The sequence below is a fragment of the Lepidochelys olivacea genome (genome assembly GCF_965140295.1).
Source record: "Lepidochelys olivacea isolate rLepOli2 genome assembly, chromosome: 14".
NCBI classification, from domain to species: Eukaryota; Metazoa; Chordata; order Testudines; family Cheloniidae; genus Lepidochelys; species Lepidochelys olivacea.
In genome coordinates this window covers 45431229-45552746 of record NC_140424.1, presented here as the reverse complement: position 1 = coordinate 45552746, position 121518 = coordinate 45431229, and the positions used below count along the sequence as shown (strand labels likewise).

The 121518-nt window shown below is 61.0% G+C and overlaps 7 protein-coding genes and 1 pseudogene across 10 annotated transcripts; 4 read left to right on the top strand and 4 right to left on the bottom strand.

Moving 5' to 3' along the window:
* Positions 1-5938: 5938 nt before the first annotated feature.
* Positions 5939-13302, bottom strand: LOC311530964 (major histocompatibility complex class I-related gene protein-like). Its single transcript, XM_084648031.1, has 8 exons — positions 13115-13302; positions 11199-11459; positions 10316-10591; positions 9374-9649; positions 9045-9149; positions 8735-8767; positions 7792-7824; positions 5939-7509 (listed from the first exon to the last, which is right to left on the bottom strand). Exons 1-8 carry the CDS (start codon positions 13173-13175, stop codon positions 7499-7501), a joined length of 1056 nt encoding a protein of 351 aa, XP_084504157.1. The 5' UTR covers positions 13176-13302; the 3' UTR covers positions 5939-7498.
* A 2354-nt stretch (positions 13303-15656) lies between these two features.
* On the bottom strand, positions 15657-26527 carry LOC311531308 (class I histocompatibility antigen, F10 alpha chain-like). Its single transcript, XM_084648553.1, is given in 11 exon segments — positions 15657-16295; positions 16297-16426; positions 16429-16548; positions 17119-17151; positions 17694-17729; positions 18184-18216; positions 18972-19082; positions 19691-19966; positions 20323-20589; positions 22238-22498; positions 26377-26527. Coding segments are annotated over 11 exon segments (1380 nt in total). The 5' UTR covers positions 26438-26527; the 3' UTR covers positions 15657-16243.
* An 8076-nt stretch (positions 26528-34603) lies between these two features.
* Positions 34604-38815, bottom strand: LOC311531060 (uncharacterized protein; the record flags this gene model as incomplete). The annotated part of the gene is made up of 3 exons (XM_084648125.1): positions 34604-36874; positions 37996-38103; positions 38608-38815. 3 exons carry the CDS (start codon positions 38813-38815, stop codon positions 35790-35792), a joined length of 1401 nt encoding a protein of 466 aa, XP_084504251.1. The 3' UTR covers positions 34604-35789.
* Positions 38816-43450: 4635 nt separating this feature from the next.
* On the bottom strand, positions 43451-47225 carry LOC311531126 (uncharacterized protein). The gene is made up of 3 exons (XM_084648246.1): positions 47071-47225; positions 46400-46507; positions 43451-45239 (listed from the first exon to the last, which is right to left on the bottom strand). Exons 2-3 carry the CDS (start codon positions 46470-46472, stop codon positions 44008-44010), a joined length of 1305 nt encoding a protein of 434 aa, XP_084504372.1. The 5' UTR covers positions 46473-46507; positions 47071-47225; the 3' UTR covers positions 43451-44007.
* A 12041-nt stretch (positions 47226-59266) lies between these two features.
* LOC311531059 (HLA class II histocompatibility antigen, DP beta 1 chain pseudogene) lies at positions 59267-62706 on the top strand (annotated as a pseudogene). Its single transcript has 3 exons — positions 59267-59462; positions 62078-62358; positions 62538-62706. The product of its transcript is annotated as an HLA class II histocompatibility antigen, DP beta 1 chain pseudogene (transcript).
* A 13160-nt stretch (positions 62707-75866) lies between these two features.
* LOC311530541 (antigen-presenting glycoprotein CD1d-like) lies at positions 75867-81556 on the top strand. Its single transcript, XM_084647271.1, has 6 exons — positions 75867-76011; positions 76243-76521; positions 77880-78161; positions 78493-78789; positions 80020-80119; positions 80197-81556. Exons 1-6 carry the CDS (start codon positions 75888-75890, stop codon positions 80234-80236), a joined length of 1122 nt encoding a protein of 373 aa, XP_084503397.1. The 5' UTR covers positions 75867-75887; the 3' UTR covers positions 80237-81556.
* Positions 81557-88373: 6817 nt separating this feature from the next.
* LOC311531056 (antigen-presenting glycoprotein CD1d-like) lies at positions 88374-91264 on the top strand (the record flags this gene model as incomplete). The annotated part of the gene is made up of 6 exons (XM_084648112.1): positions 88374-88509; positions 88723-89001; positions 89576-89857; positions 90199-90495; positions 90788-90887; positions 90964-91264. The coding sequence occupies exons 1-6, from the start codon at positions 88389-88391 to the stop codon at positions 91262-91264; spliced, it is 1380 nt and encodes a 459-aa protein (XP_084504238.1). The 5' UTR covers positions 88374-88388.
* Positions 91265-110915: 19651 nt separating this feature from the next.
* Positions 110916-116983, top strand: LOC311530162 (antigen-presenting glycoprotein CD1d-like). Of its 3 annotated transcripts, none has more exons than XM_084646602.1 (6): positions 110916-111135; positions 112506-112784; positions 113408-113689; positions 114156-114452; positions 116559-116658; positions 116735-116983. In XM_084646602.1, exons 2-6 carry the CDS (start codon positions 112586-112588, stop codon positions 116772-116774), a joined length of 918 nt encoding a protein of 305 aa, XP_084502728.1. In that variant the 5' UTR covers positions 110916-111135; positions 112506-112585; the 3' UTR covers positions 116775-116983. The 3 variants fall into 3 exon arrangements, with proteins under 3 accessions (XP_084502728.1, XP_084502726.1, XP_084502727.1); XM_084646600.1 differs by lacking the exon at positions 110916-111135 and adding an exon at positions 112010-112263; XM_084646601.1 differs by lacking the exon at positions 110916-111135 and adding an exon at positions 112013-112141.
* The last annotated feature ends 4535 nt before the right edge of the window (positions 116984-121518 follow it).

Genomic DNA, 121518 nt, shown 5'->3' with positions numbered 1-121518 from the left:
TTTTCTTTGCAATCAGCAGGGTGAGACGTGCTTTACAAAAAATAACCAAGCTGAAATTCTCCCCTACTCCCAGGACTCCAGCAGCTGGGATTTTACACCAAACCCCCAAATATCACGAGACTTGTGACAAAATTGTGAGAGCTGGCAACACTGTGACCCACTGCTGTAGCCCCTCAGCCCCTCCTTGTGGGGTCCTGCCCTTTAGCCTGTCAGCTCGTCCGGGCAGGGGCTGGCGGTCCGATGTGGTTGTCCTGCACAACAGGGCCTGCGCTGGGCTCTGGCCTTTTGGAGTGACCGCAGTGGAAAATCCGACTCCCTTGGAGCAGCAGAAGTAGCTCAGGGTTGCAGCCTTCCTGCCGTTGCTAGCGCGCCTTGCATCCCGAAGGGCCTCACAGACCACGCACAGCACACGCAGCCCCGTGGAAATGCAGCCATCTCTGGGGGAGAGTGCATCGGCCAGACACTCGGTGGAAACGTTGGCCAAGGACAGTGGGGGCAAACCCCTGCTCCTATGGAAAGTGCCTTGGGGGATCTGTAATATCCATGCAGGTGGCTGGGGAGGTCGGGTCTCCCCCAGGGACCTCCACGCACTGACCTGTCTGGTGGTCCAGCCTTGGGAGCTCCATTACAGCCCTGGGGAGACTGTGTGTCTCTGGGCCAGGGGAACATCAGCCCCCCACTCGCTGGGGGTCATGCTGCATCCACAGGGACCTTATCCCAGGCACCAGCATGACCCGATGTCACGGAGTCCCCGGGCGATGCTCTGGAACTGCTCCCCATGAAGCCAGTCAGGACTCTGGGGCAGTCGCCTTTCTGTGAGCAGCCTGTCTTCAGGACACAGCTCACCCGGCTTCCACCTTCCTGGGTCTGACCTCGGAGCGTTCAGCATCCTCTGCCCCTCCGTGCGCTTCCCCCCAGCGAGTCCATCCAGGCGGGGTCCTGGGGAAGCCAGAGGGTCCTGCCCCCCAACTCCGCAGTCAGACGGGACTCTCAGCCAGCCAGTAAAACAGAAGGTTTATTAGACAACAGGAACATGGTCTAACACAGAGCTTGCAGGTGCAGAGAACGGGACCCCTCAGCTGGGTCCATTTTGGGGGCAGTGAGCCAGACAACCCCATCTGCCCTTCACTCCATGTCCCAGCCAGCCCCAAACTGAAAACCCCCTCCAGCCCCTCCTCCTCTGGGCTTTGTTCCTTTCCCGGGCCAGGTGGTCACCTGATTCCTTTGCTCTCCAACCCTTTAGCTCTCACCTCGCAGGGGGGAAGGGCCCAGGCCATCAGTTGCCAGGAAACAAGGTGTCGGCCATTCTCTGTGTCCAGACCCCTGCACACACCTGCCCTCTAGGGCTCTGCAATGATCATACACCCTTACCCCACCACCTAGATACTTAAGAACTGCCTAGGGGAAACTGAGGCACCCCCACACTATTCAGAGGAAACATTAAGAACAGTCCCACTTCGTCACACCCGACCCCCCCACCCCAGCCTGCGTTTCTGCCCCCAGATGCCCCATGCCCAGCTAGTGCCCCAGGGTGAACGTGGCAGGGCAGGCGGGCGAGGAGCAGGGGATTTCTCGGGATTTCACTGTGCAGGGGATTTCTCTGTCCCAGCTGCCCTGAGCCCAGCTCCCCTCCCAGCCGGAGGAAGGCCCAGGCTGGGCTAGGGCGAGGCAGGACGAGGCAGCAGCCCCCTCTGGAGCCCAGCGAGGGAAGGTTTCTCCTCTCCCGGGTGATTTCTCGGAAAGGGCCTGGCTCACGGGTACACAATAAAGCGGCTGCGGGCTCCTTCTAGTGGCTAATCAGGGCGGGTTGTTTGCTGGGTCTGTAGCCAGGAAATCCCCTGCTGGCCTGGGCCCAGCTGGTGAGGAAATGCAGGGGGGCAATGCCACGTGGAGCGGCAAACTGGCCCCGGCTGGCTCAACCTGGGGGTATTTAATCCCAATCTGCCCTGCCCCGGAGACTGGCAGGAGCGGCCCATGGGCTGGGGCGGGTTATGGCTGCGGCACAAGCTGGAATGAGCCACCCCGGCCCAGGGCAACGTGTCAGCGAATATGAGCCGCATGAAGTAGGTGCGAACACAGCGCTGAGCTGATCTGGATTAGCTGCTCCCTGTGACGAAGTGGGACTGTTCTTAATGTTTCCTCTGAATAGTGTGGGGGTGCCTCAGTTTCCCCCAGGCAGTTCTTAAGTATCTAGGGGGTGGAGTAAGGGTGTAGGATCATTGCAGAGCCCTAGAGGGCAGGTGTGTGCAGGGGTCTGGACACAGAGAATGGCCGACACCCTGTTTCCTGGCAACTGATGGCCTGGGCCCTTCCCCCCCTGCAAGGTGAGAGCTGAAGGGTTGGAGAACAAAGGAATCAGGTGACCTCCTGGCCCGGGAAAGGAACAAAGCCCAGAGGAGGAGGGGCTGGAGGGAGTTTCAGTTTGGGGCTGGCTGGGACATGGAGTGAAGGGCAGACGGGGTTGTCTGGCTCACTGCCCCCCAAAATGGACCCAGCTGAGGGGTCCCGTTCTCTGCACCTGCAAGCTCTGTTTTAGACCATGTTCCTGTCGTCTAATAAACCTTCTGTTTTACTGGCTGGCTGAGAGTCACGTCTGACTGCGAAGTTGGGGTGCAGGACCCTCTGGCTTCCCCAGGAGCCCCGCCTGAGCGGACTCGCTGGGGGAAGCGCACGGAGGGGCAGAGGATGCTGAATGCTCCAAGGTCAGACCCAGGAAGGTGGAAGCCGTGTGAGCTGTGTGTCTGAAGACAGGCTGCTCCCAGAAAGGCGACTACCCCAGAGTCCTGACTGACTTCATGGGGAGCAGTTCCAGAGCATCGCCCAGGGACTCCGTGACAACTGGTGGCAGCGGTGGGATGTACTGCACCCCGTGGATGGTGCTTCCTGCAGTAAGTGACTGGGGAGCAGTAACACGAAGGGGGATTGCCGAGGACTAGGCCTGCTGAAGGCTCAGAGAGGAGCGGTTTCGGGGGGCGGTTAACCCCTGGGAGTGTGTGACCAGCGAGAAGGACTGTGCAGTAGCAGGGTTCCCCTGGGGATTGCAGCGAGCAGTCCAAGGGGCGGAGGAGTCTGCAGCTCGACCCTGGCAAAGAGGTGGTGACCTCGAGAAGGGCTGGCACACTAGGGGTTCTCCCTGGAAACCGTGGGGAGCTGAGAACACACGGGCCTGTGAGTCCACAACAACTTGGGAGGAGCGGAGTGATGGCCTGTCACCGTCTCCTTAAGAAGGACATTGTAACCTTGTGCAAAAAGAGAGGGTTGAGCGTTGGAAAGTTCACCAAAGCAGAGTTAATCGTGCAGCTGGAGGAGGATGACCGCTCTAAGGAACAGATTCCTGACCCCCAATGGGGCTATAGCAGGATCTGGGAGCAGCTGGAGTGGGAGCCAGGCATCGCCAAGACTCCTGTCCCCGACCAGATGGGGGTCTTCACGATCGGGTTCCCCATCGGGGGATCGAGACGGACGGGATTGGAGCTGAGTCCGAGGGAGCAAGAGGACTGTGAGAGACAGCGAGAGCCCGAGAAAGAGCTGCAGAAGCAGCAGCAGCATGAACTGGCGGTGGGGGAGCGGAGGCCTAGGGGACCCCCCCGGGGTGAGTGGGGATAGACCCCGGGGGGCCAGTTCCGCAGGGAACCTCGAGACTAAACTGCTGCCCCTGGTTAAGGAGGAGGGGGGATGTGGATGCCACCTCACTGCCTTTGAGCAGGCTGGCGATTTGAACCAAGGGGACCCTGCGGAAAAGCCCCGGTGTCTAGCTCCCTTGCTGGGTCCCAAGGCCATAGACTCCGTCAGCCAGATGGTTGGGGATGTGGACACGCTCCCACTCCTGACTCCAACCTATATGTCTGTGTGGAGTTTCCTGGGGCCAGGCCCCCTGGACCTCCAGTGGGAGCAGAAGGTGATGGTCAATGGGGAGACATTCTTGGGGTGGCCAAAGGGCATGGGCTGCATAAACCTTCCCACATGCGGCCTGCGAGTGCTATCGACCACCCCTGACCTAAGGGAGGGCGTGAAACTGGAAGGGCCTGGTGTAACTCCTACCAAGGAATGGGAGAGATGCTGGGGCATCCATGGGAACGTTGGTGGCTTCGAACTTCCCCAGGTCACCGGCTAAAGTGACCCCGCTCAGTTCGATCTCGAAGGGGGGAGAGATGTGACGAAGTGGGACTGTTCTTAATGTTTCCTCTGAATAGTGTGGGGGTGCCTCAGTTTCCCCCAGGCAGTTCTTAAGTATCTAGGGGGTGGGGTAAGGGTGTAGGATCATTGCAGAGCCCTAGAGGGCAGGTGTGTGCAGGGGTCTGGACACAGAGAATGGCCGACACCCTGTTTCCTGGCAACTGATGGCCTGGGCCCTTCCCCCCCTGCAAGGTGAGAGCTGAAGGGTTGGAGAACAAAGGAATCAGGTGACCTCCTGGCCCGGGAAAGGAACAAAGCCCAGAGGAGGAGGGGCTGGCGGGAGTTTCAGTTTGGGGCTGGCTGGGACATGGAGTGAAGGGCAGACGTGGTTGTCTGGCTCACTGCCCCCCAAAATGGACCCAGCTGAGGGGTCCCGTTCTCTGCACCTGCAAGCTCTGTTTTAGACCATGTTCCTGTCGTCTAATAAACCTTCTGTTTTACTGGCTGGCTGAGAGTCACGTCTGACTGCGAAGTTGGGGTGCAGGACCCTCTGGCTTCCCCAGGAGCCCCGCCTGAGCGGACTCGCTGGGGGAAAGCGCACGGAGGGGCAGAGGATGCTGAATGCTCTGAGGTCAGACCCAGGAAGGTGGAAGCTGTGTGAGCTGTGTGTCCTGAAGACAGGCTGCTCACAGAAAGGCGACTACCCCAGAGTCCTGACTGGCTTCATGGGGAGCAGTTCCAGAGCATCGCCCAGGGACTCCGTGACACTCCCAGAGTGCCGTCTGATTAGGGGTAGCTGGGTCTGTGCCTCTGGGCCCTGCTCAGAGCCAGATCAGCTGGGCGTGAGCCTCCCCCAGAGTAAGTGAGGTGCGTTAATTGGCAGCTCAGATCCAGGTGTTCGGCATCCCTGCCCTGCGGGGCACAAAGGGATTTGCACCCCGTCCCCAGGCAGGCTGCATGCTCTTCTCTAGGGGGCCCTGTACAGCCCCCCGTAGCTGTGAGCTGAGACGCCCAGCCGCATAGGGGCCCAGCCAATGGGGCGTGTGTGGATGCTGAGTGGGAAGCAGGCTGGTGCCGGAAACCCATCCGCAGGGCAGGGCAGGGCAGGGCAGGGTCCAGTTCTGCGGGTGCAACGTTGTCAGCCCCGGGCATTTGAACCCCAGGGGTCGGGCCCCCCAAAACCACGAGTTTGTAAAAAGTTCCGAAAGGTGCGTTTGTGTTCGCCTGCGGGCTGTGAGCCGGGGACGGGGGGGTGTTGTGGTGGGGGGGTTTCATCCACGCCGCACAGCGGGAGACGGAGCATAGCCAGGACCGATGGGCCAGCCCTCCCGCTGGGGTAACTCAGCTCCATCGCCCCGGCCTGGCCATGCTGATCTCCACCCGCTGAGGAGCCCGCCCCGAGAGCCCTGCGGGGGGGTCGCCGAGGAGGGAGGCTGGATCCGTAACTGCGAGGGGTCAGAAATCACCAGCCAGGCCCCCTGACATTTTGAGATCAGCTTAAAAAACCCAGGGAGGTTTTTCAAAATCCTGGTTCTGTTTAAATACCCTTCGGGTTCGAGCCCTTAGGGGTGTTGTGGTTGCCAGGTGCCAGCAGGGCTAGAAACCACCCAACAAAAATTCGGTGCATTCAGAAGTGCGGCCGATCAAATGCTGGGAACGGGGCGACTTCAATGAACTGCGTGGGGAGGAAACGGCCAAACGAGCCGTTCCGTCGTTACCGCCTGACGCGGCCGAATGTCACTTCCACGAGGTAAAAACAGATTTCAGAAGAGCAGCCCTGTGAGTCTGTATCCGCAAAAAGAACAGGGGGACTCGTGGCACCTTAGAGATGAACCAGTTTATTTGAGCATGAGCTTTCGTGAGCTACAGCTCACTGCACCGGATGCACCAGGTCGTTCGGTTCATTTCGTGTCGACTTTTATAGCGAATGAAAAGGTGATTTTAACAGCAGGCATAACAGTCTCCAGCTGGTCTGTCTCACGCCGGCGGGAACCCAGACAGCAGCTGCCAGGCCCCTGGCCGCGGACACGGCACAGAACCCGCAGCTGCCGGCCCAGGGGCCGCCCAGAGCCCCCGCGCCGGCCGTGCACAGCCAGGGCAGGACACGGAAAGGGCCGTGTCTGTATCCCTGTGACAACGCACATGGCAGAGCGAGGAGTTTGTGCCCGGTTCTGGGGCAGTGATGGCAGCGGGTCAGAGCCAGGGAAACGTCTGAGCCCGGTTCTGCGGGTCCCCCCAGTGCGGCCAGCGCCAGGACCCTCCCCCTCCCCGCTGGGTGCTGGGACAAACAGTCTTCAAAGTGCTTTAAACAGAGACTAACGGTGACAGCAGGGAGCAGTGACCTGGGCATGTGGCAGGGGAGTTTCCCTGGGAGACCTGAGAGCCTGTCACCTGAGCCGGGGTGGGGGGAAGGTGACACCTCTGCCCAGGAATGTGGACAGAGGCTGCAGGAGGGGGCCTGCTCGGGGGGTTTAGTTTCAGTTTGGGGCTGGGTGGAGGAACTCAGGGAACCCCAGGGCTGGGGTCTAAGCTCCCTGCCCCCCAGAAGGACTTGACTGAGGGGTCCTGGGGGTACCCACAAGCTCTGTTTTGGACTGTGTTCCTGTTGTCCAATAAACCTTCTGTTTTACTGGCTGGCTGAGAGTCCCAGTGAATCCCAGGAAGAGGGGTGCAGGACCTGGAGTCCCCCACACTCCGTGACATTAACACACACATCCTCTGGGCCAAAGCCCTGTAACAGGCACCCTCACAACCCCCCCAGGGCAGGAACGAAAGTATTTTCCCTATTTTCAAGAAGGGGAAACTGAGGCACAGAACAGGGATGGGAATCACACAGCGAGCCAGCAGCAGAGCTGGGAATAGGACCCAGGAGTCCTGGCTCCCAGACCACGCTGATCCTACCAGCAGGGACTCCCATGCTGCACCGAGGGAGCACAGGGCACCCGAAGTCCAGCTCCCACGAGGCACTGCGGCAGCTTCGCTGCATGGAATTTTGTGGTTTTCAACCAAAAGTTCAGTTTTTGGCCCAAAATTGAGATTTTTCCATGTGAAGAACCCTTGCACCCCAGAGATACGGAGGCCGCGGTCCCTGCCCCGAGGGGCTTACACACTAAATAAACCATGCAGTGAATGGGGCTGGTCGTGCCCATCAGGGCTGGCCAGTTTGCGTCCCGTGGCCGACACGCAGAGCACAGGGCAGGCAGCCCCCCGGCAGTGGGTCCCAGGGAGGCTGGAGGTTCAGGAGACGTGGGGCCGTTCACCAAAGCACCAGGCACAGCTCCGAGGCCCTACGCAAGGAGTAACAGGGAGATAACGCTGAGGAGAGGTGGGGATCAGTCAGTCCGTGTCTTCACAGTCTGGATTCTCCTCCGGCTCCGACCGGCTACGTTAGAGCTGCAGGAGGGAGACACGGGAGAGTCAGGGTCTACCCCGAACCATGTCTGAACGGGTCAGAGAGGGGCTGGCACTGGGGGGCTCCCCTTGGGGCCACTGCCCAGAGAGACCACCCCAAACTCTCCCCCTCCCAGAGACACCCTCTCTGCAGAGGGGAGATGGACCCGGCCCTGCACTCAGCAACCCGGCATGAAGCTCAGGGCTGGTTTGTAGGAGGTGCCAGGCCTGGGGTCTCCACCGAGCCCCCGGTGACTCCCCTGGGACAGAGTCCCCCCCACGTACCGGTGATGGAGCTGTCCGATCCATGCTCGCTGGCTGTGGGGGGAGAAGGGAAGGGAGTCAGTGTCTGGCGGGGTTTGATGCGGTCCCCTGGGCGCAGCCCCCCACCCCCCAGCCCCACGGAGAACAAATGGGGGCTGATCAGATTGCAACACAGAGGCAAAGAAATGGCCCATCCCCGACAGGGAAGGCGGGCTGGGGCCAGCAGGCCAGCCATAGGGGCCAACCACGGGCAGGGCCAGGCAGACCCAGCTGTGGGGTAATAATCCCCACAATGCACCGGGGCTGGATGTGCGGAGCACCCCAGGCTGGTCCAGCCCTGAGGATCTCACGGTGCGATGCCAGACCGAAGTACCCGGTTCCACGCACCCCCCCAGCCCTTCTGCAGCACCAGTCACGGCAGAGACCCGGGACCTCAGCGTGTGCTAATGGGGGGCAGTTAAAGTCTCGGGGGCTGCTAACATCAGCCCCCTTCACCGAGTCCAAGGCCAGAAGGCACCATCTCATCCCTGTCCTGTATAGCCCGGGCCAGCGACCGGCCCCACAATGATCCCCAGAGCAGATCCGGGAGCAAACACCCCCCTGGTGAGCTAAGCACGGCCAGCGACAGAGAATTGCCCTGGCCTGCGGCCAGCTGTTCCAGGGGTTAATCCCCCCCACCCCCAGGCAGGCCCTGACACCTGATTTCCAGGCTGCATTTGGGGAAGGTGCATGGGAGCGAACCTCCCACCAGGGGCCCCGGGGATTGGGTGTGGGGTTCGGGTTTCAGGGAGACCCATAGGACAGCGACCGTCCCGGCAGGCCCAGCGCCCTTGGGCCGTTCGTGGTGCCCGGACCCTGCTCCCCAGCTCGCCCCACACCGCACAGCTCGGCGCCGAGGACAGGCCGGTCTCCGTGGGGGGGACACGGACAGGGACCGGCCCGGCGCGGGGGTCGTCTCACTCACCCAGTGCCGGCGAGTACAGATCCGCCTTGGGCCCTGCGGGGAGAAGGCAGGTTTCAGCGAGGGCAAGAGCCGGCTCTGGTCGCTCTCTGGGGCCCGGCCCAGCACGGACACTTGGAGTCGGGGTCCCCGGATAAACCCAGCACGCAGGGAGGGGACCAAAGACACCCCAGGGTGAACGGCCGGCTCCCTCCCTGAGTCCCCCATCAGTGTCCCTGCCAGCCCCCCTGTGGGGCAGGCCCACGGCTCCAGTGCTGGGGCTGCACCGCAGGGCGAGGGGCAGCCCGGGGGTCCCCCCGCCCCGGCTCCGTACCTGACTGCCTCCTCCTCCAGGCCAGGCCGACCAGCACGGCGACCGCCCCCAGGGCCAGGATCGCGCCCGCCACCACCAGGACCAGCCACGAGTCGGACGGTGGCTCTGTGTCGGGGACAGGACAGTGGCTGAAGGGAACCCGGCGAGACCCCACAGACCCCACTTCCCTGCTCCCCCATCAGCACCCCATAACCCCCCTCTCCCAGCACAGGGGTCAGTCACCCGCTCCCCCATCAGTGCCCCATAGCCCCCTCCTCCATCACAGGGTCAGTCCCCGGTGCCCACAAGGGGGATCACCCCCCCCCAACACCCTCCTCCCCCGGCCTCACCCCACACGGCGATGAGCGGGTCAGCCAGGCTCTCGTGCTCCACACGGCAGCGGTACAGGCCTCTCTCCCGGGGGTCGATCTCCACCGTGGCCCAGGCGTGGTAGGTCCCGTCCCCGTTGGGCAGGACCCCCCCTCGCCGCGGCCCCTGCTCGCTGCTCCCCCCGTGTCTCAGCCAGCTTACGGCGATGTCCCGGGGGTAGAAGCCGTGGGCCCGGCAGGAGAGGGTGGTGGGGCCGCCGGGGGTGTCTCTGCTGGTGACCCGCACAACCGGGCGCTCTGGGGAGACGAGGGGGCAGAGGGGGAGCTGCAGGGTCATGGCCAGTGAGCAGCACCCGGGTCCCCCCAGCCATTACCAGCACCCGCCCCAGCGTCCCTCCCTTGGCCCGGATGGGGACACAGACCCGGAGTGAGGGGCCCCGGGGATCCCTGGGGCAGGGGTGTCCCCTAATGGGGAGTCAGGGAGCATCAGGGATGTCCCTGCCTCCAGCCCCACGGCCCTGAGGGCGGCCCTCCCCCTCCCACCCAGCACCCCCGCCCTTCCCCTGCCTCGTCAGAACCCCCTATTATCCACCCAGTCCCCCTGCCCTCCCCCTCCCCCCAGCGCCCCCCCCTCACCCAGCCCGGCCAGCACCCCCTACCCTCACCCCGCCCCCCGCCCTCTCCCCGCCCCTGAGAGCCCCCCAGCGCCCTCACCCCGCCTGGCCAACGCCCCCCGGCGCCCTCTCCCCGCCTCCCCGCGCCCCCCGCCCTCTCCCCGCCCCCCCAGCGCCCCCCACTCTCACCCCGCCTGGCCAGCGCCCCCCGGCGCCCTCTCCCCGCGCCCCCCGCCCTCTCCCCGCCCCCCCAGCGCCCCCCACTCTCACCCCGCCTGGCCAGCGCCCCCCGGCGCCCTCTCCCCGCCCCCCCAACGCCCCCCACCCCCCCAGCGCCCCCCACTCTCACCCCGCCTGGCCAGCGCCCCCTGCCCGAGCTGCAGGTAGCGTTGCAGGGCCTCGCCGCACTCCCGCTCCAGGAAGTGCCGATAATACTGCAGGGCGACCGGGTCCCCATTCCACCGGCGCTGGGTGGCCTCGGCCTCCCGGGCGGGAGCTTCCCAGCGGTGCCGGGCGGCGTCGTAGATCAGGAAGTCGCCCCCGTCGTAGCCAAAGCGCCGGAAGCCCCCGGTGCTGCCGTCGGCCCGGATCTCGCAGCCGTAGGCGTACTGGAAGATGTGGAAGCCTGGGCGGGGCAGAGCCGGGGGGGTTGGGACGGGGACCCCACGGAGCCAGGACCACGGCTGGGTCTGCGACCGACCCCTCCCTGGATCCCCCCCAGAGCCTGCTGGGCAGGGAGCCTGCCCCTCTCCAGGGGCCCTGCCCTGCGTCCCCCTCAGTGCCAGCCCTCCCCTGCCCCCGCGGGGTCCTTGCTGGGCAGGGCTGCATGGACCTTGGTTCTGATCCGGGCATTCCCGGGAACAGAGAGGGGTGTAGGGAGCCCCGGCCCACTGGGGGCGCGGCACAGACCTAGTGATAGACGGCCCCTGCCCCCAAACAGCTCACAGGGCAAAGAGACAAGAGACCAGAGGGGAAACTGAGGCACAGAGAGGTGAACTGACTTGGCTAAGGTCACTCAGCAGGTCAGGGGAAAAGAGCTGGGGCTAGAACCCAGGAGTCCTGGCTCCCAGCCCCCACCCCCTCTCCAACCCGCTAGACCCCACTCCCTTCCCAGAGCTGGGGGACAGAACCCAGGAGTCCTGGGTCCCAGAGCAGCGCTCCAGGTCCCCTCCCTCCCCCTCCTCGACCCCAGTGCCCCCGGCCCCTCTGCCCACGGGCGGGCGCCGACTCACCCCTGCTCTGGTTGTAGAGGTGAAGGTGGGTCCGCACCTTGCCCCGGAAGCAGGCCTGTCGCACCTTGTGGACGCGGTTCTCCTGCTCCCAGACCTCGGGCTGGGCCGCCTGCATCCAGGGCGCCCGGGGCCGCATCTGCTGGGCCTCGCCGTCGTACTCCACGAACCGCTGCCCGTCCACGTAGCCGGCCACGGTGAACTCGGGCACCCCCGGGCCGGGCTCCGAGACGGCCGTCAGGAAGTATTGCAGGGAGTGCGACCCTGCGGGGGAGGGGGAACGGAGGTGTTAGCAGGATCTGTCTGCACCCCCCTCCCCAAACGCCGGGAGAGCAGTCCCCACAGCTCCACAGAGACACCCCCCCAAAACCCCCCAATGTAATTGTAAGGGGGATTGACGCACAGCGCACTCATTTCCTTAAGCACAGAGCAAACAGGGAATCACCAGCATCTGGGGGCACTGCAGGGCACCTGACACACAGTAGGGAGTGAACAGCCGAGCTGAGAATGGGGCAGAGGGTGTGTGTGTGGGCACGGACGCTGCACACACACACATGCATGCCCAGCAGGGAGGGAGGGAGGGACAGACACACACAGCCAGTGGACAGATGGACAGACACACGGAGATCCCTTCCCCAGCACCGCAGGGCAGCCCTGCCACCGCACGGCCCATGAGCCCCGACTCCCTAGGCCAGGCAGAGAGCTGCAGGGAGAGTGGAGGGGGGATGGGGCAGATGTGGGGCGACAACAGTGGGGAGGAGGTCGCTGTCACAGCTGAGCGTGGCCACGTCTGGCCCCAGCCCAATGACATCACCCTCGGGGGGTGGGTCTGGCCCCAACTCCCCAGTGAGCTCCCAGCCCCCTACAACTCACCCACTATCCACTGGCACCCCAGACTGCTGCCAGGTGCTCCCCCACCTGGGCAGTACCTCCCATCCCTCCCCCAATACCATGGGAAATATACCACTGCGCCCTCCCCGTGGCAGAGAAATATCCCCCAGAGCCAGCGAGAGAACCCAGGAGTCCTGGCTCCCAGCCCCCCCGCTCTAACCCACTAGCCCCCACTCCCCTCCCAGAGCTGGGGAGAGAACCCAGGAGTCCTGGCTCCCAACCCCCGCTGCTCTAACCCACTAGCCCCCACTCCCCTCCCAGAGCTGGGGAGAGAACCCAGGAGTCCTGGCTCCCAACCCCCCCTGCTCTAACCCACTAGCCCCCACTCCCATCCCAGAGCTGGGGAGAGAACCCAGGCGTCCTGGCTCCCAGCCCCCCCTGCTCTAACCCACCAGCCCCCACTCCCATCCCAGACCTGGGGAGAGAACCCAGGAGTCCTGGCTCCCAGCCCCCCCTGCTCTAACCCACCAGCCCCCACTCCCCTCCCAGACCTGGGGAGAGAACCCAGGAGTCCTGGCTCCCAACCCCCGCTGCTCTAACCCACTAGCCCCCACTCCCCTCCCAGAGCTGGGGAGAGAACCCAGGAGTCCTGGCTCCCAACCCCCCCTGCTCTAACCCACTAGCCCCCACTCCCCTCCCAGACCTGGGGAGAGAACCCAGGGGTCCTGGCTCCCAACCCCCCCTGCTCTAACCCACCAGCCCCCACTCCCATCTCAGACCTGGGGAGAGAACCCAGGAGTCCTGGCTCCCAACCCCCCCTGCTCTAACCCACCAGCCCCCACTCCCATCCCAGACCTGGGGAGAGAACCCAGGAGTCCTGGCTCCCAGCCCCCCCTGCTCTAACCCACCAGCCCCCACTCCCCTCCCAGACCTGGGGAGAGAACCCAGGAGTCCTGGCTCCCAACCCCCCCTGCTCTAACCCACCAGCCCCCACTCCCCTCCCAGAGCTGGGGAGAGAACCCAGGAGTCCTGGCTCCCAGCCCCCACTCCTGGGGGAGGGGTTAACCCCCCCGTTTGCCCCTACTCACGTGACTCAGCGCCCCCCAGCAGGAGGGGGAGGAGGAGGAGGAGGCTGCCTGGGCCCCCCATGCCGTGTGGGGCGCGATCCCGCTGTGCTGTGTGGGGCGGGGGGGGGCTGATGTCGGCCCCGGGAGCCGCCCCCCCGCGGGGATTGGGCACCACGGGCGTGTCCTGCCCATTGCGACAGACCCACGCGGCCGGGCCAGGGAGGAAGTGAGATTCCGGCACAGCTGGGGGGCAGCCCCGGGACCCCCCGCCCCCATCCAGCCCCACCCAGACACGGGGTCCCGGGGCCTCCCCCCACCCCGCACTTCAGTTACAGAGTCACAGAGATGGGGGGAGAGAACTGAACCCTCCGTGCTCAGGCAGGACACACACCAGCCCCCCCGCCCCCCCAATGAGCTGCCCCCCACCTGCTCACATGACCCACCTGCCCCTCAGCCTGCCCCCTGCGCTGCCAGGGGGCGTTTTCCAAAGTGATTTAGGAGCCTTAGTCCTGGAGAGAACCCAGGCGTCCTGGCTCCCAGCCCCCCCTGCTCTAACCCACTGGACCCCACTCCCATCCCAGAGCTGGGGAGAGAACCCAGGAGTCCAGGCTCCCAGCCCCCCCTGCTCTAACCCACTGGACCCCACTCCCATCCCAGAGCTGGGGAGAGAACCCAGGAGTCCTGGCTCCCAGCCCCCCCTGCTCTAACCCACTGGACCCCACTCCCATCCCAGAGCTGGGGAGAGAACCCAGGAGTCCTGGCTCCCAGCCCCCCCTGCTCTAACCCACTGGACCCCACTCCCATCCCAGAGCTGGGGAGAGAACCCAGGAGTCCTGGCTCCCAGCCCCCCCATGTTAACCTTTCAGAGCCCCCCGGGGGGGTTAGCGCCCTAGTGTGGGATCTCCATAGCTAGTAACTCCTTTGAAATCGACAGGAGTCAGGCCCCAAACCTGCTTCAACCCCTTCGAACCCCCCCCCTTTGTAAATCTGACCCTAAAACCCCTTGGAAATGGGGCTCCTCCTCCAACCACTTGGCCCCTTAACTCCCCTGCCCCCCCCCCCGCCTTTAATCCTCGCCCTGCCGGTGTCCTCCTTCCCCACTGACCCATCCTATCGCTCCAGGCCCTGCCTCCGGGCCTCTCTCGGGGTTTTAGCCTGCTGCCCGTCACCCTGGCATCCGGGCACCTTCCACACAAACTCAACAGCAAGTAACAACGCTCCTGGTGGATTGTGGGGAGACTCTGCTCCACATTGGCCCCGCAGCCGGTCCTGCTGCAGCTCTGCCTGCCTGAGCCCTACCTCCCTGCCCCGGTGCCCGCTCCCCTGCCCCACCCGACCCCCCCGTGCCCACCCCGGTCTGCCCCTCCCTTCCCATGGGCAGTAGAAGGCAGCTGGATCGAACCCAGCGAACAGGCCCAGCTCCCCGGGGGGTCGGGGTGTGTCTGTCCCCTCCGTGGCCGGCACTTTGTGCGGTGGCCTGTGCGGTGACAGGGGCGCCCAGCCCAGGGCAGGGGACCGGCACAGTGGCTGCGTTTAACTCTCCCCCGGTCACCGCAGGGCCACAAGTTCCCCATGCCGGGGGCCGGGGGGGCGACAGGATGGCGAAGTCGCTGTGTGCTCGCAGCAGCCTGCAGGGTCACGCTTCCTCTTCTCCGGCCACTTCCTCAGCCGCCGGGGCGCGAGGCCGTCACGTGGGGACCCGCGCTCTGGGGGAGCGTCGGAGCTGCTGCTATCCAGCATCTGGCGCCCGCCAGGCCCAGCGCGGGCCACACGCAGAAAAATGGGGCTGAAATGCCGGTCGGGCCAGTCCCCACGGGAGCTGCACCCTGCCCCAGGCCGGGTGGATCTGTGGGGATCTTGCCCCCAGCTGCACCCCCCCGACCTGAGACAGGCACCGACATGCCGTTACCGCCTCGCTAGGCCAGGATCACCTGGGCGCAGCCGCCCCCGCAGAGGGCCACGCCGTGCATAACCAGTCTGAGCGTCTCTCCCCAGAGCTGTCCGCTCCCTGGGGCGGGGACTGGCTGTGCAGCCTGGCGCCGGGGGGGTCTCCGCCTGGCCTGCGCCCCCCAGACACGACTGCAATCCGGGCAATGAACGCACTCCCCCGGCTCTGGCTCGGCTGAGGAGGGGCAGGGTGGGGCTGGGGTGCCTCTGCCCTGCACAGACCCAGACGTCTGCGCGGCGTTAGCCGGGTCTGGCTGTACGCGGTTCTGGAGGGAGCAGCTCTGATTCAAACCGGATCCAGATTAAATTCAACGTGACGGAGCCACTGGGCTTTACCGGCTCTTCCCAGTGCCCGGCTGCAGCGGCGCCAGCAGGGGACGCCCCCGGCCTCGGTCTGAGAATCCCCCACCGCTGACTGGAGTTGTCAGTTCTCAGCAACAGGGCGGTTCGGCTCGCTGGGGCAGCAGAGCCCAGCTCTGGGAGGGGAGACGGGCTCAGACAGACACACAGCAAACGCCCAGCCACAATGGGGCGCACACAAGAGACAGGGCCTTTATTCCAGGGGTTCAGTTACATGATCTAGTCCAGCAAAAAGAACAGGAGGAGTCGTGGCACCTTAGAGACTAACAAATTTATTTGGGCATAAGCTTTGATGGGCTAAAACCCACTTCATCGGATGCACAGAGTGGAAAATACAGTGGGGAGATTTATATACACAGAGAACATGAAACAATGGGTGTTGCCAGACACACTGTAACAGGTTTCACCCCAAGTTTCACCTCACTTAAAAATCCTTACTTAAAAATCAGACATAAAACTACAGAAGTGTCACAGCGAGGGTCGGGGTTATGGCTTGGCCCGGGGTCGGATCACTGGACAGGGGCTGACTTTCTCGTTTTTACCGTATAATTATAAGATAAGTCAACTGGACTATAAACATTGCACTTACATGTCAGCGTACACTACCCAGAGCAATGGAAACCTTTCCTTAGGCAGAGCAACAGAAACAAGTCATGGTATGAAATTGTGGTTTGCACTGAGTTTGCTGGTGTTTTTTGTGCAGCCCGTTGTAAAACTGGGGAAATATCCAGCAGGGTTGAGGTACCGCCTGGCAGGTCTCTGCGCACCCCAGGGGTACGCGTCCCCTGGTTGAGACCTGTGGCTCTGCAGAAATCATGGGGTGCTTGCCCCACACAGCAGCTTTCACTGTAAGTCTGACAGATCCCAGGTACTTAACCCACCGCACCCCGCGAGCGAGCGGCGTACCCAGGGCCTGGGCGCTGAGGCAGAGGGAAAGGGTGAGGGGTTCGGTCCAGGTCACACGGGCAGTCAGCGGCCAAGGCGGGGAGAGAGCCCAGGAGTGACTCCAGCCCAGACGATGCCTGCTGGGGGGTCCCCGTCGTGGAGTGGGGCAGAAACACCCCCGGGGAGGAGCTGCTGAGCTTCTGGAGGGCGGCTGGTCTCTCCCTCACCTGTGTGCCCCCCTGGCTGCATCACGGCCTCCGACCCTGCAGGAACCAGATACAGGGAGTCAGGGTGGAGCCCGGAGCCCCAGAGGCTCCAGTACAGAGGGGCAAAGAGGGTCACGTGCTGCCCCCACGTCAGCGCAGCCCCCATGGGCTCCTGCCCTTTTTTTCCAGTGGCCCCTGCAGGCCTCCCCACTTTTCTGGCGCTGCCCACCCCAGGTGCCCCCGCTTTTTCTACTGTCGCCTCTGCAGGAGCCATGTCTGTTTGTGGGGATCAGGGCTGACACCGGAGAGGGACCCGCTGCAGCCGGACAGGGGTTCCCCCCACCCTCGGGCCGTTCCCCAGACCCTCCCGCAGTGGGGTCACATGGGGGTGAGACACTCCATACCCATCAGGGTCGCTCCCAGCTCTGTCTGGGGCAGGGTGGGGGGAAGAGGAGGGAGTTCCCAGGCTGGTTCATTGCTCCCCACTGCGGGGAGCAGGGCGCTCAGAGCTCCCCCGCTCTGCTCCCAGGCTGGTCTGCTATAGGGGCAGGGCCTGGGGGTCTCTGGGCCTATGGCCGTGGGGAGCTGCCCGCCCAGAGAGCAGCCAGGGCTGGAGTCTCCACTTACCTTGCGAGCCGGTGTCATACCCGGGGTCGCTGCCTGTGGGAGGGAGAAGGGGGTTAGCACTGAGCAGGGAGCTGGTTCCTGGCCGATCCCCCCACCCCACCCCAATGGGATCAGACTGGGGGTGAGCAGAACGTCTCGGAGGCCCAGAAATGGCCCAGCCCAGGCAGGGACCATGGGAAGGGATCAGAAAGGGGGCAGGGGCCGGGTCCAGGCAGACCCAGCTCTGGGGTAATAATCCTCATAACGCACCAGGGCTGGAGGCTGGGTGTGGGGTGTGCAGGGACCCCAGCTGGGGTTGGAATGGCCGGGGGGGGTTCAGGATCTGAGGGTCCTGGTATCTGGGTCCCAGCTCAGTTTTGTTGTGGGAGGGGGGGTCACACTCAGCCCCAGTCCTGTCCCAGCCCCCCCCCCCCCCCCGAGTCCCTGCTGCCTGGAATGACCCCCCTTGCAGAGGGGACCCACCCCCGGCTGGGGGACTGCAGGGCACCCCAGGGCAGGGCCTGGGGAAGGCATCTCCCCAGAGAGGTCTCCGTGACTGCAGCCGATCCCCAGGGCTGGAGCCCCCCGGCACTTACCCCTGGTAGATCCTTTGCTGGATTCTTTGTCGCTGGCTGTGGGGGAGAAGGGGACAGGGTCAGCGTCTCCGAACCCAGGGGGTTGGTGTGCTCCCGGGGTCACAGCCCCCCTCAGAGGGGTTCCAGCCCCACCCGTCCCGTTAGGCCCACCCATGGCCAGGGGAGCTGCCAGCTCGGCCTGGGGGGCCCTGACCCTGAGGTTGGGTGAGGAAGGGCCCATGTGGCGGGGCCTCGCGGTGGGATCTCAGGGACCGTCCCTCCCAGCTCTGCTATGGGGAGCCTGGCCCCAGTGCGGGGAAAGGGGGGCTCCTGGTTACCTGCTCTGCTCACAGATGACCCTCCTGGGGAGTGCGGGGGTGACTCGTCAAGTCCCATTCATACACACCCCCCCCGCGAGATCCCACCCCCGCCTGGTCTCCCTGCTGGGGCCTCTGACCAGGAGCTGAAGGGCTAACGGGCCATCCCTCCTGCTCCATCGTCACCCCCTTACCTTCCAGAGAGGAGCTGGAGTCCCGGTTGCTGGCTGTGGGGGGAGAAGGGGGTTAGGGTCTCCTGAACCGGTGCCGGCGAGGCAGACGCTTCTCTAGGAATCGATTCCACCCCCCACCCCGCCAGCCCAGGGCTCACCACCCCCTGGCCTGCCCCAGACAGGGAACGGCATCGCCCGGAGCTGCCCCGGGCAGAGCCAGCCAAGGGGCCCCCGGCCTGGCCCGGCTCAGCCCGGAGACCAGAGGGGCCTGCACCCCGCAGAGCCGGGGGCACGTCGCGCGACGCAGGGGATTGCGGGTGACTGGCTGAGTCGGTGGTGATGGGGCGTTAGCGCCCAGGCCCGGCGGAGGGTCCCCGGGCTGGGCCGCGGCCCCCCACCCCACACCTGCCAGCAGCACGGGCGGGCTCACGCTCACCCTGAGCTGGAGTGTGGCCGGCTCCGGTTTTCCCTGCAGAGAGAAGGCAGGTCGCAGTGAGTGCGGCCGCTGCCGGGGCAGGAGCCGGCTCCGATCCGCATCCACGGACCCCGGGGGCTCAGCGCGTGACTCAGTGTCCCCAGGGAAGCCGGGCGTAAGGAAGGGAAGAGAGAGACCCGGCGCCATCGGCCCCGGCTCTGGCTCAGCAGCTCCCAGAGGGGGGGTCTCTGGCCCATTCTCCCCTCCCCCGTGGGGCAGTCACACAGCACCAAGGCGGGGGTCTGGATTGCTGCCATCCCCATGACCCAGTGCCCCATCGCCCGCCCCATGCTGACGGGTGGCTCCCCGAGTCCTGGCACCGCCGCCCCATTACCTGGGCGCCGCCTCCTCCAGAGAACAAACCCGACGGTCCCAGCGAAGAGCAGGGCAGCGACCGCGACGGCCCCAATCAGCGCCGGGAGCAGGGCAGAGCGGGATGGGGGCTCTGCACGGGAGCAGGGAGTTAGAGACCCCCCCAAACACCACGTCCTTCCCCCCATTCGTGCCCCCGCGGCTGCCTCTTCACCCTGCCCCGTGCTCCGTGCCCCGGCGGTGAGTCTGTTCCAGGAACGTCTCTTATTCTTCAAACCGCAGTGGCCAGGGGAAGCGGGCGCCCTGCCCTGCCCCTTCCCGAGTGTCCCCTCTCCCCGGGGCCCAGGTCTCGCTGTTCCCCTTCCAATCCGTTGTTAACAGGACTTTTGAACTCCCGCCAACGCACAGGGGCCTGGCACCAGGCTCTCCGTGTTCTCAAGCCCGCTTCACCTCCAGCCGCCGTTTCACTGCCCGGGACCCCAGCCCCAGCTGGGATCCAGGCCGGCTCCGCGGTCACACCCCGCTTCATTTATCAGCTCGCTCCGGCTTTCCGGGGTGCCCCCCGCCCCTGGTTCCTGTCTTAGCCTCCTCCCCCGCCAGCCACATGACCCGCCTGTCCTGCGGCTTCGCTCATTTTCTCCTCCTGGGGAGGTGAGCAAAGTGTGTTACCGGGGGGGCTGTAGGGCCAGTCACCCTGTGACCCCCCCCATTTCATCCAGCGTCCACACACCCCGGCCTCACCCCACGCAGTGTCGAGCGGCTCGGCCAGGCTCTCGTGCTCCACACGGCAGCGGTACAGGCCTCTCTCCCGGGGGTCGATCTCCACCGTGGCCCAGGTGTGGTAGGTCCCGTCCCCGTTGGGCAGGACCCCCCCTCGCCACGTCTCCTGCTCTCTGCTCCCCCCATTTCGCAGCCAGCTCACGGCGATGTCCCGGGGGTAGAAGCTGTGGGCCCGGCAGGAGAGGGTGGTGAGGCCGCCGGGGGCGTCTCTGCCGGTGACTCGCACAACCGGGCGCTCTGGGGAGACGAGGGGGCAGAGGGGGAGGCCGCTGGGTTAGGGCCAGTGAGCAGCACCCGGGTCCCTTGGCACCCCCATGGTCCAGTCGTTGGAAAGCAGGAGCGGTCAGAGCCTGGGAAACACGCCACGGGGACCTGCCCCTCCCCGGAGCCCAGGGGCAGGGGGAGGTGGGACCTGACTGGGGAGCCATCTCTGCACCCTGCCGGCATGGCACAGATGGGGACCCCCCAAAAGGCTCAGCTGACCTCGAGGGGTCTTGCCCTGTAACCCAGCCCTGGGTCACTCTAATTAGTGTCTCAGACAGGCCAGGGAGTGGGGGAGTCTCTGCAGTGGGGGGCTCCCTGCCCCCCCTCACCTCTCCTCTGCAGCATCTCCTTCCCATAGTCCAGGTATTTCTGCAGCCACTCGACGCACTTCCGCTCCAGATAGTCCCGCTGCTGCTGGCTCAGGTGGCTGTCGGCCTCCATCTTCCCCTTGGTGATCTCGGCCTCCTTGCTGGAGGCCACCCAGGTGTGGGTGCGGGTGTCGTAGGAGAGGAAATCCCGCCCGTCGTAGCCGTACTGCCGGAAGCCCCCGTCCGCCGGCAGCTTGCAGCCGTAGGCGTACTGGAAGGTGTGCAGGCCTGGAGAGACACCCACAGAGCTGGGTGAGGCCACAGCCCTGGCCACGGCGCCTGACGTGGCTCGTTAGACCTGACTCGGGGCCACGGCCCCTCGCTGCCCCCCCGGCCCAGCCCCCGCAGGCAGCCTGGGGTGAGTCACTTGTGTTGCTACTGAACTCGATTCCGATGGGGGCACGAAAGCACAGGGGGGCTAGGCAGGGTGTCAGGCGAGCAGCAGCCCTCACCGCAAGATCCAGTGTCCCACAGGGAGGGGGCAAAGGGGGGAATGGGAGGGGAAACTGAGGCATAGCCAGAGGTCGTGACAGGCCTAATGTCGTGGGGAAGGAAAGGGCTCAGTCAGACATGGCTCGGCCAGGAGTTGGGGTTACGGCTCGGCCAGGGGTCAGGGCTAGGGTCACAGCTCAGCTCAGGGCTGGGATTAGGGTTGCAGTTATTGCTCTGCCTGGCCTCAGGGCGAGGGTCGGGGTGAGGGCTTGGCCCAGGGTCGGATCACTGTTAGCCCAGGGGTCGGGTCACAGCTCCGCTCAGCACTGGGGCTGGGGTTCCCCGGGGGCTGGGGTGATGGTTGGTTTCTCCTCTGTCCAGGGTGACGGGCACTGCCCAGGGCAGGGCGAGGGCTGGGGGTACGGTCACTGCTCAGCCTAGAGCTACGGTCCCTGCTGGGGATGGGGACAAGGGACGGGGTCATCGCCAGGTCTGGGCACGGGGTCACCACAGGGATGGGGGTCCCGGCTAGGCCCGGAGATGGGGTCCCTGCTGGGGATGGGGACAAGGGACGGGGTCACCGCCAGGTCTGGGCACGGGGTCACCACAGGGACGGGGATCCCGGCTAGGCCCAGAGATGGGGTCCCTGCTGTGGATGGGGACAAGGGACGGGGTCACCGCCAGGTCTGGGCACGGGGTCACCAGAGGGACGGGGGTCCCGGCTAGGCCCGGAGATGGGGTCCCTGCTGGGGATGGGGACAAGGGACGGGGTCACCGCCAGGTCTGGGCACGGGGTCACCACAGGGACGGGGGTCCCAGCTAGGCCCGGAGATGGGATCCCTGCTGGGGATGGGGACAAGGGACGGGGTCACCGCCAGGTCTGGGCACGGGGTCACCACAGGGACGGGGGTCCCGGCTAGGCCCGGAGATGGGGTCCCTGCTGGGGATGGGGACAAGGGACGGGGTCACCGCCAGGTCTGGGCACGGGGTCACCACAGGGACGGGGGTCCCGGCTAGGCCCGGAGATGGGGTCCCTGCTGGGGATGGGGACAAGGGACGGGGTCACCGCCAGGTCTGGGCACGGGGTCACCACAGGGACGGGGGTCCCAGCTAGGCCCGGAGATGGGGTCCCTGCTGTGGATGGGGACAAGGGACGGGGTCACCGCCAGGTCTGGGCACGGGGTCACCACAGGGATGGGGGTCCCGGCTAGGCCCGGAGATGGGGTCCCTGCTGGGGATGGGGACAAGGGACGGGGTCACCGCCAGACCTGGGGATGGGGGATGGAGTCACTGCTTAGGACCAGGGATATGGGACAGGGTCGTCCCCGGGCCTGGGGTCACCGCTGGGGCCAGGGCTGGAGGATGGAGACAGACCAGAGTCCCTCCTCGGTCCCGGGCTGTGGGGTCACCACCAGGCCCCACGCTCCGGCCCCCAGCCCCTCACCCCGGCTCTGGTTGTAGCGCTCCATGGCGATGCGGACGTTGCCGTTGAAGGCCTCCTGCCAGCCCCGGGCGATCCAGGTCTGCCGCTCCCAGTATTCGGGACCCTCGGCCCGGATCCAGGGGGCGCGGGGCTGGGCCTGGTTCACCTCGCTGTCGAAATGGAAGAAGAGCTGGTCGTCCAGGTACCCGACCACGGTGAACTGGGGCAGCCCCGGGCCCGGCTCCGACACCGCCGTGTAGAAATAGCGCAGCGAGTGCGGGCCTGGGGGGAGAGAGAGAGACCCCCTGTGACGAAGTGGAACTGTTCTTAATGTTTCCTCTGAATAGTGTGGGGGTGCCTCAGTTTCCCCTAGGCAGTTCTTAAGTCTCTAGGTGGTGGGGTAAGGGTGTATGATCATTGCAGAGCCCTAGAGGGCCGGTGTGTGCAGGGGTCTGGACACAGAGAATGGCCGACACCCTGTTTCCTGGCCACTGATGGCCTGGGCCCTTCCCCCCTGCGAGGTGAGAGCTAAAGGGTTGGAGAACAAAGGAATCAGGTGACCACCTGGCCCGGGAAAGGAACAAAGCCCAGAGGAGGAGGGGCTGGAGGGAGTTTCAGTTTGGGGCTGGCTGGGACATGGAGTGAAGTGCAGACGTGGTTGTCTGGCTCACTGCCCCCCAAAATGGACCCAGCTGAGGGGTCCCGTTCTCTGCACCTGCAAGCTCTGTGTTAGACCATGTTCCTGTCGTCTAATAAACCTTCTGTTTTACTGGCTGGCTGAGAGTCCCGTCTGACTGCGAAGTTGGGGTGCAAGACCCTCTGGCTTCCCCAGGAGCCCCGCCTGAGCGGACTCGCTGGGGGAAGCACACGGAGGGGCAGAGGATGCTGAATGCTCTGAGGTCAGACCCAGGAAGGTGGAAGCTGTGTGAGCTGTGTGTCCTGAAGACAGGCTGCTCACAGAAAGGCGACTGCCCCAGAGTCCTGACTGGCTTCATGGGGAGCAGTTCCAGAGCATCGCCCAGGGACTCCGTGACAACTGGTGGCAGCGGTGGGATGTACTGCACCCCGTGGATGGTGCTTCCTGCAGTAAGTGACTGGGGAGCAGTAACACGAAGGGGGATTGCCGAGGACCAGGCCTGCTGAAGGCTCGGAGAGGAGCGGTTTCGGGGGGGCGGTTAACCCCTGGGAGTGTGTGACCAGCGAGAAGGACTGTGCAGTAACAGGGTTCCCCTGGGGATTGCAGCGAGCAGTCCCAGGGGCGGAGGAGTCTGCAGCTCGACCCTGGCAAAGAGGGGGTGACCTCGAGAAGGGCTGGCACACTAGGGGTTCTCCCTGGAAACCGTGGGGAGCTGACAACACACGGGCCTGTGAGTCCACAACAACTTGGGAGGAGCGGAGTGATGGTCTGTCACCGTCTCCTTAAGAAGGACATTGTAACCCTGTGCAGAAAGAGAGGGTTGAGCATTGGAAAGTTCACCAAAGCAGAGTTAATCGTGCAGCTGGAGGAGGATGACCGCTCTAAGGAACAGATTCCTGACCCCCAATGGGGCTATAGCAGGATCTGGGAGCAGCTGGAGTGGGAGCCAGGCATCCCCAAGACTCCTGTCCCCGTCCAGACGGGGGTCTTCACGATCGGGTTCCCCATCGGGGGATCGGAGATGGACGGGATTGGCGCTGAGTCCGAGGGAGCAAGAGGACTGTGGGAGACAGCGAGAGCCCGAGAAAGAGCTGCAGAAGCAGCAGCAGCATGAACTGGCGGTGGGGGAGCGGAGAGGCCTAGGGGACCTCCCCGGGGTGAGTGGGGATAGACCCCGGGGGGCCAGTTCCGCAGGGAACCTCGAGACTAAATTGCTGCCCCTGGTTAAGGAGGGGGGGATGTGGATGCCCACCTCACTGCCTTTGAGCAGGCTGGCGATTTGAACCAAGGGGACCCTGCGGAAAAGCCCCGGTGTCTAGCTCCCTTGCTGGGTCCCAAGGCCATAGACTCCGTCATCCAGATGGTTGGGGATGTGGACAGGCTCCCACTCCTGGTCCCAACCTATATGTCTGTGTGGAGTTTCCTGGGGCCAGGCCCCTCGGATCTCCAGTGGGAGCAGAAGGTGATGGTCAATGGGGAGACATTCTTGGGGTGGCCAAAGGGCATGGGCTGCATAAACCTTCCCACATGCGGCCTGCGAGTGCTATCGACCACCCCTGACCTAAGGGAGGGCGTGAAACTGGAAGGGCCTGGTGTAACTCCTACCAAGGAAGGCTGGGGCATCCATGGGAACGTTGGTGGCTTCGAACTTCCCCAGGTCACCGGCTAAAGTGACCCCGCTCAGTTCGATCTCGAAGGGGGGAGAGATGTGACGAAGTGGGACTGTTCTTAATGTTTCCTCTGAATAGTGTGGGGGTGCCTCAGTTTCCCCTAGGCAGTTCTTAAGTCTCTAGGTGGTGGGGTAAGGGTGTATGATCATTGCAGAGCCCTAGAGGGCCGGTGTGTGCAGGGGTCTGGACACAGAGAATGGCCGACACCCTGTTTCCTGGCAACTGATGGCCTGGGCCCTTCCCCCCTGCGAGGTGAGAGCTGAACGGTTGGAGAACAAAGGAATCAGGTGACCACCTGGCCCGGGAAAGGAACAAAGCCCAGAGGAGGAGGGGCTGGAGGGAGTTTCAGTTTGGGGCTGGCTGGGACATGGAGTGAAGTGCAGACGGGGTTGTCTGGCTCACTGCCCCCCAAAATGGACCCAGCTGAGGGGTCCCGTTCTCTGCACCTGCAAGCTCTGTGTTAGACCATGTTCCTGTCGTCTAATAAACCTTCTGTTTTACTGGCTGGCTGAGAGTCCCATCTGACTGCGGAGTTGGGGTGCAGGACCCTCTGGCTTCCCCAGGACCCCGCCTGGGCGGACTCGCTGGGGGGAAGCGCACGGAGGGGCAGAGGATGCTGAATGCTCCGAGGTCAGACCCAGGGAGGTGGAAGCAGTGTGAGCTGTGTGTCCTGAAGACAGGCTGCTCACAGAAAGGCGACTGCCCCAGAGTCCTGACTGGCTTCATGGGGAGCAGTTCCAGAGCATCGCCCAGGGACTCCGTGACACCCCCCGTCAGCCAGCCGCCCCCAGCCCAGCCCCCAGGGCGAGCCGGCACCCCACCCCACACTGCAGGGGAGAGAGACCCCCCCCTCCCACCAGCCAGCAGCCCCCCGCCCTATCCCAGGCCCTGAGGAGATCCAGGACCCCTCCCCACACTGCAAGGGGGAGAGACCCCCCCCAGAGCCAGCAGCCCCTTTCCCCAGCCAGCCGCCAGGGCGAGCCGGGACCCCGCCCCACACTGCGAGGGGGTAGATGGGGCCTCACTCTCTGTTGGACCAGGGGTCCATGCAGTGCCCAGCGTGACGGGGGGCCCAATCTCAGTTGAGCAGGGTCCATGCAGCGCCTGGCATGACCGGGGCCCTCATTAACAGCAGCAATTATTGTCTGGCGGCCTCACCCACCTCATGCTGGGCGCTCGCCAGATGGGGGCACGAAACCACAGGGGGGCTAGGCAGGGTGTCAGGCGAGCAGCAGCCCTCACCGCAAAATCCAGTGTCCCACAGGGAGGGGGCAAAGCGGGGAGGATGGGAGGGGAAACTGAGGCATGGCCAGACGTCGTGACATGCCTAATGTCGTGGGGAAGGAAGTGGGGCAGTGCTGACCCAAACACAGACAGCTAGGAAAGGGTTAAACCTTGGCAGTTTGACTCTGACCCCACTTCCTTCGGATCAGGAGCTGAGCCCAGCTGGGAGGCAGCCCTGCTCCCTGTACCGCCCCCCCCCCGCATAACAACTGGCAGGGATTCCCCACTCCCTGCAGCCGTACCCCTCTCCGGGACACCCCCTCTTTCCCCAGGACACCCAGCTATGGGGGTTGGGGGGTGCCCGTGCCCAGCTAGCCACCCTGGGCTTGGTTCTGGCCTCGCGCTCATTTTACACCCCCCGGTAGCAGCTCGCTCCTGATTCACAGCCAGGAGGCCAAGAGCAGAATTGGGCCCTGGGCGGGGGTCCGGATTTGAGCCCCCAAAGCCCCTCCCCCCAATACAAGCCCCCCTGCCCCTGGCCCATCCCCCTAGCGCAGGTCACCGCAGCCCCTAATGGGACAGGATCCTGCCACTCCCCCTGTGCTGGGGGGTAGCACCCCAATACTCACGGCAACAGCCCTCTGGGATGGCGAAGACCCCCAGCAGGAGGAGGGGGAGGGGCACAGCCATGCTGAGCCTGGTCACTCTCCCCCCTACATTGGCCGGGGCGCTCCCCACCAGGATCCCCAACAGAGCGACTCTCCGAGTGCACCTTGTCCCGGGCCTCGCCCCGGGGACTTTGGGGCCTCACGCCGGGGACTTTGCCCCAGAAAGGGCCGGGCCAGCCGAGAAAGCCCCACAAGCGAGCGGCTGCCCCATCACCTGGTACCGTCTGCCAGCTGGGGACTGAAAGTGAAAGTGTCACAGAGGGTGGCACCTCCCCCCCTAGGGTAAACACCTGGCTGGGCAGGGTGGTGTAATGGTTAGAGCAGGGGGGAGGGGCTGGGAGCCAGGACTCCTGGGTTCTCTCCGCAGCTCTGGAAGAGGAGTGGGGGCTAGTGGTGAGAGCAGGACTCACGCTCCCTGCCCCCATGTTATGCCCTGTTCCTGACCCACTGACGAAACGGGCCCTGGTCACGTTCCATCGCGGGGAGGGGGGTCTCTACACTGGGGATCCCGCCCTGGGGGGCTGCGAATGCATCAGTGTGTGAGGCTGCAGCTGCTCTGTAATGCACCTGAGAGCAGGGAGTATAAACCCCCTAGGCTACCCCCAGGACGGACACCCTGGGCTCTAGGCTAAGCCAGGGGTGAGGGAGGGGAACTGGCCCCCCGTGTCTGGGTCTGGCCTGGCCGCAGCTGTCCCCGGGAGCTCTGGCTCAGCCAGTTGCACAGCGCAGGGCCCAGCCGGTCCACGATCCCCCATCCCGGGCCCCCCCTGAGCGCGTCTGTCTCCAGCTGGCGGCCCTGGCAGTGACAGCGACAGGCACCCCAGTGCCCAGCCCCAGAGGGGCGCCCGGCTCCGGGTTCGCATCTGAAACAGAACAGGGGGGTGAGGGGGATCCCGGAAGCCCCCTCCCCTATTACGGGTCGCCCATGGGCCGGGCTCACCCCTTCCCTCCAAATGCCCCCTCGTACCCCAGCCAGCAACCACCCCCCGGCCTCACCCCACACAGTGACACAGACCCAGAGTGAAGAGCCCAGAGGATCACAGGGGCAGGGGCGTCCCCAAAGGGGTGGGAGGAAGGGCAGGCTGCAGGCAGAGTGCGGGGCGTGGAGGGGTCTAAAATGAGATGAGTGTCCCCTGGGTTCCCGGCCCCCCTCACCTCTCCGCTGCAGCTTCTCCTCCCCGTCCTCCAAGTGTTTCCTGAGCCCCTCGCAGACCTGCTCCAGGCTCAGCCTCGCTCCATTGGCATGGGGGGGGTTCGCATCCCTCGCCCCCAGCCCAGCGGGGGAGTCAGGGCTGTAGCCTCCCCGTCGTGTCTGTGCTGTGGGAACCCCCCCCGTGCTGCCGGCCGCCCGGGTCTCATGCTGGAGGGCAAGACGGTCTGGAACCCACACCCACAGCTGGGCACCAGCCTGCACCGACCCCCACATCCGACCCCCCAGACCTTGGGGGAAAGGCGTGTCTGGGCCCAGCCGGCCCCGGCCAGCTCCCGTCCCTGCCTCAGGGTGAACCAGATCTGAGCTTGCAGGTACAAACCCCAGCCCGCCGTTGATCTTTCCCCCATTCACACTCACCCCCCGGCCGTTCTATCGTGTTGCAGTCCACGGAGCTAGCTTAGCCTTTGATTTTACCCAGCCTGTGTCCTGGAATATTGGGGGGCCCTTAGCCCACAGGTCAACACAGTGGGAGGGGCCCCTGCCACCCAGCACCCCCATTTCAGGCAGCCTGCACCAGTGACGGGACCCCCCCTTGTCCCAGACCCTGCAGCCCGGTGGAGAGATGCTGGGGTCTCTGCACTGGACTCACTCCCAGTCTCTCCGGGTGAGTGACTCCCCCGATGGTCCCATTCAGCAGCGCACTTTGCCCGTTCATCACCCCCAATCTCCCATCCCTCTCCACAGAGCCCGATCCACCGTCTGTGCCGTGGGATGAAGCTCCCCAGACCCTCACGGAGAGAAGACCCCCAAGAGCAGCTCCCTGAGCTTGGCCCTCTCTGTTTTCGTGTTCACTGGGGCAGTGAGAATCCCTCCTCCCCCAGCCCCAAAGAGACCTGAGAACCGACTAAGCTGTATTACTTCCCCGCCCCCCGGCAGGGACTGGCTGAGGGGAGACGTCACTCCAGGAGGGACAGAGACACCCCCAGTCCGCTCACCATGTGTGGAGGGCAGCCCAGCTGGGCCGGTCAGTGAAATTTAGGGGGCAGAGCTGCTGGGGGCTGGGGCATCCAGCTAGGGAAAGGGAATTAAAATTAAGTGGCCTTTGCACAGTTCTGAGAGAGGCTCACTGCACAGGGAGCTGGGCTCGTCCTGTCCCTTCTCCCTGCCTCAGTTTTCCCTCTGTAGGAGAAGGATGACAATGCTCTCCTCTGTAAAGAGCTTGGAGATCTGTGGATGACAAGCCATGTGGAGGGGCTGAGAACCACCCAGGGGCTGCACGACTGGGCCCAGGGGCTGCAAGACTGGGCCCCGGATTTGAGGCATTTAAATAACAAGTAGCCATGGCGATGAAACAAGCCTTTATTTTCAGGGTACAGGCTTCGGACTCTCGTCTGTAACTAGCAGTCGGGTTCTGTAGACAACGTCTGTAGATAACGTTGCAGAAACCTCCATCCTGTGCATTACAATAGTGCCCGCCAGCCAGTCCCGGCCCAGGGCCCTGGTGCCAGGCGCTGGACAGACAGGCCCTACCCCAAGGAGCTGGCAATGTACACAGTCAGGACAGTAACTGCGGCAGGGGACACTGAGGCACAGAGATGGCAAATGCCTTGTCCACATTCGCCCAGTGGCAGGGCTGGGAATAGAACCTGAGTCTCCTGAGGTTATGACCTGATCCTATTCCCCACCCGCCTTTGGGCTAAGTTCGTGTGCCAGAAACACACCGCTACAAAGTCATTTCAGTGGCTTGCCTGGACCTGGGTTCCACCCATCCTGGGCTCATTACTGACTCCTGGTGGCAGGCAGAAGCAATTCAGCCATGGAGTTAATCCCGGGGTGAAGGATCTGTCGGCGGGGGGCCAAACAAGAGAACTCCAGGGCGCATTACAGATGAAGCTCAAGGGGTTACCGGGGTCACTCAGTCAGGGATCCGGTTCTGTGCATTTGCTGCCCAAACCCAGAACCACCGGATAGTTGCACTAGGTTATCAAGAGTCACTGAGAGCAGGCCATAAAACACCAGGGAAAGGCTGTTTCAATGCAGTGCACAACTGGCCTGTGGAACTCATTGCCACAAGATGCAGCTGACATAAAGAGCTTAGCAGGACTGGACGCTCCTATGGCTAAGGAGAGCATCCAACCCCGAGTGGTTTTTTTAAAAACTGACCCCCAGAAACAGGTTATTCCACAATTGTCCACAAGGGGGCATCCTACACCTGGAGCAGCTGGCATTGGCCACAAGCAGAGACGGGATACCGGGGTAGATGGGCCTGTGGCACAGTGCGGCCCTGCTGGCACCTTGCTCTCAGTCCCGTGCTAGTTCCCCCAATAAGGCATTCGCTGCTGAGTACTCCATTGGCCCTTCCAGCCTAGACCCTTCCCTCTTGGGGTTCCCAACTCCCCCCTAGCTCTGGGTTCCCAGGCCCCTCTGAGCCAGGGAGCCCTGTCTGTGCCCCCGCAGCCCCTGGCCTCTCCGCAGAGTCTTTCCCACGGGCCACCTCCTGCCCTGCTCCCATAGTACCATCCCCTGGTAAGGGATCCCCCAGCCCTCCTCCTTGGGGCTGTGCATTGATTCCCACAGGTACCCCTGGCCCACCAGTGTCTGGGTTCCAGCCCTCTCCCCCCCCAAACCGCTCCTCTCGCCTGCCCCAGAGTCAGCTAACAGCTGGTTTTTCTCCTTGTCAGGCCTAGAGGGTTAAATCTGACCCCTGAATACCCAGTGTTGATATTCCTTTAATTAGCAGCCCTACAGCAATGGTCTAATGGACCAGCTGGCGTGAAACCAGGCCCAGACCATGCTAAAGGGCAGAATCACCTTTCCCTGAACCTGCACTGTCGTAAAGACTGTGTAACTGCCTTTCCCCTCCTCCTTCCTGAGCCAGAGCCCCCTCTGGAGCCAGGGATTGAATCACTTCCGTCTGAAGGCGGCATACAGTAGTGAGACTAGATGGCAAACGGACACCCCACACTCCAGTATTCAAGAGAGTCATTTACTCACCCACCCTTGTCCTTGTGCTTGGACAGCTCCTACGCAGAAGTCACGATCCTGGGCTAAAGCATCGACCAAATCGGGCATAAGATGTAATTTGATCATGGGCTCCCGTCAGGTTTCGTTTTAAACCAACTATGTTCATCGTTCTCTGAAAAGTTGCATGGAAATTTACAAACGAAGGCCATAGTGTAAGTCTTGTGTCGCGTTAAACACACTCCTAGTAGCTAAGACTCGGCCGTACGAGGCACCACTGTCCAGGAGAGATGAGGTCACAGCTATTACACCAGACTCCCTTCGTGCTGGGGAGATCTCTCATCTCTACACTAAACCTGACCCCGGTGCCCTTCTTGTAATGTAAACGCTTTGAGATGTATGCCAAGGAGTGAATTAATGTCCAAGTTTACACCAAGGTTCCCAGATTTAAATTAGAATTTAATTCTCAAGGTAACAACTCTCAATTCTTTTTTTGTAACAAAATCCTACAATTTGCCTCAATACATATAACTACATTTGTTATAATTTTGGTTTGTAATTAGTTTTTTTTTATTAGCTTAGAAACAGTTTTTGGTATTAGTATGAGAATTACTGTGGAAGTGTATCTTTACACACGACTGGTCTAGAGATGGTCTATACAGGAATTGGCATTTTCATTATACATGTGATATTACACCATATTATGAGTTAGAAATAGAATTTTTGCTTATTTTACTAATGTTTTAAGTTACTTAGGATAATGCCTGGGATAGCCAGAATATTTTAGTTACTGGGAATTAGGAGATTGTTTTGATAATAAACCTAGAAGTTGTTTAAAATTAGAATCAAATTGGGGAAAACTTCTTATTCATAAGAGAAAGATGGAATGAACTCTCCTCAAATTAAAGTTAAGAACCAGCAGAAAAAAGAACAAACCATGAAACTCTGCAATGTAGCAAAACTCCCAGAAAACAATTACCACGTTACAGCAGAAGCTTTCTTTCTGTGCTGAAATGGCCCAGGAAGTAACAACAGAAAGTCGAGCCAAACGACATTTAAACGACTCGGTCAGTGTACATTTGAATCAACAGTGCTGAAGAAGCCACTAAGGAATTCCCAGGGAGGCTGGGCGCCCTGGAAAGGTGGGTATTTCTGGATCCAGCAGGCCAGCTGGATGGGTAAGAAACATGCAGTGACACTGTTGGACAAATTTACAATTTGCAACTGAATCTACCCCAAAATCCGGGCCTGCCCAATGACTGATGATTGACACGATAAATTGATCAGGTTTTGGAACCGAGCTAGCCCCTCAATACAACTGAATAGGAAAATAACTATATACAAAATGTTGCAAAATCCCAGTTTGTTGGATCTGTCTGCGAAGAGACCCGACTCTCTTCCCCCGAGAGCAGCCTTCATCTAAAGCCCCTGAGGTCTGAAAAGCCTGGGCATCTCGCTCCCGACTGGCGAAGAGCCCTCCTACGCACGCAAAGGTCAGGAACTTTGCTCTCCCAAGAGGGCGTCTCTTTTAACTAAAAGTCCTTTATGGACAAGAACCTGGGTTTTGGAACCTTAGAGGTCCGAAGTCCCAAATACACAAAACCCAAGGAAAGAAAGTGCTTGTCTGACAAGCCAAACCTAGCTACGTAAAAATACAATAATAAATCCCCATCCCCACCATCACGCCAGGAGACTCCGGACACCAAAAGGAAGGGGAGAGAACCATCCCCCTTTGCACCAAAGGATGGGACGATTGAACAGGCCGTGCTCACTGCGACGGTTCCACAGGGAATTTCTGTGCTTTGAAGGAAGCCAGACTTTGGCCCTGTAAAGCACACATCTTCCAGAACCCTGATCTCCCTCCTAGTTCAGATTTGTGTCCCAGAAATGTCTTGGATCTTTGCATTGAAATTCTTAAACTTAACAACGTCCACAGATACCAGTAAAATATCCTGGTTCCAAAGAAATGCCAAGCAAAATCACTCTAAACGTCGGGGGGATAGAGCCCTGAAATAGCCGTAAGCATTGAAATCTTCTCCTAAGAATCTGGACGGAGTTACAGGGTTAAATGGAACGCCCTGCAACGAAGTGCTGGTGGCTAAATCCCCGTGCTTGTTTCTCACCGGGAGAGCACTGTAATTGCACAGAAATAACATTTGCATGTTTGGTGGGATAGGCTGATCTAACAGGGACCAACTTACTGCAGCTATTTTGCTGTTGCTTAAAGAACTAACCGCAAGCTCACAATTGTCTTGCTGGGTATTTTCCGCCATCGGGAGCTGCCCTGCCTGTTGGGAGAGCTCTGTAACAATTCCTTGTTTAATGGTTCAGTTCTGCGTTGTCTTATTTAAACTCAGCTCCTAACTTGAAGTGCTACTGAGAACTAGCAACTTCGTTACGTCACTTGTTCTGCTCTGCCCGGTTTCTTACTCCCCCCTGCAGCCATCCGGTCTCCGCAGGGTGAGTGAGAATTGCCAGAGAGAGACAGTCTCAGATCTCTCCCTTGTAACGTGACACTATCGGTGAGAGAGCAAAGCTACCCTCTAACTGCCAAACCTCACTTCTGTTTTAGATGTGGGACATAGACGAGAAAACTTGCACGCTGACTTGAATTGTGGCGTGTGTTTGGACTACAGAGATGTCTAACGTGGTAACGCCTTACACTCCGCACTAGCCTCCGTCCCATTTCTGTGCGCTCCAACGGAAATGTTGCTGGTTTCTCTGTGATTTCAAATACTAAGAGGACAGTTTCTTCTTTTTCGGCAAGGTGTGCTTCCTATCTGGAGACGGTCAGACCGGGAGCGAGGTGTAGTACATTTTTACCAGCGAGGGTAACTAACCATTGGAACAATTTACCGATGGCTGGGGTAGACTCTCCACCCCTGACCATGTTTAAATCACAGCTGGCTGGTTTTCTCCGAGATCTGCCCCATTATTGATCGTAGGGCCGGTCTCTGGCCTGTGCTATCCAGGGGGTCAGCCGGATGATCACAGTGGTCCCGTCTGGCCTTGGACTCCATCAGTCTCCATATACATGTGCTTTGCCTGTGACCCTCTGCATCTAAAGGCCTTGCCCGTAGGCCCGTGACCTGGAGGACAGACGCGCCTTCACTCCTCACGCAGCCTTCCCCAGCGGCTCGCCTTGCCGGGCGTTTCAGGCCACAGCCCCACACCCCACTGGTCTGAGCCATGTTACTATCTTCTGCCATTTCCAGACTTCTGCCTGTGAATGCCACCGAACCAGAGCTGACCCCTCTGCCGGTCCTGGGCCTCTCCCCAGCCTTTGCAATCCGGCACTGCTAGCCCCACACGCTGCAGCCACTGGGCACTGCTGCATTAACCCCTCATCCACCAGCAACACAGGCGGTGTCATCTTTTCCAATCCTGGCAGAGGCTTTGATCCCCCCGGAGTTTCCAGCTCTGCTTGTGGGGGTGACAGACTGTCTCTGCCATCCCTGCCAGGGCGGAAGGGACCAGCTGGGGCTGCTGGGCCCCTCTTCTTCCCCTCCCATCAGTGACAGGCTTGGCCTGGCTACAGGTCCAGTTGGGGGGGGGGCACCTCAGCCCTGCTCAGGGTCCCAGCAATCAGGAGACGCCCCCTCCCATCCTGGGGGCGCCTGTTTCATCCCTCTGGCATCAGCACAATTCCATCGGACACTCATCAGCTGCCTCCCATCCCTCCCCAATGCAAAGCATTCACAGCCTCGACATCCGGGTCTGAGAAACAAACCCTGCGGGCCCCAGCCCTGTACCTCTGTCCTCCCACACTCCCTGCCTGCCCCTACCTCCCCGCCACTGCAGGGATGAGGGACTCGCAGCCCCCCCCCATTCCCTCTGGGTCAAGTGCTAGCTCTCAGTCCATGACTCTCACCCTCAGCCAACAGAAACCCCGCAGCCCCCAGCCCTGTACCTCCATCGTCCCATGCTCCCTGCCCGCCCTTACCTCCCCACATTGCAGGGATCAGGGACTCATGGTCCCCCCAAACACACCCCTCTCAGCCTCTCACTCTCGGTCCGTGACTCTCACCCTCAGCCGACAGAAACCCTGGAGCTTCCCGACGCAGCGACTCCTGGTCTTTTCTACATGGTTTATTGATCACTTGCAGGGTCCATCCAGCACTGAACTCTCTGGGGAGGGGGAAGAGGAGAAATGAGGCAAAGGGATGCGCAGGAGAGACCTGGCTGGACTCCTGGCCCGGTCGGGCAGCCTCGGCCATCGCGGGACGACGTCATCGGCCTTTTATCCATTGAGCTAGAATGGAACGCCTCATCATAAATACAGCTTGTTAAATACAGCCAGGAAGGGGGTGACAGCACTTGCCAAGTCCCGCAGGCGGCAGGGAGCTCCTGACAAGGGCTCTGGGGTACCACTGACAGGGTGCACAGTGCCACGCTCCTTGGGGAGACACGGGGAAATGAGAGCGAGTGGGACTGGCTCTCTGTCCTGCCAGCCAAGCCCCAGCACAGCCCATTACATGCGAGCCACCCCAGCACCCAGCTCCCTGGGGAGCACCAAAGGGAGAGGGCAGCGCCTCCCAGGACACGGCTTCAGCCGGGCAGGATGCAGCCCCTGTGTTTTCCATGGCTGGGGAATCAAAGGGAGGTGCCAGGTTCCGGGCCCAGCCATGAGGAGGAACGGATCTGGGCTGCCTGGGCTTGGCAGAGCCAGAGGAGGGGTCTGATCAGCTGCTAGCAGGGATGGGGTGGCCGGATACTTGGGAGAGGTGCGAGGGAATAGGTGAGCGCACCCCTCACTCTGGCTGGCTCTAGCAGGATGGTGAGGGGGTCTCCTGCCCCGCGTGGCGTCTCTGGTGGGCGGGTACCGGGGGACCAGCCGGGCCTAGCAGGATGGTGAGGGGGTCTCCTGCCCCTCGTGGGGTCTCTGGTGGGCGGGTACCGGGGGACCAGCCGGGCGGCGAGGGGGTCTCCTGCCCCACGTGGCGTCTCTGGTGGGCGGGTACCGGGGGACCAGCCGGGCCTAGCAGGGTGGCGAGGGGGTCTCCTGCCCCACGTGGGGTCTCTGGTGGGCGGGTACTGGGGGACCAGCCGGGCCTAGCAGGGCGGCGAGGGGGTCTCCTGCCCCACGTGGGGTCTCTGGTGGGCAGGGACCAGCCGGGCCTAGCAGGGCGGCGAGGGGGTCTCCTGCCCCCCGTGGGGTCTCTGGTGGGTGGGGACCAGGGGGACCAGCCGGGCCTAGCAGGGCGGCGAGGGGGGTCTCTTGCCCTGCGTGGGGTCTCTGGTGGGCGGGGACCAGCCGGGCCTAGCAGGGCAGCGAGGGGGTCTCCTGCCCCGCGTGGGGTCTCTGGTGGGCGGAGAGGCCGGTGCCGCACGGGACGCTCTCCCCGCACTCGGGGCACGGGCAGGCTCGGGTCCCGGCGTGGGTCCTCTGGTGGCGGCTGAGGTTGGAGCTCTGGCTGAAGGTTTTCTGGCAGCGGGGGCAGTGGAAGGGGCGCTCGCCCGTGTGCAGAATGAGGTGGGTGACCAGGTTGGAGCTCTGGAGGAAGCACTTGCCGCACTCGGGGCAGCGGAAGGGCCGCTCAGCCGCGTGGACCCGCCGGTGCCGGTTGAGGGTGGAGCTCTGGGCGAAGGCCCGGCCGCACTCGGCGCAGGCGTAGGGCCGCTCGGCCGTGTGGACCCGCCGGTGCGTCACCAGGGTGGACTTGACGCCGAAGCCCTTCCCGCACTCGGGGCACCGGTGGGGCCGCTCGCCCGTGTGGACCCGCCGGTGCCGGTGCAGGTGGGAGCTGTGGCTGAAGCGCTTGCCGCAGTCGGGGCACCGGTAGGGCCGCTCCCCGGTGTGGACGCGCCGGTGCATGACCAGGTGGGAGGTGCGGCGGAAGCGCTTGCCGCAGTCGGGGCAGCGGTAGGGGGTCTCGGCCGTGTGGGTGCGCTGGTGCCGGATCAGGTTGGAGCTCTGGGCAAAGCGCTTGCCGCACTCGGCACAGGCGTAGGGCTCCTCACCCGTGTGGACGCGCCGGTGCGTGGTCAGGTCCGAGCTCTGGCTGAAGCCCTTCCCGCACTGGGGGCACTTGTAGGGCCGCTCCCCCGTGTGCACGGTCTGGTGCCGGAGGAGGTGCGCGCTCTGGCCGAAGCCCTTCCCGCACTCGGGGCAGGTGAAGAGTCTGTCTCCCAGGGAGGCTCTGGGCTGGGCCACGGTCCTGTGGGGGCCCCTTAAATCCGCCCCGTACGGCGCGGACTCACCCGGTCTCTCCGCCTCCTGACGCTTGCAGGCCGCTCCCCGCTGAGGACTCTGGGAACTTCCCGGTAACGTCCCATACAGTTCTGCTGGCTCCGGACCGTCCTGTTCGGGATTCTCCTCGGCCTCACTCGTCAGCCCCTCGGCTGCTGGGAGAGAATCCAGACAGGGGTCAGTCTCGACTGGGAAAGGGGGGTGGCAAAGCAAAGAACATTCCCCTGTGGCTGGGAATCTGCCCCTCAGGGAGAGACCCGAGTCGGGAGCCCTGCGGGGTTCAGGGCTCATTTCAAAGCAATGCACTGATGTTCCCGGCCCCTCTGGCTGGGGAGATGATTCACAGCTGCTGTGCTGCCTTCCTGAGTCTGCAGACAGGGAGCCGGGTGTCTGGGCTGCTGCTCCTCAGAGCTTCCCCAGCAGCAGAAGCAAAGGGAAATTGGCAAGAATCTGGTCAGTTTCAGGGCTGCTGTGAGAGGGATCAGGTCAATTTCACACTGTCCCTGCTGGGAGGCTCTGAACTTGGAGCTATTCACCAGGGGGACAAACAGACAGATAAACACACTAGGATCTAGGGATGAGGGATGGATGGGGTAGGAGCTAGGGATGGGAGTAGACAGACGTCTCCCTTCCTGCAGCACGTGGCCATCACATTTCCAGGCAGCACCCTGGCTGCAGGAGCTCCCTGAGGCCCCCACGGGCTTAAATTGTCACAGATTTTCAGAAAGAAAATAATCCCTAGCTACAAGGCAGCTCACGGTCATTATCCCCATCTGTACAATGGGGAAACTGAGGCACTGCCCCCCAAACGCAAATCCAGCTCTCCTGACTCGCAGGCCAGAGCTGTATCCACTAGGCCACGCGGCCTCCCGGTGCCTGTGAAGCGAACTGAATAAGGGCACAGCCAAAGCGAGCACAGGAGCAAACCCCAGGCGCCAGGGCACCCGAGCCATAGGGCGGGGGGTCTCTGAGAGCAGGCAGCGTGAGCCAGCAGCTGTCCTCTGGTTCGGGACTCCGGGCTCCGTTCCCGGCCCTGCTGCCGGGTGACCCTGCACAAGCCACGTCCCCTCTCTGGGCCCGTTTCCCCTCCCGCCCTGTGTGCGTCCGGCCTAGTCAGACTGGGAGCTCTGCAGGGCTGGGCAGCCTCTGCGGGATCGTACAGCACCCAGCACGGTGGGGTCCCGGCCCACGAGCTCTGCTAATGCAAATAGTAATAACGACACCCCATGCTGGGGGGTTTGCCCGGGTTTCCGACTCGGGTTAAGCGATTCCTCACCTGTGCAGGCGTCTCTCGGGGTCTCCTCAGCACCCCGGGGACCCGGGACCCACCGCTCTGCCCCTCGCTCCATCCGGGAGAGCGCGTCCGGCCCAGGGATGAGAAATCCTGCTCGGGGGACAGGGACAGGCGAGATCAGGGCTGGGGACGTAGCCCCACGTTTGTCACATGGAAGGGTCCGTGATTCTAACGAAGCCCCTTTTCGGGCTGGTCCAGGGCGCAGGGAGTGGGGTGGAGAGATACAGAGCTCGACCGGTCTGACCCGGGGCGTGGGGATTGGGCAGGATACTGCGGGGATGGGCCCGTGGGGCTGACCCGGGGGGCAGGGAGGGGGCAGGATACTGGGCGGGATGGGCCCGGGAGGCAGGGAGGGGGCAGGATACCGGGCAGGATGGGCCTGGGGGGCAGGGAGGGGGATACCACCCCGGGGGGTACCACAGCCCCTGGGGTCTCACTGTCCCCGCTACAGACACCCGGGGTGGGGGGGCTGTGGGAGGGCCGGGGGGGCTGTGGGATGTTCAGATCTCAGTCGCCCCCCTGCCCGGTGCCCATCAGCCGGTGGGGGCTGCTCCTGCCCGCCCCCTTCCAGCCCCCCCCCGCGGCCCCCCGCACCTGCCGGCCCCGGCTCAGCAGCTCCCCCGGCGGAGCTCGGCGCTGCGCGGCCCAGGGGCGGCTCCAGCCCAGCGCGGCCCCCGGGCTCCCCCCGCCCGGGCCGGGCGCAGCAGCGGGGCCGGGCGCGGATGCAGCCGCGGCGCTGACCCAGGAAGCCCAACCCCCGGGCGGGGGGGCGGGGAGAGCGGCCCCCGGGATGGGGGGGCATGGACCCGCCCCCGGACCCGCCCCTCCCGGGCGGTTCCCACCCTCCCGGAGGGGCCTGGAGGCTCCCGGAATCACAGACCCGTGTCTGGCGGGGAACCAGCAGGACCAGGGCCAAGCAAAGCGCCCGCCCAGCTCTGGCTGCTCCTCGATCCCATGCTGGGCCCCCCAGTCCTGCAGCCCCCTGCCCCCCACCCGCTCAGCTCCCCTGCTCCAGGGCTGCCTGCCGGAGGGGCAAGGGGGGGCTGGACGGGGCACCCAGATACCCCGGGGTTGGGGCGCTCGCCTGGGAGACCTGCCTGCAATTGCCAGCTCGCCCCGGGGGGCCTGGGAGAGCTTGGGCCAGGCCCTCAGCCTCTGGGTCCCGCCGGCCATGGGGTGACACCCCAAGATTCATGTATTAGACACTGGGACCTCAGAGCGACCCGCATGACCCCAAAGAGCCACCGGGGTGTGAAGTCCTTGTTTCATTCCCTCCAGTCTCTCCCCAGGGAAGCAGGGTCACAGGGGAGCTGTGGGGTGCGTGTGGGTGTGTGTTATTCTCACAACAAACATGTTAACAACTGGCAAGTTGATCAGGCCACTGGTTAGGAAAAGCCGGCTGGTGGGTTAATAACCGAGCCGGGTTAATAATTCAATCACGGGGCGCTTTCCTACCGGGTGCTGCAAAGAGCCGCAGGAGACGGGGTGAGCAGGCCCTCGGGGCGTGCGAGCCGCAGTCCGAGTATCCCTGCCCCAGAGCCCGCGAGGCTCAGACACGCTGGGAACGGGGGCCGGGTACGGCCCTTGGAGAGACAGAGAGCTTGACACCCGTATCGGACCCCTGCTCCGGCCTGGCTGGGATCAGCAGGGGTGTGGGGGAGCAGAGAGGCCACAGGGGAGCCCAACGGGGGCTGCTCAAGGCCTGGCTGGGCCATGGGGCCGGCCTGCGTGTGGATCACGCAGGGGAAGTCCCCAGCCGGCGTAGCGGGGCCTGTCACGCAGGGAGCTCCTGGGGGAGGGATCCGAAACTCAGCCTTGGGGCGAAACCTTCCAGGCCTAAGTGGGTCACAGAGCAGAACCAGCAGGTTATACGGTGTCGCCGATAAACCCCTCAAGAGCATTTCCTGGGGGGCCCGCCGCCCCGTTTATACTCCTGTTCTCTCGGACAAAGGACTCGGGGCGACTGGGAAACGCAAAGCCACTTTAGTCTTCCTGGTTCGGAGCAGGAAAACCCCAAACAGCCCCGGCCCTGAGTGCCAGGGCCCGGTTCCGGATGCTGCATTTCAACCCCGCCCCAGGCCCTTCCCCGCGCCCCGTCCTTCCTTCCTGAACGAGAGGAAACCCGGCTGCCCGTTTTACTAACTGACACTATGGGCCAATTAACCCAGAAGCTAGAGAAAGAAACGCAGAGCTGGTCCTAGGGGAGTGACCTAGGTAGTGCTGGAGGTAGAAAGAAGAGTAGCATGGGGAAAACACTGGGCTATATCTCAGGACGCCTGGGTCCTATTCCTGACTCTGCCACTGAGCTGCTGGCTGACCTTGGGCAAGTTACTCAATCTCTCCGTGCCTCATCTCCCTACTTGTGAATGGGGAGAATTTCTGCTTTGCCTGTTTAGAGTGTAAGCTCCTGGGGGCAGGACTGTCTCTTCCACGGGTAGGGCCAGCCGCTGGCACCGGGGGCCCTGGTCCCTGGTAATACAATGGCAGTGAGCAGAGGCCCTCGACGGTGGAGATCTGACGAGTCCGTGTCGCGTCACCTGGAATAGGGCAGCTTCCCTTTAACCAGCCCGTGAGCCTCCCGAGGCGCTCACCGTGCTCCGCGGGTCGGAAGCTGCCAGAACCCAGCCGCGTCTCCGTCTCGTTAACAAACACGGGGGTTTGGGGCCCAGGTTACTCTTGTGTAATGAGCGAACGACACGATGTGCCCAATCAGAGACCCAGCCCTGGAGTCCCCAGTGCGACCGCGGCTGCCTTCCAGCGGGCCTGTCCGACGCCCCGGCCCTCTGCACCCTTCTCCCCCCAGCTTTTCATTTACCACCTGCTGACGCTAGCTTAACCAAAGGACAGAAACTGCGTCAAGTCACAGCTGTGAACGTACGGAGCCAGCCTGTCCCGGAGACGCTGGTGAGCCGCTGTGACACCAGCCAGGCTGTCCCCGCTAACCAGCATTTACACGCCCAGCTGGCTTGGGCCTGCAGAGATCGGTCAGTCGGCCGGGCTGATAGGCGGAGGGGCCAGATCCCCAGCCAGTGTGAATCCACACAGACCCCACTGGGGCTGGGGCCGATTCACGCCAGCCGGGGACCCGGCCCCACCGACCCCACTGGGGCTGCGGCCGATTTACGCCAGCCGAATCCAGGGCTCTGGGCACCGGTGGCTCTGCCGGACACCCCAGCCTCGGCCCCTGCGGCTCAGGGATCAACCCCTGCTGCTTCCGGGGGAATCAGCCGTGCCAGTAAAGTCTCTCTGGACAGAACCAGGGTTGGGATAGTAACTTCCTGGCTCTGTCCAACCGCTGGAAATCAGCTGGGTTCTGAGAGCAGAAGAAATGTCTGTTTGGAGCCACTTCACCTCCCGGCTGGCACCCCCTGCACCCAGTGTGGAGGAGGGGCTGGTCGGGGCTTCCCCCCCCCAGGCTGCTGGAGGGGCCCAGCAGTGGTGAGGTGGAGCCTGTTGGGGGGGCTGGGTAGCCAGGGGGTCAGCGATCACCTCAGGGCACCGTGCCCGGATTCCCCGGCGCTGTTGGGGCATTTGTAGGGGCACTGCCCGGTGTGGATCCTCTGGGGCCGGGTGAGCCCCGAATCCTGGCCAAAGCTTTTCTGGCAGACGGGGCACTGGAAGGGGCGCTCGGCTGTGTGGGTGCGCTGGTGGGTGACGAGGGTGGAGCTGGCCCCAGGGGCCCTCCTGCAGTCGGGGCGCTCACCCGTGTGGGTCTGGCGGGGCTTGACCCGCTGGGCGCTGTGGCTGAAGCCCTTCGCACACTCGGGACAGCAGTAGGGCGTTCGCCCATGTGGACGCGCTGGTGGGTGACGAGGTGGGAGCTCACCCGGAACCCCTTCCCGCAGGCCGGGCGCTTGTAGGGTTTCTCCTCCGTGGGCAGGCTCTGGTGCCGGATGAGGTCGGAGCTGTGAGCAACGCCTTTCCCGCACTCAGGGCACGCGTAGGGACGCTCCCCTGTGTGGACGCGCTGATGCCTGGTCACGTCTGAGCCCAGGGCGAAGCCTTTCCCGCAGTCGGGGCGTTTGTGGGCTCTCTCCCCCGTACGGACGGCCTGGTGTCTGAGAAGTCGGGCGCTCTGATGGAAGCTCCTTCCACAATCCTGGCACCAGCTCAGCCTGCCTGCGTTGCACTGACCCTCAGGGCTCCCAGACTCGTTCCCTTGGGATTGTCCCGACACCATCCCACCCGGTTCCGCTCGCTCCCGACCCTCCTTCTGGGGACGCCCCTCCTCGCTCTTGCTCGCCGGCCCGTCACCTGCAGGATTCAACGTGTTAAAGCTCCCAGCCTGGCTGGGCGGGAAGCAGAAGCCAAATGGGGATCCCAGCACCACCTTCCTGAGTCTGCAACCAGCCCACCTGGTGCCTCTGCGTGCTCAGAGCCTCCCCAGCCGCAGCAGAGGGAAATGGGCCCAGAACCGGGACTCTCACACAGCTGCCTTTGAAATCAGCCAGGTAAAGCACTGGGATGTCCGGCACTTACAGCCTGTTCCACGCATGGCTCTGGCACCGTTCCCGGGCTTCTCTCTAGCTGCCACGCGGTTCCCGGCCCCCAGCCGGAGCCCAGCCACCTCCCGGCTCAGCACCTTCCCCTGACCTGGCTTGGAGTGCGATTGGGAGTGGGGGAACTGATGGGACAGGCAGTCCCTGCTCAGCCAGGAGGAGGGACCCGTGCAACGGGGAGGGGGCTGATGGGAGCTGTACCCCCCAGCTTTGCAGATCCGTCACACCTCTCTCCTGAACTGGGATTGAAACATCCGTCCTGTCTCCTCCGGGCGGGAGTTGCTCCGACTCCCGTGAGCTTGAGCCAGGCCACTCGCTGCCCTGGGTTACAGTCATTCCAGTTAGTCAGTGTCCCATGCCATGAGCCTCCCCCCTGGGGGAGTTCTTGGTCCCCCGCGTAGGGTGAGGACTGGGGAATTTGGGGACACATCCGTGCTGAATTAATCTTTACATAGCAGGGGTAGTCGTTGGACTTTGCCAAAGTCCAAATTTCTTGGTCAAGGAAGAGTCGAGGTCCCGACTCCAGAGACAAGAATACACAACAACAAGTCAATAGATTTCAGGGTCCACGAAAACTACGGGGTTGTATGTTCTGTTGTAGGAATCTGGCCCCGGCCCCAGTTCGATGGGATGCGCGGGGCCCCGCTGTAATTGCTCCGGGGTATGGGACAGAGCTACGCAGCCCCCGCACCCCCCGGAGCGGGGTCAGGTCACTAGCCCAGGGACCTCCAGGGACAACCGGGTTTATAACTTCAGCCCGCCTGGGAAGTAGTCACGAAAAGTCAGTCCGGTTATTCTGAATCAGGGTATTACAGGCAGGTGCGCACAACCCAGACAGTTCAACCGAAAAGGACGATTGATACGGCCCTGGGGCTCTGTGTGTTAAGGGTTGAACTTAATAAATACGAAAACAGGGGAACGAAGTGACTTACACTGAGTTTGCCAGTAGGGAAATGAATTTAATCGGTGAACATAATGACGAGGGGTTGGGCTGGGCTGCCCACCACCCCCTTTGCGGGGCCTCAAAGAAAGAGACTTTGGGGGGAAAAACAAAACAACCAGATGGGTCTACTGGAGCGAGTTTCCCCACCCTGGCTGCCCCCCCCGTCTCCTGGGATCTCGACCCTGAGAAATGCCGACCCAGCCCGGGCCAGAGAGCGGGACCCAGAGGACACGGCCACCTCTCGCAGCTCCAGCCAAAGCCCAGACAACACCTGGGCTGAACAGGATCGGACGACTGGCTCCAGCCCGTCTCAGCTCCCTTCTCCTGTCCCGTCGCTGCCAGCTCTGACGCACCCAGGAGACGCTCAGAGAAAGGGAGTTTCCTCTCCCGGGCGGATGGGAACGGGACCAAGGATGCTGTGACAAGGAAAGCCTGGCTGGCTTCGTACTTCACACTGCGAAGGCTTTACCGGCTTGGCCTTTGTCTGCGGCGTGGTCAAGGTGCCCGGGCGCTGAGCGGGCAGAGGACTCTGCACCCGACCCCGGCCCGCCTCTAACAGCGCGGAACGACGGTGGACAGCGTTAGCGCCTTTGGGCCGTTCACGCCGGGCCGGCAGGAGGGACGCGCTGATGGGGACGGCCGGGGGCTGCCGAGCCGGGGGAGCCCCCGACCGGCCGCGCCCGATGCCGGCGAGCCGGGCGGCCGGTCCAGCGCCCCGGGGGGCCGGCCGGGGGGTCGGTCCCCCGCGTGCAGCCGCTGGTGGGCCCGCAGGTTGGCACGCTGGCTGAAGCGCTTGGGGCAGCCGGGGCAGGGGTGGGGCCGCTCGCCCGTGTGGGTGCGCTGGTGGGTCAGCAGGTTGGCACGCTGGCTGAAGCGCTTGGGGCAGCGGGGGCAGGGGTAGGGGCGCTCGCCGGTGTGGGTGCGCTGGTGGGTCAGCAGGTTGGAGCTGCGGCTGAAGTGCTTGCCGCACTCCAGGCAGCGGAAGGGCCGCTCGCCCGCGTGGGCCCGCCGGTGCCGGTTGAGGGTGGAGCTCTGGGCGAAGGCCCGGCCGCACTCGGCGCAGGCGAAGGGCCGCTCGGCCGTGTGGACCCGCCGGTGGCTCACCAGGGTGGACTTGACGCCGAAGCCCTTCCCGCACTCGGGGCACCGGTGGGGCCGCTCGCCCGTGTGGACCCGCCGGTGCTGCGCCACGTCCGAGCGGGTGCGGAAGCCCTTGCCGCAGTCGGGGCAGGGGCAGGGGCGCTCGGCGGTGTGGGTGCGCTGGTGGGCCAGGCGGTGGGAGCTGCGCCGGAAGCGCTTGCCGCACTCGGGGCAGGGGTAGGGGGCCTCGGCCGTGTGGCTCCGCTGGTGGACGAGGAGCTCCGAGCTCTGCCGGAAGCGCTTGCCGCACTCGGGGCAGCGGAAGGGCTCTTCGCCCGTGTGGAGCCGGCGGTGGGTCGCCAGGTCCGAGTTCTGCCCGTAGCTCTTCCCGCAGTCCGCGCACTGGTAGGGCCGCTCCCCGGTGTGCACCGTCCGGTGCCGGATGAAGTGCGAGCTCTGGGCGAAGCCTTTCCCGCACTCCGGGCAGGTGTAGAGTCGCCCTGGCCGGGCCGTGGCCTCGCTGAGGTCCGTCGTGTCGCCCCCGCGGGGAGCGGATTCAGCCCCACTCCCCTCCGCGGGGTTCCCCTCCTGCCCCTCGGAGGCTTTCCCAGGCTCCGGACTCCGGGAAACGTCCCCTCCAGATCCTCCTGGCAGCGTCTCCTTCACCACCCCCGCCTGGGTTGCCTCCTCCTCGTTCCCACGTGCTGGAAGAAAGAGAGAATCCAGACACCCGTCACTCCCTGCGCTGGACTCCTCAGGTAAGCGGAACAAACCCAAGGTGTAAAAAATCCCCTGGCTGCTGTGACTGCCCCTGGCGGGAGGAGAGGCCCCAAGCCGGGAACTCCCACACGAGTCAAGCTCTCATTTCTGGCCCTTCTTGTTGGGAGGCTGATTTTGTAGGGAGCCAGGTGAGGCCGCACCGCCTTCCTGAGTCTGCAGACAGGCAGCCTGGTGCTGCTCAGAGATCCCCCGGCAGCCAGAAATTGAGAGACACAGGCCATTTTCAGGGCCGTTTCCTGTGGGCTGCTGAGACACTGCCGAGAGTCAGGCGGATTTCTCTCTGGCAGCGCTGCAGGGGCTCCCAGTGCGGGGCCGGGGGGTAGACTGGATACACTAGGATCCGGGCTGAATGGACAGATAGTGCAGGGTCTGGGGACGAGACCGGACCCGTCTCCTTGGCCGCAGCCAGCGGCCGCCAGGTTCCCCACACCCCTGACTGGAGCATTGCTGGGAGTCCCAGGATCAGCTTCTCGCGCCGAAGTCTGCGCTTTCGAAATGAGCTTAGAAACGACCCTGCAAGTCCCAGGACGTGGGCGGGGCGGGCGTGGGAGCGATCCATGAAAGCGGCCGCGCTGCCGGGCACCGGGCACAGCCGGCCAGAGACGCTGGGTGACTAGTCAGAGTCAGCGCGACCCCCAGGGGAATCACCGGTGTGACGGGTGCCGAGGGGCAGTGCGGTCTGGTGGGTCAGACTCGCAGAGCTCATGGCCAGAAGGGACCCGGACAAAGATCCCTTTAGTAGCTGCTACTTTCCCCCCTCCCAGGTACTTAACCACCACAAACAAGTCACTCCTCCGCCTCGGGCTCTATTCATCGCGGGCTGCTACGTCCTCTCGCTGGGCTTCTCTTTGCCCTCACACCCCTCCTCTCGCTGCCTTGCACGCTGCCGGGTCCGCGGGCCAGGGACTGTCTCTCGCTAGCTGTATGTCCAGCTCCGAGCACAATGGGCTCCTGACCTCAGTCCGGGCGAGATGCTCATCACACAAATCTGGAAGGCCTGTAAATCCCCTGCTGTTACTGCCCAGATTTAAAGGCTCCAGGAAGCCAGGGGTGAATCTCCGAGCCGGTTTAAGCGATTCCTCACCTGTGCGGGCGTCTCTCGGGGTCTCCTCAGCACCCCAGGGGCCTGGGACCCGCAGCTCTGCCCCTCGCTCCATCCGGGAGAGCGCGTCTGGCCCAGGGATGAGAAATCCTGCTCGGGGGACGGGGACAGGCGAGATCAGGGCGTGCGATGCGGCAGGAGAATATCTGCTACAAGGAACATCCCGTGATTTGAACCCAGCCCCGGCCTGCTCCAGCCCGGGGGACCTGGCCTGATCTGGGGCACGGGGGGGGGCAGGATACCGGGCGAGATGGGCCCCTGGGGCTGACCAGGGACGCAGGAAGGGGGCGGGAGGGGCCCGTGGGGCTGACCCGGGGGGCAGGGAGGGGGATACCACCCCAGGGGGGTACCATTGTCCCCACTACAGACACCCAGGGCGGTGGGGGGTCTCTGGGAGGGCGGGGGGGGGGGCTGTGGGATGTTCAGATCTTTGTCAGACGCACACACACGGCCAGGCGCTGCCTCCCTCCGGGGGAGAAACACCCCAAGGGACGCTAGTGGGGGCTGCTCCTGCCCCATGGCTGGATGGGGTCTGTGCCCCCCCCACTTCCTCCCGCCCCTTCCAGCCCCCCCACCTGCCCCACTCTCCCGGTATCCCGCCCGGCCCCGGCCCGCGGTCCCGCAGCGCCCCGCCCCACGCGGCCCCCCCGCACCTGCCGGCCCCGGCTCAGCAGCTCCCCCGGCGGAGCTCGGCGCTGCGCGGCCCAGGGGCGGCTCGAGCCCAGCGCGGCCCCCGGGCTCCCCCCGCCCGGGCCGGGCGCAGCAGCGGGGCCGGGCGCGGATGCAGCCGCGGCGCTGACCCAGGAAGCCCAACCCCCGGGCGGGGGGGCGGGGAGAGCGGCCCCCGGAATGGGGGGGGGGGTGAGCGGCCCATGGACCCGCCCCCGCTGCCGGGAGGGGAGCGGCACAGGCAGGGCCCGTCTACACCGCACCGCACACCCGGGGCTGCGGCCCCTGCTAGTGCGCTCGGGGCAGATCTGGGACGGGGGGCTCAGGGCAGGCGGAGACGGGGCCCTTTGTGCAGGGTCCGCTCCCCGCCTGGCCCCCGGGTCTCCCTGTCGCCCGCTGCCCCTGGCTCAGGAGTGGGTGTCCCAGAGCCCAGCCACGGTCCCCGGGGAACCCGCCCCCCAGGGGAGAGAGAGACAGGGCTGGCATGGGGGGGCTGTGGGCCCTGCTTTGCAGGGGGTCCAGGAGGGGGAGCTGGTGTTTGGGGTGGCGGGGAACAATCTCTCACCCCACAGTCCTGGGCACCCCAAGATCCCTCGTTCTGCCATTGACTGACCCCTTCCTTCCCCGTAGGCAGCGTCTACACTAGGGCGCAGCCAGGGGAGTGTAGACGTGCCCCAACCACCGTCTCCTCCTCCCCCACCGGCCAGCCAAGCCGTGAGCGGGGACAGGGCGCCCGGCTGCCTGTCCCCCCATCACCACAATCCGCCAGAACCCCCTGGCCCCCACTCACCCCGAGCCCCCAGCTCTGTGGAGGGCTGAGAAGGGTGCTGAAGAGGTGCCAAGGGTGGCTGGGTGGGTGCTGGGCCAGCTGGTGGGTGGGTGCTAGGGTCCCTGGGTGGGGTACCTGGGCCGGGGGCAGAGAGTCTGTCTGTGCAGAACCCCGCTGGGCCGCAGGCAGCTGGGCAGCCCTGGGCATGCCCTGAGCAGGAGACCCCCAAGCCAGCGCAGTGGGGTACACTGAGCCAGGAAGGCCTGGGGGAGAAATCAGTAACTCAGCCATGGGGCGACACCTTCGGGGCTGTGAACTCACAGTGCCGTCAGGGCACCAGGGATCCCAGCCGGGTCTCTGCCCAGGCCATAGGGAGTCTCTGCCCCCATGGGAGCCCCATTTACACCCATCATCTCCAGAGAAAGGCTGTGAAGCCCCTGGAGACGCCCATGCTGGGGCGGGGGGTGCTGGGGCCGGGGGTGTCTGGTTCAGTGTCTGCTTTCCCCACCCAGTAGCTGTGGGGCGGGCGGGGAGACCAGCTGAACTGGGGGGCTGCTCTTCCCCCTCGGCCCTCAGCCATTGGGCCTGGCCCGGCTCCAGGCCCAGCCTGGGGGCTTCCCCACCACTTCCCTACACAGCTCAGGCTCTCAGCAATCGGGGGCACCCCTCTCCCTCCCTGGGGGGTGTCTGACACGCAGGGCAAACCCTTCCGACACTCATCAGCTATTTCCCGTCTCCCCACAGTGCAGCCAGTTCCCAGCTCCCAGCCTGCGTCTGGCTCTGAGGAGCAAACCCTGCAGAATCCCAGCTCCAAATCTCCCCGCTCCCACCCTCTGCCTCTTCCTGCCACCCCCTGGCGACGGCTCTCGTGGCTGCGGGGATCCGGGTCTCACCGTTCCCTCCATCGCTCAACTGTCGATACGAATCCTGGCCCCGACTCGGAGGACCTGTGTGTTTCATACACTTTTATTGCTCATTCTCGGAGTCCCACCTGTTGTCATAATTACACCGAGGCTGGAAGCTGTCTGGGGCAGGGACTGTGTGTTTTCTTTGTACAGCGCCTGGCGCAGTGGGCTCCGTGACTGGACCGCCTCGGTGCTACGGTGATACAGAAATAATCATCATTCGACCAGCCCTGAACTCGCACGGGCTGACTGAGAACAATGGGGCAGTAGGAGAAATTAGGCAAAGAAACCCGAGAGGAACGCGACAGTTGCCGAAATGAACCCCCCAGATCGCTCTGTGCTGGGTCCTGACACACCCCAGTGCAGGGAGGGGAGAGGCACCGTCCACACCATCCAGAGTGAAATCCCAGAGCGGCTCCAGATCTGGGGAACGCACCGTCCCGTTGTCCTGTGATCCCCCGACCCGGCTTCCCACAGCGCCTCCTGCTGATTGGTCAGTCAGTCGTTTGACACACTCACTTCCCCTCTGCGAACGAGCCTCCCCCAGCTGGGGAAAGGCTCAGAAACTTCATCCCGACGGAGACGGGGACTGACGCCTCCATCGTGTTTCCTGCCGCGGCCCTGACTCCACCAAACGCTCTTTGCTCCCGGTCACTTTCGTTACCCGGTCGCCCGCTCCGTGATGCTCTTACAGCCATTGATCGGCTGGGCCTTGGGGAAAGTGCAGACCGGAGAGTTCTGCGAAATGTCGGCCATGTATTAATCGCCTTGGCGTTTACGGAACAGCAAGAACCAGAGAGCCGCCCGAGTCAGCCAAACAGTTGAGAGCCGCCCGCACCGACCGCCTGGAGGGGACTTCGTTCCAAGACCTGGGGTGGCCCTTCTCGGGTGCCACGCTGGGGAGCCACGTGCAGCTGGGAGGGAGGTGGGGAAATGTCTCTTGTGTAAGAGCCGGGCCTGGCCCGGGCTCCCTTCTCCCTGTCTCCGTGGCTGGGGGCAGGAGCGGGAGCTACCCAGATGGGTTGTTTTCTCCCCATCATTGAGGAGTTGTCGATTGGGGCTGTCCCACCTCTCCCGGGGGGTTGCGGAGCCAGAGGGGCCCCGCTCAGCAAGGGGGTGATAGCTGCAAGCTCCTGACCCTGCAGCCGGACGCTCGAGAGCCGATTGTCACTGGGTGTCCTGGGCGGGCGGGACAGCCGTTGCCAGGCTGGCCGCGGGCCTGGCCTGCTGGGCATGGGTCCGCTGGTGCTTGGTGAGGGTCGAGCTGCGGCTGAAGCTGGCCCCGCAGACCGGGCAGGGGTAAGGCCGCTCACCCGTGTGGACGCGCGGGTGCCATGCCAGGCTGGAGCTCTCGCTGAACTCCTTCAGGCAGCGTGGGCACCGGAAGGGGCGCTTGCCCGCGTGCAGCCGGCGGTGGGCCACCAGGTGGGAGCTGCGGGTGAAGCTCTTCTCGCACTGGGGACACTGGTAGGGCCGGTGGGGCCCCCAGGGCGTCCCCGGCTCCGCGCTCTCCCCCGCGTGGGCCCGCTGGTGGGCAACGAGGGCCAGCCTGGCGCTGAAGCCCTTCCCGCAGGCTGGACGCTTGTGCGGCTTGTCCTCCAGGTGGGTGCCCTGGTGCGACACCAGGGCCAACCTCTGCACGAAGCCCTTCCCGCACTCGGGGCAGGGGTAGGGGCCTTCGCTGGTGGATGATCATGGCTGAGTGGGGGAGCTCTTCCCACACTCGGCGCACGTGGTTTTTTTCTCTCCCGCGGGGGCTCCTGGCTGCATTTCTGGTTGACGGGGGGCTGTGGCATCTCCCCCCAGCTCAGTAGATTTGCCCCGTCTCTCCTCCGGGGGGTTTCCCTGCTCTGGCCGGCTCTGACTCTCCCAGGCCTTTCCCGGGGCAGGACTCTGGGAACCGTTCCCGGGGGATCTGCCCGAAACTGCCCCGCGGGGCTCCACTCACTCCAGCCCTGCCTGCTGGGCCTTCTCCACGTTCCCACTCGCCAGCCCGTCACCTGCGGGGATAGAGAGAGAATCCAGACCCGGCTCAGGCCCTGTGCCGGGGACCAGGACATGGGGAACAAACCAAAATAACCACTGAGGAGACTGAAGGTTCGGGAGTCCTCACCCCCCTTCTCCAGAGCACCAGGAGGGACCCACCCGGCCTCCAGGGCCCGTCCGAACACTCAGGGGAAGGGAGTGGAGCCTGGTGTGACATCTGCTGTCCGCTGGGCACAATCCCGACTGCAGGGAGCGGAGCCAGGTCTGAGGGAGCCCGCGAGGCCTCTGTGGGAAGCTGTTTCCCTCCCTCCAGGGTTTTCTGGGAATTGGTTTCACTGATTCCTCACTGAAGGGTTAATGTCTAGCTATTCCACCTGGAAGCAGGCGGGGCACACCCTGACTGTCTCCTAGGAGCAATGCACACATTGCTCTGTCCAAGGACAAGGGCTAGATATGAACCCTGAGAACTTGATTGTTTGGACAGCAACTGTGGGAGGTTTCTTTAGCCTGGGCTCAAGGCCTGAGAACCAGGATTGTAGTAGATAGAGGATGGTAACTAAGTATATGAATCAACGTCATACATTCCTTTGTGTAGCAGTGTGTAATGCTTAGGGGGAGAAATATAATAAAAGGAGAAGGTGGAAGGCGGGGGGGGCAGAACAGCCCATCTCCGCTGACCAGCCTGTTTGCTTGCATAAAGCTGTGTTCTGTCTCATCACTGAACCTCCACAACTGGCGCCCAAACGTGGGGCCCTCAGCACTCACCTCGCCCGGCAAGGGTTTCAGACGCGTCACTCATCCGCTTCGTGGATCCCGGTGAGTATTTTTCATTGTGGTAAGTATGGGAAGCTCCCTCTCTGCTTTGCAAATGCAACACCGCAATGAGCTGCAGTATTTGCTGCGTAAGGCTCAGCATGACTGCCCGGCTCGAGAACTCACTCTCCTGCTACAGGAGGTGCGTGCCAAGTGCCCGTGGTATCCTGAAGCTGGAAGCCTTAAGCTAGCGGACTGGGAGCGATTGGGCCAGACATTGCACGAAGAGCCTCGGGCGCCCGTGCAGGCTTTACATGCCTGGCACCTCTGCCGCGACGTGGTACAGCGTGTCGCCTCGGACAGACCCTCCCTCGCGAGGCTGGTGCTCTCGCCGCCCCGTCCGCCCCTGCAGCCATCCCCCCTCCTGGCGATGCGACACAGCGTGTCGCCTCGGAAAGGCCCTCTCCAGCACCAACAGAGGGGCTGCCGATCCTGCCACCCCCGTCCGCTCCTGCAGCCATCCCTCCCCCTGCTTCGCCCCCAGTGCCTCTATTACCACCGCCTCCCTGGCCTTCCCCACCGGAGCCGGTGTGTGATCACCCTCCCCCCGTGGGGCCCCCCGGAGGGTCATCTGCATCTGCTCAGAAGCTTTCGCTGGTGCAACAAATGGTTCACGCAGCGAAAGCTCGATCAGATCTTACAGCAGAGGAGCTGGCTGATCTGGTCTCCGTTTGCCCGGTGACCTGGCAGAATGATGACCAGGGCAACCCCGTGGGCACCTGGACCACTCTGCCATACTCGGTGGTTAGAGAGGTAAAGAAAGCAATTCGTGAATTTGGCCTGACTAGCACCTTTGTGCGTGGTCTCATTGAAGGGATGGGTGCTGGGTACTCCCTAATCCCTGAGGATTGGAAAACGCTGCTGCGCATGATGTTGTCACCCAGTCAGTATGTTATTTGGCTTAGTGAGTATCGGCAGATGGCAGAACGCCAAGCCCAGGTATATAGAGAGCAAGGTATCATTTATGAGCATTTGGCAGGGGAGGGCCAGTTTGCTACTATTGGGATGCAGTCTCAACTCCCTCAGGCCGTCTTCCCCATTATCTCCACCTGTGCCCAGCATGCCTTCAAGAAGGTCCCGGATTCAGGCAAGCCTACCAAAAGCTTTGTCAGTATCCGTCAGGGTGCCTTAGAGTCCTTTTTGGATTTTACCAACAGATTGCAGGAGGCTATCCTCCGACAGGTGGATAACACTGAGGCAGCTCACGAGCTCCTGTTAAAATTGGCAGTTGAAAATGCAAATGAGGATTGCCGCCGTGCTCTCCAGGCAGCACAAGTCTCTGGTATTTTAGAGCTCTCAGACATGCTGCGGGCGTGCCAGAACATTGGCACACAAGCCCACAAGGCTGGAGTTCTGGCTGCCGCCCTCAGAAAAACTGGGAAGGAGGGGAAGCGCTGTTACCGCTGTGGAAAGGAGGGTCATTTTCAGCGGGAGTGTTGCTCATCTAAGGCACCAGCCCGACCCTCAAAGAAGTGCCCCAAGTGTGGGAAAGGTTATCACTGGGCTAATCAGTGTCGTAGCGGGTCGGGAAACCGCGCGACGGGTCCCCCCCGAACCCAGGGCCAAACGGGGGTGTTTCCTACTCAGGCAATCGCTCCTCTGCCTTGGAATCCGTAGACTCTATGAGGGCAGCGACTGCTGGAAGTGCAGGGCTTGATTTGATCATGCAGGAGGACACTGACTTTCGGCTGCCAGGGGAGGTCTGTGCCATACCTACACAGGTGACGGGACCTCTCCCTGCCGGCTTTGTGGGTCTTGTTCTCCCTCGCTCACATGCTGGGAAACAGGGCTTTTTTGTCATTCCAGGGGTCATTGATGCTGATTACACTGGCATTATTAAGGTTCAGGTGTGGACTCATCTTCCACAGTCGCTCCCGCGTGGACGGTCAATTGCACAATTGATTTTAGTCCCCTATCAGGTGCCAGCTGCCGAGGATCGAACTCGAGGTGGAGGAGGCTTTGGATCGACGTTGTCTCACTCGCCGTCTCACAGCGCGTCTTCTCCACTTGTTGCTCTGACAATGTCAGTCCGCCCCTCAAAACCTTGCTAGATAAACAATTAAAACAAGGGGAGCTGCGTCTCCGAACCTTAGGAGACATTCAACAACAAATGCATATCCTCTTGTTTACTTTAAATAATTTAACACTGAATGCAGATCAGCAGACCCCTGCGGATCGGCATTTTCACAAATCTGAGGTACTGGAAAGACCGCGTGTCTTTTACCGTCAGCTGCCCGATCCACAGTGGCTGGGCCCAGCACCTCTAATTACTTGGGGTCGGGGATATGTTGCTGTGTCTCTCCCTGCAGGACCGTTGTGGGTTCCAGCCCGGTGTGTGTGACCGGCACTGAAACAACATGGCATGGCACCAGGGGCTGTCGAATCCCATGCCAGAGTTTCAGCTGACCTTGGAGGAGACCGCGTTGCCCCCCGAGTCGACAACGACGGGACGGCAACGGAGGAGGCGTAGCGTCCCAAGCCAGCCCGTGACAGGGGGAGCAGTAAAAGCATTGGTCGCCACAGCTCAACGAAAACTGGCAGCAGATCAGCAGCCAGAAACTCCTAAGACTTTGTTTGTGGCGATTCTCGCCCAAATCACTGCTAATTCTGTGATGATTGTGTGCCTTTTGTGCCTGCTATTTCCTGCAGGGGTTGGCTCGGAAGCGCCTCCCCCGTTACAAGCCCGAAGGAGAATAAGACACTGTTCTCTGCTTATGCTAATCTTTCCTCCCAGTACTCTAGCATGGCTAATTGGGGCCCGGCCAACTATACTCTGCCTCGCACGGCTATATCCCTCCACACATCGTACCCGGCCGGGGCTCACAATGTCACCTGTGCGCGTGTAGTTAACTGCACTAGTACAAAGGTGCCATTGGGCTGTCAAAAAATTTCTCAATCCCTTTTAAATTGTTCCCATGCTGTTAGTGTTTTATATAATTATGGCCATATCATCCTACCATCAGGATGGGTTTTTACTTGTGGTTCATGCACCTTTAATTATATTCCTGCAAATTTAAGTGATGGCACCCTTTGCTGTCTTAGTAAAATGATACTTATATTGCCTTTTGCTGGTCACAATTGTAGTAAAAGAAGTGTACCTCTTTTAGATGATTATATTGCAAATGTTAAGCTTTTGGTTATTTTGTGTTTGTAATCATTGGGCTTATTTTTTGTTGCTGCTGTGTACAATGTATTCCTTCCTTGTTAAGACTTTGTAAAATTTTTGCCCTGGAAAGCTCCCCAGGTTATGTCCTTGTCTGTCTGGGAGTTAAATAGCATGATAAAACAAATTGGCGGCTACCATGAGATGGCCAACTATCTATAAACAAAAAAGGGGAGATGAAGGGTTAATGTCTAGCTATTCCACCTGGAAGCAGGCGGGGCACACCCTGACTGTTTCCTAGGAGCAATGCACACATTGCTCTGTCCAAGGACAAGGGCTAGATATGAACCCTGAGAACTTGATTGCTTGGACAGCAACTGTGGGAGGTTTCTTTAGCCTGGGCTCAAGGCCTGAGAACCAGGATTGTAGTAGATAGAGGATGGTAATTAAGCATATGAATCAACGTCATACATTCCTTTGTGTAGCAGTGTGTAATGCTTAGGGGGAGAAATATAATAAAAGGAGAAGGTGGAAGGCGGGGGGGCAGAACAGCCCATCTCCGCTGACCAGCCTGTTTGCTTGCATAAAGCTGTGTTCTGTCTCATCACTGAACCGCCACACCTCACCTCTTAGGGCGGCCCTGGGGATCGTGTGTTCCTCAGAGATTGGCAGCTCCAGGACCCAGGCCTCCTCCCCTCGCTCCAGCTGGGAGATCACCGCGGGTGTGAAAATCGGGAACCCTGCTCGACAGAAAGACACGGAGGGAATCAGGGGGAATGAGGGATCGGGGCAGCATCAAGGACCAAGACCAATCCCTGAGTGTCACCCGCACGCGCGCGTGTGTGTGTGTGTGTGTGTGTGTACACAAACTAATGAACAAAGAACAGGAGGACTTGTGGCACCTTAGAGACTAACCAATTTATCTGAGCATCAGCTTTCGTCATCCGATGAATGAGCTGTAGGTCACAAAATCATAGAATCATAGAAGATCAGGGTTGGAAGGGACCTCAGGAGGTCATCTACTCCAACCCCCTGCTCAAAGCAGGACCCATCCCCAATTAAATCATCCCAGCCAGGGCTTTGTCAAGCCTGACCTTAAAAACTTCTAAGGAAGGAGATTCCACCACCTCCCTAGGTAACGCATTCCAGTGCTTCACCACCCTCCTAGTGAAAACGTTTTTCCTAATATCCAACCTAAACCTCCCCCACTGCAACTTGAGACCGTTACTCCTTGTTCTGTCATCTGCTACCACTGAGAACAGTCTAGATCCCTCCTCTTTGGAACCCCCTTTCAGGTAGTTGAAAGCAGCTATCAAATCCCCCCTCATTCTTCTCTTCTGCAGACTAAACATCCCCAGTTCCCTCAGCCTCTCCTCATAAGTCATGTGTTCCAGTCCCCTAATCATTTTTGTTGCCCTCCGCTGGACTCTCTCCAATTTTTCCACATCCTTCTTGTAGTGTGGGGTCCAAAACTGGACACAGTACTCCAGATGAGGCCTCACCAATGTCGAATAGAGGGGGACGATCTCGTCCCTTGATCTGCTGGCAAGGCCCCTACTTATACACCCCAAAATGCCATTGGCCTTCTTGGCAACAAGGGCACACTGCTGACTCATATCCAGCTTCTCGTCCACTGTCACCCCTAGGTCCTTTTCCGCAGAACTGCTGCTGAGCCATTCGGTCCCTAGTCTGTAGCTGTGCATTGGGTTCTTCCGTCCTAAGTGCAGGACCCTGCACTTATCCTTATTGAACCTCATCAGATTTCTTTTGGCCCAATCCTCCAATTTGTCTCGGTCCCTCTGTATCCTATCCCTGCCCTCCAGCGTATCTACCACTCCTCCCAGTTTAGTATCATCCGCAAACTTGCTGAGGGTGCAATCCACACCATCCTCCAGATCATTTATGAAGATATTGAACAAAACCAGCCCCAGGACCGACCCCTGGGGCACTCCACTTGACACCGGCTGCCAACTAGACATGGAGCCATTGATCACTACCCGTTGAGCCCAACAATCTAGCCAGCTTTCTATCTACCTTAGAGTCCATTCATCCAGCCCCGACTTCTTGAACTTGCTGACGAGAATACTGTGGGAGACCGTGTCAAAAGCTTTGCTAAAGTCAAGAAACAATACATCCACTGCTTTCCCTTCATCCACAGAACCAGTAATCTCATCATAGAAGGCGATTAGATTAGTCAGGCATGACCTTCCCTTGGTGAATCCATGCTGACTGTTCCTGATCACTTTCCTCTCATGTAAGTGCTTCAGGATTGATTCTTTGAGGACCTGCTCCATGATTTTTCCGGGGACTGAAGTGAGGCTGACTGGCCTGTAGTTCCCAGGATCCTCCTTCTTCCCTTTTTTAAAGATTGGCACTACATCAGCCTTTTTCCAGTCATCCGGGACTTCCCCCGTTCGCCACGAGTTTTCAAAGATAATGGCCAATGGCTCTGCAATCACAGCCGCCAATTTCTTTAGCACTCTCGGATGCAACGCGTCCGGCCCCATGGACTTGTGCACGTCCAGCTTTTCTAAATAGTCCCTAACCACCTCTTTCTCCACAGAGGGCTGGCCATCTCCTCCCCATGTTGTGATGCCCAGCGCAGCAGTCTGGGAACTGACCTTCTTCGTGAAGACAGAGGCAAAAAAAGCATTGAGTACATTAGCTTTTTCCACATCCTCTGTCACTAGGTTGCCTCCCTTATTCAGTAAGGGGCCCACACTTTCCTTGGCTTTCTTCTTGTTGCTAACCTACCTGAAGAAACCCTTCTTGTTACTCTTGACATCTCTTGCTAGCTGCAGCTCCAGGTGCGATTTGGCCCTCCTGATTTCATTCCTACATGCCCGAGCAATATTTTTATAATCTTCCCTGGTCATATGTCCAACCTTCCACTTCTTGTAAGCTTCTTTTTTATGTTTAAGATCCGCTAGGATTTCACCGTTAAGCCAAGCTGGTCGCCTGCCATATTTACTATTCTTTCAACACATCGGGATGGTTTGTCCCTGTAACCTCAACAGGGATTCCTTGAAATACAGCCAGCTCTCCTGGACTCCTTTCCCCTTCATGTTAGTCTCCCAGGGGATCCTGGCCATCCGTTCCCTGAAGGAGTCGAAGTCTGCTTTCCTGAGGTCCAGGGTCCGTATCCTGCTGCTTACCTTTCTTCCCTGTGTCAGGATCCTGAACTCAACCAACTCATGGTCACTGCCTCCCAGATTCCCATCCACTTTGGCTTCCCCCACTAATTCTTCCCGGTTTGTGAGCAGCAGGTCAAGAAAAGCGCCCCCCCTAGTTGGCTCCTCCAGCACTTGCACCAGGAAATTGTCCCCTACGCTTTCCAAAAACTTCCTGGATTGTCTGTGCACCGCTGTATTGCTCTCCCAGCAGATATCAGGAAAATTAAAGTCACCCATGAGAACTAGGGCGTGCGATCTAGTAGCTTCTGCGAGTTGCCAGAAGAAAGCCTCATCTTATGCTCAAATAAATTGGTTAGTCTCTAAGGTGCCACGAGTCCTCCTGTTCTTTTTGCGGATACAGACTAACACAGCTGCTGCTCTGAAACTAGTGAGCACAACCCTTCTGCCCCCCGAAAGCTCTTGGGGTGGGAGTGGATTAGCATCTCCTCTGTGTTTCTGAATCACTTACCCCTGGGAGGGTTTGGGGGAGGTGGGGACAGACTCCCACAAGCTTTGAGGAAGCGAGGGGGCCTGGGAAGGATCCTGGGCAGGAGATGACAGGGGGCACGTTGGACACCCCCAAACCGCTAGTGCCCAAGGGGGCTACCCAGCGAGGCCACCGTCTTGTAGTTCTCCTGCATGATGCCCCAGCAGAGCCCATTCGCCTTCGGTGAAATACAGAGCCGGGGGGGTTTTAAGCCTTTTTGTTTGTTCGGTTTTATCACTTTACACATCGCCCTTGTGGGAGATGGGGGGGTCGGATGGTTATTGCCTGCCAGCGATGGGGAGACTGCGAACGTTAAAGCTTGGCAGCTGTCCGAACACAGCATGTGGACACGGCGTGCCAGACCCCACAAGGGAACAGCCCCAAATCGAGTGTGGACACGGGCTCGGGCAGCTCGTTTCTTACCTTGCCCGGCGAACGTTTTCATTATTATCGACGGTAACATGGGGGGGGCGTGTCAACGTTTCCTGACTTTCACCAATAAAACTCTCGTCCCTTCCAAGGCCGGGTACAGGTACCCAGCCCGCACTGGGGGCCCAGGGCCGCACGCTGCCTGGGGTGGATCACAACGGTTCTATCCAGGGCCGAAAAATACCAACGATCCTAGGAGCAGCCAGACTGGGTCAGACCAAGGGTCCATCCCGTGTCCCATCTGCCGACACTGGCCGGTGCCAGGCCCCCGCAGGGAACGAACAGAACAGGGCAGTTCTCGAGGGATCCCTCCCCGGTCGGCCAGTCCTGGCTCCTGGCAGGCAGCACCCAGCAAATGCTATTCTAGCCTATTGTGCCAGGAGATGGGGATCGTCACACCCACACACGCTCGCACACACACAACGCAGTCTGTGAGGTCACAGGGGCAGGGACCGTCTGCGGGCTCTGTGTCCGTGCAGCGCCCCGTGCCATCGGTCTATCCCCAGGGCCCCTAGATGCTGCTGCCCTACAACCCCCCACACCAGGCGCTGAGAGCCCCGGTGACATCTCGCCTGCCCTGGCCGATGCGCGCTGCATTCAGGGACTGGGCAGCCCCTGGGGTCGTTGTCGTGCCGTCTGGCCGGCGCTTTCCCTCTGGGGGCGTCCGCGGGGGTGAATTGTCCCCGCTGTGTTGGACCCCAGTGATAGCCGGTGAGCTGCCCGGCTGCGAGGAGCACCGTGCCACAAGCAGAGTGCGGCCTCGGGGGTCAGGGCAGGTGCCCGGCTGGTCACAGGCTCAGCGACTCGCCTGGGCCCCGCTCGGTGGTTCGTTCCCGGGGGAGCTGTGGGGACCCCCAGGGCAGAACACGCTCACACACAGACCATCCCGCAGGTCAAGGGGCCCCACAGACACTGCCGGAGGGGGAGGGGGCGATATCTGTCACACCCGGGCACAGGGCGGGGGCTGTACAGGGGACGTAGGGTGACCAGATGTCCCGATTTTATAGGGACAGTCCCAATATTTGGGGCTTTTTTTTATATGGGCTCCTATTACCCCCCACCCCATCCCGATTGTTCAATCTGAAACCGCTGCTGCTCTGAAACCACCCCTTCCTTGTTCTTCTCCACCTCCCCGATTTGTCTCCTTATGCCAAGTGGGAGGGGTGCCCCTCTTTTTGAAGCCGGGGTGGCCAGCCTGAGAAGGAGCCAGAATTTACCGGTGGTTTCAGAGCAGCAGCCCTGTGAGTCTGTGTCCGCAAAAAGAACAGGAGGACTCGTGGCACCTTACAGGCGAACCCATCTATTTGAGCACACTGGAAGTTAGCGTCTGTAGCCCCAGCCCTGGAGCCGGGGCCTATGCAAGGAGCCATGCGGCTCTGGGGCCACAGGTTGGCCACCCCCCATTGAAAGTGATGGGGAGCCATGGCACCAGCAAGCATGGCAGCCACCCCACACTGCCCGGCTCCGGCTTCCTCCGGCCTCCAACCTGGCCTCGGTGCGGGGTCTGGGGGGAGAGGAGGAGGCAGGGTCTGCACTTCCCAGAGGAGGATTGAAGCCAGGGCCACGGGGGGGGAGGGTGCTCCCTTATGGCAGGGGGGAGCACCCCCCAATTTTCTGGCCCTAAGGGTGAGGGATGGGGGGCGGGGCAGAGAGGCTGGGGTGGGTCAGGATCTGGGGCAGAAGAAGCAGCGCGAGGGTGGGGACTCGGGGAAGGGGGCAGGGCCTCAGGGGAGGGGGTGGGGCCTCAGGGGAAGGGGTGGTGTGGGGGCAGGGATTTAGGAGAAGGGGCAGCGAGAGGGTGGGGCCTTGGGGGAAGGGGCATGTGACGAAGGGGGTGCCGGGAGGTGTCTGAGGATGGTGCTCTTCAGGGGGAGCAGCCCCCGCGGAGGGCAGATGCCTGCCCCCTGCACCGCCCCTTCTCCCGAGTCCCCGCCCCACACCACCCCTCCCACCAAGTCCCCACCCTCCTGCTGCTTCTTTCGCCCAAGAGCCTGCCCCTCCCTCAGTCGCTCACCCTCAGGCCCGAAAATTGGGGGGTGCTCCCCCCCTCGCCATAAGGACCCACCCCTCTCTCGGGCCCTGCCCTGTCCCCCTACTCTGGGAAGTGCCTGCCCTGCCTCTCCCCTCAAGACCCCGCACCAGGCCAGGTTGGCAGAGCTGGGCAGTGTGGGGCTGCTGCTATTCTAGCTGGTGCCATGGCAGGAGTGGGCCCCCCACTTTTAAAAGTGGGAGGGGCAACACCCCCTCCCCCGTGTTACCAGCCGTAATGCGGAGACCAGAGAGCAGGGGCCGGGTTTCAGGAAAAAGGGCCGTCGCACGGATGGCGCCTGGGGAGACAGGGCACAGGGACTCCGGGGAAAAGGGGACACACCCTGCAGGGAGCTGGGTCGGGGCCCGGGGCACCCTGTTTTGGGACCCCCGATTGTGCACAGGCCCCTTTGGCCCCGCGGTTAATTCCCCCCAACTCCCTGGTGTGCTCTGCTGGTGCCTGGGGGCGGGGGGGGGCAGATTTCGGGCTTCCAGCCTCCATCGGCCCCCAGCCCAGCCGGGCCTGCCCCAGTTCCGTACAGGGGGTCAGACTAGATGGTCACAATGGTCCCTTCTGGCCTGGGGGTCTAGGAGCCCGAGAGGGGGGAAGCCCCTTCTGCGTCTAGGGCAGGAGCCAGAATTCAGGGACGGGGGCAGCACCGTCGTTCCCGGGACTGTCCACTGGGCGGCGCCCTCGCACCATCCGCCCAGGCCTCCCTCTGCCCAGGGTCTGTGCCCCGCGCCTGCAAGGCGGCTCTCGAGGGCCCCCGCGTGGCTCAGACGGAGACAGCACCAAGGGGGTTAAATTAACCTAACCCGCCTGGCGTCTCCCCTGCTTCCCTTCACGTCCTGCCCTGTCTGGGCCTGACCCCAGGCCATGTGTCCCCTCCCCTCCCCACGGCACTCAGGGAAGGGGGCAGCCGAGCCCAGCTCTCCCTGGTGATGCTCCCCATGCTGCCTGGCCCTTTGGCTGGGGGTGCCCCCCCGGGGTGATGGGGCGCGGAGCTGGGCAGAGAAGTTCGCGGTCTGGGTGAGTCTCCCCGGGCCCTTCCCTTTGGAGCAGCCCTGGGGGCTGGCTGGGGCCCGGGGGCTAGGGCTCGGCTTGTGACGGTGCTGAGAACCCACCTGGCTCACTGCACAGAGCGCCAGGTGAGCAAAGCGCTGCCGGGCAGAGATCCCCACACTGGGACATCCTCTTCCAAGGAAGGCTGTAAAAATTGGAGCTGGAACCTGTTCTCTGAGTCCTACTGCCATCTCTCACCCCTTTCCCAGCTCTTTCTCTCTCCTGTCCCTTCCAGTTCAGCCCAAGGTGAAAGTTCCCCCACGAAATTGGGCTTCCAGCCTCTCCCGCACCTGCTGGTTTGCTCGGTGACGGGGTTTTACCCCGGGGGGATTGAGATCAAGTGGCTGAAGAACGGGCAGGAGCAGACGGCCGGGGTGGTGTCCACGGAGCTGCTCCAGAACGGAGACTGGACCTTCCAGATCCTGGTGATGCTGGAGATGAGCCCCCGGCGCGGGGACGTCTACACCTGCCAGGTGGAGCACATCAGCCTGCGGGGCCCCCTCAGGGTGCACTGGGGTAAGAGCCTCTGGGTGTGGGGCAGCCCCTGAGCCTGCAGCCCTTGCTCTGTGAAGCCCTCAGGGGATGGGCCCGGGTCAGAGCCCTGCCCCACCCCTGGGGCAGAGAGCAGGGACATTATTACAAAGGCAAAGAGAGGCTGGGCTCAGCCCAAATCACCTGCGCTCTTGTTTTCACAGCGGCGCAGTCTGACTCCCCCAGGAGCGAGAGGCTGACGGGCGTCGGGGCCTTCGTGCTGGGGCTGATCTTCCTGCGCCGGGACTCCTCACCTTCCTGAAGACTAAGAAAGGTGAATGGCTCCGGGATGGGGCCAGCGGCCCAGGAAATGAGTCCCCAGTGGGGCCATGATGCAATGGCACTGGAGGGTTTCACTAGAATTTTGACAGGTTTCAGAGCAGCAGCCGTGTTAGTCTGTATCCGTAAAAAGAACAGGGGGACTTGTGGCACCTTAGAGACTAACACATTTATTAGAGCATGAGCTTTCGTGAGCTACAGCTCACTGCGTCCAGCTCACGAAAACTTATGCTCTAATAAATTGGTTAGTCTCTATGGTGCCACAAGTCCCCCTGTTCTTTTTACTAGAAGTTTGATTCACCACAATTTACTTTAGCTTCCCCTTCTGGCATAAATAAAGTGTTCTGGTGACCAAGGAACTTCCTGCCCATCTCTCTGCCCACGTCCAGGAAGTGCAGGGCTAATCCCAGCCCCTGGCTTCCCATAAACCTGAGTCAGCCCCTTCAGATTCTGAGCTACAGTCATGCCCTCCTGGCCTCCCCTCCAGGTCTCCTCTCTAGTCCTGAAGCCACAGGTTGGCAACCCCTGTTTTAAAGTGGTGGGCCTCCTCGTGCCATTGGCCTCTAGTCCCACACACTCCCGGAACATCAGGGAGTTGCAGACACAGTTTGAAGTGCCTGCAAATCAGTCAGTTCCTCTCCAGTGGTGAAACAAATCCACTTCCCCTTTTAAAAATATGGAGACCAAACTCACTTGAGAAAGTATCAGAGGGGTCGCCGTGTTAGTCTGGAGCTGTAAAAGCGGCAAAGAGTCCTGTGGCACCTTATAGACTAACAGACATATAGGAGCATAAGCTTTCGTGGGATGCATGTCACTTGAGAAACACACCAGAAAGGAATGAACTCCTGACCCTGAATTTTGACTTTCTTGTGCTACCCTCCAAGCTGTTTCCCTTTTTGCTAAATACGTGAAAAAACATGTAATAACTTGCAAGTCAAAATGCAGATCAGCAGCCTTGGGGGCTGGGGACTCCCTGTCACGGAGTCCCTGGGCGATGCTCTGGAACTGCTCCCCATGAAGCCAGTCAGGACTCTGGGGCAGTCGCCTTTCTGTGAGCAGCCTGTCTTCAGGACACACAGCTCACCCGGCTTCCACCTTCCTGGGTCTGACCTCAGAGCATTCAGCATCCTCTGCCCCTCCGTGCGCTTCCCCCCAGCGAGTCCGCTCATGCGGGGCTCCTGGGGAAGCCAGAGGGTCCTGCACCCCAACTCCGCAGTCAGACGGGACTCTCAGCCAGCCAGTAAAACAGAAGGTTTATTAGACGACAGGAACATGGTCTAACACAGAGCTTGCAGGTGCAGAGAACAGGACCCCTCAGCTGGGTCCATTTGGGGGGCAGTGAGCCAGATAACCACGTCTGCCCTTCACTCCATGTCCCAGCCAGCCCCAAACTGAAAACCCCCTCCAGCCCCTCCTCCTCTGGGCTTTGTCCCCTTCCCGGGCCAGGAGGTCACCTGATTCCTTTGTTCTCCAACCCTTCAGCTCTCACCTTGCAGGGGGAAGGGCCCAGGCCATCAGTTGCCAGAAAACAGGGTGTCGGCCATTCTCTGTGTCCAGACCCCTGCACACACCTGCCCTCTAGGGCTCTGCAACGATCATACACCCTTACCCTATCCCCTAGATACTTAAGAACGGCCTAGGGGAAACTGAGGCACCCCCACACTATTCAGAGGAAACATTAAGAACAGTCCCACTTCGTCACACTCCCCAGAACAGGCCCTAGTTACCAGCAGGTTCAGAGGAGCAGTGCTGGGTACAACACACATACCTTAGACAAAACAGGAGCACAGACATGAGGAAGCCACTTCTTTACTCCAGTTTAGGGGGTCCTTGTTTCTAGCTCACCCCCGTCAGCTTCTCTTGCTCCCTCTCTCAGGTGAGCGGCTGGTCGCGAAAGTCACCGCCAACATCAATCACCCACGTACTGATTCCTGTCTGTGGAATAAAACAATCCAGACCGAGTCCTGCCTATAGTCACATTTTGCTTCCACACAGGTTGTGTAAGCCGCGGCTGAATGAGCTCTCCCCTGACATCTGGACTTCAGGACCAGACCGTATTTGCATAAAGACACCTACTCTGTTCTGGCTGGTGTCAAAATGTAACGAAAATACTTCCCAGAGAGACAACCTATCCTAAATTCTCAATTACTGAGGGACAATCTACACTCACTGTTATATTTGCTTTCCACAAGCCACTCTTTTTAGGAGTGATGTACCCAAATAGTTGGATGCTAATGTTTAAATGTATTAACCTTAATTTGGGATATTGCAGTTTATGTCTGTATGTGTCTTATGACTTTTAAACTAAACTTTGTACATTTGAATAATTTGAGCATGACACCCAGATGTACACACACTCTTTCCTTAACCTGTGTATGAGATCATTTTAGCATTAGCTTTAATAAAAACAATTACATTTGAACGCAGGGGTCCTGCAAAGTTGTTATCTGTATGGTATAAGTAAAGGGCAGCAGACCTGTGCTTCGCAGACCTTTCTTGAGGGGTTACGCTCCTGGCACTGCACTCGCTAAGCAGGCGCTGGGGGGGCCAAATCCCTGTGGGAAGGGAAAGAGGGTGGGAGAGGCGTTTCTATCCAGTGGGGGGGATTCTGCCTAAGACCATCTCTACACTAGAAATGACTTGGGAATAATCCACACTCCTAGGGGTGGAAGTAAAATGCAGATTTTACCGGTACGGGGCCGCTCTGCCCCCCCTCGAAAGGGGTGAGGCCTCGGGCGGAAGGAGTGGGGCTGGGGGTCAGCATCCCGCAGCCGGTCAGTCTCTGCTCCCTGGCCCGCGCCGCCCGTGGCTCCCGCAGCGATTTAAAGGGCCTGGGGGTTCGGCCGGCGCAGCCGCGGTAGCGGCAGAGGCAGCCGGAGCCCGGGGCCCTTTTAAATCGTGGCCCCGGGGCAGCTATTTCTTTTGCCCCCCCACCATCAGCGGCTGGGGGGGAAGGGGCAGCGATATTAAAGTGCCCGTACCCCCTTCCTCTCGCCCCTGCACGCTCCCGAGCGACGTAGTTATAACCCATCTAAGTGCTGATGTGGAGGCGGGGCCGACAGACTTACCGCCTCTCGCTGTGGCAGGATTTATTAAGCCAAGGGGAAAGCTCTCTCCCATCGGCTTGGAGCACCGTCGCCTGCTGTAAGTGATCTAGTGTGGACATAGCCTAAGGAATCTACGCACCATTAGACCCCTCTGCTCTCTCTGATGGAAAGGCAGAGCCGATTAGTCAGTCGAGAGTCCGCTGTTTTGTTCAGTGGCCACTGGAGCTCAAATCACTGACACCCGGGTGTAAGCGCTGAGGCCCAGACCTGCTGTGAGACAGCGACTGCTCAGCCCGCACCAGCAGTGAGGTTCCCCCGCTAACTGCTGAGGCCACTGAGCGCTGGGTTCAGTGGGGTGACCTCGAGATGTGGCATCACAGAGGCTGCAATAGAGAGGCAGGGCGGTGGCAGCAGAAAACGCGGCCAACTGGGACAGGGCAAACAAGGGCACGGCGGGGTGCAGAGTGAACGGTGGCCTTCGCGGCTCTATTGCCCTGCCGCGGCAGCAGCAGCTGGGGCATCACTCAACGGGGGTGGGAGATGAACGCACGTGAATGCACCTCCGGACTCTGAGTCTCTCTGGCCAGGGACAGCAGCTGTGAGGGGGGTGCAGCGGAGGGAGGGGGAGTGGCGTGTGAAAGGAATATTTGTTGTTGGACTTTCCCAGCGCAAATGAGGAACTCAGGCAAAGGGCACTGCCCAACTTACTCGGAGGTGGGCGTTTTGCTCATGGGCACATGCCTATGACTAGTGGTTGTGGTGTTTTACCAAATCAACGCCGGGTTCCTTTCCCCTGTGTATCATAAGTGCTCTTTGCTAGACACAGGTCAGGGCTTGCGGGAGGGGAAGCGTTGCCTCTTAGAGGCGCGGTGGGAGTGATGGGGGTGGTTAATTTTCTCAGATGACTGGGTGGGGGCTCGAGCTGGTTCTGTGCTGTATTAAGAGGAGTGTCACGGAGTGTGGGGGAGTCCAGGCCCTGCACCCCTCTTCCTGGGATCCACTGAGACTCTCAGCCAGCCAGTAAAACAGAAGGTTATTGGACAACAGGAACACAGTCCAAAAACAGAGGTTGTGGGTGCACCCAGGACCCCTCAATCACGTCCTTCTGGGGGAGCAGGGAGCTTAGACCCCAGCCCTGGGGTTCCCTGTGTTCCTCCACCCAGCCCCAAACTGAAACTAAACCCACCCAGCAGGTTCCCTGCTGCAGCCTCTGTTCACATTCCTGGGCAGAGGTGTCACCTCCCCCTCCCCCTCCTGGCTCAGGTGACAGGCTCTCAGGTCTCCCATCCCCAGGGCACATTCCCAGGTCAACACTCCCCCCTCCCTGCTGAGTCACATCCTCACATCTCTCCCCCCTTCGAGACTGAACTGAGCGGGGTCACGCTGACCAGTGACCTGGGGAAGTTCGGGGCCCCCTCTCCCGGACAGCGCATCCGCTATCAGGTTGGCACTTCCCTTCACGTGGACCACGTCCATGTCGTAATCCTGCAGGAGCAGGCTCCATCTCAGGAGTTTGGCGTTGGCTCCTTTCATCTGGTGCAGCCAGGTCAGGGGAGAGTGGTCGGTGTAGACGGTGAAGTGTCGCCCGAAGAGATAGGGCTCTAGTTTCTTGAGGGCCCACACCATGGCCAGGCACTCCTTCTCGATGGCCGCGTAGTGTTGCTCCCGGGGTAGCAACTTCTTGCTCAGGTACACGATGGGGTGTCTCTCCCCCTTTTCATCCTCCTGCATTAACACCGCCCCCAGTCCCGTGTCTGAGGCGTCGGTGAACACCACAAAGGGCTTGTCAAAGTCTGGGTTTGCCAGAACTGGGCCACTGACCAGAGCCTTCTTCAGCGCCCGGAAAGCCACCTGGCACTGCTCGGTCCAGACCACCTTGTCTGGCTTCCCCTTCTTGCATAGCTCCGTGATGGGGGTGGCGATGGCGCTAAAGTGGGGCACAAATCTTCGGTAGTATCCTGCCATCCCAATAAAGGCTTGGACCTGCTTTTTGGTGTGGGGAGCGGGCCAGTCTCTGATCACCTCCACCTTGGCTGGTTCCGGCTTTAGGCGGCCGCTCCCCACCCGATGGCCCAGGTAAGATACTTCCGCCATCCCCACCTTGCACTTCTCCGCTTTTACAGTCAGCCCAGCCCCCTGGAGTCGGTCCAGCACTTGTCTAACCTGGGACACGTGGTCCTCCCAGGTCTGGCTAAAGACACAGATGTCATCAATATACGCCACGGCAAAACTCTCCATCCCCCTCAGGAGCTGGTCCACTAGGCGCTGGAAGGTGGCCGGCGCTCCCTTGAGGCCGAAAGGCAGGGTCAGGAACTCATAGAGCCCCAGAGGGGTGATAAAGGCCGATTTCAGCCGGGCATCTGCATCCAGCGGCACTTGCCAGTAGCCCTTTGTAAGGTCCATGGTGGTGAGGTACCGAGCTCCTCCCAGCTTGTCTAGGAGCTCGTCCGGCCTGGGCATGGGGTAGGCATCAGATACAGTGATGGCATTGAGCTTCCGATAGTCCACACAGAACCGGACCGACCCGTCCTTTTTGGGGACCAGCACCACCGGCGAGGCCCAAGGGCTGGCAGATGGCTGGATCACCCCCAAAGCCAGCATGTCCCGGACCTCTCTTTCCAGGTCCTGAGCAGTTTTCCCTGTGACTCGGAAGGGGGAGCGTCTTATCGGCGGGTGCGACCCTGTCTGCACCCGGTGGACAGTCAGATTAGTGTGTCCAGGCTGGTTGGAAAACAGCTGTCGGTACGGATGCAGCACCCCCCTGACCTCAGCTTGCTGGGCAGAGGTTAGCTGATCCGAGAGGGGAATTGTTTCCAGTGGGGAACCAGCTCTGGTCCCAGGGAATAGATCTACTAAAGGGTCATCTCCCTGCTCTTCCCACTGTCCACACACGGCCAACACCACATTCCCCCTGGCATAATATGGCTTCATCATATTCACATGGTACACCCGGCGGTGGTGCGCCCGGTTCGACAGCTCCACCACATAGTTTACCTCATTGAGCTGCTTGACGACCTTGAAAGGGCCCTCCCAGGCAGCCTGTAGTTTGTTCTTTCTCACTGGGATGAGAACCATCACCTGATCCCCGGTGGCGTAGGCACGGGCCCGCGCTGTGCGGTCATACCAGACCTTCTGCTTCCTCTGGGCTCTGGCCAGATTCTCCCTGGCCAGGCCCATGAGTTCAGCCAGTCTCTCTCGGAAGATCAGGACATACTCCACCACTGACTCTCCATCGGGAGTGGCCTTCCCCTCCCACTCGTCTCTCATCAGGTCCAGGGGGCCCCTCACCCTCCTGCCATATAACAGTTCGAAAGGCGAAAATCCGGTAGACTCCTGGGGCACCTCCCTGTACGCGAACAGCAGGTGCGGTAAGTACTTGTCCCAATCCTGCGGGTGCTGGTTCATAAAGGTTTTCAGCATCATCTTTAGCGTCCCGTTAAACCTCTCCACCAGCCCGTTGGACTGGGGGTGATAAGCTGAGGCCCAGTCGTGCCGGACCCCACATTTCTCCCACAAGCACCGGAGCAGGGCCGACATGAAGTTGGATCCTTGGTCTGTCAAGACTTCCTTGGGGAACCCCACTCGGCTGAAAATGGTCAGGAGCGCATCGGCCACGGTGTCTGCTTCAATGGAAGCTAAGGGCACTGCCTCGGGGTAGCGGGTGGCAAAATCTACCACCACCAGAATGTATTTCTTCCCCGACCGGGTCGTCCTGCTGAGAGGCCCCACGATGTCCATGGCCACCTTCTGGAAAGGCTCCTCTATGATGGGCAAAGGTCTCAAAGCCGCTTTCCCCTTGTCCCGGGCCTTCCCCACCCTCTGACAGGGGTCGCAGGATGGGGAATACTGCCGGACCGTGGTAAAGACCCCGGGCCAGTAAAAGTTCTGTAGCAGCCTCTGCCGGGTGCGCTGGATTCCCTGGTGCCCTGCGAGGGGGATGTCATGGGCCAGGTACAGGAGCCTGCGGCGATACTTCTGGGGGACCACCAGCTGCCTCCTGATCCCACAGGACTCTACTTCCCTTGTGGGAGCCCATTCTCGGTACAGGAACCCCTTCTCCCACAGGAACCTCTCCTGGCAGCCTCTGCTCATGGTCCGTCCCACACTGAGGTCGGCCAGGTCCCTGAGCTTCCGCAAGGAGGGATCTTTCCTCAACTCGGCCTGGAACTCAGCAGCTGGGGAAGGGATGGGGCCCGGTTCCCTCTCGCTGGCCAGGTCTGAGGCCTCCGCCTCTCTGAGCCGTGCCCCTCGGCGCTCCCTCCCCACCAGGGTAGGGTCCTGCGCCTCCGGTGTGATACCCTCCCCGAGGTCAGGGCGCAGTGCCCCTCGCCGGCTCTGGCTACGCGTCACAACCAGGGCGGCCTGGGGCTTGCTTGGCCAGTCCTCTAGGTCTCCCCCCATCAAAACTTCAGTGGGCAAATGGTGGTGTACCCCCACATCCTTGGGGCCCTCCTTGGCCCCCCATTTCAGGTGTACCCTTGCCACGGGCACCTTAAATGGGGTCCCGCCCACCCCTGTCAGGGTCAGATAGGTGTTGGGCACCACCCGATCTGAGGCCACCACCTCGGGCCGGGCCAGCGTCACCTCTGCGCCCGTATCCCAGTATCCATTGACCTTCCTCCCATCCACCTCCAGGGGAACAAGGCACTCTCTCCGGAGGGACAGCCCCGCGCCCACCCTGTAAACCGAGCACCCTGAGTCCAGAGCCTCCAGCCCTCTGGCGGAGCTGGCCTGGGGCACTCTTCCCTCCGGGGCAGGTGGTAAACTGGTAGGCCCCCTTTCCTGGGTCGTCTGCCCCTCGTCCAGCTGGGTCCCTACCCAGTTAACCCTGGGTAGGTTGGGTCTGCTCAGTTTGTCCCTGAGCCCGGGGCACTGGGACCGTACGTGGCCTCTCTGGCCACAGTGATAGCAGCTCAGGTCACGTTGGTCCCCTCGAGCGGGTCGGAGGGGCCCGACGCCAGGCGTTCCCCTTGGGAGGGGGTTCTCCCTATTTCCCCGCTGGGAGGCCCCCTGGTGACTCTCTCTCTGCATCGGGGGGGGGGGCCTGTTCTTTTGGGACTCCTCCCGGCTACCCCCTGACCGACTGTTCACAAACTCGTCGGCCAGCTGCCCTGCGTGCTGGGGGTTCTCGAGCTTTTTGTCCACCAGCCACAGCCTCAGGTCGGACGGGCACTGATCATACAGTTGCTCCAGTACGATTAGGTCAAGCAGGTCCTCTTTAGCTCGGGCCCCAGCTGTCCACTTGCGGGCATATCCCTGCATCCGGTTGACCAGTTGTAGGTAGGTGACCTCAGGCGTTTTACGCTGACTCTGGAACCTTCTCCGGTACATCTCGGGGCTCAGCCCAAACTCACGGAGCAGGGCCTGTTTGAACAGTTCATAGTCCCCTGCCTCCGGCCCTGTCATCCGGCTGTACACCTCCACGGCTTTGGGGTCCAGTAAGGGGGTGAGGAACTGGAGCCTGTCCGCAGGGTCAACCCTGTGCAGCTCACAGGCATTCTCAAAGGCCGTCAGGAAGCTATCTATGTCCTCCCCCTCCTTCTGCTGGGCCAGGAAGCACTTATCAAAGCTCCTTGCAGTCTTGGGTCCCCCCGCACTCACCGCAGCCGGGGCCCCACTGCTCCTCAGCCTGGCCAGCTCCAGTTCATGCTGTCTTTGTTTCTCCTTCTCCTGACGCTCCCTCTCCTTCTCCTCCTGCTCATGTTGACGTTGTTTCTCCTCATGTTGACGTTGTTTTTCATGATCCTCCAGCTCCCTCATTTTCATCTCCCTCTCCCATTCCAGCCGCCTCCGCTCCAGGGATGGGGAGCTCCGCCGGGAGGATCCCCTGCTGGGTGCCGGGGTCAGGGTGCCCTCGGTATTCGCTGGGCTTCCCCCAACCCCTCCCCCGGACATAGGTAGGAAGGGTCTCGGGATGTCCTCGGCAGCAGTCTGACCCCTCCCAGCCCGGTCAGGCCCCAGGGCCCACGCTGCGTCTGCCGGGCAGCTTCCCTCAGGGACAGGGATCGGGTCATCCAAGCGATCCCTCTCCTCCAGCTGGGCAATCAGCTGTTCCTTGGTGAACCTCCCAATGCGCAGCCCCCTCTGCCTGCACAGCTCCACCAGGTCGCTCTTAAGGCGTTTAGCGTACATCTCCCTGCTGGCCACTCGCAGGCCGGGCAGCTTCCCACGGTTTCCAGGAAAAGCCCCTCGTGTGCCAGTCCTTCTTGAGGTCACCGACTCTTTGCCAGGGTCGAGCTGCAGACTCCTCCGCCCCTGGGACCGCTCGCTGCAATCCCCCGGGGGACCCTGTTACTGCAAAAGTCTTTCTCTCTGGTCACACATTCCCAGGGGTTAACTGCCCCCCGAAACCGTCTCTCTCTGAATCTTCAGCACGCCTGGTCCCCGTCAATTCCCCTTCGTTTTACTGCTCCCCAGTCACTTACTGCAGGAAGCGCCGTTCACGGGGTGCAGTGGATCCCACCGCTACCACCAGTTGTCACGGAGCATGGGGGAGTCCAGGCCCTGCACCCCTCTTCCTGGGATCCACTGAGACTCTCAGCCAGCCAGTAAAACAGAAGGTTTATTGGACAACAGGAACACAGTCCAAAACAGAGCTTGTGGGTACAACCAGGACCCCTCAATCACGTCCTTCTGGGGGAGCAGGGAGCTTAGACCCCAGCCCTGGGGTTCCCTGTGTTCCTCTCCCCAGCCCCAAACTGAAAACTATACCCACCCAGCAGGTTCCCTGCTGCAGCCTCTCTTCACATTCCTGGGCAGAGGTGTTACCTCCCCCTCCCCCTCCCGGCTCAGGTGACAGGTTCTCAGGTCTCCCCTCCCCAGGGCACATTCCCAGGTCAACACTCCCCCCTCCCTGCTGAGTCACATCGTCACAAGGAGTCCCTAGATGTGGAACCTGGTCTGGTGGCTGCCGACTCCACCTGGCAGAAGGGTTCCCTTTGTACAGCAGGGGCATGCGAAGAAAAGCCGTCAGAGCCTTCACTGCAGGGGCTGGCCGGGACGGTGTTTAGCTACATCAGGACACCTGGGTTCTGTCCAGCTCTGCTGCAGCCTCACTGTGACCTCGGACAGGTCACGTCACCTCCCCGTTTCCTTCTCTCTGGAACAAGGGCTAATGGCGTTTGCCTGCTTGGCTGGTGGGTTAACTGTCAGCGCAAACCTGAAACCACATGAGGAAATGGTGAGAAGCCAGAATGTGCACAGCCCTGGTGCTAACAAGTGACCTCGCTGAAATAAACCAGCCTGTGTCGTCTTCTTGTCGCTCGTAATGGCCCAGGGACCGAACACGCTGGTGTGTCCCAGGAAGGTCATTTCTGTGCTGCCCCAGAGCTCAGATGTCGACCCTCAAACACACAAGACAAAATAACAAAGCCCCCTGCTGCAGAAGCAGACAAACCCCAGCAGCAGCACTGCGGAGCACCACCGCAAAACGGTGTGAACCCACGGCACGCACCTCGCTGCGCTCACCGGGGCCTGGGGGGCCGCTCCCCAGTCTCTCCTGCTGTCTCGCCGTGCAGGGACCCGCGGTGCCTGCTCCACAGTGGAGATACAGGGACGGCACGTGGCCTCCTCCGGCAGGACGTGCGGGGTCTGTCTGCAGCTGCGACTGCCGGGCCTTCTTCCCTCTGTCACACGGCTCAGTGGGGGTGTCATGAAGGGGGAGTCACCCCAGGGGATTGCACCCTCCGCTGCGTGTGTCAATCGTCCGCTCACTTACTCTGGGCTGGAGGAAATAGGGGACCCTGAGGGGGGCAGGGCCCAAAACCCAGACCTGCCCTGACCCTAACAATGGGGTTGAGACAAGAGCCGGAACCCAGAGGATGAATTGGGGGAGATTCACTCTGGAAAAGCAGCGTCTGCTCCAGGGCCAAGTGGGAAAAACCAAGCCGGGGGCTACCCCTGCACAGCGAGGTCCCCCCGCCCCCAGAACAGCCGCACCTCACATAGGGTCCCAAACACCAGGCAGCGATTTTCATCCAGAACCAACCGGGGATGGTCATTGCATGTCACTGTTACCATGAGACCAGCGTGAGGCAGCCCAGCACTGAGGAGCAACCCTACAATAACAAACCAGCTTATCAACAGCAATCCTACAATAACACCCCAGCCTGCCACAGCCCCAGTGCTCCCGAACAACCCTACAGTAACACCCCAGCCCGTCCACGGCCCAGCGCTCCCCAGCGACCCTACAGTAACACCCCAGCCTGTCCACGGCCCAGCGCTCCCCAGCGATCCTACAATAACACCCCAGCCCGTCCACGGCCCAGCGCTCCCCAGCGACCCTACAGTAACACCCCAGCCTGTCCACCGCCCAGCGCTCCCCTGCGACCCTACAATAACACCCAGCCTGTCCACGGCCCAGCACTCCCCAGCGACCCTACAATAACACCCCAGCCCGTCCACCGCCCAGCGCTCCCCAGCGACCCTACAATAACACCCCAGCCCGTCCACCGCCCAGCGCTCCCGAGAGACCCTACAATAACACCCATCCCGTCCACCGCCCAGCGCTCCCCTGCGACCCTACAATAACACCCCAGCCTGTCCACCGCCCAGCGCTCCCCTGCGACCCTACAATAACACCCAGCCTGTCCACGGCCCAGCACTCCCCAGCGACCCTACAATAACACCCCAGCCCGTCCACCGCCCAGCGCTCCCCAGCGACCCTACAATAACACCCCAGCCCGTCCACCGCCCAGCGCTCCCGAGAGACCCTACAATAACACCCATCCCGTCCACCGCCCAGCGCTCCCCTGCGACCCTACAATAACACCCCAGCCCGTCCACGGCCCAGCGCTCCCCAGCGATCCTACAATAACACCCCAGCCCGTCCACGGCCCAGCGCTCCCCAGCGATCCTACAATAACACCCCAGCCCGTCCACGGCCCAGCGCTCCCCAGCGACCCTACAGTAACACCCCAGCCCGTCCACCGCCCAGCGCTCCCCAGCGACCCTACAATAACACCCCAGCCCGTCCACCGCCCAGCGCTCCCCTGCGACCCTACAATAACACCCCAGCCCGTCCACCGCCCAGCGCTCCCCAGCGACCCTACAGTAACACCCCAGCCCGTCCACCGCCCAGCGCTCCCCAGCGACCCTACAATAACACCCCAGCCCGTCCACCGCCCAGCGCTCCCCAGCGACCCTACAATAACATCCCAGCCCGTCCACCGCCCAGCGCTCCCCAGCGACCCTACAATAACACCCCAGCCCGTCCACCGCCCAGCGCTCCCCTGCGACCCTACAGTAACACCCCAGCCCGTCCACCGCCCAGCGAGGGGAAGGGGAATGGGGAGGGGAATGGGGAGGCGGGGCCCCAGAGTGGGCGTGGCTAGCGAGCTGGTGGAAGGGGCAGAGAGGGGAGGGGCTAATAGGAAAGAGGCCAGGGAGGGCGGGGCTACTGAAAGAGGGGAGGGACTATTGGGAGGGGCAGGCAGGGAGTGACCCCCTACACCCCGTCTCCTTTGTTCACCCTGGGGCAGCCAGCCCCAGCCCCCTCTGTGGATTGAGTGGGGGGGAAACCCCCTCCGAATGCCCCCCCCACCCCCACGGGGCCACGGTTGGGGCGTGGGGCCAGGCTGCAGCGATGGGTGGGCAGCGATGGGTGGGCAGCACCCCCCCCCACAGGAAGGGGCAGGATGCTGACCGCTTTCGGTCCCGCTGCAGATTGGAGCCTTAGTTACCCGCCTAGTTTGCCTGTGTGTGAATCTGGCCCTACCGGGAGGTGGGGCACTCTCCCCATTGCCCCAGGGCAGTACTGGGGGGCCGTGCTGCAGGCAGCGGGGCGGGGGGCAGCAGGGGGCTCTCCCCTGGCAATCAGGGCTGGCCCCATTGCCCCAGGGCGGTACTGGGGGGCCGTGCTGCAGGCAGCGGGGCAGGGGGCAGCAGGGGGCTCTGCCCGGGCAAACAGGGCTGGCCCCATTGCCCCAGGGCGGCGCTAAGGGCTGGGCTGGGAGCAGTGGTACCCCAGGCTGGAGGAGATGGAGGGGGCGTCACACACACGCACTGACCCGGGCACAGGGTCTGGTTCTGATCTTGCGGCCGGGGATCCCCCTCCCGCGCTGCCTCCGCTCCCCGACTCCCTCTGCCCTGATTGGCTCGGGGCTGGCAGCTGCGGGGACGGAGCTGAGCAGAGACAGACAAAGAGAGAAGTTGGCAAAGAGGCGTGTGCCCTGGGTAGGAACCTACAGCATGTGGGCGACTCTGGGCCCCTTGTCCCGCTGCCCTGCCACCTGCCACAGTCTGGGTCCCGCTTCCCCTGCCAGGATGCTGCTCCCTCTGCTGCTCCTCCCCTGGGCATGGGGGGCCCGGGCTGGTAAGTGGGGACCCCCCTCCCTGCCCTTTTTTCCTACTGGGGTGGATGTGGATGGTGTAATACTAAAACCAGGGTGGGGCAGCACCACGCTGGCCTAGTGACCGTTGCTGTGGGTGAAGGATGGGGGAGGCGGGTTAGAGGTCTGCAGGGAGATCCTGGAGCCTGGGAGACTCATTAATCTCTCTCCCCATCCACTTTGTTCTCCACTTCTTTCCTGATGCCTCCCCCCAGCCTCCCCTTCTCTCCCCTCAGCACCTCTCACCCTCCGGCTGCTCCAGATCAATGTCTTCCACAACGCCAGCTCCGCGGACATGGAGGGGATGGCCCTGCTGGGCGACCTGGAGACCCACTCCATGGACTGCAGCACCTGCCAGATCCGCTTCCGGCAGCCCTGGGCCCAGCAGGGCCTGAAACCGAAGCAGTGGCAGGACCTGGAGCTGCTGCTCCATCGCTACCTGTCAGACTTCATCCGTCTGGTGAACAAAGTGGTTAAGGATCAAAGAGAGGGCTGTGAGTATGGAGCGGTCTGAGGGCGTCCCTCCCACTACCCGCCAGAGAGCTGAGAACTGACACACTCACCACAGCAACTGAGTGTATCCTGGCAGGGTGGATGGAGGGCAAAACAGTCAGTCCCTGGCCCTTAGGCTGACTGAAGCCAACATTCCCTAGAAGGGAAACGCCCCGTGTCCCATTCTCCACCCCACTGAGCCAGTCCCCCAGCTCTGGGGCCAGATTGTAGCCTGCGCACCCTAGAGGGGAAAGGCCCCGTGTCCCAGCCCCTGACCCGGCTCGTGGCCACGTGTCCTACCGAAGGCCTTTGTGGAAGGAGCGTGTCGGCTGCTCACGGTGCCACCTGTCCTCCCTGAACGTTGAAAACTGACACCTTTGCGAACCACGAAACACCCAGCCCACGAGCAGGAAATGCAGAGCTAAGATAGTGCCTCCCCCCACAACCCGCGCTGCCCCGGGGCATGGGACAGACCCAGCTCCCTCTGCTCAGCTGCTCAGCCCAGGGTCTGTGCTGGAGCACTAAGGTCCCCCGGGGAGACTTTCTCTCAGGAACCCCTTAACCACCTGCCCCCAAATGAGCACCACAAAGTCCCCCCGGCACCTTGCTGGGGCAGAGCTAGGTGCGTTTCACGACAGCGGGAGAGCCGGCCTGCCCTCACAGCTCACAGGCACAGGACCCTCTCGGTGACAGGGCGCGGACGGCTCCTCCCGGGGCTCGGAGGTTGCTGCCTCTCCCGCTGAGCGAGTGTCTGACGCGGGGGGTCGCCCTGAGGTGCTGCTGAGGAAACAGTCGCTCGCAGAGGGGTGACCTCTCTGTGGGCGCAGGTGCTTACCGCTCCACACGCAGAACCACGGCCCGGGGACTTGGGTAACGTTGCGTTGGGAAGCCAAACCTGTCCTTGCTACCGGTGCAGAGCCCCGCTCCGGGGAGCCCAGGGATGTACGTTTATCGAGGCTCAGGGCCACAGTTTTCCTCTGAGCAACACAAATAACTTCCAAAAAAGCTCTAGATTTGAAAAGCAGGTCACTTGGGCGGGGGTCTGTATCTCCCCCACCCCGTGACCAAGGGACCCCAGATGCCTCAGGCCCTGATGTCTCACAGCGATTCTCAACCCGATCTGTCTGTACACGTGGACCTTAGAGCACTTTGAAAAATCAGTTTTAAACAGAAACTGCAAGGTGCCCTGAACTCCAGCCAGGGCCGCCCCACCATCCTGCCGCCATCGTGTGGCCAAACGTCTTCATATCACTTGACATTATGTCGTAACCCTGCCCCCCCCCCCCGATCTGTCTATTTCTGCCCCCTGACGGTGACCTCCGGACGCCTGTCCTCATCCCACCTGCCCTTCCTGTTCCAGACCCCTTCGTTACCCAGGTCTTCTTCAGCTGCGAGCTGCACCCCAACGGCACCTTGAGGAGAGTCTGTGATGCTGCGGTGGACGGCGAGGACTTCATCAGCTTCGACATGGACACAGGCAAATGGGTCACTCGGCAGGGGGACAAGCTGGGGATCTACGTCGAGTATCTTGTCAACCAGGATAAGAGCCTGTCCACCCTGTTCCCGTTTCTTGAGAGAACAATGTGTGTCTATGGGCTCAATACCTTTGCCCAGTATGGGAAAGAGTCTCTGGAGAGGCAAGGTGAGGCTGGTCACCACTCCCTGCTCACTGAGAGGCAGTCACCTCTGGGGGCTGTTTATCCAGGGACCCCTGGCCTGGTGTACAAATGCAGCTGTAGCTGGGGTGGAGCACCGTAGCCATTTCATAGCCGCACTGCACAGCCGTTTAGGACAGGAAGTGAAGGGGGATTCCCTCACCACTGGTAACTGCAGGGGACAGAATTGGGGCCTGGCCAGGACAGCGGAGCCAACGCCTGAGCCCGGGGGATGGAGCTGGGTTTGGCTAGTAAGTCCCTGAGGCTCAGACTGAATCGTCCCCTCTCCCCCGCCCCGTCTCTCTCCCCCTATCTCAGAGCGGCCAGTCGCCGTGGTGTTTGCCCGAGTGCCTTCCCCAGCCGGGACCCCCGCGCCGTTACTGCTGGTTTGCCGGGTCACCGGTTTCTACCCTCGGCCCATCCGCGTGGCCTGGCTGCAGGACGGGGAGGAGGTGGGGCCGGGCAGGCGGCTGAGCTCCAGCGGGATCCTGCCCAACGCGGACCTGACCTACCAGCTGCGCAGCTCCCTGGCCATGGAGCCGGGCGACGGGCACAGCTACGCCTGCCGGGTGGAGCACAGCAGCCTGGGGGGCCAGAGCCTGCTGATCCCCTGGGGTAGGTGCACGTCTCCAGGGGGGTGCGGTCGTGGTCTCTGGGGGCTTTTCCTGCACGTCCTGAGTGGGACAGGGTGGTTCCAGGCAACGGGACTGGGATGGAGGGAGGCAGAGGGGTGAGTGAGGGTTGTGGGGATGGACCAGGGGGAGCAGGATGGAGGAGCTGAGGGGGACGGGACAGGACTGGGATGGAGGGAGGCAGAGGGGTGAGTGAGGGTTGTGGGGATGGACCAGGGGGAGCAGGATGGAGGAGCTGAGGGGGACGGGACAGGACTGGGATGGAGGGAGGCAGAGGGGTGAGTGAGGGTTGTGGGGATGGACCAGGGGGAGCAGGATGGAGGAGCTGAGGGGGACGGGACAGGACTGGGATGGAGGGAGGCAGAGGGGTGAGTGAGGGTTGTGGGGATGGACCAGGGGGAGCAGGATGGAGGAGCTGAGGGGGACGGGACAGGACTGGGATGGAGGGAGGCAGAGGGGTGAGTGAGGGTTGTGGGGATGGACCAGGGGGAGCAGGATGGAGGAGCTGAGGGGGACGGGACAGGACTGGGATGGAGGGAGGCAGAGGGGTGAGTGAGGGTTGTGGGGATGGACCAGGGGGAGCAGGATGGAGGAGCTGAGGGGGACGGGACAGGACTGGGATGGAGGGAGGCAGAGGGGTGAGTGAGGGTTGTGGGGATGGACCAGGGGGAGCAGGATGGAGGAGCTGAGGGGGACGGGACAGGACTGGGATGGAGGGAGGCAGAGGGGTGAGTGAGGGTTGTGGGGATGGACCAGGGAGAGCAGGATGGAGGAGCTGAGGGGGACGGGGCAGGACTGGGATGGAGGGAGCAGGGTGAGGGCGGAGGGGAGCACGAATGGGGTGGGCGGAGAGATCTGTGTGGAGCCAGGAGGGGCAGGGCTGGGGAGGGCTTGGGATGGTTGGGGAGAGAGTCAGGGGTCTGGAGGGGGTCGGACAGAGGGGAGAAGGACTGGAGCAGAGGGAGGCTGAGGGGGTGGGACTGTGGGGGGAGCAGGTGGGACTGCAGGGGAGGCTGAGGGAACAGGGTCCATATTCCTGTGTCCATTCCCAGTGGGTCAGGTGTGGGGGCAGCAGAGGGGACTGCGGGGGAGGCTGAGGTCAGGGGGGCTGAGGGCAGTGGGTCGGGTGGCTGGGGGGGACTGCGGGAGAGGCGGAGGGACCCGGGCCCATACTCCTGTCCCCGTTCCCAGCATGGCACCCCCTGTTTTACAGGGCACAGCAGGGGCTGGGGCCCCGGCCTGGCCGTGGGCATCACCCTGGGGGCTCTGGCCGTAGCCGCCGTGGCCGTGGTGCTGTGGAGGAGCAGACGCAGGTGAGTCCTCTCCCTCTCGGGGGTGGGGGTGGGACCGTTACACCCCCTAACCCATCCCCTCTGCTCTCTCCTTCCAGGGGCTACCAGGACGTTGGACCAGGGGAGTCCAGGGCCTGAGGGCGGCACCGGCCCAGGTGTGGGCATTGGCCCCTCTCCTGGGGACATGGACCTTGGGGCTGGATCCGTGCCCAGCTCCAGAGCTGAGGGCCCCGAGGGCTGATCTGGTTTGGCGTGCTGAGGGATCGGGGCCCGGGCTCTGGGGTTGGGATTTTCCTTCCTCTGTCATGTTCAGGGCACGTTGGACATTTGGGAGCTGTCACAGAACGGGAATTTTCTGAAACATTTTGGGTAACTGCTGTGTGTGCCACCGTTAGCCCTACGTGCTGCATGGTTAACTAGGCGGCAGGGAAGGTGGTTTACTCTGCAGAGACCAGGGACCCGGGTGTGACAGACGCCAGCTGTGGGGCCTGTTAGTTGGCCGCACCATAGCGCAGACAGCCCTTGGTTAGCACAGAGAGCAGAGTCGCAGCCTGGTCAGCCACAAGCCCACAGTCCTTTGACTCCTCCTTCGTCCCAGCTCAGGAGAGAGCCCCAGCTTCCAGCCCCCGCCCCCCCCCCACAACCTGGCCCCTCCTCAGCCCTTTGTTCCCCCACTGGGCACACCCAGATGGCAGGGCAGCGCTCCCTTTGGGTGCACAAGTCTCTCTCAGCGTCCTTGCAGTAGTAGGATTTTATGGTTGTACTTTGTATAATTTAGAATGAAGGATAAAGAAGAATAATGTAGCATGTATTAAATGTATTGATGTAGGATTTCACCATATCCTGCCAGCCACCCTTTCTGAAAGCAGGAAGGAATGGCCCAGTGGCCCATTGGTAGAGATGCATCGGCCAGAATCTTGTGTCTGAAGCTGATTTCAAGGCAGTGACAGACCTTTCGGGTCACCACTTCATTGTCGGTTTAGCATTTTGAAAGAAGTAACAGAATGGAATGATTGTTTTCTCCTGCATTGCAACTTGATGCTCCTGTTCAAATGCTCCGTGTAAATCAATCCTGTTTTGTGTGTGAATGAGGAATGTGTGTGTTAGAAGATAAGTGGATAAAGGACGAGATAAAGGATGAGAAAAACAATTTAAGAAAACAAGCACTCGTCAAACAACAACTGATTACAGCATGACTGTGCAGAACTCCTTGGTCCCAATGAAGGAAGATCACTATCTAACAGGCTGCCTTGCCATGAGACTTTGGGTTCGTCCTGCCAAGACTTTCCGGGAGCATCGTGTCATGACCGATGGAACCCGGCTCCTCCCTACCCATAATCAACCTAGCTGGCCACTAGATTGATCCGGACTCTGGACTGGTAACTGGCAGGACAGCGTGTGTGTGATTGAATGCATATGCTAATTGTTGTATCTCTAATAAACGAGGCGTATTGCCTTTTCCCCTGAAAAAGATCCCCTGTGCTTCTTATAAGCAAAACATCCCACCCAGGGAGCTCACAGCATGAAGCAGGGTGCTGAGGGCTCCAAGGTTCGGTTCCAGGAGGTGGTGAAGTCACGTCACTTGCCCTAGTCAGAGAGTGAGACACTAAGTGGGTCTGGCGCCCTGAAGGGGCCCTCCCAGGGACTGTGGGTCCTCCCAGAGCACGGGACCTGTGGATCTGTGACAGGGCACCATGGGATCGCTGGGATCCAGGAGCCGCATGGAGCCGGCACTGGCCTGTGCCACTCAATAAACCCTTCAGGGAGGGACTGCCCAGTGGGCCCCACCGGGGGCTGTAGGAGCCAGGGCCTGGGTGTAGGGGTCAAACACGGCTACATACACCAAGGCGGTGGGTGCGGGTGGGACATGGGAACCAGGAGGGTCCTGGCAGGGTGTCCAGGCTGAGCTGGGGTGCCCGAGAAGCAAGCGGGCTCCCCATGGGTCATAGGCCCAGCTACCCACAGGGAGCCCTGACAACACTACGGCCCGCGGGGTGCCGGGGGAGGCCGCTCCAGGTCGCTGGCGGGGCTGGGCTTAGAGCTCCTGGGGGCAGGGCCCCTCCAGAGCTGGGTGTGAGGGACCCGGGCTCTGGGGGTAGGTTCTGTGTTTTTGTTCTGCGTCTGGGCAGCACCGAGCCCAAGGGGGTCCTGGGCACGACCGTCTCCTCGACCCTGCGGTAATATAGCAATAATAATAGTCCTGGCTGGGGAGGGGAAGTGGATTCGAGCCGGGGAGGGGGGGCGGAGAGTTAGTCAGGACTCCTGGGTTCTATCAGCCCAGGGAGGGGGGTCTAGTGAGTTAGAGCAGGGGGCTGGGAGCCAGGACTCCCGGGTTCTATCCCAGCTCTGGGAGGAGAGTGGGGGCTAGTGGGTTAGAGCGGGGTGGGGCTGCATTGACTAGTCTGTTACCAGGTAGAACAGCAGCCCAGAGCCACACTGAGAGAAGATGGACAATTTCCTGGCCACACACCTGCCGCTTCGGGCATGGCTACACAGCAGGATCTAGAGGGGTGCAGTCCGCCAGCAGCCCCGTGTGGGGCAAGGAATTGGAAGCAGGGCCATTACCCTCCTAGGGGTGCCAGCTCCGATCTGCTGTTAGTGAGCTGGGGGATGGAGTGGGAATTTTCTGTAATATTTTGTATTAATACTGTGAGTGCCTCAGTTTCCCCTCTATGCTGCATTGTTGCTAGGTGGGAGGAAAATGGCTGTTTATTCTTTGCAGAGGCCCAATGGCCCGCATAGACTTTCTGCCTCTCAGCAAGGGAGCTGCGCCCCATTCCCCGGCCAAGAGCATGGCCTGAGGAGGGGCCAGGTGGGGGGTGAGCTCACCCGGGAACTAGAGATAAAGAGGGGACAGGGGACAAAGAGGCCCAGAGCGGGAGCCAAGGGGTCCACACAGCTTGGCTGGGGCTGGGAGACCCCCCAAAGGAACTCTGCTGTACCCCAGTTCTCTGTGCTGACCTGAGGGCTTCCTATGCTGTGTGCTAGTCACCTAATAAACCCGCCTGCTTTGATAAGGCTGCCTGAGTCCCTGCACATGCTGGGGGGGCCATCGCCCCCTTTGGGGTACACATCTCTCGGAGGTGTCCAGCCCAGGAGGACTCGCTGAAGGACGCTCACAGTGTGAGGCCGGGGTGCTCACAGCTCCGAGGTTTGACCCAAGGGGGCAGGGAAGCCACGTGGCTCCCCCTGATGGCAAAGTGGGACCCGGGGGGTCGAGGGGGGGTCTGACAATCCAAACGGGTCCCCCAGACCCAGGTCCAAGCCTGGGCCAAGGCACCAAACCTAGGGAGCTGTCCCAGAGGGGTCCAGAGAGGAGACAACCCAGGAGCTCAGGGGCTGGCGTCTGAGCCTGGATCCCAGGGTTCAATTCCTGGCTCTGCCAGTGACTTCATGTGTGACCCTGGGCCAGTCCCTGAATTCTCTGGGCCTCCCTCCCCACCTGGGCCATGGAGACACTGGCTTGTCCTGAGGAGGGGGGTGGGGAGGCGCAAATGCAGCAGAGGGGGGAGGGGCTCAGAGACTGGGAGGCCTGAAAAGCCCCTTATGGAAGTTGATGGTGGGACCATCTGGGAGGCTGAGCTGTGCCTGACCCATGGAGACTGAGCCCCCCGCTCTGGTGGGGTGCCTGGGGGTCAAGGCTCAGGCCCATGGAAGTGGGAGCTCAGATCTTTTCCCTGAGACGCCAGCCCTGAACCTTTCACTGAGATTAAATTTACAGAGACAAAGCCGAGTGATCCTGCCCCCCGCCCGCCCCAGCAGCGAGGGGTTTGGGGCAGAAGGCCAAGCAGATGGCGCAGCCCAGACACTTTGCTGTGTGTCCTGTTATGGGGCGGCTGGCCCCGCTCTCCAGCGTCATCTCAGCTGTTCTGGGGCAGGCGCCGGGCGAGTCCTGCAGCCCGACCCCAGAGCGTACGAGGGAGAAGTATGGAACCGAGCCCTGCCGGGCCCGGCTCTGCCCGGCGACGGGTGACGCTGCCCAGCCCCGATGCTGCCTGGCCCCTGGGTGCCCATCCCCAGAGCGATGGGCGTAGTCCCGGGGCTGGTGCTCGGAGCTGCCACCTCCACATGGCAGGAAGTCGCCAGAGGCCCCCTGAAAAGTCACTAGATGTCGCTATTTAAGCATTCAAAACGGCATCAAAAACGTCGCTAAACAAAATGTCCACAGAATTCAGCCGAGCATTAGCCGAGTGTCTGTGCCTGGGCCGGAGGACACCCTGCTGCCGAACAAGAAACCACCGCAACGCTGGGCACCCCCTGCGAGGGGTGTATTCCCTCGCCCCTGTTTCCCCGCAGCGAATCTCAGGCAGAAGCAAAGGTCCCTTTGCAGCTCACTGCTCTGGATGTTTGCTACCAGGCCAGCAGTCATTGGAGTGGTCTAGAAACGCGCAGATCCCATCTGATCCCTTCCCTCCCTCCAAGCCTCCTTCCCCCCCAGACAGCCGAACCCCGGGCAGACAACACGCGCGCACCGGCCGACGGAGAGAATCGACGTCACGTTCAGAGACCGCCGAGCCAGCGCTCGCAGCAAAGCCCCTGGCGATCGCAGGCACGGTTTGGGGGGGTTGCTGGCTGGGAGCTGAGCCCTAGGACTTAGGGGAGGCGTGACCCGCCAGTGGGATTTGATCAGCACGAAGAATAACCATTTTTATGGCTGGAGAGCCCAAACTGCCCCCTTGGGCGGCGCGGAGCGATTTCCACAGGAGCCCTTTCTCAAGGCAACATCTGCTCCGGGGGAGGCAGGTTCACCCTGCCTGGGACAGCTCATCCCCTTGGCTGGGGCCAAGGGAATCTGGGCCACGCCGCCAGGGAGCAGAGCCCCGAAGGGAGGGCTGGAGGGGCAGCCAAATGCCAGGTTAAGAAATAGGGGGGACCCCAGCCCTGCCCCGTGTAACCAGGACAGCCAGAAACCCTTTGCCAGCCCCCTACCAGGGGAGAGACGCCCATGGAGCCTGTCAATGATAACAAAATACAGTCAGCTGCCCAGACGATCCGGCCAGAAAGGGAGTGCCCGGCATGGGAGTGTCCTCAGCCCGGGCAGGGGGAGCGCAGAAGCTAGTCACGGGGGCAGGCCCAGCAGAGACCCGGGACTCACCCAACTAGACAAGCCGGCTTCCCGCTCCCTTGGAGGGGGATTTTGATCAGGAAACATTTCAGTGGCCAAAGGCTCACAGATCTGTTGACAAAGGGCTTTTCCTGCCTCACCCTCGCCCAGGGAGCGGCGCCTGCCCTGCTCATCAGTGCTTTTCACGAAGCAGAAGATCCTAACTTGTCCCCCTACGGGCACTTGTGTCCTCCCCTCTTCCAGCCTCCCCTCGCCATTAGCTCTGGCTTTCCACCCCCCTCCCCACCCCAAGGAATTGTGGCTGAGCCCCACTTCCTTTGGCCCCCAGGAGCGGGAGTCACACCGAGCCCCGGCCGGCCAGCCCCAGAAGCCCGGGAATGGGTTTCCTTCCGAGGCCATGCCCGAGGGAGATGCAGTGACAGTGACTCGGTGTCCCACAGAGCCATGGACTTCATGACCACCACTGAGCTGCTCGGGAGTGATGTAGTGACCGGACAACTTGGCGACGCCTGCCTCTCACTATCCCTGTAATTGGCAGGGAAAGTCGCGAGATCTGTCCCGGGTCACTTGGACACCTCATTCCTCCCGAGAGAAACCCAAAAGCCACGAAATCTAGTGACAAAATCGTGAAGTTGGCAACGGGGTTTACAGAAGAGCCCAACACCCGAGGACGAATTTGGGGGAGATTCTCTCTGGAAAAGCAACATCTCCTCCGGGGCCAAGTGGGGGAAACCAAGCAGGGGGCTCCCCCTGCACAGCGAGGTCCCCCTGCCCCCAGAGCAGCCACACACCACATAGGGTCCCAAACACCAGTCAGCGATTTTCATCCACAACCAACCGGGGATGGTCATTGCATGTCACTGTTATCGTGAGACCAGCGTGAGGCAGCCCAGCACTGAGGAGCAACCCTACAATAACAACCCAGCCTGCCACAGCCCAGTGCTCCTCAGCGACCCTACAATAACATCTGTCACGGAGTCCCTGGGCGATGCTCTGGAACGGCTCCCCATGAAGCCAGTCAGGACTCTGGGGCAGTCGCCTTCCTGTGAGCAGCCTGTCTTCAGGACACACAGCTCACCCGGCTTCCACCTTCCTGGGTCTGACCTCGGAGCATTCAGCATCCTCTGCCCCTCCGTGCGCTTCCCACAGCAAGTCCATCCAGGCGGGGTCCTGGGGAAGCCAGAGGGTCCTGCCCGCCAACTCCGCAGTCAGACGGGACTCTCAGCCAGCCAGTAAAACAGAAGGTTTATTAGACGACAGGAACATGGTCTAACACAGAGCTTGTAGGTGCAGAGAACAGGACCCCTCAGCTGGGTCCATTTTGGGGGGCAGTGAGCCAGACAACCATGTCTGCCCTTCACTCCATGTCCCAGCCAGCCCCAAACTGAAACTCCCTCCAGCCCCCACTCCTCTGGGCTTTGTTCCTTTCCCGGGCCAGGAGGGCACCTGATTCCTCTGTTCTCCAGCCCTTTAGCTCTCACCTGGGGGGAGGAAGGGCCCAGGCCATCAGTTGCCAGGAAACAGGGTGTCGGCCATTCTCTGTGTCCAGACCCCTGCACACACCTGCCCTCTAGGGCTCTGCAATGATCATACACCCTTACCCCACCACCTAGATACTTAAGAACTGCCTAGGGGAAACTGAGGCACCCCCACACTATTCAGAGGAAACATTAAGAACAGTCCCACTTCGTCACAACATCCCAGCCTGTCCACCGCCCAGCGCTCCCCAGCGACCCTACAATAACACCCAGCCAGTCCACCGCCCAGCACTGTGGGAGGAGAATGAGGGGGCGGGGCCACAGCAAGGGAGGGGCTCATGAGCGGGAGGGGCTAACAGGAAAGAGGGCCAGGAGAAGGAGGAGCTATTAGGAGAGGGAGGGGCCACTGGGATAGTGGGGGAGGGGCAGCTTGCGTGGGGGGGCTCTGCCCTCCCCTTCACTCTATCTTGTCCCCCACCCCCGGGTCCTTTCCTCCATCTGGTCCAGCCCATCTGGCCCCCTGTGGGGTGACGGGGATGGACTCCCTCTCCCCCCCCCTCAAATCTTCCCTCCCAGGTTCGGGGTGCAAGGGCTGAGGCTGCTGCTGTGGGCGGGGGGGGCCCTCAGCGGGGTGAGGAGCAGGATGTTGGCCTAGAATTTTAGGTCCCCCCACAAATTTGAGCCCTGGGTACCTGCCTAGTTTGGCTGAGGGTGAATTTGGCTCTGAGCTGGGAGTGCTTTCCCCTGGGAGCCAGGGCTGGCCCCATTGCCCCAGGGCGGTACTGGGGGGCGGGGCTGCAGGCAGCGGGGCAGGGGGCAGAAGGGGGCTCTCCCCGGGCAGACAGGGTTGGCCCCATTGCCCCAGGGCGGTGCTAGGGGCTGGGCTGCAGGGAGCAGGGCGGGGGGCAGCAGGGGGCTCTGCCCGGGCAGTCAGGGCTGGCCCCATTGCCCCAGAGCAGTGCTAAGGGCTGGGCTGCAGGGAGCAGTGCGGGGGGCAGAAGGGGGCTCTCCCCGGGCAGTCAGGGCTGGCCCCATTGCCCCAGGGCGGTGCTAGGGGCTGGGCTGCAGGGAGCAGGGCGGGGGGCAGCAGGGGGCTCTGCCCGGGCAGTCAGGGCTGGCCCCATTGCCCCAGAGCAGTGCTAAGGGCTGGGCTGCAGGGAGCAGTGCGGGGGGCAGAAGGGGGCTCTCCCCGGGCAGACAGGGCTGGCCCCATTGCCCCAGGGCGGTGCTAGGGGCTGGGCTGCAGGGAGCAGGGCGGGGGGCAGCAGGGGGCTCTGCCCGGGCAGTCAGGGCTGGCCCCATTGCCCCAGGGCAGCGCTAGGGGCTGGGCTGCAGGCAGCGGGGCAGGGGGCAGAAGGGGGCTCTCCCTGGGCAGTCAGGGCTGGCCCCATTGCCCCAGGGCAGCGCTAGGGGCTGGGCTGCAGGGAGCAGGGCGGGTGGCAGCAGGGGGCTCTGCCCGGGCAGACAGGGCTGGCCCCATTGCCCCAGAGCAGCGCTAAGGGCTGGGCTGGGAGCAGTGGTACCCCAGGCTGGAGGAGATGGAGGGGGCGTGACACACACGCACTGACCCGGGGACAGGGTCTGGTTCTGATCTTGCGGCCGGGGATCCCCCTCCCGCGCTGCCTCCGCTCCCCGACTCCCTCTGCCCTGATTGGCTCGGGGCTGGCAGCCGAGGGGACAGGTCTGAGCAGACACGGACGGGGAGAAGTTGGCAGAGAGGCGTGTGCCTTGGGGCAGAACCGAGAGCATGTGGGCGACTCTGGGCCCCTCGTCCCGCTGCCCTGACGCCCGCCTGGGCCCGGATCCCCCTTCCCCTGCCAGGATGCTGCTCCCTCTACTCCTCCCCTGGGCATGGGGGGCCCTGGCCGGTAAGTGGGGACCCGCCCCTGCCATTTTTGTTACTGGGCTGGTGGGGATGGTGTAAAGCCGGGGCGGGGTGCAGCACCACCTGGGGCTAGTGAAGGAGGAGGGGGAGGCGGGTTAGTGTTCAGCAGGGAGATTCTGGAGCCCGGGAGACTCATTAATCTCTCTCCCCACCCGCTTTGTTCTCCACTTGTTTTCTCTTACCCCCACCCCTGCAGCCTTCCCTCCTGTCCCCCCAGGGTTTGTCACCTTCCGGGTGCTCCTAACCTCCCGATTCCACAACGCCAGCTCCGCGGACATGGAGCTGAAGGCCCTGCTGGGCGACCTGGAGACCCACTCCCTGGACTGCAGCACCTGCCAGGTCCGCTTCCGGCAGCCCTGGGCCCAGCAGGGCCTGACCCCGAAGCAGTGGCAGGACCTGGAGCTGCTGATCCATCGCTCCCTGTCCGACTTCATCCTCACAGTGACCAGAATAGCTCAGCAGCAGGGAATGGGCTGTGAGTACGGAGCCAGCTGAGGGGATCCCTCCCCACACCTACTGGGGGGGGGGTGTGCTGAGAACTGACACACTCAACACAGCCACTGAGTGTGTCGGCGGGGTAAAGACAGCCAGTCCCTGGCCCTTAGGCTGATTGGAGCTGGTGGCCCCCAGAGGGGAAAGGCCCCGCGTCCCACTCCCTGAGCCGAGGCTCCTGGTCTTTCCTGACATGGAGCCTGACCCTTTGAAAGCAGGTCATGTGGGCGGGGGTCTGTATCTCAGGAACCCCGTGACCAAGGGACCCCAAATTTGCACGACAGCCTCTGCCTCAGGCCCCGTTGTAACGCAGCAATTTTCGAGCCAATCAGGCTGCATGTGAGCCTCAGAGCACTTCGAACAATCAATTTTAAACAGAAATGGCAACGTACCCGTAACTCCAGCCAGGGCCGCCCCACAATCCTGCCGCCGTCTTGTGGCCAAACATCCTCATGGCACCTATCACGCACCTTTATTCCCCCGTCTCTCGATTTCTGCCCCCCCCCCGGATAACCTCCAGATGCCCCTCCTCATCCCCCCTGCCCTTCCTGCTCCAGACCCCTTTGTTACCCAGGCCTCCCTCGGCTGCGAGCTGCACCCCAACGGCACCTCGAGGGGATTCTATGACGCTGCGGGGAATGGCGAGGGCGTCGTGAGCTTTGAGGTGGACGTGGGCACCTGGGTCGCTCGTTCAGAGGATAAGCTGGCGCTCCACGCCCGGGACCTTCTCAACTGGGATAAGAGCGCATCCGCCAGGCTTCAGTTTTTTTTTAGAATAACTTGCATCTATCTGCTCAGGACGTTTGTCGTGTACGGGAGAGAGTCTCTGGAGAGGCAAGGTGAGGCTGGTCACCATTCCCTGCTCGCTGAGATGCAGCCACCTCTGGTGTCAAGTGCGGGGCCGTTTATCCAGGGACCCCTTGCCTGGTGTACAAATGCAGCTGTAGCTGGGGTGGAGCACCGTAGCCATTTCATAGCCGCACTGCACAGCCGTTTAGGACAGGAAGTGAAGGGGGATTCCCTCACCCCTGGTAACTGCAGGGGACAGAATTGGGGCCTGGCCAGGACAGTGGGGCCAACGCCTGACCCCGGGGGATGGAGCTGGGTTTGGCTAGTGAGTCCCTGAGGCTCAAACTGAATCGTCCCCTCTCCCCCGCCCGTCTCTCTCCCCCTGTCTCAGAGCGGCCGGTCGCCGTGGTGTTTGCCCGAGCGCCTCCCCCAGCCGGGACCCCCGCGCCGTTACTGCTGGTTTGCCGGGTCACCGGTTTCTACCCCCGGCCCATCCGCGTGGCCTGGCTGCAGGACGGGGAGGAGGTGGGGCCGGGCGGGCGGGTGAGCTCCAGCGGGATCCTGCCCAACGCGGACCTGACCTACCAGCTGCGCAGCTCCCTGGCCGTGGAGCCGGGCGACGGGCACAGCTACACCTGCCGGGTGGAGCACAGCAGCCTGGGGGGCCAGAGCCTGCTGATCCCCTGGGGTAGGTGCACGTCTCCAGGGCGGTGTGGTCGTGGTCTCTGGGGGCTTTTCCTGCACGTCCTGAGTGGGACGGGGGTGGGTCCAGGCAGCGGGATTCGGGCAGAGGGAAGCAGAGGGGTGAGTGAGGGTTGTGGGGATGGACCAGGGGGAGCAGGATGGAGGAGCTGAGGGGGACGGGACAGGACTGGGGTGCGGGAGCAGGGTGGGGGCTGAAGGAAGCGCGAATGGGACAGGGTGGAGAGATCTGTGAGGAGTGGGCCTGTTCCCGCTGCGTCACCCCCTGTATTTTACAGAGCAGGGCAAGGGCTGGGGCCCCGGCCTGGCCGTGGGCATCACCCTGGGGGCTCTGGCCGTAGCCGCCGTGGCCGCGGTGCTGTGGAGGAGCAGACGCAGGTGAGTCCTCTCCCTCTCAGGGGTGCGGGTGGGGCCTTTACACCCCCTAACCCATCCCTCTGCTCTCTCCTTCCAGAGTCTACCAGGACGCTGGACCAGGGGAGTCCAGTGCTTCAGGGGGCAGCACCGGCCCAGGCGTGGGCATTGGCCCGTCTCCTGAGGACATGGACCTTGGGGCTGGATCCATGCCTGGCTCCAGGGCTGAGGGCCCCGAGGGCAGGACTGGATCGGGGCCCTGGGAGATCGGGGCTCTGGGTGGGGGGTGGGATTCTTCTCCCTCTGGGACGTTCAGGGGACGTTGGACATTTGGGGGCACCATGGGATCGCTGGGATCCAGGATCCGCAGAAAGCCGGTGCTGGCCTGTGCCATCCAATAAACTTCTTCCAGGGTGGGGCTGTGACGAAGTGGGACTGTTCTTAATGTTGCCTCTGAATAGTGTGGGGGTGCCTCAGTTTCCCCTAGGCAGTTCTTAAGTATCTAGGGGGTGGGGTAAGGGTGTATGATCATTGCAGAGCCCTAGAGGGCAGGTGTGGGCAGGGGTCTGGACACAGAGAATGGCCGACACCCTGTTTCCTGGCCACTGTTGGCCTGGGCCCTTCCCCCCTGCCAGGTGAGAGCTAAAGGGTTGGAGAACAAAGAAATCCAGTGCCCTCCTGGCCCGGGAAAGGGACAAAGCCCAGAGGAGGAGGGGCTGGAGGGAGTTTCAGTTTGGGGCTGGCTGGGACATGGAGTGAAGGGCAGACGGGGTTGTCTGGCTCACTGTCCCCCAAAATGGACCCAGCTGAGGGGTCCTGTTCTCTGCACCTACAAGCTTTGTGTTAGACCTTGTTCCTGTCGTCTAATAAACCTTCTGTTTTACTGGCTGGCTGAGAGTCACGTCTGTCTGCGGAGTTGGGGGGCAGGACCCTCTGGCTTCCCCAGGACCCCGCCTGGATGGACTCGCTGTGGGAAGCGTACAGAGGGGCAGAGGAGGCTGAATGCTCCGAGGTCAGACCCAGGAAGGTGGAAGCCGGGTGAGCTGTGTGTCCTGCAGACAGGCTGCTCCCAGAAAGGAGACTTCCCCAGAGTCCTGCCCGGCTTCATGGGGAGCAGTTCCAGAGCATTGCTCGGGGACTCCGTGACAGGGGCTGCCCAGCGGGTCCCACAAGGGGCTGTAGGAGCCAGGGCCTGGGTGCAGGGGTCAGACATGGCTACATACACAAAGGCGGTGGGCGCGGGTGGGGCACGAGAACCAGCAGGGTCCTGGCAGGGTGTCCAGGCTGGGCTGGGGTGCCCGGGAAGCAAGTGGGTTGCCCATGGGACATAGGCCCAGCTACCCACAGGGAGCCCTGACAACACTACGGCCCGCGAAGTCGCTGGCTGGGCTGGGCTGAGAGCTCCCGGGGGCAGGGCCCTTCCCATAGCCTGAGTCAGCTGGCACAGGTCAGCTGCAGGTGTCTAATTGCAGTGTAGACATACCCTGCCGGACCAGGTTACGGTGTGTCTAGCATGGGGGGCCTGGGTTCCTCCAGCCCTCTGCCAAAGGGAGCCCAGCTCCAGATTCCCCGCAGCCCACCTGACCACACCCCCTGGCGCCACCGTTCCCGCCGGAGCCAGTCACCTCCCTTCAGGTAGGTGAGGAGTCCCGGCGCCAGGAAGATCAGCCCCAGCACGAAGGCCCCGACCCCCGTCAGCATCGGGCTCCTGGCAGAGTCAGGCTGCACCGCTGGAAAAACAGGAGCTTGGGGGGTTCGGTCTCAGCCTGGCCTCCCGTTCCCCTTCTCACGTCCCAGCTCTCTGCCCCAGGCCCATTCCCCCAGGGGTGCCCCTGCAGGCTCAGGGGTGGCCCCACACCCAGAGGCTCTTACCCCAGTGCACGGTGAGGGGGCCCCACAGGCTGATGTGCTCCACCTGGCAGCTGTAGACGTCCCCGCGCCGGGGGCTCATCTCCAGCATCACCAGGATCTGGAAGGTCCAGTCTCCGTTCTGGAGCAGCTCCGTGGACACCACCCCGGCCGTCTGCTCCTGCCTGTTCTTCAGCCACTTGATCTCGATCCCCCCGGGGTAAAACCCCATCACCGAGCAAACCAGCAGGTCGGGATGGGGCTAGGACCCTAATTTCGTGGGGGAAACTTTCACCTTGGGCTCAATTGGGGGGTCAGGGAAGGGTGGGAAAGGGCCAGAGACAGAATGGGTCCTGCTCTCATCACTGTGGCACCCCCCCATATCCTGGTGTGGAGACAGGGCCTACACGGGGGGCAGGAGCAGGAAGAGTTTGGTGACTCAAGAAGCTTGGCTCCCAGCCCCCCTGCTCTAACCCACTCACCCCAACTCCCCTCCCAGAGCTGGGATAGGACCCAGGAGTCCTGGCTCCCAGCCCCCACTGCTGTAAGGTCTGAGGCCATTTTCTGCAGCCACATTAGCACAGCAGCAGCCATGAGCCAAGGAGCAGGAAGTCAGGTCCTCACATTCCTTCTGAATGATGTCAAAACAATGAACTGTCAGGCGGCTGAGAAGGCTCCCATGCTACCATCACCACCGGCTACCGAAACAGATCTTAAGATGGTTCAAGAAAACGTTGTTTGATGGCATCTGCCTGGCAGGAACTCGCAGATCAATGCTTGTGGCTGTGAGTTCTCGGCCTCTTTCTTGCTGGGCCTGTAGGGTCCCCAGTTCCCTGCTGTTTATCTGCCTGGGCTCTGTCCGCTTCTGTAATTGTTCCTGTCTGCTGCATAACTAATTGGGCAAGGTTTCAATCAGCTGAGGCGGTGGGGTATGACGGGGTAAAGAGTGGTTTTGCAATACGTTAGGATTGGTCAAAGAATTATTTTGTAAGACTTTAGTATAAGGATCGGTTAAGGTCTAGCTCAGCAGGTTTCAGAGTAACAGCCGTGTTAGTCTGTATTCGCAAAAAGAACAGGAGTACTTGTGGCACCTTAGAGACTAACCAATTTATTTGAGCATGAGCTTTCGTGAGCTACAGCTCACTTCATCGGATGCATGCCGTGGAAACTGCAGCAGACTTTATTTATACACAGAGAATATGAAAAAATACCTCCTCCCACCCCACTGTCCTGCTGGTAATAGCTTATCTTAAGTGATCATCAGGTGGGCCATTTCCAGCACAAATCCAGGTTTTCTCACCCTCCACCCCCCCACACAAATTCACTCTCCTGCTGGTGATCGCCCATCCAAAGTGACAACTCTTTACACAATGTGCATGATAATAAAGTTGGGCCATTTCCTGCACAAATCCAGGTTCTCTCACCCCCTCACCCCCCTCCCAAAAACCACACACACAAACTCACTATCCTGCTGGTAATAGCTCATCCAAAGTGACCATTCTCCCTACAATGTGCATAATTAAGGTGGGCCATTTCCAGCACAAATCCAGGATTTCTCACATCCCCCCCACCCCCATACACACACAAACTCACTCTCCTGCTGGTAATAGCTCATCCAAACTGACCACTCTCCAAGTTTAAATCCAAGTTAAACCAGAACATCAGGGGGGGGGGGTAGGAAAAAACAAGAGGAAATAGGCTACCTTGCATAATGACTTAGCCACTCCCAGTCTCTATTTAAGCCTAAATTAATAGTATCCAATTTGCAAATGAATTCCAATTCAGCAGTTTCTCGCTGGAGTCTGGATTTGAAGTTTTTTTGTTTTAAGATAGCGACCTTCATGTCTGTGATTGCGTGACCAGAGAGATTGAAGTGTTCTCCGACTGGTTTATGAATGTTATAATTCTTGACATCTGATTTGTGTCCATTTATTCTTTTACGTAGAGACTGTCCAGTTTGACCAATGTACATGGCAGAGGGGCATTGCTGGCACATGATGGCATATATCACATTGGTGGATGTGCAGGTGAACGAGCCTCTGATCGTGTGGCTGATGTTATTAGGCCCTGTGATGGTGTCCCCTGAATAGATATGTGGGCACAATTGGCAACGGGCTTTGTTGCAAGGATAAGTTCCTGGGTTAGTGGTTCTGTTGTGTGGTATGTGGTTGTTGGTGAGTATTTGCTTCAGGTTGCGGGGCTGTCTGTAGGCAAGGACTGGCCTGTCTCCCAAGATTTGTGAGAGTGTTGGGTCATCCTTTAGGATAGGTTGTAGATCCTTAATAATGCGTTGGAGGGGTTTTAGTTGGGGGCTGAAGGTGACAGCTAGCGGCGTTCTGTTATTTTCTTTGTTAGGCCTGTCCTGTAGTAGGTAACTTCTGGGAGCTCAGCAGGACTCAAGTTTCACTATAGAAACGGGTCAAAACTGGAAGTTCTTTGCAACCAACTCCAGGACATGGCCCGAGATCAGAGCTGCCAGACCTCAACACCCTGCCCAGGGCCATTCCCTAGGGCGGTACAGGGCCTGGGACCCCCCCCCACCCCCGCCCCAGGGAGTGCCTCCACTCCACCCCTTCCCACCCCGCTCTGCCCTTCCCCCACTCCACCCCAATTCAATCAACACTGGTTCTCCACTGGGAAGGTAACTCCCTTCTCTTCATGTGTCAGTAAATTTATCCCTGCCTCAGTCATTTTCACTCCATGCATCTGAAGAAGGGGGTTTTTTACTCATGAAAGCTTCTGCCCAAAGAAATCAGCTCGTCTTTAAGGTGCCACCGGACTCCTGGTTATTTCAGAGACCGACTCAGAGGGCACTTACAGGATGGAGGCGGCCCAGTGTGACACAGCAAGGGTCTTCCTAGTAGCTGAAGGAAAGTATAAAAGAGGGACAGGGACATCACCACTTGGCCTCTCTCCCCCATCTCAACACCTGGAAGATCGTTTAGAAGACAAAGACTTTAACTGGGGAGACTGGTCCTAGGCGGAGAAGGAAATTCCCCCTGTGTAATAAGAACAGTAAAGTGCCTGAAACAGCCAGTTAGGTGAGAAACTGCTTGATTCAAATCTTGCTTAGTCTGTAGCATTTAGACTACAAGTTGTTTTTTATTTCTTATGTAACCAACTTTGATCCCTATCTCTACTTATAATCACTTGCAATCTAGCTTTCTGTGGTTAATAAATCAGTTTCATATTTTACCTAAACCAGTGCAGTTTTGTTGGAAGTGCTCAGGGAATCTCAGCTCAGGTTAACAAGGGGTGTCGCATATTCACTACCCTTTGTCGAAGTGGCGGACTAATTAACGATGTTGCACTGTCCAAGGGACCCTTGAGCCATGTCAGACGGTATAGTTCTGGGGTGCAAGGCTGGCGGGATTGGCTGGTGCCTCTCTGTGTGTGATGTATGAGTGGCTCGGGGAGCATTCATGCAATTTAGCTGGGTGTAGGGTGTAGGGCTCCATAGGCTGGGCACCTGGAGGGGTTTGCTGCTTATCACTGACCTAGCTCTGTGAGAGACAGCCCAGGCTGGAGCGTGAAGGGGGCCCAGTGGTCCCACAGTTCCAGGTTGTCCCCAGGGATGGCTTGATTACAGGCCCTTAAGTACCTACAGGGGGAACGGAAATTTGATACTGGTTCTCCTCAATGTGCCAGACAAAGGCATAACATGATCCAGTGGCTGGAAGTTGAAGATAGACAAATTCAGACTGGAGATAAGGTGTAAATGTTTAACAGGGGAAATAACCAGTGGAACAAGTTCCCCAGGGCGGTGGTGGATTCCCCACCCCAGCGATGTTTAACTCACGACTGGCTGTTTTTCTCTGAGATCTGCTCTAGGAATTATCGTGGGGCAGGTCTCTGGCCTGCACTGTACAGGGGGGTCAGACTAGATGGTCACAATGGTCCCTTCTGGCCTGGGGGTCTAGGAGTCCGAGAGGGGGGAAGCCCCTTCTGCGTCTAGGGCAGGAGCCAGAATTCAGGGACGGGGGCAGCACCGTCATTCCCGGGACTGTCCACTGGGCGGCGCCCTCGCACCATCCGCCCAGGCCTCCCTCTGCCCAGGGTCTGTGCCCCGCGCCTGCAAGGCGGCTCTTGAGGGCCCCCGCGTGGCTCAGACGGAGACAGCACCAAGGGGGTTAAATTAACCTAACCCGCCTGGCGTCTCCCCTGCTTCCCTTCACGTCCTGCCCTGTCTGGGCCTGACCCCGGGCCATGTGTCCCCTCCCCTCCCCACGGCACTCGGGGAAGGGGGCAGCCGAGTCCAGCTCTCCCTGGTGATGCTCCCCATGCTGCCTGGCCCTTTGGCTGGGGGTGCCCCCCCGGGGTAATGGGGCGGGAGCTGGGCAGAGAAGTTCGCGGTCTGGGTGAGTCTCCCCGGGCCCTTCCCTTTGGAGCAGCCCTGGGGGCTGGCTGGGGCCCGGGAGCTGGGCCTCGGCTTGTGACGGTGCTGAGAACCCACCTGGCTCATTGCACAGAGCCGCAGCAGCTGCCGAGCAGACATTGGGACGTCCCCTCTGGGGAAGTGCCACAGGAAAGCCGTGCCCAGCCCTGAGCTTGGGGCTCCCTGTTCCCCTCGCAGAGCCAAAGCTGAAGGTCTAGGGACCGTGGGTAGAGGGCTGGGCGGAGGCTGCCACTGGGATGGGGAGGTTGCAGCAGAGGCCAGGCAGGTGGGTCCCTGTCTCTCCCCTCTCAGAGCAGGCTGCAGGTGAGTGTCTGAGGAAAGGGACGTCTGGCACCAGCAGGAGCTCGGCTTCCTCCATAGAGATGTGGGTGTCTATGCGGCCATCACCGAGTGGGGCCGGTGGCTCGTCGAGCAGCCAGAAGGAGGCGCTAGATAAAAGACAGGTGTCTCTGGATACATTCTGTCGATGGCGGGGCAAAGGTGAATGGCGGGAGAGGTGAGTGGAGGGTGTAACTCAACATCTTGTGTGGGTGGTGGGCAGGCAGGGGAATTGAATCCTCGATCTCGGGATCCTCAAGTGGGAGCTTCTACTGCCAACAGGGCCACCTCTGTCAGGCACTAGATGGGACTGGAGAGCCGCAGTGGCTGCGTGGGTTACATGGAGTTAATGTTGCAGGGCTCCCCACTCCATTATCCAAGCCATTAATGAAGCTATAGACTAGTACTGGACCCAGGGCTGACCCCTGGGGCCCCCGCTAGATCCACCCTCCCGCTTGGACAGCAAACAACTGTGAACTGCTTTCTGAGGATGGCCTTTCAAACGGTTGTGCACCCACACGACTATCATGTCATCTAGCCCACATTTCCCTGGTTGGCCTATGAGAACGTCCTGCGGGACTGTGTCTAAAGCCTGACTGAAATCAAGATCCATCATGTTTCCACGGCATGCATCCGATGAAGTGAGCTGTAGCTCACGAAAGCTCATGCTCAAATAAATTGGTTAGTCTCTAAGGTGCCACAAGTACTCCTTTTCTTTTTGCGAATACAGACTAACATGGCTGTTACTCTGAAACCTATCATGTCTACTGCTTCCCGCCTGTCCACCAGGCCAGTAACCCTGTCCAAGAAGGAAATTAGGTTGGTTTGGCAAGATTTGTTCTTGGCTAATCCTTATAATTCTATTATCCCCCAGGTGCTTACTAACTGATTGCTTAATAATTTGTTCCAGCATCTGTGACGCAGCAGGGAGGGGGGAGTGTTGACCTGGGAATGTGGCAGGGGAGTTTCCCTGGGGATGGGAGACCTGAGAGCCTGTCACCTGAGCCAGGAGGGGGTTGGGGCCAGGTAACACCGCTGCTGGGGAAATAGACAAAGGCTAGAGGAGGGGGCCTGCTGGGGGGGTTGGTTTCAGTTTGGAGCTGGGTGGTAGAACGCAGGGAACCCCAGGGCTGGGGTCTAAGCTCTCTGCCCCCCAGAAGGACTGGACTGAGGAGTCCTGGGTGTACCCACAAGCTCTGCTTGAGACTGTGTTCCTATTGTCCAATAAACCTTCCGTTTTACTGGCTGGCTGAGAGTCTCAGGGAATCCCAGGAAGAGGGGTGCAGCCCCGGACTCCCCTGCACTCCGTGACAGTATCTTTCCAGGTATCCAAAGTTAAGAGGACTGGTCTATAATTCCCCAGGTCCCCTTTGTTCCCGTTTATAAAGAAAAGGGCTAGGTTTGCCCTTTCCCTGTCCTGTGGGACCTCACCCTACCTCCATGAGCTCTCACAGATCATGGCTACTGGTTCTGAGATTGCTTCAGCTAGTTTCTTAAGTATCCCATGGGGAATTTCATCAGGAGATTCTGACTTGAATACATCCAACTTATCTAAATATTCTTTAGCCTGTTCTTTCCCTGTTTCAGCTTGTGTTTCTTCCACCTTGCTGTCAATATTGTGTTGAGTATCTGGTCACCATTAACCTATTTAGTGAAGACTGAAGCAAAATAGGCATTAAACACCTCAGCCTTCTTGATGTTGTTAGGTATTCGCTCTCCTTCCCCACGAAGTAGAGGACCTACACTTTCCTTTGTCTTTCTCTTGCTCCTAAAGTATTTAAAGAGCCTCTCCTTATTGCCTTTTATGTCCCTTGCTAGGTGTAACTCATTTTGTGCCTTGGTCTTTCTGATTTTATCCCTATGTGCTTGTGCTGTTCTTTTGTGCTCCTCCTTAGCAATTTGTCCATCTTTCCACTTTCTGTAGGATTCCTTTTTGATTTCCAGGTGATTAGAGAGTTCCCGATGGAGCCATGTTGGCCTCTGTGCTGAAGTGGGAATTTTCTGTGATCTATGTTATGAACCCTAGGCCTGCCTCAGTCTCCCTCTGTACGTCACATTGATAGGGTCAGCACTGCTCCTGGACCAGCACAGGAGACGGAAGATGTGTGTGTCACCTCGCTGTCTGGCGGAATGACTATAGTCATCAGAAAAACTGGCTAAAACAGACCCAAACCAAAAGAAGTTGCAGCTAGACAAAGAGACGCCCTAGAGACCCAACGATCAAGACCAAAGAGCAGGAATCCCCAGCAGGTAGAACTGGGGACGCTGGAGAAGAAGGTGTCGGGTGACTGGAAGAAGGGGGGACTCAGGAGCTCAGCCCTGGGGAGAGCGCGAGAAAGGGAGTCCATTACAGCTTGGCTGGCTCCTCAGGGCACTGACTTGGCCAGGGTGCATGACGGCTTCACTTCTGACCCCCTTTGCTAACCTAAGGACTTTCAGGTTCTGTAGGCCAGGGGACTGAGAAATGGTTCCCTTGTTTTGAAAAGCCCCCCAGTGTTGCTCCAAATCCTCCCTGACAGCACGGAGCCCAGAACTACAGCACAAGCCTCCCATAGGGGTCTGGCTGGGCTGGATTGGTTGCAGGGAGCCATGGCGAGAGACAGGGTTTGCTGGTGACAAAGGCCCAGTGTCAGAGTCCTGGAGGCCCCGGGCCTGCCCCTATGGAACTGTGTGGGTCCTTGAGGCCCGGCACACTAAGGGGTCGTTCCGGTTACAGGCCGGGCATAGACCAGATCCTGTGACTCTGTGACAGACTCTTTCTATCTTTTCTTTCCATTGGGATAGTTTGCAGTCGTGCCTTGAATACTGTCTTCTTGAGACTCTGCCAGCTCTTCTGAACTCCTTTTTTCCTTAGATTTTCTTCCTAACCTACCAGCTCTCTGACTTGGCTGAAGTCTGATTTTTTGAAGTCCACTGTCCCAGATCTGCTGCTTTCACTCCTTTCTTTCCCTAGAATCACAAAGTCTCTCATGTCATGATCACGTTAGTCATGTTGCCTAGAAGTTACGCACAATTCCATAATAACACTTAAACCACTGCATTTGGAATACAATGGACTCCTAAAATATTTAATTCAGTAAGGTTTCACTTAGTTCAATAAGGTGTATCCAGGACATTGCAAGATATCGTCATATCTGTCCGAGTAGGTATCCCCAGACAGGGACAATGGGGGAATACCAAAGGTTAACAATGGTACCTCTGGGGTGAAGGAAGATTGTAAAAATTGGAACTGGAACCTGGTCTCTTTGAGTCCTGCTCTGTCTCTTACTCCTTTCCCATCTCTCTCTCTCTCCCTGCTTCTCCCAGTTCAGTCCAAGGTGAAAGTTTCCCCCATGAAATCAGGGTCCCAGCCCATTGCAACCTGCTGGTTTGCTCCGTGACAGGGTTTTACCCCTTGGGGATCGAGATCAAGTGGCTGAAGAACGGGCAGGAGCAGACGGCCGGGGTGGTGTCCACGGAGCTGCTCCAGAACGGAGACTGGACCTTCCAGATCCTGGTGATGCTGGAGATGAGCCCCTGGCGTGGGGAGTCTACACCTGCCAGCTGGAGCACATCAGCCTGCGGGACCCCCTCAGTGTGCACTGGGGTAAGAGCCTCTGGGTGTGGGGCAGCCCCTGAGCCCCACAAAGGCATCCCTCGCTCTGTAGAGCCCCCAGGGGATGGGCCTGGGTCACAGCCCCACCCCACCCCTGCGGGCAGAGAGCACAAGGGGAAGGAGAGGCTGAGCTCAGCCTAAACCAGCTGTGCTCTTGTTTCCACACAGGCACTGGCTGACTCTGCTAGGGCAAGAAGCTGGCTGGGGTCGGGGGCTTCGTGCTGGGTTTGGTCTTCGTGGTCCTGGGGTTGCTCGTCTACCTGAGGAATAAGAAAGGTGACTGGCTCAGGGATGGGGCCGGCAGCCCCAGGAAACGAGTCCCCAGTGGGGCCATGATGCAATGGCACTGGAGGGTTTCGCTAGGATTTTGGTTCACCGCACTTTGCTTTAATTTTCTCTTCAGGCTCGAATCCAGTTTTCTAGTGACTCAGAAACTTCCTGCCCATCTCTCTGCCCACGTCCAGGAAGTGCAGGGCTAATCCCAGCCCCTGGCTTCCCATAAACCTGAGTCAGCCCCTTCAGAGTCTGAGCTACAGTCATGCCCTCCTGGCCTCCCCTCCACTTCTCCTCTCTAGTCCCACACAGTCCTGGAACATCAGGGAGTTGCAGACACAGTTTGAAGTGCCCGCAGATCAGTCAGTTCCTCTCTAGTTATGAAACAAATCCACTTCTCCTTTTAAAAATATGGAGACCAGACTCACTTGAGAAACACACCAGAAATTGATGAACTCCTGATCCTGAATTCTGACACTTATTTATGCTACCCTCAAAGCTGCTTCCCTTTTTGCCTAAACGTGTGAAAGAAACTGTAATAACTTGCAGGTCAAAACGTTGACTGCGTGACACCCGTTTTTCCCTTACCTGCGCTCACTCACTCTCTAATTATTTTCCCAGGTGGGTTGACATGAGCAACAACGTCCCATTCACACTCACACACCACTTCCCACATTTTCCTGGGGCCTTTCGCCTTTAAAACAATATTTCTAAAAGCACAAAAGTCTCGCCTTAAATCAGACAAAGAGACTGTGGAGGGACTTGTGACAAAGTGGGACTGTTCTCAATGTTTTCTCTGAATAGTGTGGGGGTGCCTCGGTTTCCCCTAGGCAGTTCTTAAGTATCTAGGGGGTGGGGTAAGGGGTTATGATCATTGCAGAGCCCTAGAGGGCAGGTGTATGCAGGGGTCTGGGCACAGAGAATGGCCGACACCCTGTTTCCTGGCACCTGATGGCCTGGCCCTTCCCCCCTGCAAGGTGAGAGCTAAAGGGTTGGAGACAAAGAGATCAGGTGACCTCCTGGCCCGGGAAAGAGACAAAGCCCAGAGGAGGAGGGGCGGGAGAGAGTTTCAGTTTGGGGCTGGCTGGGGACGAGGAGTGAAGGGCAGACGTGGTTGTCTGGCTCACTGCCCCCAAAAAGGACCCAGCTGAGGGGTCCTGTTCTCTGCACCTACAAGCTCTGTGTTAGATCATGTTCCTGTCGTCTAATAAACCTTCTGTTTTACTGGCTGGCTGAGAGTCCCATCTGACTGCGGAGTTGGGGTGCAGGACCCTCTGACTTCCCCAGGACCCCGCCTGGGTGGACTTACTGTGGGAAGTGCACGGAGGGGCAGAGAGGATGCTGAATGCTCCGAGGTCAGACCCAGGAAGGTGGAAGCCGGGTGAGCTGTGTGTCCTGCAGACAGGCTGCTCCCCGAGAGACTTCCCCAGAGTCCTGCCTGGCTTCATAGGGAGCAGTTCCCGAGCATCGCCCGGGGACTCCGTGACAGGGCTGGAGCTGGATTTTGACTCTACATTGGTCTCGGCTAGCCTCAGTACCAGGTGGTGATACCTCTCTCTCCCTGCAGGGCTCCTGCATCTGATCCCATCCTGGAGAATGTAGAAGCTGGGAGCCCAGGAGCCCACTTCTGCACTGCTGATCGAGGCCTGGTGCCCTCTGGTTGAATGTCCCTTTCTGTCATTGTCTCCTCCCTGGGCTCTCCCCACCCTCCTGTGCTGCTCCCACCTGGGGGAGTCCTCACTTTCCCTCGTGCACACGTCCCGAGTTAACGGTCTCCTGGCCCCCTGCCCAGCCCCACAGTCACTCTTGCTGATGTCGCTGCCCATGTGGGAACCTGTCTGGGATGGCCCCCGGTCCCTGCACAGAACAATCATGCTAGCAGATATGTGACCATAGTGAAATGTGCAAAATTTTGGCAGACTCTAAGACCTCAACCTTGGGGTACAGACCAGAAAGTACAAAGCAAAGTCTAAACCCAGAAAAGAGCAACTGCAGCCAGCAGGACCGGAGAGATTGAGACAGGGACACTTTCTAGCCAATGTCCCACACACAAGAAAACATGAGAAAAATATTTCCTCCAGTTATTGAGAAACGTAAAAGTTGTCTCCTCATAAAGTGATGATGACAATGCATGCGTGACCCGGGGAGAAAGGAGACAATAGTGATTGACATGTGTCAACCTGCCACCCAGTCAGGAATGGACAGCAAGGGTAAATAGACACAAGGGATCATAGAATCATAGAATCATAGAATATCAGGGTTGGAAGGGACCCCAGAAGGTCATCTAGTCCAACCCCCTGCTCGAAACAGGGCCAATTCCCAGTTAAATCATCCCAGCCAGGGCTTTGTCAAGCCTGACCTTAAAAACCTCTAAGGAAGGAGATTCTACCACCTCCCTAGGTAACGCATTCCAGTGTTTCACCACCCTCATAGTGAAAAAGTTTTTCCTAATATCCAATCTAAACCTCTCCCACTGCAACTTGAGACCATTACTCCTCGTTCTGTCATCTGCTACCATTGAGAACAGTCTAGAGCCATCCTCTTTGGAACCCCCTTTCAGGTAGTTGAAAGCAGCTATCAAATCCCCCCCTCATTCTTCTCTTCAGCAGACTAAACAATCCCAGCTCCTTCAGCCTCTCCTCATAAGTCATGTGTTCTAGACCCCTAATCATTTTTGTTGCCCTTCGCTGGACTCTCTCCAGTTTATCCACATCCTTCTTGTAGTGTGGGGCCCAAAACTGGACACAGTACTCCAGATGAGGCCTCACCAATGTCGAATAGAGGGGAACGATCACGTCCCTCGATCTGCTCGCTATGCCCCTACTTATACATCCCAAAACGCCATTGGCCTTCTTGGCAACAAGGGCACACTGCTGACTCATATCCAGCTTCTCATCCACTGTCACCCCTAGGTCCTTTTCCGCAGAACTGCTGCCTAGCCATTCGGTCCCTAGTCTGTAGCGGTGCATTGGGTTCTTCCGTCCTAAGTGCAGGACCCTGCACTTATCCTTATTGAACCTCATCAGATTTCTTTTGGCCCAATCCTCCAATTTGTCTAGGTCCTTCTGTATCCTATCCCTCCCCTCCAGTGTATCTACCACTCCTCCCAGTTTAGTATCATCCGCAAATTTGCTGAGAGTGCAATCCACACCATCCTCCAGATCATTTATGAAGATATTGAACAAAACCGGCCCCAGAACCGACCCCTGGGGCACTCCACTTGACACCGGCTGCCAACTAGACATGGAGCCATTGATCACTACCCGTTGAGCCCGACAATCTAGCCAGCTTTCTACCCACCTTATAGTGCATTCATCCAGCCCATACTTCCTTAACTTGCTGACAAGAATACTGTGGGAGACGTGTCAAAAGCTTTGCTAAAGTCAAGAAACAATACATCCACTGCTTTCCCTTCATCCACAGAACCAGTAATCTCATCATAAAAGGCGATTAGATTAGTCAGGCATGACCTTCCCTTGGTGAATGGTGGCTGTTCCTGATCACTTTCCTCTCATGCAAGTGCTTCAGGATTGATTCTTTGAGGACCTGCTCCATGATTTTTCCAGGGACTGAGGTGAGGCTGACTGGCCTGTAGTTCCCAGGATCCTCCTTCTTCCCTTTTTTAAAGATTGGCACTACATTAGCCTTTTTCCAGTCATCCAGGACTTCCCCCGTTCGCCACGAGTTTTCAAAGATAATGGCCAATGGCTCTGCAATCACAGCCGCCAATTCTTTCAGCACTCTCGGATGCAACTCGTCCGGCCCCACGGACTTGTGCACGTCCAGCTTTTCTAAATAGTCCCTAACCACCTCTATCTCCACAGAGGGCTGGCCATCTCTTCCGCATTTTGTGATGCCCAGCGCAGCAGTCTGGGAGCTGACCTTGTTAGTGAAGACAGAGGCAAAAAAAAGCATTGAGTACATTAGCTTTTTCCATATCCTCTGTCACTAGGTTGCCTCCCTCATTCAGTAAGGGGCCCACACTTTCCTTGGCTTTCTTCTTGTTGCCAACATACCTGAAGAAACCCTTCTTGTTACTCTTGACATCTCTTGCTAGCTGCAGCTCCAGGTGCGATTTGGCCCTCCTGATATCATTCCTACATGCCCGAGCAATATTTTTATACTCTTCCCTGGTCATATGTCCAACCTTTCACTTCTTGTAAGCTTCTTTTTTATGTTTAAGATCCGCTAGGATTTCACCATTAAGCCAAGCTGGTCGCCTGCCATATTTACTATTCTTTCGACTCATTGGGATCGCACCCCAAACTCAGTGTGTGAGCCCTCCCGTGAGGGCGCTGGCTTTTCCTTACATTTGGGCAGCACAGGGACAGCTGGTCACAGCTGTAGCTAAACATAAAAACTATGTTCTTAAAGTAGAGAACAGGCAGGTCACGTGAAGTTTAAAACACGTTTCTGTGCAGGCAGGGGTTAGGAGTCGTTTATCCTCTGGCTGGCCATTGTGTATTGTGCATCTCACAATGTAAGTCTATTTGCATAGGGAGCTACCAGCTAATCCAGACTGCGAAATCAACAAGGGATCCCCAAATCTACAGGAAGGAACACACAGTGGGAGGGTGTCCAGTTTATGAATAAAGCTCAATGGACTATTTAATATACCTGGGGGTGCAAAAAGACACACAGTATCCTTCACAGAGGCAAGAAGTTAAGAGCGTGGCTTGTTTCCTGAGAAAGATATCACAGCCTGCCTGGCTGGAAAACACTGCTGACATTTTGGAAGAGCTAAGCTTCATTAGATACATAGAAAAGTATCTTGGTAATAAAGATTAGTCTCTAGAATGTGTGTTATGATTTTATTTTATATGAGCCATTTTTTCCTCAATAATTCTACTTGTGTCTTCTCGTATCTCTAACCTTTGTTAAATAAACTGACATTTCTTTTCACTGTGGGCAGGGCTGGGGAATGCCTGTCACTCCGCAGAGCTTGTGTTGCTGTGGCTGGTGGCTAATCGTAACCATAATCACTCGCCTCATGCCTGGTGACTCATACTTACAGGGCCCCGGGGGTGCCTTTGTGAGGTTGTGGGGGAAGCTGCAAAGAGGTCATTTTCTGTTATAACTGCTGCACTGCCTAATACGCCAGCTCCCCAAGGAACCTGCTTGCTCAGAGCTCGCTGTGGCCAGGGGGAACTGGCAGGGAAAAGGCTGGGGCCTCTAGTTCCTGTGGCCCCTGGCTGCAGGAAGCAGGTTGGGCAGACCAGCAGCCTTGGGGCCGGGGACCCCCCAGACCCAGGCCCTAGTTTCCAGCAGGCGGAGGAGCCGTGCTGGGGGCTGGGTACAACACAGATTTCTTGGAAGAAAACAGGAGAGCAGATACAAGGGAGCCACTTCTCTGCTCTGGTTGAGGAATCCTTGTTCCTAGCTCACCCCTGCCAGCTTCTCTGGCTCTCTAACAGGAGCGTGGCTGGGAGGGTCACTGCCAATGTCAACCACCACTTACTGGTACCCCCGTCTGTGGAATAAAACAATCCAGACATAGTCCTGCCTATAGTCACATTTTGCTTCCACACAGTGTGTACAGCAGGGGCATGCGAAGAAAAGCCGTCAGAGCCTTCACTGCAGGGGCTGGTGTTGCAGCTACATCAGGACACCTGGGTTCTGTCCAGCTCTGCTGCAGTTTCACTGCGTGACCTCAGGCAGGTCACGTCACCTCCCCGTTTCCTTCTCTCTGGAACAAGGGCTAATGGCGTTTGCCTGCTTGGCTGGTGGGTTAACTGTCAGCGCAAACCTGAAACCACATGAGGAAATGGTGAGAAGCCAGAATGTGCACAGCCCTGGTGCTAACAAGTGACCTCGCTGAAATAAACCAGCCTGTGTCGTCTTCTTGTCGCTCGTAATGGCCCAGGGACCGAACACGCTGGTGTGTCCCAGGAAGGTCATTTCTGTGCTGCCCCAGAGCTCAAATGTCGACCCTCAAACACACAAGACAAAATAACAAAGCCCCCTGCTGCAGAAGCAGACAAACCCCAGCAGCAGCACTGCGGAGCACCACCGCAAAACGGTGTGAACCCATGGCACGCACCTCGCTGCGCTCACCGGGGCCTGGGGGGCCGCTCCCCAGTCTCTCCTGCTGTCTCGCCGTGCAGGGACCCGCGGTGCCTGCTCCACAGTGGAGATACAGGGACGGCACGTGGCCTCCTCCGGCAGGACGTGCGGGGTCTGTCTGCAGCTGCGACTGCCGGGCCTTCTTCCCTCTGTCACACGGCTCAGTGGGGGTGTCATGAAGGGGGGGTCACCCCAGGGGATTGCACCCTCCGCTGCGTGTGTCAATCGTCGGCTCACTTACTCTGGGCTGGAGGAAATAGGGGACCCTGAGGGGGGCAGGGCCCAAAACCCAGACCTGCCCTGACCCTAACAATGGGGTTGAGACAAGAGCCGGAACCCAGAGGATGAATTGGGGGAGATTCACTCTGGAAAAGCAGCGTCTGCTCCAGGGCCAAGTGGGAAAAACCAAGCCGGGGGCTACCCCTGCACAGCGAGGTCCCCCCGCCCCCAGAACAGCCGCACCTCACATAGGGTCCCAAACACCAGGCAGCGATTTTCATCCAGAACCAACCGGGGATGGTCATTGCATGTCACTGTTACCATGAGACCAGCGTGAGGCAGCCCAGCACTGAGGAGCAACCCTACAATAACAAACCAGCTTATCAACAGCAATCCTACAATAACAAGCCAGCATGTCTACACACCCATCACTCCCGAGCAACCCTACAAGAACAAACCAGCCTGTCCACAGCCCAGCGCTCCCCAGCAATCCCACAATAACAAAGCAGAAAGTCCACAGACCAAGAAGTCAGGGTGACTGTGATGTTGCACTCCATATGTTTATGGAAATATGCTTATGAGTGTGAATATGATGTAACTGGAATATGCTTGTAAGGTATCATAACAAAGGTTATAAACTAGGGAATATATTCCTCCTATTTGTATGCATGTATCATTCTTGTATCTGAAGCTAGAAATATGAAGTATAACTCTGAGGTCCTGTTGTAATTATGCAAAGTGTGGGCCATTAATGGGGGTTTAGAATCTTGATGGCTCCCACGGACTAGGACAATTGGTTGTAAATGGTTTATTTACCTGCAAGCCTTCCTGTGGAGGTGTGGGCCAACCCAGGAAGAATGGAGACGAGCGGTCTCACAGTGACATGTGACCATGTTGCCTGGTACTGGAATCCATCTTAAGTCTGGTACTTTTCCATTTAGAACGAGGGGTGGGGACCCAGAGAGACAAAAGATTCCCGCCATGGCCAAAGCTATAAAAGGGGGTGGAGCAGGACAAAGGGGGGGGGGGGCCAGTCATGAGAAAACCCCTGCTTACCACCAGAGATGTCTGCTGGCTCAAACAAAGACTGTACTGGGGAAAGGATCGGGCCCAGATGAGGAAGGAGTCTAGTCTGTGAAAAAGCTCATTGGAACAGCTCTGAAGGCGAGATATTACCCGTAATCAGTTTCTTAATGTATTAGGCTTAGACTTGCCTGTTTTGTTTTATTTTGATTTGTGACTTACTCTGTTCTCTCTGTTATTACTCAAAACCACTTAAAGCCTACTTGTTATACTAATAAAATCACCGTGATTTATTTATAAACCCAGGGTACGTGATGAACACCTTGGGGAGCAAATCGCTGGACATCTCTCTCTGTCAGTGTTGTAGAGGGCGGGCAATTCCTGCGTTTACCCTGTCTGAGCTTTATACAGGGTAAGACGGAGTCCTTTGGGGTTTGGACCCCACTGGGAGCTGGGGGTCTGGGTGCCGGAGACAGGGGACCTGCTCACCCCACTGGGAGCTGGGGGTCTGGGTGCCGGAGACGGGGGACCTGCTGCCCCCACTGGGAGCTGGGGGTCTGGGTGCCGGAGACGGGGGACCTGCTGACCCCACTGGGAGCTGGGGGTCTGGGTGCCGGAGACGGGGGACCTGCTGACCCCACTGGGAGCTGGGGGTCTGGGTGCCGGAGACGGGGGACCTGCTGACCCCACTGGGAGCTGGGGATCTGGGTGCCGGAGACGGGGGACCTGCTGACCCCACTGGGAGCTGGGGATCTGGGTGCCGGAGACGGGGGACCTGCTCACCCCACTGGGAGCTGGGGGTCTGGGTGCCGGAGACGGGGGACCTGCTCACCCCACTGGGAGCTGGGGATCTGGGTGCCGGAGACGGGGGACCTGCTCACCCCACTGGGAGCTGGGGGTCTGGGTGCCGGAGACGGGGGACCTGCTCACCCCACTGGGAGCTGGGGATCTGGGTGCCGGAGACAGGGGACCTGCTCACCCCACTGGGAGCTGGGGGTCTGGGTGCCGGAGACGGGGGACCTGCTGACCCCACTGGGAGCTGGGGGTCTGGGTGCCGGAGACGGGGGACCTGCTGACCCCACTGGGAGCTGGGGGTCTGGGTGCCGGAGACGGGGGACCTGCTGACCCTACTGGGAGCTGGGGGTCTGGGTGCCGGAGACGGGGGACCTGCTGACCCCACTGGGAGCTGGGGGTCTGGGTGCCGGAGACGGGGGACCTGCTGACCCCACTGGGAGCTGGGGGTCTGGGTGCCGGAGACGGGGGACCTGCTGACCCCACTGGGAGCTGGGGGTCTGGGTGCCGGAGACGGGGGACCTGCTGACCCCACTGGGAGCTGGGGGTCTGGGTGCTGGTTTTCCGTGACCTCGGCAGCTTTGTGGGGGGGGTTCAGCCCCTGGGTCTGTGTTCGCAGCAGGCTGGCGTGCCTGGCTCTACCAGGCAGGGTCTGGCGTCCCCCGCGGGCAGGGGAAACGGGCTCCGAGGTACTTTCAGCACGTCCGGTGACCGTCCCAAGGGGGTCTCTGTGACCCACCCCGTCACAGGGACATTTGCTGGGGTCCCCTCAGGTGACAGTTGCCCCCTCCCGCTCCTGCCCCCTCAGGTGACAGTTGCCCCCTCCCGCTCCTGCCCCCTCAGGTGACAGTTGCCCCCTCCCGCATCACACTCTCAGGGGCTGTTGACGCCTCCTGCCACATCTCCGCCCGTTTCCCGCCTTTTTCCCTCACTTGCTAGAACTGCCCCGGCAACTAGTGATGCTGATAGGCAGCAGCACCTTCTGATTGGCCGGTCCACCAGCATGGGAGAAAGGGAGGCGCCCGGGGGCCTGGGAGGAGAACAGAGGAGAATGGGGCACAGAGTGGGAGGGGCTAAAGGAAGGGCGGGGGAAGGGCTTTCGGGAGGGGGGCATCGGGGCGGGGGAGGGGATGTTGGCATGGAGGGGGCAGCTTAGGGGGGCACTGCCCCTGTCATTCAGGTCCAGCCAGAGGTGCCGTTTAGGGGCCGGGGACTCCTATGCCCCCCCCGAGTTTGGTAGGGGGGGTCCCCTCGGGGCCCACGTCTTCGCCCCCTCACCGCAGTATCAGAGCACCTGCGAGAGCCTGAGCTCCGTCCCCTCCCAGCCCCTCGGGGAGCTTGGGCCGGGCGGTTCTCCCCCTTGTGCGGGGGGCCCTGAGGCGAAGGGCCGGCTCTTCAAAGCCGTTTCCGCACCGAGCGGGATTTCCAAGGGCGCCCAGGAGGTCAGGCTCGTCGTCAGCCCCGCGAGATGCCGAGCTGCGTCCTGGGGGGGCTCCGTCCCGAAGGCGCCGGCCTGCCGGCAGACCGGGCGGGCGCGGGGGTAGCCGGACGAAGCCAGCTGCCTCCGGGCGACCTGTCTCACGGCGGGGAGCCAAACCCGGCAGGCCACCTCTGGGAGACGGCGGTTGGGAAGGAGGCCGTGGCAGCTCAGAGCCCAGCTCTAAGACGGATTGAATTGTCTTTCGCTCTGTGGGAAGGAGATACAGTGCTCCTGTCGGCTACTTTCTAAGTCGTTATCTGATCAGGTGCCTCGGGAGCCCCGGGAATCACAGTTAAAATTTGTCGTCCCCCCCGCCACATCAAAACCTGAACTGGTGCCCCTAGGTTCAGCCCGGCTGCCCCCCAGCGGGAGGAGCCAGCCCCAGCCCCACAGTACAGGACCACCCCTGCGGGGTGAGTGGGGGCAGGCTGGCTCCCCCACCCCAAGCCTGCCCTCTGCGGCGGGGCAGGTTTGGGGTGACGTTCCGGGGCTGAGGGTGCTGCTGTGGGCGGAGCCCGTGGGCGGGGTGAGGAGCAGGATGCTGGCCGTGAATCTGAGCCCTGGGCACCTGCCTAGTCTGCCTGTGGGTGAATCTGGCTCTGAGTGGGGGGGCGCTGTCCCCTGGCAGTCAGGGCTGGCCCCATTGCCCCAGGGCGGCGCTAGGGGCTGGGCTGCAGGGAGCAGGGCGGGGGGCAGCAGGGGGCTCTGCCCGGGCAGTCAGGGCTGGCCCCATTGCCCCAGAGCAGTGCTAAGGGCTGGGCTGCAGGGAGCAGGGCAGGGGGCAGAAGGGGGCTCTCCCCGGGCAGTCAGGGCTGGCCCCATTGCCCCAGGGCGGCGCTAGGGGCTGGGCTGCAGGGAGCAGGGCGGGGGGCAGCAGGGGGCTCTGCCCGGGCAGACAGGGCTGGCCCCATTGCCCCAGGGCGGCGCTAGGGGCTGGGCTGCAGGGAGCAGGGCGGGGGGCAGCAGGGGGCTCTGCCCGGGCAGACAGGGCTGGCCCCATTGCCCCAGGGCGGCGCTAAGGGCTGGGCTGGGAGCAGTGGTACCCCAGGCTGGAGGAGATGGAGGGGGCGTGACACACACGCACTGACCCGGGGACAGGGTCTGGTTCTGATCTTGCGGCCGGGGATCCCCCTCCCGCGCTGCCTCCGCTCCCCGACTCCCTCTGCCCTGATTGGCTCGGGGCTGGCAGCTGCGGGGACGCAGCTGAGCAGAGACAGACAAAGAGAGAAGTGGGCAAAGAGGCGTGTGCCCTGGGGCGGAACCGAGAGCATGTGAGTGACTCTGGGCCCCTCATCTCGCTGCCCTGAGGCCCGCCTGAGCCCGGCTTCCCCTTCCCCTGCCAGGATGCTGCTCCCTCTGCTGCTCCTCCCCTGGGCATGGGCGGCCCGGACTGGTAATTGGGGACCCCTCCCCCACCGTTTTTGAACCTGGGAGGTGGGGATGGTGTAATCCCAAGGCTAGGGTAGGGCAGCACCACGCTGGGCTAGTGACCCTTGCTGGGGGAGTAGAAGGAGTGGGGAGGTGGGTTAGGTTCAGCAGGGAGATCCTGTCGCGAAGGACTTAAGGAGACTGAGACTCATTCAGCTCTCTCCCCACCTGCTTTGTCCTCCACTTGTTTCCTGCCCCCTCCCCCAGCCTCCCCTCCTCTCCCCCCAGCATCTGTCACCCTGCGGCTGCTCCAGATCAATGTCTTCCACAACGCCAGCTCCACGGACATGGAGGGGATGGCCCTGCTGGGCGACCTGGAGACCCACTCCATGGACTGCAGCACCTGCCAGATCCGCTTCCTGCAGCCCTGGGCCCAGCGGGGCCTGACCCCGAAGGAGTGGCAGGACCTGGAGCTGCTGATCCATCACTACCTGTTCAATTTCAACCGTACTGTGAACAGGATAGCTCAGCAGCAGGGAATGGCCTGTGAGTACGAAGCGGGGTGCTGGGAACTGACACACTCACCACAGCCACTGAGCGTGTCCCTGGGGGCAAGACAGCCAGTCCCTGGCCCGTAGGCTGTTTGGAGCCGGCGTCCCTCAGAGGGGAAACACCCGTACCCCATTCTCCACTCCAGGGTCAGCCAGCCAGGTCTGGGGCCAGATTGTAGCTTGAACTTCCTAGAGGGGAAAGGCCCCACGTCCCACTCCCTGAGCCGAGGCTCTGGGTCTTTCCTGACATGTAGCCTGACCCTTTGAAAAGCAGGTCATTTGGGCGGGGGTCTGTATCTCAGGAACCCAGTGACCAAGGTACCCCAAATTTGCACCACAAACTCTGCCTCAGGCCCCGATATAATGCAGCGATTTTCGAGCCAATCTGACTATGCACGTGAAAAATCAGCTTTAAACAAAAACTTCAACGTGCCCTGAATTCCAGCCAGGGCTGCCCCACAATCCCGCCGCTGTCCTGAGGCCAAACGTCCTCATAGTACCTGACAAGTCTGTTCCCCCCTCCCATCCCTCACGCTGCCTCTCTATTTCTGACCCTTACCCCTGCCTCCCGGTGACCTCGGGACGCCCGTCCTCATCCCCCTGCCCTCCCTGCTCCAGACCCCTTTGTTACCCAGGTCTCTGTCAGCTGCGAGTTCCACCCCAACGGCACCTCGAGGGGATTCTATGAGGCCGCGGTGAACGGCGAGGACTTCGTCAGCTTCGATGCGGACGCAGGCACCTGGGTCGCTCGTCAGGGGGACAAGCTGGCGCTCTACACCCGGGACCTTCTTAACCACGAGAGGAGCACGGCCATCACGCTTCAGTTTCTCCTGCGAGCAACCTGTATCAATGAGCTCAAGAGCTTTGTCCAGTATGGGAACGAGTCTCTGGAGAGGCAAGGTGAGGCTGGACACCACTCGCTGCCATGCGACCACCTCTGGGGTAGGATGTGGGGGCTGTTTATACAGGGATCCCTGGTCCAGCACTGAGAAGAAGTCACCTTTGGGGTCAGGTGTGGGAGCTGTTTATATAGGGATCCCTCACCTTGAACTGATTTGCAGCCACCTCTGGGGTGGGGCACGGGGGCTGTTTATCCAGGGACCCCTTGCCTGGTGTACAAATGCAGCTATAGCTGGGGTGGAGCACCGTAGCCATTTCATAGCCGCACTGCACAGCCGTTTAGGACAGGAAGTGAAGGGGGATTCCCTCACCACTGGTAACTGCAGGGGACAGAATTGGGGCCTGGCCAGGACAGCGGGGCCAACGCCTGAGCCCGGGGGATGGAGCTGGGTTTGGCTAGTGAGTCCCTGAGGCTCAGACTGAATCGTCCCCTCTCCCCCGCCCCGTCTCTCTCCCCCTATCTCAGAGCGGCCAGTCGCCGTGGTGTTTGCCCGAGTGCCTTCCCCAGCCGGGACCCCCGCGCCGTTACTGCTGGTTTGCCGGGTCACCGGTTTCTACCCTCGGCCCATCCGCGTGGCCTGGCTGCAGGACGGGGAGGAGGTGGGGCCGGGCAGGCGGCTGAGCTCCAGCGGGATCCTGCCCAACGCGGACCTGACCTACCAGCTGCGCAGCTCCCTGGCCATGGAGCCGGGCGACGGGCACAGCTACGCCTGCCGGGTGGAGCACAGCAGCCTGGGGGGCCAGAGCCTGCTGATCCCCTGGGGTAGGTGCACGTCTCCAGGGGGGTGCGGTCGTGGTCTCTGGGGGCTTTTCCTGCACGTCCTGAGTGGGACAGGGTGGTTCCAGGCAACGGGACTGGGATGGAGGGAGGCAGAGGGGTGAGTGAGGGTTGTGGAGATGAACCAGGGGGAGCAGGATGGAGGAGCTGAGGGGGACGGGGCAGGACTGGGATGGAGGGAGGCAGAGGGGTGAGTGAGGGTTGTGGGGATGGACCAGGGGGAGCAGGATGGAGGAGCTGAGGGGGACGGGACAGGACTGGGATGGAGGGAGGCAGCAGTGGTGGCTGAGGAGAGCGCGAATGGGACGGGGTGCAGAGAGCTGTGTAGAGTGGGGCAGAGGAGGTGCGGGGAGCAGAGCTGGGGAGGGTCTGTGGGGTATGCGGAAAAAGACATGGGTATGGTGGGGATTGGACAGAGGGGAGCAGAACTGGATTGGGGGGAAGCAGGGGGTGGGACTGTGGGAGAAAATAGGGGGACTGTGGGGGAGGCTGAGCGAACGGTGCGGGGATGTGGGGCTGAGGGCAGTGGGTTGGGGTGGGGTGTCACGGAGTCCCTGGGCAATGCTCTGGAACTGCTCCCTACAAAGCCAGGCAGGATTCTGGGGAAGTCTCTCTGGGAGCAGCCTGTCTTCAGGACGCACAGCTCACCTAGCTTCCCCCTTCCTGGGTCTGACCTCAGAGCATTCAGCATCCGCTGCCCCTCCCTGCACTTCCCACAGCGACACCACGCAGGCGGGGTCCTGGGGGGGCCAGAGGGTCCTGCCCCCCAACTCCGCAGTCAGACGGGACTCTCAGCCAAACAGTAAAACAGAAGGTTTATTAGACAACAGGAACATGGTCTAACACAGAGCTTGTAGGTGCAGAGAACAGGACCCCTCAGCTGGGTCCATTTTGGGGGGCAGTGAGCCAGACAACCCCGTCTGCCCTTCACTCCGTGTCCCAGCCAGCCCCAAACTGAAACTCCCTCCAGCCCCTCCTCCTCTGGGCTTTGTCCCTTTCCCGGGCCAGGAGGACACCGGATTCCTTTGTTCTCCAACCCTTTAGCTCTCACCTCGCAGGGGGGAAGGGCCCAGGCCATCAGTTGCCAGGAAACAGGGTGTCGGCCATTCTCTGTGTCCAGACCCCTGCACACACCTGCCCTCTAGGGCTCTGCAAGGATCATACACCCTTACCCCACCCCCTAGAGACTTAAGAACTGCCTAGGGGAAACTGAGGCACCTCCACACTATTCAGAGGAAACATTAAGATGTGACGAAGTGGGACTGTTCTTAATGTTTCCTCTGAATAGTGTGGGGGTGCCTCAGTTTCCCCTAGGTAGTTCTTAAGTCTCTAGGTGGTGGGGTAAGGGTGTATGATCCTTGCAGAGCCCTAGAGGGCCGGTGTGTGCAGGGGTCTGGACACAGAGAGTGGCCGACACCCTGTTTCCTGGCAACTGATGGCCTGGCCCTTCCCCCCTGGGAGGTGAGAGCTAAAGGGTTGGAGAACAAAGGAATCAGGTGACCTCCTGGCCCAGGAAAGGAACAAAGCCCAGAGGAGGGGGGGCTGGAGGGAGTTTCATTTTGGGGCTGGCTGGGACATGGAGTGAAGTGCAGATGTGGTTGTCTGGCTCACTGCCCCCCAAAATGGACCCAGCTGAGGGGTCCCGTTCTCTGCACCTGCAAGCTCTGTGTTAGACCATGTTCCTGTCGTCTAATAAACCTTCTGTTTTACTGGCTGGCTGAGAGTCCCGTCTGACTGCGAAGTTGGGGTGCAGGACCCTCTGGCTTCCCCAGGAGCCCCGCCTGAGTGGACTCGCTGGGGGAAGCACACGGAGGGGCAGAGGATGCTGAATGCTCTGAGGTCAGACCCAGGAAGGTGGAAGCTGTGTGAGCTGTGTGTCCTGCAGACAGGCTGCTCACAGAAAGGCGACTACCCCAGAGTCCTGACTGGCTTCATGGGGAGCAGTTCCAGAGCATCGCCCAGGGACTCCGTGACATAAGAACAGTCCCACTTCGTCACATGGGGGGAGCAGGGGGAGACTGCAGGAGAGGCGGAGGGACCAGGGCCCATTCTCCTGTCCCGGTTCCCAGCATGGCACCCCCTGTTTTACAGAGCAGAGCTGGGGCTGGGGCCCCGGCCTGGCCGTGGGCATCACCCTGGGGGCTCTGGCCGTAGCCGCCGTGGCCGGGGTGCTGTGGAGGAGCAGACGCAGGTGAGTCCTCTCCCTCTTGGGGGTGGGGGTGGGACCGTTACACCCCTAACCCATCCCCTCTGCTCTCTCCTTCCAGGGGCTACCAGGACGTTAGACCAGGGGAGTCCAGGGCCTGAGGGCGGCACCGGCCCAGGTGTGGGCATTGACCCATCTCCTGGGGACATGGACCTTGGGGCTGGATCCGTGCCCAGCTCCAGAGCTGAGGGCCCCAAGGGCAGGACTGGATCGGGGTGTCATGGAGTGTGGGGGAGTCCGGGCCCTGCACCCCTCTTCCTGGGATTCACTGTGACTCTCAGCCAGCCAGTAAAATGGAAGGTTTATTGGACACCAGGAACAAATAGAGCTGTGGGTACAACCAGGACCCCTCAGTCAAGTCCTTCTGGGGGAGCAGGGAGCTTAGACCCCAGCCCTGGGGTTCCCTGTGTTCCTCCACCCAGCCCCAAACTGAAACTAAACCCACCCAGCAGGCCCCCTCCTGCAGCCTCTGTCCACATTGTGGGGCAGAGGGGTTACCTCCTCCATCCCCCTCCCGGCTCAGGTGACAGGCTCTCAGGTCTCCGGTCCCCAGGGAAACTCCCCTGCTACATTCCCAGGTCAACACTCCCCCCTCCCTGCTGCGTCACAGGTAGCAAGTGGGTTGCCCATGGGACATAGGCCCAGCTACCCACAGGGAGCCCTGACAACACTACGCCCCCCAGGGCGCCGGGGAGGCAGCTGGCTGGGCTGGGCTGAGAGCTCCTGGGGGCAGGGCCCCTCCAGAGCTGGGTGTGAGGGACCCGGGCTCCAGGGGTAGGTTCTGTGTTTTTGTTCTGCGTCTGGGCAGCACCGAGCCCAAGGGGGTCCTGGGCACAACCAGGCTCCTCGGCCCTGCGGTAATACAGCAATAATAATAGTTCTGGCTGGGGAGGGGAAGAGAGGGAGGCTAGCGAGTGTGGACGCAGCGCAGCCAGGAGGGGTTTATCCCCAGTGTGGGGACAGCACCTCCCCGCACGGCCCTCGCCCGGTCCACACATGCCCTGCTCTGCAGAGCGACTGTGTGCACACGGGGGGCTTGGCGACACAGCGGTGTGCTGGGGTGTGGGGTCACACCTCTGACCCCCGGAGCTCTGTGTGTGTCCCGGGGGTCGTGTCACACCTAACTGCAGAGCTCTGCTGGGATAAGCGTTAAGTGTAGACCAGGCCACAGGCAGGGTTCGGGGAGACCATCCGTGGGAGGCTGGGACGTGGGCCCATTACTCTCCAGGGGGCTCCAGCTCTAATGCAGCCCCAGGGTGGGGGGACTGGCAGCTCAGTGGGGTGAGGAATGGGACACACGGCCTTTCCCATTAGGGTGCACTGGCTCCAATCCAGCCCCAGGGCAGGGGAGGGGCTGGGCTGGCTGAAGGAGGTGGGCAAGGGGCACGGGGCCTTTACCCTCCTGCAGTGCCAGCTCCACTCTGATGTTAGTGACCAGAATTCCTCCCCACGGGGCCTGGTCTGTGCCCTTAATATGTAGCGTTGCTCCGTGTCCCCTGCCCAAACCCGGCCTCCCCCAATGGCACCACCTTCCCCGCTCCGTCTAACGCGCTGGATGTTCACACTGCGCACATCAGGATGGGATGGGAGGTGGAGGGTGGGACGGAGTGGGAATTTTCTGTAATATTTTGTATGAATACTGTATGTGCCTCAGTTTCCCCTACATGCTGCATTGTTCGCTAGGTGGGGGAAACGGCTGTTTACTCTTTGCAGAGGCCCAGCGAGGCAGGTGTGGCTGGTGCCCGGCTGTCTCGGCTTTGGGGCCCAGGTTCATGTAGCAAAGCCAAACACGGCAACGTTTGCCACCTAGCACCCAACAAATGATCCTGATCGTGTCGACTTCCTGCCTCTCAGCAAGGGAGCTGCGCCCCATTCCCCTGGCCAAGAACACGGCCTGAGGAGGGGCCAGGTGGGGGGTGAGCTCACCCGGGAACTAGAGACAAAGAGGGGACAGGGGACAAAGAGGCCCAGAGCGGGAGCCAAGGGGTCCACACAGCTTGGCTGGGGCTGGGAGACCCCCCAAAGGAACTCTGCTGTACCCCAGTTCTCTGTGCTGGAATGAGGGCTTCCTATGCCGTGTGCTAGTCACCTAATAAACCCGCCTGCTTTGACAAGGCTGCCTGAGTCCTTGCACATTCTGGGGGGGGGCATCGCCCCCTTTGGGGTACACATCTCTCGGAGGTGTCCAGCCCAGGAGGACTCGCTGAAGGATGCTCACAGTGTGAGGCTGGGGTGCTAACGGCTCCGAGGTTTGACCCAAGGGGGCAGGGAAGCCACGTGGCTCCCCTGACGGCAGAGCGGGACCCGGGGGGTCGAGGGGGGGTCTGATACTCCAAACGGGTCCCCCAGACCCAGGTCCAAGGCTGGGCCAAGGCACCAAACCTGGGGAGCTGTGACAGGGCCCTTTGGGGGGTTGGGACTCAGAACTTCTGCCAGCCCCGAACCTTCCACTGGGAATAATTCACACAGACCCATCCGCCCAATCCCCACAGACACACGTCCTCCCCCGCCCCCAGCAGAAAGGGGTTTGGGCACCAGGCCCTAGGGAAGGGGCTGGAGCGCCCCAGGTCCTTTGCCATGTGTCCTGCTTTGCTGGCATCTGGGCTGTGGGGTAGCGTTGCCCCCGGACGGCCATGGGGCCATTGTAGGTGCCGGGCGAGTCCGGCAGCCTGACCGCAGTCTGTCCCCTAGCAGGGAGAAGTATGGAAACGAGCCTTCCGGGCTGGTGCTCAGAGCTGGGCAGAGAAGGTCTCAGGCTGGGGGGTCCCGACGACTTTCCAGATCTCTCCCTCCTGAGCCGCGATGGGAGCGGGTCGGATCCTGGGGGCCGGGAGCCGCTGGGCTGGGGCTCTGCTCGTGACACTGACGGTGCTGAGAACCCACCTGGCTCATTGCTCACTGCAACCCTGTGCAGAGCCCCGTCCTAGGTGGCTGCTGGGTGTATCAGGGGATGGGACCCCACAGGCCATTGGGGACCCCATTCTGGGTCGGTGCTAGGTGTATTGGGAGGGGCTGGATCCCACCCAGCCTGGGGAGCCCAGTCCCAGCAGGCGCTGGGTGTAACGGGGGAGGAGGAGGTTGGACCCACATGCCGCTGGGGGCTCCGTGCTGGGCAGACGCTGAGTATGTCGGGGGATTGGACCCCACAAGCTCTGGGCACCCTCTGCCTTTCCCTGTGTACCCCCTACTCGGGGTCCTACCTGCCCCCCACTCTCCTCGTCTCTCCCATTCTTTCCCCGGTGTCCTCTCCATCCGTGGGTGCTCAGTGTTACTGTCATTCTCCTCCCTCACCCCACATCTCCCTGCTCTCTCCTCAGGCTGCCCCACATCCTGGGAGGGTGGCTGCGGGGGAGAGCTTTCCTTGCTGCTCCAGGGGCCCCCGGCTGTTCCCCACCGGGCTGCTGAGCTATAAGTCCCAGGACAGGTGGGTCCTTGAGCTAAGGGGTCTCCCCTCCCCGGAGCATTTCCTGTGTCAGCACAATGCTGTCCATAGCCTGAGCACTCCTCAGCAACCCTACAATAACAACCCAGCCTCCCCACAGCCCAGCGCTCCCCAGCGACCCTACAATAACACCCCAGCCTGTCCACTGCCTAGCGCTCCCCTGCGACCCTACAATAACACCCCAGCCCGTCCACCGCCCAGCGCTCCCCAGCGACCCTACAATAACACCCCAGGCCGTCCACGGCCCAGCGCTCCCCAGCGACCCTACAATAACATCCCAGCCTGTCCACCGCCCAGCGCTCCCCTGCGACCCTACAATAACACCCCAGCCCGTCCACCGCCCAGCGCTCCCCAGCGACCCTACAATAACACCCCAGCCCGTCCACTGCCCAGCGCTCCCCAGCGACCCTACAATAACACCCCAGCCCGTCCACGGCCCAGCGCTCCCCTGCGACCGTACAATAACACCCCAGCCTATCCACCGCCCAGCGCTCCCCTGCGACCCTACAATAACACCCCAGCCCGTCCACCGCCCAGCGCTCCCCTGCGACCCTACAATAACACCCCAGCCCGTCCACCGCCCAGCGCTCCCCTGCGACCCTACAATAACACCCCAGCCCGTCCACCGCCCAGCGCTCCCCTGCGACCCTACAGTAACACCCCAGCCCGTCCACCGCCCAGCGCTCCCCTGCGACCCTACAGTAACACCCCAGCCTGTCCACCGCCCAGCGCTCCCCAGCGACCCTACAATGACACCCCAGCCCGTCCACCGCCCAGCGCTCCCGAGAGACCCTACAATAACACCCATCCCGTCCACCGCCCAGCGCTCCCCTGCGACCCTACAATAACACCCCAGCCCGTCCACGGCCCAGCGCTCCCCTGCAACCCTACAATAACACCCCAGCCTATCCACCGCCCAGCGCTCCCCAGCGACCCTACAATGACAACCCGGCCTGTTGTGAGGCAGCAGGGAGGGGGGAGTGTTGACCTGGGAATGTTCCCTGGGGACCGGAGACCTGAGAGCCTGTCACCTGAGCCGGGAGGGGGATGGAGGAGGTAACACCTCTGCCCGGCAAGTGGACAGAGGCTCCAGGAGGGAGCCTGCTGGGGGGTTGGTTTCAGTTTCGGGCTGGGTGTGACTTTGTCCATCTCTTGGTGTGGCTCTGGGCTGCTGTTCTACCTGGTAACAGGCTGATCAGCGCACTCACCACTGCTCTAACCGGCTACACCCCACTCCCCTCCTACACTGGGGTGAGAACCCAGGAGTCCTGGCTCCCAGCCCCCCTGTCCTAACCCACTGGACCCAGCCCCCTCCCAGAAGGTGGTGCCATTGGGGGAGGCCGGGTTTGGGCAGGGGACATGGAGCAACGCTACATATTAAGGGCACAGACCGGGCCCCGTGG

Bases quoted from the DNA above. Each gene is read 5' to 3' on its own strand.
- LOC311530964 (XM_084648031.1), bottom strand. From the start codon at position 13,175: ATGGGGGGCCCAGGCAGCCTCCTCCTCCTCCTCCCCCTCCTGCTGGGG. The intron at 11,460-13,114 runs GTGAGTAGGGGC...CCTCCCCCGCAG, and splicing joins GCTGGGGGGCGCTGAGTCAC to GGTCGCACTCCCTGCAATAC. The intron at 9,150-9,373 runs GTGAGGCCGGGG...TCCCCGACACAG, and splicing joins CCCGCTCATCGCCGTGTGGG to AGCCACCGTCCGACTCGTGG.
- LOC311531126 (XM_084648246.1), bottom strand. From the start codon at position 46,472: ATGGAGCGAGGGGCAGAGCTGCGGGTCCCAGGCCCCTGGGGTGCTGAG. The intron at 45,240-46,399 runs GTGAGGAATCGC...TCTTTCTTCCAG, and splicing joins CCCGAGAGACGCCCGCACAG to CACGTGGGAACGAGGAGGAG.
- LOC311530541 (XM_084647271.1), top strand. From the start codon at position 75,888: ATGTGGGCGACTCTGGGCCCCTTGTCCCGCTGCCCTGCCACCTGCCAC. The intron at 76,522-77,879 runs GTGAGTATGGAG...TTCCTGTTCCAG, and splicing joins TAAGGATCAAAGAGAGGGCT to ACCCCTTCGTTACCCAGGTC. The intron at 78,790-80,019 runs GTAGGTGCACGT...CCTGTTTTACAG, and splicing joins GAGCCTGCTGATCCCCTGGG to GGCACAGCAGGGGCTGGGGC.
- LOC311530162 (XM_084646600.1), top strand. From the start codon at position 112,215: ATGCTGCTCCCTCTGCTGCTCCTCCCCTGGGCATGGGCGGCCCGGACT. The intron at 112,264-112,505 runs GTAATTGGGGAC...CCCCTCCCCCAG, and splicing joins GGCATGGGCGGCCCGGACTG to CCTCCCCTCCTCTCCCCCCA. The intron at 112,785-113,407 runs GTGAGTACGAAG...TCCCTGCTCCAG, and splicing joins TCAGCAGCAGGGAATGGCCT to ACCCCTTTGTTACCCAGGTC.